At 47.4% G+C, this 122,500-nt stretch overlaps 3 protein-coding genes across 3 annotated transcripts in view; all 3 read left to right on the top strand.

Annotated features, from left to right (window-relative positions):
* The first annotated feature begins 20,039 nt into the window (after positions 1–20,039).
* Positions 20,040–24,518, top strand: LOC145351599 (serine protease FAM111A-like). Its single transcript, XM_080201183.1, is given in 2 exon segments — positions 20,040–20,167; positions 21,984–24,518. Coding segments are annotated over 2 exon segments (1,821 nt in total). The 5' UTR covers positions 20,040–20,083; the 3' UTR covers positions 23,721–24,518.
* A 16,443-nt stretch (positions 24,519–40,961) lies between these two features.
* On the top strand, positions 40,962–108,353 carry cenpq (centromere protein Q). The gene is made up of 9 exons (XM_080201853.1): positions 40,962–41,077; positions 65,999–66,142; positions 72,024–72,078; positions 73,314–73,422; positions 81,446–81,514; positions 83,288–83,417; positions 91,197–91,316; positions 94,043–94,111; positions 108,104–108,353. Exons 2-9 carry the CDS (start codon positions 66,065–66,067, stop codon positions 108,251–108,253), a joined length of 780 nt encoding a protein of 259 aa, XP_080057979.1. The 5' UTR covers positions 40,962–41,077; positions 65,999–66,064; the 3' UTR covers positions 108,254–108,353.
* A 3,171-nt stretch (positions 108,354–111,524) lies between these two features.
* The window catches only part of LOC145351998 (serine protease FAM111A-like), a 16,077-nt gene continuing 5,101 nt past the window's right edge, over positions 111,525–122,500 (top strand). The window contains exon 1 of the mRNA XM_080201854.1: positions 111,525–111,651. The gene's annotated coding sequence lies outside the window, so the exon portion shown is untranslated. The remainder of the gene's footprint in view (positions 111,652–122,500) is intronic.

Raw genomic sequence — 122,500 nt, 5'->3', positions numbered from 1 at the left:
AGGGAGAGGGAGACACACTAAGGGGGAGGGAGAGGGAGACACACTAAGGGGGAGGGAGAGGGAGACACACTAAGGGGGAGGGAGAGGGGAGACACACTAAGGGGAGGGAGAGGGAGAGGGAGACACAGTAAGGGGGAGGGAGAGGGAGACACACTAAGGGGGAGGGAGAGGGAGACACACTAAGGGGGAGGGAGAGGGAGACACACTAAGGGGGAGGGAGAGGGAGACACACTAAGGGGGAGGGAGAGAGGGAGACACACTAAGGGGGAGGGAGAGGGAGACACACTAAGGGGAGGGAGAGGGAGAGAAAGACACACTAAGGGGGAGGGAGAGGGAGAGAAAGACACACTAAGGGGGAGGGAGAGGGAGAGGAGACACAGTAAGGGGGAGGGAGAGGGAGACACACTAAGGGGGAGGGAGAGGGAGACACACTAAGGGGGAGGGAGAGGGAGACACACTAAGGGGGAGGGAGAGGGAGACACACTAAGGGGGAGGGAGAGGAAGACACACTAAGGGGGAGGGAGAGGGAGAGGGAGACACAGTAAGGGGGAGGGAGAGGGAGACACACTAAGAGGGAGGGAGAGGAAGACACACTAAGGGGGAGGGAGAGGGAGACACACTAAGGGGGAGGGGGGGACACACTAAGGGGGAGGGGGAGACACACTAAGGGGGAGGGGAGACACACTAAGGGGGAGGGGGAGACACAGTAAGGGGGAGGGGAGACACAGTAAGGGGGAGGGGGAGGGGAGACACACTAAGGGGAGGGGGAGGGAGACACACTAAGGGGGAGGGGGAGGGAGACACACTAAGGGGGAGGGGGGACACACTAAGGGGGAGGGGGGGACACACTAAGGGGGAGGGGGGGACACACTAAGGGGGAGGGGGGACACACTAAGGGGGAGGGGGGACACACTAAGGGGGAGGGGGGGACACACTAAGGGGGAGGGGGGACACACTAAGGGGGAGGGGGGACACACTAAGGGGGAGGGGGGGACACACTAAGGGGGAGGGGGAGACACACTAAGGGGGAGGGAGAGGGAGACACACTAAGGGGGAGGGAGAGGGAGACACACTAAGGGGGAGGGAGAGGGAGACACACTAAGGGGGAGAGAGGGGGAGACACACTAAGGGGGAGGGAGAGGGAGACACACTAAGGGGGAGAGAGGGGGAGACACACTAAGGGGGAGAGAGGGGGAGACACACTAAGGGGGAGAGAGGGGGAGACACACTAAGGGAGGGAGAGGGAGTCACACTAAGGGGGAGAGAGAGGGAGACACACTAAGGGGGAGAGAGAGGGAGACACACTACGGGGGAGAGAGAGGGAGACACACTACGGGGGAGAGAGAGGGAGACACACTACGGGGGAGAGAGAGGGAGACACACTACGGGGGAGAGAGAGGGAGACACACTACGGGGGAGAGAGAGGGAGACACACTAAGGGGGAGAGAGAGGGAGATACACTCCGGGAGAGAGAGAGGGTGACACACTACGGGGGAGAGAGAGGGAGACACACTACGGGGCACAGAGAGAGGGAGCGAGAGTGAGAAAAAGACAGCGAAAACAAGTGATAGGGGCAGAGGCAGAAAGAGAGAGAGAGACAATGTGATTGAGATGGGGAGGAAGATGGAGAATTGGGGAGGGAGATGGAGAATTGGGATGAGAGAGACAGAAAGGACAGAAAAAGAACAGAAAATTACAGGACAGGAACAGGCCCTTCGGCCCTCTAAGCCTGAACCGACCATGCTGCCCAACTTAACTAAATCCCCCTCCCCTTTCCGGGTACCATGTCCCTCTATTTCCATCCTATTCATGTGTTTGGCGAGACGCTGTTAAAAGTTGCTACCGTATCCACTTCCACTACCTCCCCCAACAACAAGTTCCAGGCACCCACCACCTTCTGTGTAAAAAATCTGCCTCGTACACCTCCTTTAAACCTTGCCCCTTAAACCTATGCCCTCTAATAATTGACACTTCCACCCTGGGAAAAAGCTTCTGACTATTGACTCTGTCCATGCTTCTCATAATCTTGTAGACTTCCATCAGGTTGCCCTCAGCCTTGATCGCTCCAGCGAGAACAAAGTTTCTCCAACCTTTCCTCACAGCTAACGCCCTCCATACCAGACAACATCCTGGTAAATCTTTTTGCACACTCTCCAAAGCCTCCACATCCTTCTGGTAGTGTGGTGACCAGAACTGAACACTAGTTCGGCCAAGTGCAAGAACCAAATGCGGCCTAAGGTTCTATAAAGCTGCAATGTGACCTGCCAATTTTTAAACTCAATACCTCGGCCTATGAAGACAAGCATAACATATGCCTTCTTGAACATAAGAACATAAGAAATAGGAGAAGGAGTAGGCCATCTAGCCCTTCGAGCCTGCCCCGCCATTCAATAAGATCGTGGCTGATCTGTCGTGGCTCAGTTCCACATTCCCGCCCTCTCCCCATAACCCTGAATCCCCTCTCTTATCAAAAACCCATCCACCCGCGTCTTAAAAGTATTTAGCGAAGTAGCCTCCACCACTTCAACGGGCAGAGAATTCCAGAGATTCACCACCCTTTGAGTGAAGAAGTTCCTCCTCAACTCCGTTCTAAACCGCCCCCCCTTTATCTTGAGGCTGTGCCCCCTAGTCCTACTGTCCTTTCTGAGCGGGAAGAGTCTCTCCACCTCTATCCTATCCATCCCATTCATCATCTTATACGTCTCAATGAGATCTCCCCTCATTCTTCTAAACTCTAACGAGTACAAGCCTAGTTTATTCAGCCTCTCCTCATAGCTCAACCCCCTCAACTCCAGCATCAGCCTAGTAAACCTTCTCTGCACTCCCTCCAAGGCCAAAATATCCTTGCGTAAGTACGGTGCCCAAAACTGCACACAGTACTCCAGCTGCGACCTCACCAATGCCCTATACAGCCGCAGCACTACCTCCCTACTTTTATATTCAATCCCCCTCGCTATGAAGGCCAGCATCCCATTCGCCTTCCTGACCACCTGCTGCACCTGCAAGCTGGGTTTTTGCGACTCATGCACAAGGACCCCGAGGTCCCTCTGCACCATCGCCTGCTGCAGTTTTTCTCCACGTAAGTAATAATCCTTCCTACCAAAGTGGACCACCTCGCACTTGCCAACATTAAATTCCATTTGCCAGTTCCTGGCCCATTCGCCCAGCCTATCTAGATCCTTCTGTAGACTCTCCACACCCTCCGCACAATTTGCCGTTCCACCAATCTTGGTGTCATCTGCAAATTTCGACACCATACACTCGGTTCCCTCCTCCAGATCATCTGTATAAATGGTAAATAGCTGAGGCCCCAGCACCAACCCCTGGGGCACTCCACTAGTCACCATCCGCCAGTCCGAATAGCACCCATTGACCCCCACTCTCTGCCTCCTATTTGACAACCAATCCTCTATCCACGCTAACACCCTACCCCCAACTCCATGTCCCCTGACCTTCTGCAATAACCTCTTGTGAGGTACCTTGTCAAACACCTTCTGAAAATCCAGAAAGACCACATCCACCGGCTCTCCGCTATCCACCGCCCTAGACACATCCTCATAGAACTCCAGTAAATTTGTCTGACACGACTTCCCTTTAACGAAACCGTGCTGCGTCTGCTCTATCAAGCAATTCCCCTCAAGATGCCTCGCTATTTCCTCCTTGATGACGGATTCTAACATTTTACCTACAACAGACGTTAAACTACCATCTGCATCTGCATTGTCACTTTCTTTGACCTGTGTAACTGAATGCCCAGATCCCTTTGCCTATCAATACTCTTAAGGGTTCTGCCATTTACTGCATATTTCCTATCTGTATTAGACCTTCCATAGTGCATTATCTCACATTTGTCTGGTCTAAACTCTATCTGCCATCTCTCTGCCTATGTCTCCAACTGATCTACATCCTGCTGTATCCTCTGATGGTCCTCATCGCTTTCTGCAAATCCAACCTTTGAGTCGTCCGCAAACTTACTAATCAATCCAGTTACGTTTTCCTCCAAATCATTTATATATATTACAAACAGCAAAGGTCCCAGCACTGATCCTTGAGGAAAGCCATTTGTCACAGCTCTCCATTCAGAAACACACCTTTCCACTGCTACCCTCTGTCTTCTTTGAGCCAGTTTTGTATCCAAAGGAAGACAGAGTGAGAGAGAGAGAGAGACACACACACACAGAGTGGGACAGACAGCAAGATAAAGAGACTGAGTCAGAGGAGTTTGACAGAATCAAGTAAGGATTGCTACATAGACATGTTTGATTCTTTACTTTGTGGTAGTCCTCTGTTGCTGTACTTGTCAGTATTTTTTGATTATTCAGTTGCTCAGTGTGTTAACCCTGGAACAAGAGGGCAGCAGTGTACTGTGTGGTATGCTTGGGACTGAGTGTGAACTGGATCTGAACTGCCTGAAATCCAGAGGCAGGCCTGCAAAGAGTGGAGTGCCACCCACTGATCAGGGAGCACGTAAGCACTACAGTACCCAGGGTCTGGACAAAAACATGGCCTGGAGTATCAGCAAGCAGGGCTGGGAGCACACTGCAGTGTAACCAGGGTCTGACCGGAGTCCGAGTAGGAAGCAGTGTAGAGTGTGCCATTCAGCCCCTTTTCCAGTCTGTTACACAGAAACAGGAGGAGGCCATTCATCCCCTTCTCCAGCCTGTTACACAGGAACAGGAGGAGGCCATTCAGCCCCTTCTCCAGCCTGTTACACAGAAACAGGAGGAGGCCATTCATCCCCTTCTCCAACTTGTTACACATGAATAGGAGGAGGCCATTCAGCCCCTTCACCAGCCTGTTAAACAGGAACAGGAGGAGGCTCCACGGAGGTAACCAGAACACCTGGAGGAACTCCACACAGACATGAGGAGAATATGCAAACTCCACACAAACAGTGATCCAAGCCAGGAATTTAACCCATAAGACAAGGGAGCAGAATTAGGCCACTCGGCCCATCGAGTCTGCTCCATCGTTCAATCATGGCTGATATTTTTCTCATCCCCATTCTCCTGCCTTTTCCCCATAACCCCTGATACCCTTATTAATCAAGAAGCTATCTATCTCTGTCTTAAAGACACTCAATGACCTGATCTCCACAGCCTCCTCTGCGGCAAAGAGTTCCATAGATTCTCTACTCTCTGGCTGAAGAAATTCCTCCTCATCTCTGTTTTAAAGAATTGTCTCTTTAACATGAGTTTGCGCCCTCTGGTTCTAGTTTTTCCGAACAGTGGAAACATCCTCTCCATGTCCACTCTATCCAGGCCTCGCAGTATCCTGCAAATTTCAATAAGATCCCCCCTCATCCTTCTAAACTCCAACGAGCTCAGACCCAGAGTCCGCAGCCCTTCCTCATACATCTCTTCATTCTTGTGTACCTCTTCTGGACCCTTTCCAAGACCAGCACATCCTTCCTTAGACATGGGGCCCCAAACTGCTCACAATACTCCAAACCTGGGCCGCTGGTACTGTGAGGCAGCAGTGCTAATTACTGTTCCACCGTGCAGCTTAAAGCTGAGTTAGTCAATTTTTTAAGCTTAGCATTTAATTGCAGAGGCAGAAATATCTTAGAATGAAGTATTTTGCATTAATGAGGCAAATCACACACACACACACAGGCTCAACAACAATTGTATCAGATATAGGGAGACTCGAGAGAGAATTATCGGTAGCACGGTGGTTAGCACTGCTGCTTCACAGCTCCAGAGACCTGGGTTCAATTCCAGGCTTGGGTCACTGTCTGTGTGGAGTTTTCCCAGATTTCAATCTGTTCTGTTGATCGCAGTGTAGCTGAGATTGGGTTCGTTTCCCCCCTCCTGAAATTCTATCTGCCCTGCCGGATTTCAGCCTGTTTGTATGTGAGGGATTACCCCCTCTACTCCGCCCCCATCCCACCCTCACCCCTGCACTTTCATCCATTTCCACTGGATACCTTTAACAGCACCTGCTCCTCCTGCACTGGAATGGAAAATTCCTCTTGGTGACTGACACTGTGTGCGTGCCACATCGATTGCGAGCTGGACAAATATGCAAACAAAATATTTGACCATGCCACATGCTTTCCAGTGCCAGTCAGGCGCTGTGTTAGACCACCAATGCTTCAGCCAACACACTTCCAGGCTGCGAGACAGCTCCCCTGGAGAGAGGGGAACCTCTCAGCCAAGACACTCTTTCAAAGATTGACAAGTGCCACATCGCACAGGCTCAAAGTCTCTCTCAACCTTTCCCTCAAAACTCCCAGCAACAATTTCAGAATGACCTCCAGTCACCTTTCATCTTTCAAAGGGTGTCGACCTCCAGCCTCCCGCCACTTGTTTAACACCAGCATTTATCTAATCGAGCGGTTTGTGTGGTTTACGCACAGAATATATACTCGGGAGTGAGTTAGGGACTGAAACTTAATTGAGGGGTTTGAGGTGGTTTATATATAAAATATACCCGGGAATGAGTTACAGACTGGAATCTAATCAAGGGTTTCAGGGTAGTTTATAGATAGAATAATAAATACTCGGGAGTGAGCTCCAGACTGGAATCTAATCGATGGATTCGGGTGGTTTATATATAGAATAACAGATAACATAAGAACATGAGAAATAGGATCAGGAGTAGGCCATCTAGCCCTTCGAGCCTGCCCTGCCATTCAATAAGATCATGGCTGATCTGAAGTGGCTCAGTTCCACTTTCCCGCTTTCTCCCCATAACCCTTAATTCCCCTGTCTGTCAAAAACCTATCTACCCGTGTCTTAAATATACTTAGCGAGGTAGCCTCCACCACTTCGACGGGCAGAGAATTCCAGAGATTCACCACCCTTTGTGTGAAGAAGTTCCTCCTCAACTCCGTTCTAAACTGCCCCAGGCACAACTGACTCATGCACAAGGACCCCCCAGGTCCAGCTGCAGCTTTTCGCCCTTTAAATAGGAATCTCTCCTACTATTATTTCTGCCAAAGTGGATAACCTCACACTTGCTAACATTGTACTCCATCTGCCAGGTGCTCGCCCACTCGCTCAGCCTATCCAGATCCCTCTGTAGACTTTCCACACCCTCCGCACAATTTGCTTTTCCACTCATCTTTGTGTTATCAGCAAATTTTGTCACCCTACACTCAGCCCCCTCCTCCAGATCATCTATATAAATGGTGAATAGCTGAGGCCCCAGAACCGATCCCTGCGGCACTCCACTAGTCACCAACTGCCAATCAGAATAGCACCCATTGATACCAACTCTCTGCCTCCTATTAGACAACCAATCCTCTATCCACGCTAACACCTTACCCCCAACTCCATGCCCCCTAACCTTCTGTAACAACCTTTTGTGCGGCACCTTATCAAATGCCTTTTGAAAACATTCTTTTCTAGGTGCCTCGCTATTTTGTCTTTGATGACGGATTCAAGCATTTTTCCAACTACAGTCGTTAAACTAACAGGCCAATAATTCCCTGCCTTTTGCCTGCTACCTTTTTTAAACAGCGGCGTAACATTAGCTGTTTTCCAATCTTCCAGCACTTCCCCGGAATCCAGTAAAGTTTGGTAAATAATCACTAAGGCATCTACTATCACCTCTGCCATTTCCTTCAGAACCCTGGGATGCATTCCATCCGGTCCTGGGGACTTGTCCACCATCAGTCCCGCTAGGCTATCAAGCACTACCTCTCTAGTGACAGTAATCGCATTCAGGCCCTCAACTCCTACCATCCTTCTATCTTTAATATCCGGCAAACTATTCGCGTCCTCCTCCGTGAAGACCGAGGCAAAAAACTTATTTCAGGCCTCAGCCATTTCCTCATCTCCCACCACTAAATTCCCCCTCTCATCCTCTAAGGGTCCAACATTCACTCTAGCCAGCCTCCTCTTCTTTATGTATTTGTAAAAACTTTTACTATCCTTTTTTATATTTAGCGCTAGTTTAGCTTCATAGTCTATCCTTTCTTTCTTTATCAACTTCTCCGTCATTCTTTGTTGATTTTTAAACCTCTCCCAATCTTCTACTCGCCCACTACTTTTAGCCACTCTAAACGCATCAGCTTTTAATTTAATACTCTCCTTTATTTCCTTCGATAACCACGGCTGATTATCCCTTCTCCTACATTCCTTCTTCACCATCGGAATATATTTCTGCTGACCACCGAAAAAGATCTCCTTAAAGATCTTGAATAACTTTTTTATTTCTGTCTTCACTGAGGAGGACGTGAATAATTTGCCGGGTGTTAGAGATGGAAAGGTGGTAGGACTGGAGGGTCTCGATGACATTACTGTTACTAGAGAGGCGGTCCTCGACAGACTGGAGGGACTGATTGTGGACAAGTCCCCAGGACCGGATGGAATGCATCCGAGGGTTCTGAAAGAAATGGCGGAGGTGATAGTGGATGCCTTGGTGGTTATTTTCCAGACATCGCTGGATTCCGGGGAAGTGCCGGAAGATTGGAAAACGGCTAATGTTACGCCGTTGTTTAAGAAGGGTGCCAGGCAAAAGGCAGGGAATTATAGGCCGGTTAGTTTAACGTCTGTTGTAGGTAAAATGTTAGAATCCGTCATCAAGGAGGAAATAGCGAGGCATCTTGAGAGGAATTGCTTGATAGAGCAGATGCAGCACGGTTTCGTTAAAGGGAAGTCGTGTCTGGCAAATTTACTGGAGTTCTATGAGGATGTGTCTAGGGCGGTGGATAGAGGAGAGCCGGTGGATGTGGTCTTTCTTGATTTTCAGAAGGCGTTTGACAAGGTGCCTCACAAGAGGTTATTGCAGAAGGTCAGGGGACATGGAGTTGGGGGTAGGGTGTTAGCGTGGATAGAGGATTGGTTGTCAAATAGGAGGCAGAGAGTAGGGGTCAATGGGTGCTATTCGGATTGGCGGATGGTGACTAGTGGAGTGCCTCAGGGGTCGGTGCTGGGGTCTCAGCTATTTACCATTTATATAGATGATCTGGAGGAGGGAACCGAGTGTATGGTGTCGAAATTTGCTGATGACACCAAGATTGGTGGAATGGCAAATTGTGCGGAGGGTGTGGAGAGTCTACAGAAGGATCTAGATAGGCTGGGCGAATGGGCCAGGAACTGGCAAATGGAATTTAATGTTGGCAAGTGCGAGGTGGTCCACTTTGGTAGGAAGGATTATTACTTACGTGGAGAAAAACTGCAGCAGGCGACGGTGCAGAAGAACCTCGGGGTCCTTGTGCATGAGTCGCAAAAACACAGCTTGCAGGTGCAGCAGGTGGTCAGGAAGGCGAATGGGATGCTGGCCTTCATAGCGAGGGGGATTGAATATAAAAGTAGGGAGGTCTTGCTGCGGCTATATAGGGCATTGGTGAGGCCGCAGCTGGAGTACTGTGTGCAGTTTTGGTCGCCGCACTTACGCAAGGATATTTTGGCCTTGGAGGGAGTGCAGAGGAGGTTTACTAGGCTGATGCCGGAGTTAAGGGGGTTGAGCTATGAGGAGAGGCTGAAAAAATTAGGCTTATACTCGTTAGATTTTAGAAGAATGAGGGGAGATCTCATTGAGACGTATAAGATGATGAATGGGATGGATAGGATAGAGGTGGAGAGACTCTTCCCGCTCAGAAAGGACAGTAGGACTAGGGGACACAGCCTCAAGATAAAGGGGGGGCGGTTTAGAACGGAGTTGAGGAGGAACTTCTTCACGCAAAGGGCGGTGAATCTCTGGAATTCTCTGCCTGTTGAAGTGGTGGAGGCTACCTCGCTAAATATTTTTAAGACGCGGGTTGATGGGTTTTTGATAAGAGAGGGGATTAAGGGTTATGGAGAGAGGGCGGGAAAGTGGAACTGAGCCACGACAGATCAGCCATGATCTTATTGAATGGCGGGGCAGGCTCGAAGGGCTAGATGGCCTACTCCTGCTCCTATTTCTTAGGTCCTTATCCTCCACTGTTCCTCAGCTGTCCTACCTACCAATCTGTGCCCCCAATCTACATTCGCCAATTCCTCTCTTATCCTATCGTACTTCCCTCTGTTCAAACAGAGGACACAGATTCGGGACCCTACTTTCTCATCCTCCATCTGCATCAAAAACTCAACCATACAATGATCACTCGTCCCAAGAGGGTCCCTCACAACAAGATCCCTAATTCTTCCTGCCTTGTTACACAACAGTAGATCTAAGATAGCTCACTCCCTCGTCGGTTCCATCACACACTGTTCAAGGAAACTATCCCTACAGCATTCCAAGAACTCTTCCTCAAGCCCACCGCGTCTGACTTGGGTCAACCAATCAATATGCTGATTGAAATCCCCCATAATTATCGCCGTTCCATTTCTGTGCGCATCATTTATTTGCTTGTTTATAGCCCACCCCACCTCCAAGTTATTATTTGGGGGCCTATAGACCACACCCACCAGCATCTTCCTCCCTTTACTGTTCCTTATCTCCACCAACGATTCCACATTCTGCTCTTGGGAGCTTATATCTTCCCTTACTAGAGCCCTGATATTATCCTTAATCAGCAAAGCTACCACCTCACCCCCCCCTTTTTCCTCCCGTCTCTCCTTCCTAAACACGTGATACCCCTGGACATTCAGCTCCCAGTCCCTGTCACCCTGCAACCACGTTTCCGTAATGGCCACCAGCTCATATCCATTTGTGCTAATCTGCGCCACCAGCTCATTCACTTTGTTCCAAATGATTCGTGCATTCAGGTAAAGTGTCCTTATCACAGCCTTTATCTGTACCCTATTTGAAGGAACGCTACCAACCTTTCTCATGCCCCCTCCTCCCTTTATTATTGGGACATCCTCAACATTTTCCCGCACCCGCACCCTCTTTTACTTTAGACACCCCCAGCACCCCCGCCCACAACCCCTCAACACCCCCCCAACCCGCCCACAACCCCTCAACACCCTGCCCCCCACCCCCCTCCTCCTCCCCCACCCCACCTCCCCTCCTCCCCCGCCCCCCCTGCCCCCCCAACACCCCCTCCCCATCCTCCCCCCTCCCCCCATCCTCCCCCCCAGCACCCCACTCCTCCCCCCCTCCAGCCCCCCTCCCCTCCTCCCCCCATCCTCCCCCCCAGCCCCCCTCCCCGCTCCTCCCCCCCAGCCCCCCTCCTCCCCATCATCCCCATCCTCCCTCCCCAGCCCCCCCTTGCCCATCCTCCCCCCCAGCCCCCCCTTCCCCATCCTCCCCTCCCCTCCTCCTCCCCCCCACTCCCCACCCCTCCCCTCCCACCCCCTCCCACCCCCTCCCCCCCACCCCTCCCCTCCCACCCCCTCCACCTCCCCTCCACCCCACCCACCCCCCTCCCCTCACCCCACCCCCCACCCCCCTCCCCTCACCCCACCCACCCCCCTCACCCCACCCCCCATCCACCCCCCTCCCCTCACCCCACCCCCCCATCCACCCCCCACCCCCCTCCCCCCACCCCACCCCTCACCTACCCCACCCCCACCCCTCACCCCCCCACCACCCCCACCCACCCCTCACCCCCACCCCACCCCCACCCCTCACCCCCTCACCTCCCCACCACCCCCCCCACCCCTCAAGGGTAGGTCGTGCCTTACTAACCTTATTGAGTTTTTTGAGAAAGTGACCAAAGAGGTGGATGGGGGTAAGGCAGTTGACATGGTATATATGGACTTTAGTAAGGCGTTTGATAAGGTTCACCATGGAAGGCTTCTGCAGAAAATGCAGATGTATGGGATTGAGGGTGATTTAGTTAATTGGATCAGGAATTGGCTAGCAGATAGGAGACAGAGGGTGGTGGTTGATGGTAGGTATTCGTCATGGAGTTCGGTTACAAGTGGTGTGCCTCAGGGATCTGTTTTGGGGCCACTGCTGTTTGTAAGTTTTATAAATGATCTGGATGAGGGTATAGTTGGGTGGATCAGTAAATTTGCTGATGACACCAAAGTCGGAGGAGTGGTGGATAGTGAAGAGGGGTGTCATAGTTTACAGAGAGACTTGGACAAGTTGCAGAGCTGGGCTGAGAGGTGGCGGATGGAGTTTAATGCGGAAAAGTGTGAGGTAATTCACTTTGGCAGGAATAACAGATGTGTAGAGTATAGGGCTAACGGTAGGACTCTGAATAGTGTTCATGAACAGGGGGATCTAGGTGTATGTGTACATAGATCCCTGAAAGTTGGGAATCAAGTAGATAAGCTTGTTAGGAAGGCATACGGTGTCTTGGCATTTATTGGTAGGGGGATTGAATTTAGGAGCCGCAACGTCATGTTGCAACTGTACAAAACTCTGGTGCGTCCGCACTTGGAGTATTGTGTGCAGTTCTGGTCCCCACATTATAGGAAGGATGTGGAGGCGTTGGAGAGGGTGCAGAGGAGGTTTACCAGGATGTTGCCTGGTATGGAGGGGAGGTCCTATGAGGAGAGACTGAGGGATTTGAGGTTGTTTTCGTTAGAAAGAAGGCGGCTAAGAGGGGACCTTATTGAAACATATAAGATGATTAGAGGTTTAGATAGGGTGGACAGTGATAGCCTTTTTCCTCGGATGGAGAAAGCTAGCACGAGGGGGCATAGCTTTAAATTAAGGGGTGGTAGTTATAGGACGGATGTCAGAGGTAGGTTCTTTACCCAGAGGGTGGTGAGGGATTGGAATGCCCTGCCTGCTGCAGTTGTAAATGTGCCTAGTTTGGGGGCGTTTAAGAGATCCGTGGATAGGTTTATGGATGGAAAGGGATTGGTTTAGGTTAGAGGGTCATTGCTTTTTAATTGGTCGGCGCAACATCGTGGGCCGAAGGGCCTGTTCTGCGCTGTAATGTTCTATGTTTACTCCACTCGCTCCAGCGAACAATTGGTATCTAATCGTGGGATTCGGTGTGGTTTATATATAGAATAACAGATACTCGGGAGTGAGTTACAGACTGGATTCTACTCGAGTGGTTTGGGTGGTTTACATAGAGAGTAACAGATACCCAGAGTCAGTTACAGATTGGCATCTAATTGAGGGGTTTGGGGTGGTTTATATATAGAACAATTCACCAGGGAGTGAATTACAGATTGGAATCTAATCAAGGGGTTTTTGTAGTTTATATATTGAAAACAAATATCCGGGAGTGAGTTACAGTCTGGAATCTAATTGATGGGTTCAGGGTGCTTTATATATAGAATAACTAACATCCGGGAGTGAGTTATAGAATGGAATCTAGTCGTGGGATACTGGGTGGTTTATATATAGAACAGGTCCCCGGGTGTGAGTTATGGACTGGAACCTAATCAAGGGGTTTTGGTATGGTTTATATATAGAACAACAGATACCCAGAGTGAGTTACAGACTGGAATCTAATCGAGGGGTTCAGATAGTTTATATATAGAATAACAGATACCCGGGAGTGAGAGATAGACTGGAATCTATTCGAGGGATTCGGAGTGGTTTATATATAGAACAACAGATACCCAGAGTGAGTTACAGACTGCAATCTAATCAAGGGGTTTGGGGTGGTTTGTATAGAACAATTGATACCCAGGAGTGAGTTACAGACTGGAACCTAATCGAAGGGTTTGGGTGGTTTATATAGAACAACAGATACCGGGGAGTGAGTTACAGACTGGAATCTAATCGAGAAGTTTGGGTGGTGAGACAGCAGGGAATTGTAGACCAGTAAGACAGGTGTTGATACTGTGGTAAAATCTAGAATCCATTATCAACGATTTTATAGCAAAACACTTGGAAAACAATGGCTAGATTGGACAAAGTCAGCATGGATTTATCAAAGGGAAATCATGCTTGATAAATTTAGTGGAATTCTTTGAGGATATAATTCATTGATGAGGGGAAGCCAGTGGATGTGGTTTATCTGGCCTTTCAGAAGTCCCACATAAGATATTAGGATATAAAATTGAAGCACATGGGATTGGAGGTAGTGTATTGAGATGGATAGAAAACTGGTTGGCAGATAGGAAACAAAGAGCAGGAATAAACAGGCCTTTTTCCAAATGGCAGGCAGTGACTAGTGGGATACTGCAGGGATCAGTGCTGGGACCTCCCAGCTATTCACAATATATATTAACGATTTAGTTGAGGGAACTAAATGTAACATTCCCAAATATGCAGATGACACAAAGCTGGGTGAGCTGTGAAGACAAGGCAGAGATCCTTCAGTGAGAGTGGGACAAGTTTAGAGAGTGGGTAAATGATCAATAGATATAGTATAATTTGGATAAACGTAAGGTTATCCACTTTGGTAGCACAAACAAGGCGGCAAATTAGTATCTGAATAGCCATAAACTAGAAGTGGAGAATGTGCAATAAGGCCCGAGTGTCCTTCACCAGTCGTTGATGCAGGTGAAGCAGGCAGTAACAAATTTAAATTGTATGCTGGCTGTCATAGCGAGAGGATTCGAGTACAGGAGCAGGGATATCTCACCTGGGCCTCACCTGGAATATTGTGTGCAGTTTTTATCTCCTGATCTGAGGAAGGATGTCCTTGCTCTAGAGGAAGTACACAGAAAGTTTACCACACTGATTCCTGGGATGGAGGGACTGATGTAAGAGGAGAGACTGACTAGGTTAGGATTATATTCGCTGGAGTTCAGAAGAATGCAGAGTAATCTCACAGAAACTAATAAATTTCTAAGAGGACTAGACAAGGTAGATACAAGGAGGATGTATCTCATGGTGGTAGTGCCCAGAACCAGGGATCACAATCTGAGGACACATGGTAGATCATTTCTGCACTCAGAGGGTGGTCAGCATATAGAATTTGCTACCCAGAAAGTAGTTGAGGCCAAAACATTGAATGTTTTCAAGAAGCAGTTACTTATAACTCTTGGGATGAAGCGGATCAAAAGATATGGAGGAAGGTGGATCAGGCGATGGAGTTAGATGAACATAATGAATGGCAAAGCAGGCTCAAATGGCTGAATGGCCTCCTGCTTCTAAGTTTCTATGTTAATTTATTTTATTGCCTTTTGAAAATTCGTACTTACATTTCTCTTGGTTCCATCTGTTCATTAACATATCAGACCACTCACTGATGTTTAGACTCTTTCAATCTCTCTGATTCTTTATCTAATCCAATGCCCTCGAGTGCCTTGATTAAACCTGCCTCCCCCACACTTCCAGGCCAGGCAGAGCACTCCAGACCCGAATGACTTTCTAAATGAAAATGTTTACTTCATGTCACATCTGATTCTTTTGTAAATCACTTTAAATCTGTGCCCTCTCGTTCTTGATCCTTTTGCGTTTGTGACAGTTTCTCCCTGTCTACTCTCTCCAGCTCCCTCATGATTTTGAGCAGCTCGATCAAATCTCCTCTAAGCCTTCTTCTGTCCAAGGAGAACAGTCCCAACCTCTCCAAGCCATCCTTATACCTTAAGTTTCTCATCCCTGGAACCATTCTTGTAAACCTCTTCTGCAATGTGTTCACATCCTTCCCAAACTGTACATAATACTCCCGCTGAGGTCTAACTAGTGTCTTGTATGAGTTCAGCATCTCTGGATCATTCTTGTAGTCTGTGTCTCTATTAATAAAGCCCAGAATACCATATGCTTTATTAACTGTTCTCTCCACCTAAACTGCCACCTTCAATGATCTATACACGTTTACACCTGGGTCCCTCTCCTCCTACATCGTCTTATGAATTTTACCCCTTATTTTGCATTGTCTGACCATATTCTTCTTACTATAATGCATCACCTCACACTTCTCCACATTGAAATTCATCTGCCAATTACCTGCCGCTTCACCAACTTGTCCATGTCCATTTGAAGCTCGGTCCTGTCCTCCTCCCAGTTTACAATACTTGAAAGATTTAAAAATTTGTACCATCTGAAAACTTTGAAATTGTTCCCTGCACACCAAGAGTGGAAAAGATTTGTGTGTGCCTCTTCCTTAGGCAGACCCAAAGCAGCAAAGAAAGGGTACAAGAGGGAGCACAGGCTGGGTAGAAAGCTCTCCTCAGCTCTCTGCTACGAGGGTTTTCTCCAATCCAGGTGATAAAAATCCAGGCTGATGTCTCCAGATCGTTAGTCCAGGCCTCTGTATTACTAGTTCAGTAACATAACCATTATGCCAGCTTATCTCATATAGAATACCTCCTCTGCACTCCCTCCAAGGCTCGAAGGGCTAGATGGCCTACTCCTGCTCCTATTTCTTATGTTCTTATTTCTTATGAAAATGGGAGAGTTCCGGATCCATTTTTTGTCGAGAAAAAAATTCAAATCTTATCACAAAAAAGTGAGGTAAAGTGTGATTGTCCCAGCAGGGAGAGTGAGCAAAGTCAAAGTCAAAGCCAGCCTCTGACTGCAAGAGGCTGCTATTCCACATGCGCCTGATCTCCCAGCACTCTGTGTACAAGAGCATCAGGAAATTGTCACTCCTCTTGCCGCACCCTCATTCCAGGGTGTCTGGTGGGCATTGTCAGGGTTCCAGGCTGTTATTGCCCAAGGGATACTACTCATCCTTGCCCCCGAGCACCCGAGGAGGCCTCAATGGCCTCCAGTCCCATCTGCAATGCTGTCACATCAGGTTCCCGTTGCTGATGTCCACACGTGATCCTCACTAGTGAGGTCCTCCACCAGTAGGCCATTAAGGCAAGTGAGCCCAGACAATTGCATCCTGGGCTCGCTAATAATATTTAAATTTTTAAAAAATTATTTAAATTAGCCTCATTCTTTTCCCAGGGGCATGAGGCTGATTACACAGGCAATTCAGTGCCAGTATAATCATGAGGCGAGAAACCTGTTGGGTTCCCGATTTTTTTTGCCTCCATCGATGTCTATCCACGCCTATCAGACAACATGATGAGCTGGTAAGATCGAACACCTCCTGCCCCCCCTTGCCCCCTAAAGGCTTGATCTGATTGAGGGAATTGAAGATCATTTAAGAAGTTAAAAGAATGAAACTATTTCCTATGGTCAGGGGTATGGGGAATCCAGAACAAGGGGAAACAAACCTTAAAATGAGAGTTAGGGCAATCAGGGGTGATCTTAGGAAACACCTCTGAATGGTCTCCTCCTGTTTCTGTGCAAAAGGCCTCCTGTTAAAAACTATTGGAAATAGGAACAGAAGTAGGCCATTTAGCCCTCAAGGCTGCTCCGCTATTCAATTAAATCATGGCTGATTCAACATTTCTCACATCCACTTTCCTGCCTTTTCCTCATAACTTTTGATTCCCTTACTGATCAAAACTCTATCTATCTCAGCCATAAATATACACAAGGACTTTGCCCCTACAGCTCTCTGTGGCGAAGAGTTCCAAAGGCTCACAACACTCTGAGAAGAAATTCCTCCTCATCACAGTCTTAAAATGGCGCCCTTTATTCTGAGGCGATGCCCCCTGGTCCTCAACTCTCCCATGAGGGGAAACATCCTTCCAGCATTTATCATAAGTATCCATGTTTCAATGAGTTCACCTCTCATTCTTCTAAATTCCAAACAGTCCCAACTTGTTTAACGTCCTCATATGACAATCCCTCTATACAAGAAATCTACTGAGTGAACCTTTGCTGATTGCCTCCAATGAAGTAATCTATTTGCTTAAATAAGGGGACCAAAACTGATCACAATATTCCATATGTGGTTTCATCAGTACCTTGTACAGTTGCAGCAAGACTTCCCTACTCTTATTTTCCAACTGCCTTGAAATAAGAGCCAATATTCCATGAGCCTTCCTGATTCCCTGCTGTACCTGAGTACTGGCTTTTTGTATTTTGTGCACAAGTACCCTCAAGTCCCTTTGAGTTGGAGTTTTCCGCAGGTTTTCTCTGTTTAAATAAGACTCTGTTCCTTTGTTTTTCCTTTTAAAATGAACAACTTCACATTTTCCTACATCATACTCCATTTGCCAACTTTTTGCTCACTTACTTAACCTATCAATCTCTCTTTGTAAGCTGTTTCTACCCCTCTCATAACTTACCTTCCCACATATTTTTGAGTCACCTGCAGATTTGGCTGCAGTATATTCCTCCAGGTCATTAATATATAGTAAGCAATTGCAGTCAGCACTGATCCATGTGGAACACCACTGGTTACAGTCACCAATCTGAAAAACAACTCATTATCCTCACTCACTTTTTCTGCCCATTAGCCAATTCAATATCCACGCCAATATATTACCTCCAATAAAATGGGCATTTACAGGAAGGATGTGGAAGCTATTGAAAGGGTGCAGAGGAGATTTACAAGGATGTTGCCATGATTGGGTGGCATGCCTTATGAGGGAGCTCGGTCTTTTCTCCTTGGAGAGAGAGAGAGACGAAGGATGAGAGGTGACCTGATAGAGGTGTATAAGATGTTGAGAGGTATAGATTGGGTGGATTCTCAGAGGCTTTTTCCCAGGGCTGGAATGGTTGCTACATGAGGACACAGGTTTAAGGTGCTGGGGAGTAGGTACAGAGATATCAGGTGTAAGTTTTTCACTCAGAGGGTAGTGGGTGAGTGGAATCAGCTGCCGTCGGTGGTGATGGAGGCAAATTCAATAGGATCTTTTAAGAGACTTCTGGATGAGTACATGGGACTTCATAGAATTGAGGGTTACAGGTAAGCCTAGTAGGTAGGGATATCATCAGCGCAACTTGTGGGCTGAAGGGCCTGTTTGTGCTGCAGGTTTTCTATGCTGTATGTTCTATGTTAATTTATGACTTAATATTTTGTGAGGTATCTTGTCAAATGTCTTCTGAAAATCCAAATAAAACAAGTCTGCTGGTTTCCCTCTCTCCATTCTAGTTGAAACTTCCTTGAAAAACTCTCATAAATTAGTCAAACATGATTTTCCTTTCATGAAGCCATGCCGACACTGCTTGACTAGATTATAATTTTACAGATGTGCTGTGATTACATCCTTAATAATCATTTCCAACATTTTTCAAACAGTAGATGTTAGGCTAATCAGCCTATTGTTATCTGTTTTTTGCCTCCCTCCTTTTTTGAATCTGGTTGTCACATTGGAAGTTTTCCAATCCTTTGAACATAAGAACATAAGAAATAGGAGCAGGAGTAGGCCATCCAGCCCTTCGAGCCTGCCCCGCCATTCAATAAGATTGGTACTTCAACAGAATCCATTTGGAAAATTACAACCAGTGCATCCATTATCACTATAGCTACTTCTTTTAGGATCCTGGGGTGCAAACCATCCTGGACTTGGGAACTTAGTTACCTTCAGCCCCATTAGTTTGTCTAATATTACTTTTCTAGTGATGGAGATAGAACTTAATTCTTCCTTTGTATTCTTTAGTATCAACTGATATAAATATATGTTTAAATTCTCAGCTATTTCCTTGTTCCCCATAACTATCTCTCCAGATTCATTTTCTGAAGGGATTATGTCCACCTTGATCTGTCTCCTGCTTTTAAAGGCCTTACTGTCAGTTTTTATATTCCTTGCTAGTTTGCCCTCGTAGTTATTTTCTCCCTTTTTATTACCTTTTTTATCCTCCTTTACTGGATTCTCAATTTATCCCAGTCTTCAGGGCTTACTAGGATACATTTTTGCTAAAGTCATGAATTATCTCATTAAATATCTGTCACTGCTTGCTTATGGTCTTTCCTGCTAATTTATCTGCCCAGTTCACTTTTGCTAACTCTATTCTCATTTTATCGCAATTCCCTTTACTTAAGTTAAACACAGTTGTTTCAGACCCAAGTTCCTGTGAAATAGGCTTGAGAGGACCGAATGGCCTCCACCTATTCCCACATAACAGACTCAAGAGACAGTTCTCAAGAAGAGTTATACACACTCAAAATGTTAACTCTGTTTCTCTCACCACAGATGCTGCCAGGCCTGCAGAGTTTTTCCAGCATTTTTATTTCATATTTCCAGTATCTGTGATATTTTGGTTTTATTGCATTTTATGGCCTCCTCTCGTTCCTGTATAATAGGCTGGACAAGGGGCCGAATGGCTTCTTCCTGTTCCTGTGTAACAGGCTTGAGGGGACTGACTGGGCTCCTCCTAGTCCTGTGTAACAGGCTCGAGGGGGCTGACTGGGCTCCTCCTATTCCTGTGTAACAGGCTCGAGGGGGCTGACTGGCCTCCCTCTTTCTATAACGTCTGGGTCATTTACTAGTTCACCTCTCATTGATAAATTACAGTGGAAAGGGCTATACGTTACTCATGCTTAATAATTACTGTTTTTCAGGGTTGATTAGTTTGTTGTTATTCTGGTGATCACCTTTGAAAGAGAATCATGCCTTTGAAACAACACAGGAAATCCAGAGCACATTCAAAACTACTCAAGAAACAGACTACAATAGATCATTTTATAAAGAAGGTGAGTGAGTGGCAGATGTAATATGGGAATATGATGTTGTGGCAATAACAGACAGATGATTCAAACAGAGACAAGACTGAGCTCTGCTTTGTACAACATGTTCAGGAAAGATAGAGAAGGAAGAAAAAGAGGAGGGTTGGTCCACAATGAAAAATACATTTAATCTTAGGATCATAATATTCCCTCACTAGGTCTGCCGATTCCTGAAAGGTTTTGATATCTGGTGCCTGTGGGAAAATTAAGTTGTGAATAACAGCAAATGCCAACGGTCCACAAGCAGTCAGAATGACTCATTGCTTTTCATCAATGTTATTAGTACTAAAAATGTAACACATGCGTTCCACAAACTCTGCAGGGGTCAAAATAACCCAGTTTCCTGGACAAAGACACAATTCCTGAAAATGGCCAACCTAAAGTGAGGCTGGCTGCTAGTGAGCAGTTCTGTAGAGTCGTTCTTTTTCGCTAATGAACTAACTTCCCAGAGCTTGGTGTCCCTTCAACAGATTTCCTTTATTTTACACGTTTATCTCCATTCCTAAGAGTGCCTCAGGTAAAAAGTCAGAATCCAGTGTCTCAATAGACCTGGTACTCCTCATTATATACACAAGTGAAACTCTGGGCAACAATCATTACCTCAATCAGGGAGTTCATACTGCAATGGGCCCATCTCATGGGCCTTGTTGAGGTCATTACACTAGTGTCAACAGGGAAACATTTTGGGAACATCATGTCATAAGGCTTGAGGTATCACGACAGGTAGCAAGGATAAGGCCTTCTATTGGCATATAGATAGTAGACAGATCGTAAGAGGAGGGCAAAGGTTGAATCACTAAATTAGAACTCGGCTGTTCAGGAGTGATATAAGAAAGTACTTCTTCTGATATTAGGCGATTTAACCAAATAATCAGCCAGCCCTTAAGACATTTTCCAATACAACTATATAGTCATCAAATCCGTCTAAAACGTCCCTTCGGTAAATTACAGAGATTCTTTTTGACAGACTCATTTAACCTCTTTAAAGATCCCTTAATAAACCATACTCATTATTTCCCTGATAAGTAGTTGTAATAAACTATATTCATTATTTCTCTCAGAGTGGCTAAATGGAGATAAGATAAAGATGAGTTTTAATTGAATGGAAAAATCTAAATAGCCCTCACTGTTCGTACATTATAGGGTCAAGGGTCTGAACGCCCTCCTCCTGTTCCTGCGTAAAAGGATCAAGGAGATCAATGTTGTCCTCCTTTTCTGTGCAACAGTCTTGAGGAGCTGAATGGCCTCCTCCTGCTCACATATAACAGGTCAAGGGGCTGAACGGACTCCTTTTCCTGTGTACAGGCTGGAGAACGGGCTGAATGGCCTCCTCCTGTTCCTGTGTAACAGGCTGGAGAACAGGCTGAATGAGGCAACTTCCTGTTCCTGTGTAACAGGCCAGACAAGGGGTTGAATGAGGCCTCCTCCTATCCTGTGTAATGGGCTACAGAAGGGGCTGAATGTCTTCCTCCTCTATCCCTGTGTGACAAGCTGGCGAAGGAGCTCAATGTCCTCCTCCTGTTCCTGTGTAACAAGCTGGAGAAGGGGCTCAAAGGGACCTCCTCCTGTTCCTGTGTAAAAGGCTGGAGAGGGGCTGAATGGCCTCCTCCTGTTCCTGTAAATCAGGCTTGAGGAGCTGACTGGCCTTCTTTTGTTTCTGTGTATCTGCCTTTAGGGGCTGAATGGCCTCATTTTGTGGTTGTGTAACAGCCTTTAGGGGCTGAATGGCCTCATTTTGTGCCTGTGTATTTCCAGTGAATTTTCTGATTGTTCTCTCCTACAGGTGAACGATGAAAACCAAACTTCCATCACCCCAGCTTTGGGTAAAAAAGCTCGCACTGAAAGAAGGACACCTCTCTCTGAAAGCAATGGCTCAAATGATACCAGTAAAATGCCAGAGGCACCAGCAAGCAAAGTTACAGAGCACAATGAAGAGGACAGAGTGAAAGAATTCACATTCAACTTCCAAAAAACTAGCACAGAGTATGTGGCAAGAGGAAAACTGGATGAGAATTTATATTCTGTTCTGATGGCTTCTGAGGCATTTAAGGAAGCACAAGAGAAAAACGAGGGGAAGGAATTCCATTTCATCGGGAAAAGGGAATTAATAGGTGCTGTGAATCTGGGAATGCCGTGCAAATGTCTGCCAGAGAAAGCCCATTTTGAAGTGATATTCTATCGAGATAACAGTGAGATGCATTATCGAACTGACAATCCTTGAGGCAAGGAGTGTGTCATATTCCATATCAGCAGCACTGGAAAATTGGCTGGCGGACTTAACACAACACCAAAATGTGTCATCAAGAGCAAGTCTCTGAGACGCAGTAGACATGAACTGTGCGTTTACGCCTTTGCAGGCGAGACTATCCGAGAAGCTCTGTCTAAGGATGGGAGGTTCCTGCCTACAATTGAGCAGTCAATGCGGAACCTGTTCGAAGGGCAGAGATGTATACAGTCCAGCGACACTGTGAATGCCCTCCACAATAAGCACTTTGAAGTTCAACTGAGCAACAAAATGATCAAAGCAGAAAGCAAAGCAGGTAGTGCCAGTCCTAGGGAGAAGCAGCAGGAGGAGAATGTGCCAGAGGAAGGGAATGAGCTGCTCCGTGAGCTGAAAAAACAGGTTGATCAAAGTCTAGGAAATGGAAAAAGCATTAAGTACCATCGAAAGCAATGGAATTTGTTAAAGGAAGATTTTGGGAAGCTCACAAGTGATGGAGTTCCCATTACTATCCATGACATGCTGGTCCAATTGAGTAAGGCTGTTGGATTCATCAAATGGAATAATAATGGGAATGAAGGTACTGCCTCTTGCTTCCACCACTATAATGGCTACATTCTAACTTGTCATCATGTTGTGAAGATGATCGTAGGAAATGGGGTGCCTGAGAATGAGTGGGGGGCCGTAATAGAGAAATGTACTAAGATAAACTTTACCTACAAAGAGGACCATCCTACCGGTGACTGGTATAAAGTAATGCCGTGGTTCGAGGTGTACTGTCCAGATCTTGACTACGCAGTGCTAAAACTAAAGGAATCACAATTTCTACCAGCTCTGTCACGCACTGTAATCTCCCCACCCAGTAATGGAGCGGTCTACATTATAGGTCACCCTACAGGGGCTCGCAAATCCACCGACACTTGCAAGGTCATTCCCTTTGATCAACGAAACGTTGGATACTATATGCAGCTTTTCACTATGTTTACTTTCAGAGAAATTCAAAATCCAGACAGAATTACCTACAACAGTTGTTTCTTCCATGGCGCCTCTGGTTCTGCAGTGTTCGATTCCTCTGGTCAACTTGTGGGGATGCACGCTGGAGGATATACATATAAAATCGGCTCCAAGATGAACAGTGTGATTGAATTTAGTCCAACCATTAAATCCATTGCGGCCCACATGGAAAAACACCATCCAGGATTTGAAAGGTCATTTTTTCTCACTCATCAGAATGAAACCCAGGACAAGCAGAACGTATCATCCAATGACCAGGAGGAAGTTCCAATGGATGTCGAGTAAATGGAAGCAAGCAATCAAGCTTTAAAAGGGCAGATTTAAAATTCCTACCCTTGTTACGTTGGTGCCACCCTTGCCTTCATACTCTGTTATTTCAAGATTACCTTGGTTGGTCTCCCTCACCCAACATCTCTCTGTAAAATCACCCAAAATACTCCAGTTTATACGCTGACTTGCACACATTATTTAAAAGCCTCATTCATCATTACCCCCTTGTACTCACAGAACGACACAACAGATTCCAGCGCTATCGTGATTCAGTTTAAAAATTCTCAGTTGTGATTTTAAACCTCTCTATAGTCTCAACAGCCACCTCCAACTTGACAACCTTTGAGATTTTCGCATTCCTTGAATTCTGACCTCTAATTTCCATTGCTCCGCTGGGGGACTTAAGATTGAAGCAGCAAAAAGTAAGTTCAGGAATTTCTTCCCTATCTCTTTTTCTTTCTGTTAGGTTGGCACAGTGGTTAACGTAGCGCCAGGGACCTGGATTCAATTCCAGCCTCGGCTCACTGTCTTTGTGGAGTTTGCCCATTCTCCCTGTGTCTATGTGTGTTTCTTCCAGGTTCTCCGGTTTCCTCCCACAGTCTAAAGATGTGCAGATTAGGAGGATTAGCCTTGGTAAATTGCCCCTTAATTTCCCAAGTTATGTAGGTAAAGTGGATTATGGGTTATGGGGATCGGACAGGCCTGGGTAAGCTGCTGAGTCAGTGCAGACTCAATGGGAGTAATAGCTTCATTCTGCAGTATAGGAATTTTATAATTCTATATTTCATTCTTCCTTTGAGATGTTGCTTGGCCATGTCGAGTCATAATAACTCAATAGGTGATTAATTCAGCCCATCAAATCCATACCAACTCTGCAGTCCAATCTGTCCCAGTTCCCCCATTTGGGTGGGTGGGGGTGGGGCGGCAATTCTCCCAAAAACACTGAATTGGTGGGAAAATTGTTCTACATTACGACTGCTTTTTCAGTCAGCTGCAGACCTGAATCTCCCCACTCCATGCAATGCAGAGGTCACAATCGTGAATATCATTAAAACCCCAGGTGGTAGGAGGGGAACTTATTCATGCCAGAATTTGACAGTTCTGGAGCTCTGCGCCAGCGCAGTAGCCCCGATTTTCTCAGACTCCCCAGGACCAGTTCGATTGCTGGCCAGCCCAGGACCACTGCAGTGCTGCCCCTCCAGCCTCCCCACAGCCTGATCGGGGCCCTCATGACAATTTCCAGGCTAGCTCTGACCCTCCCTCGCCCCAGAGCGGCTTGATGTCCAGCCCACCCTCCAGCAGTGGCAATCCACCCCCCCCCCCCCCCCCCCCCCCACCCCCCCATCCTAGGGAGGCAGGCCCCACCCAACGGAAGGCAGCCCAGACCGAAACCCATGCAGAGTGGCAGTGGGACCCCCCAACTCCACCAATCGCCCCCTAGGCCATGCCTACAAAAGGCCCTGCCCCCTGCACATGGGCACTTTGCCCTCTGGGCAGTGCTGGGGCACAGGCTGGCACTGCCAAGGTATCCATGCCCAGGGGGCACCACCCCTGCCAATCAACCCCCTGGGAGGTCCCAATTGCCCCCCTCCCCTCCTTTACCCTGAACGTGGGAAGCTACTCTAAACTCTGCTGGAGTGGAAGATACTATTGGGCCTGGCAAATTCCAAGCTGGGCTCAATAATCAGATACAAAAAATATTTAAAATATATTTTTAAAAGATTCAAATGGCTTACCTCTCTTCCTGACGGTTTCCAGCACAGTCTCGACAAGAACTGTTTGCTGGCTCTGGGAGATACGCATGCATTCCCAACGCATGTGCAAGTCCTGCAAAACTGCCGATTCTCCGGGCCAGATCCGCCAGAAGAGTTGTGGTTGTGATGGAAGAATCGGGTTCTTGATCTCTTCAGCACTGTTCAGTTTATTTCCCACAAATACCCATCCATTCTTTTTGAATTCATTGATCACCTCCATTCTCATCATCCTCATTGGCAGTGAGATCTTTAACACATTCTTCCTGTATGCAGTGTACAGTTCTGGTCACCCTATTATAGGCAGGATATTATTAAACCAGAAAGAGTGCAGAAAATATTTACTAGGATGCTACGGGACTTGATGGTTTGAATTATAAGGAGAGGTTGGATAGACTGGGGCTTTTTTGGAGCGTAGAAAGCTGAGGGGTGACCTTATAGAGGTCTATAAAATAATGAGGGCTTAGATAAGGTAGATAGTCAATATCTTTTCCCAAAGGTAGGGGAGTCTAAAACTAGAGGGCATGAGTTTAAGGTGAGAGGGGAAAAATTCAAAAGTGTCCAGAGGGGCAATTTTTTTAAACAGAGGGTGGTGAGTGTCTGGAACAATCTGTCAAAGGTAGTAGTAGAGGTGGGTACAATTTTGTCTTTTAAAAAGTATTTAGATAGTTACATAGATAAGATGGGTATAGAGGAATATGGGCCAAATGCAGGCAATTGGGATTTGCTTCGTGGATTTAAAAAAAGGGCAGCATGGACAAGTTGGGCCGAAGGGCCTGTTTCCATACTGTAAATCTTTATGACTCCTCACATGTCCCCTGCACCATGATGCCACAAACTCATTGGAGGGAATTTGGTCATCCTGTCTGCCACAGGAATCATGGCGGGAGAAGGAGCGGACCACGTAAAGGTCCATTGACCTTGGATGGGATTTTCCGGTTTTGGGGCAAGCACAGCCATCAAGTCCTGCCCACTGTATCACCAAATTCTTACATCAGCTAATTAACAGCTTTTCTTTATCTACCTTATCTAAACCTGTCACAGTCTTCTGCACTGGTATCAGAAAATCTCTTAACTTCACTTGGTCCGGGGAGAGAGTCTTCATTTAACCTTGTAATAAAAGGGAAAGATTGCTGAATTAGGAAGCGAGAGGACTGGTTACTGCAAAAACATGAGTTCAAATCCCACAACTGCATCTGAAAATTGAAGTTTAATTATTAAATCTGTAATGAAAAGCTAATCAAGTGATACCTTGAGATTGGGCATCAAAAATACATCAAAAGTATGAAGTAATGCGGGAAAGCAGTATTGAGGGAGACAATCAGCCATGATCTAACTGAATGATGGAGCAGACTCGGGCTGAATAGCCTATTCCTGTTCCTGTGCTCTGAACTTAATGCACAATTTGTAAAGTTTTTTAGAAACAGCTCCTTTAGTTGAAAAACACTATTGTTGGGTTACAATTAATACATTGCCCTTTACAATTTCTAATTTTACTGGGAATAAGTAACAACAACTTGCATTTGTATTGCACCTTCAACATCATAAAAAGTCCAAGTCTCTCCACAGGAATGTTTGTCAGATAAAAATTTGATACTGAGCCATGTAAGCCGCCATCAGGACATGTGTACTGGGGACAAACAGTAAAATATGATTTGAGGTGCACAGCACTGCTCGAACACTTAATGAGTACTTGGCTTTAGTGTTGACGAAGGAAGAGAATGCAACCAAATATTGGTCAAAGTGGCAATGATGCAGGTAATGGATGGGGTGAAAACTGAAACAAAGGATATATTTTAAAGGCTGACTGTGGTTAGGGTGGATAGGTTGCCTGGTTCAGATAGTTTGCAGCCCACCCAAGTTGTTATGGAACTGGGGGTGGAGTTCAGAATGATGCCAGATATTGCAAATCTGATACCATTGTTCAAGAAAGGATGTAAGGACATTCTTGGTAAATTACAGGCCAGTCAGTTTAACATCAGTAGTGGGTAAGGTTTTAGAAATAATCAGTAAAACAGAAATCAACGGTCACTTGGAGGAGCTTGATTTTAGTAAGGAGAATCAACATGCCCTGTAAAAGACAGGTGGTTCTGGCCATGGGAAAGGCTTTTAAATAATGGGTGCAAGTCAGCATACAAACTGGAGTATTTTAGGTGATTTTACAAAGAAGGTTGATGAAAAACAATGAGTGGATGCTGTTTATGTAAATTTCAAGAAAGCATTTTACTAAGTACCATGTACAAAAGGAGACAAAACTGTAACAAAATTCCAGATATTTAAAATATGTACCAAGTGTTATCAGAGGGACAGCTTAGAAGGATAAACAAACCAGCAAAAGCAAAAACAAAACAGCTTAATGAAAAGAAAATCAAGATGATAGTTCAATTGGTTTATCAAAAACTTCACTGCAGTCTTCATTTTAATTACATTCACAAATGATACAGCATGGCAAGAGACCACTCTATATAACAACCTTTTTGAAACAATTATCCAAATAATCTCACTCTCCTGCACCTTCCCCATAGCACCGTAAATCATTCTCCATTCTGTTTCATTTGTCAATCACCTTAAATCTATGGGTGCGATTTTCTCAGCTTGTTGCACTGTGAGTAGCACGACAGGCCAGGAAATGTCAGTGGGGGTGCTGAAGCCAGATTTGTAACCCGCATCCAGCCAATCATGACTTTCCCAAGCCATTTTTTATGGCGTATGCATCTCACAATGAGGTTGATTACTATATTTAAATCTCAATTTCAATCTTATTAGCAAACCTGGGACAGTATCATCCAGGCTTGCTAATGCTCCCCGCCGCAGGGAGAGGTTCCCGGGGGGAACCAGGCATGATGACCACTTTGGTGGGGGCGCAGGCCATTGCGGCCCTCACAGAGTTGGTAACAGGGTGTGCTTCTTGGGCAGTGTCAGTCTGGCACACTGGCATTGTCCACCGGTATCGGTATCCTCCCACATTCTGGTGCAGGGCGGTCAGTCCGTCCACATTGGCGTAATTAATGTCCGAGCCGCGATCCAGAAGCTTCTTGACCACGTCCGTGTCCCCTCATTGTCCACCGGGCAGTGCCAGGGGTGGGTAGGCCGATCATTGGTGGTGGAGAGGGGTTTCGCTGCACACTCTGCATTATGGATCGTGGGGGTGGGGAACAAGGAAGGGGCATATTCAGTTCTGGAATTCTATGCCTTGAGGAGGGGTGGGGGGTCGGGGCTGGACATGGAGGATGGGAAGGGGAGATTTGGGCTGGCCATGGGATGGTGGGGTTTGGTGCTAGCCTAAGGGGCTTAGTCAACGGGGCAGTGGATCAGGGGAAGCCAGTGACTGGGGAGCAGTGGCCCACTCAGCACTGTGCTGCTGGTCTCTCCAGTGGCATCAGTCCCTCCACCCCCTTACCAGCGTGAATCCCCCAGCAGATTCTGTGAAGCAGAGTGCTGGAAATCCAACAGACTGAGTATGCCAAAAAACGGGCGGGAAAATCTCCCATTTTCCTACCCATTGAACACATCATATCTTCTACTTCCTGATCTTCCTGCCCACTGGCAATCATTTCTCCTTGCTTACTTAATCAAAGCAGTTCAATGTCTCTAGTGAATCTCCTCTTAACGTTCCCTATTTCAAAGAACAATCCCAGCTTCTCCAGTGCTTTACTGAAAGCCGCGATCAAGCTTTCTGACTATTGTTGAAAAAAAGAGACAGACTGAAAAAGATGTTCGCCTCACATGCGTCAGGACAGAAGCAAGAGTACAAAATTTCAAAGGAAATAAAGTTTATACTGTGTGATCATGCAACAAATGCAAGCCCAGTCCTCTCCCAGTGATCTTCACTGGATGGGATTGATGGTGCAGGCTCGATAGACTGAATGACCTTCTGCATTGTAGGAATTCTATGATTCTGCTGTCATCCTGAGTTGCCTCCCATCAACATTTCAGCTGTTGTCATGGAACAGACCTTCACCAGGTAGCCACAACAACAAGAGCATAGTAGAGATTGTGGTGCTTCATCGGGGAGGCTCACTGACCAATTGATCAAAACCTGTCACCAGCTGCAAATCATGATGCAAGAATGTGATGGAACATTCTACACTTATTTGGAAGGGCAGCCATGATACGCAGAGGTTCCACACCACCCTAGGTGCAATGTGTTTGATCACTCTGTCCCTTGAACTGCTTGCCTCAATACAGTGTATGGACAAAATGGACGCACTACAGAAACTTGCCAAGGTTATCCTGACAACGCCTCGCTCCCCTGCAACCTCAAAGAACAATGGCAATATCGTAGGGACACTGCCACCTCCAGGCTCTGCTCCACTAACATACACTAGCCTAACTTAAACACATCACTGTTCCTTTGCTGTGGCTAGGTCAAAATCTGGAGCACCTTGTCTAACACTGTGCTGTGGGTCCATACACAGCATGTGGACTGCAGTATTTCAAGGAGGTAGCTCACCACCTTCTCAAGAGATGCAGACTTAAATATTGATCTTTCCAGGTTCAGGGGGAAAAAAGTTAATCACAAGTTCTCGATAGAAGGTTTTGAAGATATTGTGAAGCAGCAGTTAAGAAACAGAAATGTTATATTTTTTAAGAACATTAACAGAACAGGTAATCATGAACTGATGTCTCATTTAAAAAGGGAGGAACAGTGGAAATGGATCTTTACTCTGTATCTAACCCTGTCCTGTACTGATTTTGGAACTACTTGATGGGGACAATTTCACTTAAGGATCCCACACATCCCAGACATTCTCGCTTCCACCTTCTTCCGTCTGGAAGAAGGTACAAAAGTCTGAGGTCACGTACCAACTGACACAAGAACAGCCTCTCTCCTACTGTTATCAGATTTTTCAATGGACCTATCTTGCAATAAGTTGATCTTTCTGTACGCACTAGCTATGACTGTAACACTACATTCTGTACTGTTTTCCTTCTCTAGGAAAGGTATTCTTTGTATAGCATGCAAGAAATAATACTTTCATCTGTATGTTAATTCATGTGGCAATAATCAAATCCAACAATGTAGAGGGAGCTTTACTCTGTATCTAACCCCATGCTGTACCTGTCCTGGGGGTGTTTGATGGGGACAGTGTAGAGGGAGCTTTACTCTGTATCTAACCCCGTGCTGTCCCTGTCCTGGGAGTGTTTGATGGGGACAGTGTAGAGGGAGCTTTACTCTGTATCTAACTCCATGCTGTACCTGTCTTGGGAATATTTGACAGGGAGCTTTACTCTGTATCTAACCCTGTTCTGGGAGTGTTTGATGGGGGACAAACAAGGGATCTTTACTCTGTGTCTAACCCCATACTGTCCCCGTCCTGGGAGTGTTTGATGGGGACAGTGTAGAGGGAGCTTTACTCTGTATTTAACCCTGTGCTGTTCGTATTCTGGGATTGTTTGATGGGGAAAGTTAGAGAGAGATTGAATCTGTATCCAGCACTGTGCTGTTCTGCATTGCTTTGCATTATCATTTCTAGTGTGATAGTTTGTTGACAATTCACGCTTTTGAACATTTTATCAATAAAAACTTTCCTGAATTAATAAAAGAGCTTGCCTTACTACAGCATCTTACAAAATGTCAGGCACTCACAAAGTGCTTCACAGTCAATATATCCGGAACTAGTCAGCCAATTTGTACACAGCAAGCTCCCGTGAATACCAATGTGAAGTTAACAAGATGGTCTATGTTTCAGTGATGCTGATTAAGGCAAAAAATATAAGCCCCAGGACATGAGGAAGATGTCCTGTTCGCTTTAAAATAATGGCCATGGACGGGATGGGCCTTGGTAAGATGCCTTCAGTACCTATACACCTTTGGTGTTTCAAACCTCGTAATTTGTTTACGTTCAATGAAGTTAGTTTCGTGGGCCCACATTTCTGTTTTGCAAAATAATACAACAGATCCCAAAAATATTAAAAATAGAAATATGACTCATCACAACCCCAGTGATGGCAAATCAAGGGCAACGGATACTTGGAAAGGTGATCTCCCAAACATTTTAGGTACCTGTCCATACTCCACTGGTCAGTAGAGTATATTCAGCGTCTAGAAACAGGGTATATCAATGGGTACTAATAGGGGTAAGAGTTCTACCCTCACTCGGAAGAAGGCAAAGAGCTGCCTGATATCCCAACCAGCTTGAGGACAGAAAGAATAAGATTTCCAGTGGAAAAGAGTGAAACATGACTCACTCAGAGTTACAGAAGTCAGCTGCTTTTTTTTGCTGTAAGTGAATTGCTTGCCACTGTCACGAATAGGGTTGCCAACTCTGACTGGAATATTCCAGGAGACGTGACATCACAGAACACAGTGACGTGGCAAGAGTGGGTTCTTAGTTTACGAGAACATAAATAACATTTCTTCCTCCTCTCCTCTTACTGTTTTCAATACACGATAATGGGGAAAGGGGGTTCGGGGTGGTGGAAAGCATCAGCAACAAGAAAATCTCAATTTCAGCTCAGCTACTTAGCTTCTGTCACAGCTGGATCCAACTGCTCCTCTCACCCTGAATCTCAATGTCTGGCATTTCACTTGACAAGTCATTCCCCACACACTACCCGCCACCCCTCCCCCCACATCCCCAAACCCTCACACTACAGTATCCTTTGAAATGCTCCGACCTTACCCACAGCTGGGATTCTCCAACACCAATGTGGTGGAATGGAGTTTTGGTTGAGTGCCAAATTTTCCGTTCTTTCTGGCAGCGGAGGCGGAGAGAATGCGACCAGAGAATCCCAGGCGTAGTCTTCTTGCTGCCCAGTGCCAAGGAGAGAAATCATTGGCCCCGATGCTTCTCCAGTTTCTGGGCAACTTGTGCCTCATCCCATCTCCCCAGCCCCACTGTAACCCTCCCCCTCAATCATGCATTTTTTATTCTTCTTTCAAGATTCACCAATCAATTTACCTAATCACAGAAATATCCTAATTAAATGACAACGCCCATTTTTAGCATCTGTTTACAGATATCACCCAATATATATGCAGCATGGCTCATTAATATAAATAGTAGTGACAATGTAATGCCGTGGTAGCTTTTGTGTGTTCCATAGGTGGGTGATTCCACTAAACAAATCTAAGTACAAATTCTAATTTAGTAGCACCGTGCAACATAATTAATGTGACAGGAAAATATCTCATTTAGTTATTTATAACACTGCAAGCAATAGCACTGATTTTAGTGACTCACTCAGACCTCATTGACATGTCTGAACCTTGCACACGGACACACTGACAGTAAACTCATATTTTTGGGAAATATTCAATATCTGGAACCAGATAAACCGTACACGATATTTTCAATTCTGTGGAAGTAGAAGACTTTCTCTTGCCTGCGTGTATAATATTCATGATGTGGGTATGCCGGCGTTGGACTGGCGTAAACACAGTAAAAAGTCTGACAACACCAGGTTTTAGTCCAACCGATTTATTTGATAATAGACTCACAAGCTTTCGGGGTTAGCCCCTTCGTCAGGTGAATGGAGAGTTCTGGCCTCAGACAGAGCATATAAAGCACAGGCAGTTTAGAGATTACTGATTAGAATGCGAATCCTTACACCAGGGGCTAACCCCGAAAGCTTGTGAGTCTATTATCAAATAAATCGGTTGGACTAAAACCTGGTGTTGTCAGACTTTTTACTGTGTTTACGCCAGTCCAACGCCGGCATACCCACATCATGACTGGCCTCCAGCCAGAAAAGGTCCCCTCGACAACTATTCTGTCTCCTACTGCCCAGCCAGTTTTCGATCCACCTAGCTACCTGTCCTTGTATCCCATGTGCCTTAACTTTTTCTACCAGCTTACCGTGAGGGACTTTGTCAAACACCTTACTGAAATGCATATAGATGACCTCAACGGCTCGCCCATCGTCAACCGTTTTTGTCACCTCCTCAAAGAATTCTACCAGATTCGTAAGGCAAGACCTCCCCCGAACAAAGCCATGTTGTGTATCCCTAATCAGATCGCAACGCTCCAAATGCTCATACATCCTATCCCTAAGAATTTTTTCCAATAATTTTCCTACCACCGATGTCAAACTCACTGGTCTATAATTACCAGGGTTATCCCTACTACCCTTTTTAAACAGCAGTACCACATTAGCTACCCTCCAGTCTTCTGGGACCTCACCTGTATCCAAAGAAGAGACAAAGATTTGCGTCAGAGGCCCAGCAATTTCATCTTTCACCTCCCTAAGCAGCCTGGGATAAATACCATCAGGCCCTGGAGCTTTATCCGTTTTTATGCTACCTAAATCCCTTAGCACTTCCTCCCTCGTAATGGATATTTCCTTCCACTGATCTACAGCTCCCTCCAAGACACTACACAACACCAAACCCCTCTCCTTCGTGAATACCAACGCAAAGTATTCATTCAGGATCTCCCCCATTCCCTCAGACTCGATGCATAGCTCCCCTCCTTTGTCCCTAAGAGGACCAATTTTCCCTCTAACCACTCTCTTGCTCCTAATATAAGAGTAAAATGCTTTTGGATTTTCCTTAATCCTATCAGCCAAAGCCATTTCATGCCTTCTTTTCGCCCCTCTAACTCCCCTTTTTAGCTCCCTCCTACTCTCTCTATATTCCTTCAGCGCACTCTCTGTTCCCAGTTGTTTCGACCTAACATATGCCTCACTCGTCTTCCTGACCAAGTCTTCGATACCCCCTGTAATCCACGGCTCTCTAAGCCTGCCTTTCCCATCCTTCCTCTTTGCCGGCACATGCCTTTCCTGCAACATTTTCAGTTTGCCCTTAAAAGCCTCCCACTTACCATGTATGGGATTGGGGGTGATCTAGGGAACTGGATTAGGAATTGGCTAGCGGATAGGAGACAGAGGGTAGTGGTTGACGGTAAATATTCATCATGGAGTTCGGTTACAAGTGGTGTGCCTCAGGGATCTGTGTTGGGGCCACTGCTGTTTGTGATTTTTATTAATGATCTGGATGAGGGTATAGTTGGGTGGATCAGTAAATTTGCTGATGACACCAAAGTCGGAGGTGTGGTAGATAGCGAGGAAGGGTGTCATAGTTTGCAGGAAGACTTAGACAGATTGCAGAGCTGGGCCGAGAGGTGGCGGATGGAGTTTAATGCAGAGAAATGTGAGGTAATTCACTTTGGTAGGAATAACAGATGTGTTGAGTATAGGGCTAACGGGAAGACTTTGAATAGTGTGGAGGAGCAGAGGGATCTAGGTGTATGTGTACACAGATCCCTGAAAGTTGGGAATCAAGTAGATAAGGTTGTTAAGAAGGCATACAGTGTCTTGGCGTTTATTGGTAGGGGGATTGAATTTAGGAGTCGTAGCGTTATGTTGCAACTGTACACAACTCTGGTGCGGCCGCACTTGGAGTATTGTGTGCAGTTCTGGTCCCCACATTACAGGAAGGATGTGGAGGCTTTGGAGAGGGTGCAGAGGAGGTTTACCAGGATGTTGCCTGGTATGGAGGGGAGATCCTATGAGGAGAGGCTGAGGGATTTGGGGTTGTTTTCGCTGGAAAGAAGGCGGCTAAGAGGGGATCTTATTGAAACATATAAGATGATTAGAGGTTTAGATAGGGTGGATAGTAATAGCCTTTTTCCTCTGATGGAAAAATCTAGCACGAGGGGGCATGGCTTTAAACTAAGGGGGGGGTAGTTATAGGACGGATGTCAGGGGTAGGTTCTTTACCCAGAGGGTGGTGAGGGATTGGAATGCCCTGCCTGCTGCAGTTGTAAATGCGCCTAGTTTGGGGGCATTTAAGAGGTCTGTGGACAGGTTTATGGACGAAAAGGGATTGGTTTAGGTTAGTGGGTCATTGTTGTTGTTTTTTTTTAACTGGTCGGCGCAACATCGTGGGCCGAAGGGCCTGTTCTGCGCTGTAATGTTCTATGTTCTAACTGTGGACTTGCCAGCTAACAACCCCTCCCAATCAGTGTCCTTCAGCTCCCTCCTAATCCGGCTATAGCTCGCCTTCCCCCAGTTCAGAACCCTCCCCTTCGGACGGCACTCATCCCTTTCCATTTTTATCCTAAAGTAGACGGACTTATGGTCACTGTTAGCCACATGTTCGCCTACCTCAACCTCAACCACCTGCCCCGGCTCATTACCCAACACTAAATCCAGTATAGCCCCCTCCCTAGTCGAGCTAGTTACGTACTGCTCCAGGGACCCTTCCAACACACATTTTACAAACTCCTCTCCCTCCATACCCCCAGCTCTAGGCATCTTCCAATCCACTCCAGGAAGATTAAAGTCACCCACTACAACCACCTTATTCTTTCTGCACCTATCTAAAATGCCTCTGCAAATACCTTCCTCCATTGACCTCGGGCTGTTGGGTGGCCTATAGTATACCCCTAGCATCGTAATCTCTCCCTTTTTATTCCTCAACTCCACCCACAGCGACTCAATCCCTAACTCCTCCATATTGTCCTCCCTCTGCACTGCTGTGATGTGCTCCTTTACTAACAACGCCACCCCACCACCTCTCTTCAACCCTCCTCTGTCACACCTAAAACACTTGTACCCAGGAACATTCAGCTGCCAATCCTGCCCTTCACGTAACCACGTCTCCGTTACTGCCACCACATCTAACTTCCTCACAAACATCAAGGCCCTAAGCTCATCCGTCTTACCCGTCACACTCCTCGCACTGAAACAGACGCAGTCCAACCCACCAGTGCCACTCAGAACCTCCTTCTCCCTGATAATTTTCCTTTCATCCAAACCTACCCTATCACCCAACTCACTCCCGACCCCAGTGTCTAATGAGCTATTAGTCACATCCCCACCCCCCCTCCCTATTAGTTTAAACCTTGCCTAAACACTCCAGCTAACCTCCCTGCTAAGACATTTGTCCCTCTCTCACTCAAATTTTCCCCATCCCTCCTATACAGTTGCCCTTCTCTCACAAATACCTCCCAGTGGTCTACAAAAGTAAAGCCCTCTACCTTGCACCAATCCCTCAACCATGCATTCAGCTGCACGATCTCGTTATTCCTAGCCCTGCTGGTACTAGGCAGCAGCCCAGAGAATGCCACCCTGGAGGTCCTGCTCTTCAGTTTGGACCCCAACTCCCTAAATTGCCTACGTACATCTGCCCTATTCCACCTTCCTACATCCCTCTCCCCTGCGTGTATTATTACCTCTGCCTGGGTCCCCTCCCCTTTCAAAATTCCCTCTATCCTTTCCGTTATGTCCTGTACCCCTGCTCCAGGGAGGCAGACCACCTTCCTGGAGTCACGCCTCTGCCCACAGAACCTCCTGTCAATTCCTTTGACCCTCCCATCCTCTACCACTATCACATTGCCAGCCCCCTTCTGTCCCTCTAAGTCATTCTGGCCCTCCTGTCTATCCTTTTGTGCCCCTGTCGATGAATCTTGGGGGGCCACTGGGGAAGTCTGGGGACCAGGACTATTCTTCTTCTTCCTCTTAACAGTTGTCCACCCATCCTGCTCCTCAGCCCCTGGGACCTCCTCTTGCTCATGGTTCCTAGCCATTAACTCCTCATTTTCCCTGACCAGAAACGCATCCTCTAAACGCACCTCTAGTTGCCTGACCCGGGCCCTCAAGCGCTTCAACTCTAAACATTTAGCACAGATGTGGACCTTCGGGAGATGTGATGCCTCCAAGAACTCCCACGTGGCACCTAACACAGCTTATGTTCCTCCCCGTAGCCCCTGCCATGTTCCAACCTCCCTTGGGTTTGTATGTGCCGAAAACGCAACCCGGGAAAGATAGAAACTGCAACTCACCTTCTCCAAGCCTGCTGTCACCTAAGCCTAGCGAGCCAAAGCCCTTATACCTCTCAATCAGCTCCCCGCTCCTGACGCTGCCCGCTGTCTGTCACTACCTTCTTTTTATACCCCCTGCTCTCCCTTCCCGACAATCCCCTCGCCTAACTTCCGGTACAGAAGTAAAATACACACACAGAAACCCCGCGAACCGGAAGTGCAGTCAGAAAGTGATTCCAAGTAAATCCAACAGTCACCAAAGCCACCAGGTACACTGCTCCGGAGAACAATGAGCTCTGACCTGTCACCGAAAGCAAGAGAACATTTTCTCTTTCTGACATTACACCTGTATGCAATTGACTAAGACCAAGTATAGTTTTGCCATCCTGCACTTGGTTGAAGTCGTGAGGTTACACTGAGGCATTATTTGAAGTAATTTTTTAAAGTGGCATCTCGGCCTTTTGGCTAAGGTGCAGATGAAATCAAGCCTTGGATAAGGTGCAATGCCTGCTCCAATCAGGTTGGATCATGTTGATGAAGCCCAAGTCAGAAAGTGGTGAGCCTGTCCTGTCAGCTTGGATCTGGAATGTCTCACTTGCTGAAACTTTGAATTGGGCTTTGATTGGATTAAACTGGATACAAACAAAAAAAAAGGTGAATTGAAAGCCCAATACTGATTCACGAAGGATAATTAGTTAGTCAACTGATGTTAAGAAAGATTTTACTGCATTTAGAATACAATTTAACTCTGTAGCTAATCTTAATGCAATCCTCTTAACTCCCCTCAAATCCTTTCTTTCTTCAACACCGACATTCCAATCTTCACCCTTTATTAGGACATCAACCCCCTTCAAACACCCCTCTAACCTCCTGAACCCACCCTTCAACTACCCTCAACCAATTCTCCTCATTCCCAAACCCTTCTCCAAGCTCCCCAAAAATCACTTTTCAAATTTCCCACATTTTGTTCGTTGCGATGTCACATCCCCGAAGAATTTGATACGTTACAAAAACACTTTCTCGAAAATTTGAAGGTAAATTTTGACAAGAGTATTTGGGGCTCCTGAACCCAAAACTGGCCTCGTTGAAAAGTAGTAGAGTTTCATGAAAGATTTAACAGTTGCAGCAAAGCAGCTGCCCTTCAGGGTGACATGACAAAAATGATATTGCCGAGGGAGAAGTGAATGTTAGACTGACTGCGCTCCATCACAGGGAAGCTAAGACCAAATAACCAACAACAAGATGACGACCTGGCTACAACATGGCGGCCCGCTCCGCTGCCTCGGCCAATCAACGCGTTCAGACACCGGGTGGGCGGGGCTCCTATAACTTACTCGCCAATCAGAGGAGCGTGCAGAGTTGATGCCACGCCCCCTCAGCGCATCCACCTGGGCCGCGCGGCGCGAGGAGTGTCAATCAGAGACCGGGCGCCACGCGCGTCCCTTTTCAAACTGCCAACCGCCGCAGCGCGCGCGCTTTACAATGGGGGTGATTGAGCTAATCAGCTCCTCACAGTCAAACCCTGCCCCCCCCCCCCCTCACCACCGGCTCATCAAACCCCTCAGCACTGACCCTCTGACAGCGCGGCACTCCCTCGGCACTGACCCTCTGACAGCGCGGCACTCCCTCGGCACTGACCCTCTGACAGTGCGGCACTCCCTCGGCACTGACCCTCTGACAGTGCGGCACTCCCTCGGCACTGACCCTCTGACAGTGCGGCACTCCCTCGGCACTGACCCTCTGACAGTGCGGCACTGCCTCGGCACTGACCCTCTGACAGTGCGGCACTGCCTCATCACTGACCCTCTGACAGTGCGGCACTCCCTCAGCACTGACCCTCTGACAGTGCGGCACTCCCTCAGCACTGACCCTCTGACAGTGCGGCACTCCCTCAGCACTGACCCTCTGACAGTGTGGCACTTCCTCATCACTGACCCTCTGACAGTGCGGCACTCCCTCAGCACTGACCCTCTGACAGTGCGGCACTCCCTCAGCACTGACCCTCTGACAGTGCGACACTCCCTCAGCACTGACTCTCTGACTGTGCAGCACTCCCTCAATACTGACCCTCTAACAGTGCAGCATGCCCTCAGTACGGATCCCCTGACCCTGTAGCGCTCCCTCAGTACTGGCCCTCTGACAGTGTGGTACTCTCTCAGTACTGCCTCAGCACGGACCCTCTGACGGTGCAGCACTCCCTCAGCACGGACCCTCTGACAGTGCGGCACTCCCTCAGCACGGACCCTCTGACAGTGCGGCACTGCCTCAGCAATAACCCTCCGACAATGCAGCACTCCCTCAGTACTGACCTGCAAACGTTGCAACACTCCCTCTGACAGTGCAGCGCATGCTCAGTAGTGACCCTCTGACAGTGCGGCACTCCCTCAGTACTGACACTCTGACAATGTAGCAACCCCTCAGTACTGACCTTCAGACATTGCGACACTCCCTCAATCCTGACCGTCTGATAGTGCAGCACTCCCTCAGTACTGATACTCTGACAATGCAGCAATCCCTCAGTACTAAACTTCAGAGAGTATGACATTCCCTTAGTACTGACCATCTGACAGTGCCGCACTATCAGAGTCAGTGCCGAGGGTGCGCCAATGGGAATTTCCCATTGAAACCACTCCTTTACTGAGCGTCGGTATTGACAGAGTGCTGCATTGAACATAAGAACATAAGAAATAGGAGCAGGAGCAGGCCATCTAGCCCCTTGAGCCTGCCCCGCCATTCAATAAGATCATGGCTGATCTATCGCTGCTCAGTTCCACCTTCCCGCCCTCTCCCCATAACCCTTAATCCCCTCTCTTATCAAAAACCCATCAACCCGCGTCTTAAAAATATTTAGCGAGGCAGCCTCCACCACTTCAACGGGCAGAGAATTCCAGAGATTCACCACCCTTTGAGTGAAGAAGTTCCTCCTCAACTCCATTCTAAACCGCCCCCCTTTTATCTTGAGGCTGTGCCCCCTAGTCCTACTGTCTTTTTTGAGCGGGAAGAGTCTCTCCACCTCTATGCTATCCATCCCATTCATCATCTTATACGTCTCAATGAGATCTCCCCTCATTCTTCTAAACTCTAACGAGTACAAGCCTAGTTTATTCAGCCTCTCCTCATAGCTCAACCCCCTCAACTCCAGTATCAGCCTAGTAAACCTCCTCTGCACTCCCTCCAAGGCCAAAATATCTTTGCGCAGGTGCGGCGCCCAAAACTGCACACAGTACTCCAGCTGCGGCCTCACCAATGCCCTATACAGCTGCAGCAAGACCTCCTGTCACAGGGTCACTACTGAGGGAGTGCTGCACTGTCAGAGGGTCAATACCGAGGAGAGTGCTGCACTGTCAGTGCGATACTCCCTCAGTACTGACCCTCTGACTCCACACAGACAGTCAACTGAGCTGCGCAAAGATGTCAGGTTAGGTGGATTGGCTATGCTAAATTGCCTGTTAGCGTTTGAAGATGTGTAGGTTTGATTCCCTTGGGTCACTGTATGTGCAGTTTCTGCATGCTGTCCTTGTGTCTGCATGTGTTTCCTCCGGGTGCTCCAGTTTCTTCCCACAGTCTGAAAGATGTGCTAACTTGCCCCTTAGCTTTCAAAGCTTTGTAGGTTAAGTGGATTGGCCATGGTAAATTGCCCCTCAGTTTGTGTGAGTGATTGTGAGTGTGTGTGCCCTGTGGTGGACACACACTCATAAGGTGTATTCTGCCAAGTTTCCTGTTTCGGTCCGGATAGGTTCCAACTTCCCGTGACCCTGAATGGTGAAGTGAAAATGAAGTGTTGTTGTTGTAAATTGCTTCCTGTTCAGTTTTAAACCCTTGCCCACTATGTGGTGCTATGGAGTTCGGGTTCTGTCTAAACTGCAGCTGACAGGAGGGAAGGCAGAGAAACAGGACGGAATTGTCTTGGAAGGTACGTTTGTCCTCTTTATTGTCTTTTAGGTTTACAATCATGTTTCCAGAAGCTGCTGTGGTAATGTGCAGGAGTCACACTGTCTGCAGTGTGAATTTGTAGTCTCTCTCTGTACTATATTAGATATATTGTGCACAAATTGTACATTGCAGTTTTATTAAAAGCTGTTTCAATTGAATTTGAATTCAGTTTGAAAATCTGTTTCAACATCTCTATCCAATCCAGAGCCTCCAGCTGACAATTCCCAGGGGTGGAGCACTCTGCCTGATGGTTTTATTTCTAATTTAGGCCCCTGCTTCAGGCCTGTACTCAGCACTCTGCTGCCAAATCTAAACACAGGACACACAACCATGTCCTGATTTAAAAAGTGAGGTTTGGTTGTTCTTGGGAATGTTTATACTTTTCCCCCAGTTCATTCAGCCTTTATCTGACTCAAAATGTTGTTTGTGATTTTTTTTTAAAAATACAACCCATTGCCTCTCTCGGCTATTCCCTCCTGCAAAAGCAATTCAAGAGCATGCAGGCAATTTTCTAACCCTGTAAATCATTTTGCCTCTGGAGCCCTGTTACTCAGGAGCTGGCGAAGACCATCCAGATCCACGGGCCTTTGAGCAGTGACAGGAGGCCATTCGACCCCTCCTCAAGACTATTACACAGGAACAGGAAGAGGCCTCATTCAGCCTCTTCTCGAGCTGATAACCCAGGAGCAGGAACAGGCCATTCATAAACCTTGAGACTGTTCCTAGGGACAGTAAGTCTGAGGTCATTCAGCTCCTTGAAGCTGTTAAATGTGAACAGGAGGAGGCCATTCAGCCTCTTCTTGAGCCTGTTACATAGGGATAGGAGACCATTCAGCTCCTCAGGTCTGTTACCTAGGAACATTAGGAGGTTATTCAGTCCCTTGAGCTTGGAACACAGGAAGAGGCAACTCAGTCCCTTAAACCTCCCCCATTCCCTGCACCCCTCACTAACTATGTAGCCTCTTTCAACCTTTACAACCTTTCCTATCTTTGTAACAAACTCCAGCCCCAACAATCATTCAAGCTCCCTGCCAGAATTAGATCGGAGCAATCTGTTGACCCCCCCCACCCCAACCCAATCCAATTTCCATGACTCCAGCATTGACAGCCGTGACTTCATCTGTCTGTGGGTGAGAAATGTGGGTCTTCAATTCTGTCATAAACTTAAACAATGACAAGGGTTTGAAGACAGAGTTGCTGAAACTTTGGTGAAATCAGATTAACAGGCAAGATTGAGTGACTGAGATTTACAGACATTTTTCTAAAGGGGTCAGGGGTGAAGGGGAAATAGGGATGAGAAAAATATCAGGCAGGATTGAATGGTGGAGCAGACTCGATGGGCTGAGTGGCCTAGTTCTGCTCCTATGTCTCAGGGTCTTAATTCCCAACAAGATTTATTCCACTGCGGGGGGGAAGAAAGACTGCACAAGAAGAAGACATCACCCGTGGCTTGCTGAGGAAGTTTAGGATGGTATCAAGTTGAAAGAAAATGTGTACAATGCTGTGAAGATTTATAAAGGGCTGAAAATTGGGAAACATTTGGAAACTAGCAAAGGATTGTTTAAAAATAAATAATAGAGGGTTGCATTAGAATATAGGAGAAAACTAACAATAAATATACCAGACAGTAAAAACTTGCACAAGTACAGAGAGGAGCTGAAGTGAGATTTCAACCCTAAGAATATAAGACTGGGAAATTAATAGTTCAGAAAGAATGTTCCTGATGGTGGGGGTGTCCAGAACTAGAGGTTCACGGTTTTAACATAAGGGTAAACCTTTTAGAACTGAGGTGAGGACAAATTTCTTCACCCAGAGGGTGGTGAGTATATGGAATTCACTACCACAGAATAGTGGAGGCCAAAACATTGTGTGATTTCAAGAAATTAGAGATACCTCTTGGGGCGAAAGGGATCAAGAAATATGGGGGAAGGGGATCAGGATATCGAATCTGATGATCAGCCATGATTAAAATGAATGGTGGAGCAGGCTCGAAGGACCGAATGGCCTGCTCCTGCTTCTAGTTTTGATGTTTCTGTGCAATAATGGGAAACAGGAAAATAGCAGAGACTTTGAATGGATATTTAGTTTCTCTCTTCACAGAAGAGACACAGAAAGCATTCAAAAAATAACAGAAAATCAACATCACTGGGGGAAAAATACTGAGGAAATATATGGGACTAAAGGCTGACAAGTCCCCTGCACCTGAAGGTATTAAAACAAGTGACTACAGAACTAGTGGTGATAATCTCCAAAAAAATTTCTACATGCAGGAAAGATCCTAGTGGATTGTAAAACAGCAAATATAAGTCCACCATTCAAGAGTGGAGGGAGACAGAAAGCAGGAAACTACAGGCCAGTTAGTCAAACATCTGCCAATGGTGAAAATCCATTATTAAAGAAGTTGTAGCAGGACATTTAGAAAAACGTATTGCAACCAGACAGAGTCAACATGGTTTTGTGCAAGGGGAATTGTTCAACAAACTTATTGGAGTTCTTTGAGGATATAACAAGCAGGTTGGACTAAGGACGACTAGTAGATGTGGTGTGTTTGAATTTCCAAAGGACATTTGCTGAGATATCCTGTACATGTTACAACACCTTGGTTTTGAGGTGATACATTAGTATGGACAGACAGGTGGCTAACCAACAGGAAACAGTCTTTCTGAAAGAGCATCTTTACCCAGGCCCTCCCCTCTGCCTTATTCCCGTAAACCTGGGCATTTAGCATCTATACGAATGACTCAGATGACGAGGCTGATTGTGCTTGAGTTATGTTAGCCTACAATACAAATATAGGTAAGAGGATACAAAGAGTCTAAGAAAAGATATTGATTGATGAAGTGAGCAGGCAAAAATTTGACAGATGGAGTATAAAGTGGGAAATGTGACTTTGTCCACTTTGTCAGGGAGAATAAAGGAGCTGAATATCACTTAAAAAGAGCGGTAATATAAGAACATAAGAAATAGGAGCAGGAGTAGGCCATCTAGCCCTTCGAGCCTGCCCCGCCATTCAATAAGATCATGGCTGATCTGTCGTGGCTCAGTTCCACTTTCCTGCCCTCTCCCCATAACCCTTAATCCCCTCTCTTATCAAGAACCCATCAACCCGCTTCTTAAAAATATTTAGCGAGGCAGCCTCCACCACTTCAACGGGCAGAGAATTCCAGAGATTCACCACCCTTTGAGTGAAGAAGTTCCTCCTCAACTCCGTTCTAAACCGCCTCCCCTTTATCTTGAGGCTGTGCCCCCTAGTCCTACTGTCTTTTTTGAGCGGGAAGAGTCTCTCCACCTCTATCCTATCCATCCCATTCATCATCTTATACGTCTCAATGAGATCTCCCCTCATTCTTCTAAACTCTAACGAGTACAAGCCTAGTTTATTCAGCCTCTCCTCATAGCTCAATCCCCTCAACTCTGGTATCAGCCTAGTAAACCTCCTCTGCACTCCCTCCAAGGCCAAAATATCCTTGCGCAGGTGCGGCGCCCAAAACTGCACACAGTACTCCAGCTGCGGCCTCACCAATGCCCTATACAGCTGCAGCAAGACCTCCCTACTTTTATATTCAATCCCCCTTGCTATGAAGGCCAGCATCCCATTCGCCTTCCTGACCACCTGCTGCACCTGCAAGCTGGGTTTTTGCGACTCATGCACAAGGACCCCGAGGTCCCTCTGCACCGTCGCCTGCTGCAGTTTTTTGCCACGTAAGTAATAGTCCTTCCTACCATTCTTCCTACCAAAGTGGACCACCTCACACTTGCCAACATTAAATTCCATTTGCCATTTCCTGGCCCATTCGCCCAGCCTAGCTAGATCCTTCTGCAGACTCTTCACACCCTCCGCACAATTTGCCTTTCCCCCAATCTTGGTGTCATCAGCAAATTTCGACACCCTACACTCGGTTCCCTCCTCCAGATCATCTATATAAATGGTAAATAGCTGAGGCCCCAGCACCGACCCCTGAGGCACCCCACTAGTCACCAACTGCCAATCCGAATAGCACCCATTGACCCCCACTCTCTGCCTCCTATTTGACAACCAATCCTCTATCCACGCTAACACCCTACCCCCAACTCCATGCCCCCGACCTTCTGCAATAACCTCCTTGTCAAACGCCTTCTGAAAATCCAGAAAGACCACATCCACCGGCTCTCCTCTATCCACTGCCCTAGACACATCCTCATAGAACTCCAGTAAATTTGTCAGACACGACTTCCCTTTAATGAAACCGTGTTGCGTCTGCCCTATCAAGCAATTCCCTTCAAGATGCCTCGCAATTTCCTCCTTAATGACGGATTCTAACATTTTACCTACCACAGACGTTAAACTAACCGGCCTATAATTCCCCGCCTTTTGCCTGGCACCCTTCTTAAACAACGGCGTAACATTAGCCGTTTTCCAATCTTCCGGCACTTCCCCGGAATCCAGCGACGTCTGGAAAATAACCACCAAGGCATCCACTATAACCTCCGCCATTTCTTTCAGAACCCTCGGATGCATTCCATCCGGTCCTGGGGACTTGTCCACAATCAGCCCCCTCCAGTCTGTCGAGCACCACCTCTCTAGTAACAGTAATGTCATTAAGACCCTCCAGTCCTACCACCTTTCCATCGCTAACACCCGGCAAATTATTCACGTCCTCCTCCGTGAAGACAGAAACAAAAAATTTATTCAAGACCTTAGCCATATCCCCATCCCCTACCACTAGGTCCCCTTTCTCATCCTCTAAAGGACCAACGTTCACCCTAGCCAGCCTCTTCCTTTTTATGTATTTATAAAAACTCTTGCTATCCTTTTTTATATTAAGTGCTAGCCCAGCTTCATAGCTTCTCCTACCCTCCTTTATCAACTTCTTTGTCAATCTTTGTTGACATTTAAACCTTTCCCAATCCTCTTCTCGCCCACTGCTCTTAGCTACTCTAAATTCCTCCGCTTTTAATTTAACACTTTCCTTCACCTCCTTCGTTATCCACGGCTTATTACCTCTCCTCCTACGGTCCTTTTTGACCATCGGAATAAATGCTTGATACAAAAGGAAACCTGGTGCATGAGTCTCAAAAAATCAGCACGCATGTACAGCAAGTAATTAGGAAGGCAAATAGGATGAAAATACCTCTCCTAAAGGCAGAGCAGTGTAACAAATCAACCTCAATGTTGAAAAACATGAACAAATTCAACAACAACCCCATCATTTAAAAGCACCAAATTCAAAACACCAACAACAAATGTTAACTCCCAGAAACAGTAACAAATCCAACAACATTGAAAAGCACAACATCAACAAACACCTACAAATCAAACAACAAATTCAACACCGAAAAGCACCAACAAAGTAACTCCCAGTGTGATACGGAGACTGGAACCGTGCACAGTGACTCCCAGTGTGATAAGGAAACTGAAACTGTGCGCAGTGACTCCCAGTGTGATACGGAGACTGGAACTGTGCACAGTGACTCCCAGTGTGATACGGAGACCGGAACCGTGCACAGTGACTCCCAGTGTGATACGGAGACTGGAACCGTGCACAGTGACTCCCAGTGTGATACGGAGACTGGAACCGTGCACAGTGACTCCCAGTGTGATACGGAGACTGGAACTGTGCACAGTGACTCCCAGTGTGATACGGAGACTGGAACTGTGCACAGTGACTCCCAGTGTGATACGGAGACCGGAACCGTGCACAGTGACTCCCAGTGTGATATGGAGACTGGAACTGTGCACAGTGGCTCCCAGTGTGATACGAAGATGTGCGGGTTAGGTTGATTGCCCCTTAGTGTGAAGGGATGCGTAGGTTAGATGGATTAGTGGGTATAATATGTTGGAATATGGGGGTAGGGCCTGGGTGGGATTCTGTTTAGTGCAGACTCAATGGGCCGAAGGGCCACATTCTGCACTATAGGGTTCTACAAAGCTCGGAACTGTACTCAGTGACTCCCAGTGTGATACGGAGACTGGAACCGTGCACAATATCTCCCACTTTCTGTAGTTCTCTCATAACTGTTGTTTCCCTTGTCAATCAAGATTCTGTTTAACTCATCCTTGAATATAGTCAATGACCAAACTCCATAGTTCTGGGGTAGAGGATTCCGGAGCTTAATGATCGTCAAAAGAAATTTCTCCTCATCTCTGTCCTAAAAGGTAGACCCCTGATTTTAAAAACATGCTCCCTATTTTTAGATTACCAATACAAGGGGTAACATCCTATTTAGGATTACCCTGTCAAAACCTCCTCAGAACTTTATACATTGCAATAAGTACGCCTCTCATTCTTTTAAACTTCACTGAGTATCGACCCAATCTGCCCAACCTTTCCCTATAAGGCAATCCCTTCAACATGGGTATCAGCCCAATGAATCTTCTCTGAATGGTATCCAATTCAAGTATATTCTTCCTTAAGTAAGGAGACTATAACTGTTCACACTACTCTTTAGTATGGTCCCTTGTAAAGTTGTAACAAAACTGCCCTACTCTTATACTCCATCAATCCCTCTCTGCCTCGCCCTCTCGTTGCATGAGAGGTCAGCATTCCATTTATTCTGGGCTCAGTATCACACTGGAAGTCACTGTGCACTGTTCAGGGCTCCGTATCACACTGGGAGTCACCGTGCACAGTTCCGGTCTCCGTATCACACTGGGAGTCACTGCGCACAGTTCCCGTCTCCATATCACACTGGAAGTCACTGTGCACTGTTCAGGACTCCGTATCACACTGGGAGTCACTGTGCACAGTTCCGGGCTCCATATCACACTGGGAGTCACTGTGCACAGTTCCGGGCTCCATATCACACTGGGAGTCACTGTGCACAGTTCTGGTCTCCGTATCACACTGGGAATCACTGTGCACAGTTCCGGTCTCCGTATCGCATTGGGAGTCACTGCACAGTTCCAGTCTCCGTATCATACTGGATGTCAGTCTATGGAAGACCAACTTGGAGATGAAACAAAGGGAATGGAGCACGGTAGCTCTAATAGAGGTCCTTGGCCAGCTGAGTGTAGAGTCAGCAGAAAAATGATCATTTGGCATGGTGAGTCCATGCTTCTTGACAGGAACAGGAACCTGGCAGGACAGCTAATGCACCCAGTACCTTGGCAGTGTATGCTCATTCAGCCCCCTTCTGTATTTACCCCCTTGAGATTGTCATCTAAATGTTTTACAGCAGAACTCATCCGCAACCTTGTCCCCCGAGGACCTGTCCAACCCACCCTACTTTTTCCCTTGGTCTGACTGCAGGCCACTTGTGCCAGATGATAAAGAAACTGCTGATTCCAGCTCTACACAGCCTCCACACTATGTGCAATGCATCCTGTAAGCCCATTCAGCACCTTTCTGTATTCATCCCATGTTTGAGTTGCAGGATTCAAGCGTTTGATCAACCAACGGACTTCAACATTACTGAGCAATTCTATAATTCTTTCATGAGATGTGGGTAGCGCTGGCCAGACCATCATTTATTGCCCATCCCTAACTATCTACGCCTTGAGTGGCTCACTGGGCAAGTTTGGTGAACTGTGAAGAGTCAATCACATTGTTGTGGCTCTGGAATCACGTGTTGGCCAGACCGTGTAAGAGTGGCAGATTTCCATCCCCAAAAGGACAATAGTGAATCTGATAGGTTTTGTTTTACAACAATCGATGAAAGCTCCATGGCAATTCCTCTGAGACCAGCTTTTCAATTCCAGATTTTTATTAATTGTATTTAAATTCCACTAGCTGCTGTGGTGGGATTTGAACCTGGGTCTCAGAGTTAGGAGTCCAGTGACATTACCACTATGCTGCGAAGGGGTGCTGCAGCTGGGCAGGCCACAGGTTTTAGGCATCTGAAAGCATGAAATCAAAAATGGTGAGTTGGGATGAGAAAGTGAGAAGCTTCCAGGTAAGGTAGTGGTAATGTCACTGCTCTGGTGATCTGTGGAACCAGGTCACCAGACCAGTTGCCCTGGAGGTTCCAATCCCACCATGGCAACTGGTGGAATTTAAATTCATTGCATTAAAAAATCTAGAATTAAAAGCTAATCTCAGTATGCTGACCCTGAAGCTATCAGCGATTTATCATACAAACTCATCTGGTTCACCAATGTGACTGAATAACAATGTGAAATGGTAGAGCGAGGCACTCAGTTCAGGGATGGGGGCAACAAATGCTGGAGAAAAAGGCAGGGATTGGGATGAAATGGTGAGACCACATCTCGAATATCGTCTATAGTTTTGGTCTCCTTATTTAAGGAAAGACGTAAATGTGTTGGAGGCTGTTCAGAGGTATGTGGTAGCGTGGCACAGTGCTATACATGGCAGGTGAGTGTGTGTTCTAGAGCACAGAGAGACAGTAGATCATGGGTCTGAGAGTGCAGAACAGCAATGGAGTGCGTGTGGCTCCAAGCTCACCTTGCAGTGCTTAGAGATCGTTAGTTGAACACGAGAAATAGAAGCAGGAATATGCCACCAGGCTCTGCCTGCCCCATAATTCAATACCACCGTGGCTGATTTATGCCAGCCTCAACTCCTTTTCTGTGCCATTTCCCTCAATTTGATTTATTATTGTCACATGTATTAACACACAGTGAGAAGTATTGTTTCTTATGCGCTATACAAAGCATACTATTCATAGAGAAGGAGATGAGAGCGCGCAGAATGTAGTGTTACAGAATAGGTAGGGTGTAGAGAAAAATCAACTTAATGCAAGGTAAGTCCATTCAAAAGTCTGACAGCAGCAGGGAAAAAGCTGTGCTTGTGTCGGTTGGTATGTGACCTCAGACTTTTGTATCTTTTTCCTGACGGAAGAAGGTGGAAGACAGAATGTCCGGTGTGTGAGGGATCCTTAATTATGCTGGCTGCTTTGCCAAGGCAGCAGGAAGTGTAGACAGAGTCAATGTATGGGAGGCTGGTTTGCATGGTGGATTGGGCTACATTCACGACTTTTTGTAGTTCCTTGCGGTCTTGGGCAGAGCAGAAGCCATACTAAGCTGTGATACAAAAAAAGAATGCTTTCTATGAGGCATCTTTAAAAATTGGTGAGAGTCATAGCTGACATCAAATTTTCTTAGTCTTCTGAGAAAGTAGAGGCATTAGTGGGCTTTCTTAACTATAGCATTGGCATGGGGAACCGGGATAGATTGGTGATCTAGACATCTAAAAACTTAAAGCTCTCGATCCTTTCTACTTCATCCCATTTGATGTAGACAGGGGCATGTTCTTCTTTATGCTTTCTGAAGTCGATGACAATCTCCTTTGTTTTGTTGACATTGAGGGAGAGATTATTGTTGGCACACCAGTTCACCAGATTCTCTATCTCATTCCTGTCCTATGTCTCACCCTTGCTTGAGATCTGACCCAGTACAATGGTGTCATCAGCGAACTTGAAAATCAAATTGGAGGGGAATTTGGCCACACTGTCATAGGTTTAATGAGGGGAATAGTAGGGTTGGTGGGGCACCGGTGTTGAGGATAATGGTGGAGGAGGTGCCTATCCTTAGAAATTGTGGTCTGTGAGTTAGGAAGTTCAGGATCCAGTTGCAGAGTTTATTCCTCAATTTATCAAATACTTATTCACCTCCACTTTCAATATTTCTAGTGATCCAGCCTCCACTACCCTTTGGGGCAGAGAATTCCAGCCAATCATCATCCTCTATGCACCCCAGCTTTAAATGGCCAACTCTTTATCTTGTAGCGATGAGTCCTTGTTTGAGACTGTCCCACTAGTGAAAACATCTGACCATTCACCCTGTTAAGACCCCTCAGGACATTATCTGTTTGAATAAGGTCACCCCTCACTCTTTTAAACTCTAGGGAATACAGACCCAGACTATTTATCTCTCTCGATAGGATGACCCTCCTGTCCCAGGAATTAGCCTGGCGAATCTCCTTTGGATGCCTCCAATATTATTATATCCTTTTTAAGGTAAGGGCATCAAAACTGGATGTAAAAGTCCCGATAAGGCCTCACCAACACCCTGTACAATTGCAACAAAACTATGTTAAACTCCAACTCCTTTGCAATAAAGGCCAAAATGCTGCTTGGCTTCTTAACTACTTGTTGGAACTGCTTGCTAGGGTTTTGTCATTCATGCATTCGAACACCTAGATCCCTCTGTACATCACTCATCTGCAGTCTCCGTTCAGATAATCTGTCTTTCGATTCCTCCTGTCAAAGTGCATAACCTCACCCTTCCCCACATTAAGCTCCATTTACCAGGTTTTTTTTCCCTAGTCATCCAACCTAGATCCTGTTGGATCACGATACACCTTGAAGATTATGGGTTGGAAGTCTTTGTTGTTCCCCCCTTGCTTTGAATAAATAATCCAATTACTTTAATCTACTGATTACTACATTGGCGATGAGGTAAATTGGGACTACAGCCACCAGCTCCTGGAATTGAAGTTGCGGGGGTGGGGGGCGGTGGTTGGCAAATGTTTGCCTACTATAAAAGTTATTCTCTGCAGCAACAGTAAGTAAAAAAAAGATGCCTTTTTTGGGGAAAATTGATCCTTTTGACCCAAAGACTGAATGCTGTGCTGAATATATTGAAAGCCTCTGCAACTTCTTGGCTGCTAATGACAGAAGGTAAACAAAGAGTAATTCTGCTACAGTGTGTGGACCTTACAGCTATTTCCTTATTAGAAATGTAACACCCCCAGAAACTTTGGATACAAAGGAGAAAATTTTACCACCTTGCCCGCCATGGGAATCAGAGCGGGCGGGGGGTGGACCATGGAAAGATCGATTGAGCTTGGGTAAAATTTTCCTGTTTCGGGGTGAGCAAGGCCAGAAAATCCATTTTTTACGGCCTGTAACTTTGGCGAAGGATCATTATCTTTTACCTGATAGACTGTCTATCATTATGCAGTGTTTTGAATTTAACTCTGCTGTAAGGGACCCAGGGGAGATGACTGTGACATTTATGGCAAAACTAAGAAAATTTGCGAGACGTGCAAATTTGAACCTTCACTAAGTGACATGCTGCGAGAGAGATTAGTCCACAGTGTAAATAACAAACATACAAATAAAACTATTGGCAGAGGATAAGTTTTTTTAGCTTAAGCAATGGAAATAGCTCAGGTAATTGAGCATGTGGAGGGGGGTGTTCTCAGATTACGTGCATGTATGCAGGTGAGGTGAATCAGCCATGGTGCAAAACTTTGGCAAGTCAGGAGAACAGAGTTGAGCACGCAGAAGAGAGAGAGAGAGAGAGTGCAGAAACTCGATGAGCAAGGCAGGGGATAGAAGAAAAAGAAATCGGGTCAACAAACCAGAAATTCTGATCAATCTTATAGGTGCTGGGGAGAGAGTTATGAAATTTGATACCTGGAATGAGTAGGTTGTCTTGTGAGGAATGGTTGGACAGCCTGGTCTTGTCAGAAGAGTGAGGGGTGACTTGTTTGAAGTATATGAGACCCTGAATGGGACTGACAAGTGGAAAGGATGAGTCCAGAACCAGGGGGCACTGTTTTTAAAATTAGTGGATGTCCTTTGGGCAGTGCTGAGGATAATTTGTTTTCTTAGTGTTGCACAACTTTAGAACACTGCGCCTCAGAGGTGGTGGAAATGATTCATTGAATACTTTTAAGCGGAGGTAGGTAGATTCTTGTTAGGCAAGGGAATCAGTGATTATCCTGAATGGATTAACAACGTGGAATTTAAAACACAAACAAATAGGCCATATCTTCACAGTATTGTAATGGAATAGTTGGCCATCCGGCCCATCATGTCTGTACTGGTTCTAAGCCTCAAGTGCCTTTTCCCTATACCCCTGCACACTGTTGCCTGCTTGAATGCCTCGATTGAACCTGCTTCCACCTCATTTCCGGGCAGTGCATTCCAGACTCCCAACCACTTGTTGAGTGGAAAAGTTTTTTCTCACATCAGATTTAATTATTTTGTAAATCACTTCAAATCTGTGCTGTCTCGTTCTCAATGCTTTTGTGAGTGGCAACAGTTTCTCCCTGTCTACTCTGTCCAGCCCCCTCATGATTTTGAACATCTCTATCAAATCTGCTCTCAGCCTTTGCCTCTCCAAGGAGAACAGTCCCAACCTCTCCAGTCCATCCCCAAGGCTGAAGTTTCTCATCCTGGAACCATTTTTGTAAACGTCTCTCTCCAATGTGTTCACATCCTTTCTATAGTGTGGAGCACAGAACTGTATACCATACTCCAGCTTAGGTCTAATATTAGGTCTTATATAAGTTCAGCATAACCTTCTTGTTCTTCTACTCTACATAAAAACATAAGAAATAGGAGCAGGAGTAGGCCATCTAGCCCTTCGAGCCTGCCCCGCCATTCAATAAGATCATGGCTGATCTGTCGCTGCTCAGTTCCACTTTCCTGCCCTCTCCCCATAACCCTTAATCCCCTCTCTTATCAAAAACCCATCAACCCGCGTCTTAAAAATATTTAGCGAGGCAGCCTCCACCACTTCAACGGTTTTTTATTTTTTTTTATTTTTTATTTACTTTCCTTATTAAGAAACTGCAGAATACTATCTGCGTTAATAATTTAATAATCTCTCCAGCTGTCCTGCCATCTTCAATGACCTATACACGTTTATACCTAGCTCCCTCTGCTTCTGCATCCCTTTAGTATTCTACCCCTTATTGTCTCTCATGTTCTTCCTACCAAAGTGAACTGCCTCATACTTCTCCGCACTAAACATCATCTGCCACCTTCTATTCACTCCGCCAACTTATCTATGTCCAAACAGTACGGCACAGGAACAGGTCCTTTGGCCAGCCAACACATGGCACCTTTCTAAAGACTTTTTGCTTCTAAGTGCTCCCTATTCCTCTGTTCCCTGCCTATTATCTGTCAAGTTGTCTCTTAAACATTGATGTTGTATCTGTTCCTACTACCTCCTCTGGCAACACTTTTCAGGCCCTTACCACCTTCTGCATAAAAATCCTGCCTCTTACATCTCCTTTAAACCTTCCCCCTTTTACCTTAAACCTATGTTCCCCGAGTAATTGGCCATTTCTACCTTGGGATAAAGGCTCCAACTATCCATGCTTCTCATAATTTTGTACACTTGTATGAGGTTACCCCTCAGCCTCCGACGTTCAAGTGAAAACAAAACCAAGTTTGACCAATCGCTTCTCATAGCTAATACCGCCAAGCCAAGCAACATCCTGGCAAACCCTTTCTGTACCTTCTCCAAAGCCTCCACATCTTTCTGGTTGTGTGGTGACCAGAACTGTACAAAAGATTCCAAATGTGGCCTACACCAAGATCTATACAGCTGCAACATGACTTGTCAATTTTTGTACTCTATGCTATGACAAAGGGCCATCTGGACTCGAAACGTCAGCTCTTTTCTCTCTGCAGTTGCTGCCAGACCTGCTGAGATTTTTCAGCATTTTCTCTTGTGGTTTCAGATTCCAGCATCTGCAGTAACTTGCTTTTATCCAATGAAGACAAACGTGCCATGCCTTCTTGACCACCTTATCTACTGTGTTGCCAGTTCAGGGAACTGGCCCTGTACTCCCAGATCTCTCTGTATGTTCATGTTTCTAAGCGTTTTGCCATCTACTGTATAATTCACACCTGAATCTTCCAAAATTCATCACCTTGCATTTGTCCAGATTAATTCCATCTGCCATTTCTCCACCCAAGTCTCCAGCCTATCTTCCTCCACTGACAATCCTCCTCAGAAGAAGCTCTCCCAGTCTTTGGCATTTGCAAACTTACTAATCAGACCACCCACATTCTCCTCAAAATCATTTATATATTCATATTTATTAATTTTTATACATAGAGATTTCAGCGAAGCCTTTGACAAGGTCCCATATGAGAGACTTAGAAAGAGGTTAAATTCACATGGGATACAGGGTAATTTGATGAAGTGAATTTAAAATTGGCTTAGTTGAAGGACACAGTAAAAAGTCTGACAACACCAGGTTTTAGTCCAACCGATTTATTTGATAGTAAATGCACAAGCTTTCGGGTTAGTCCCTTCGTCGGGTGAATGGAGAGTTCTGGCCTCAGACAGAGCATATAAAGCACAGTTTACAGATTACTGATTAATATGCGAATCTTTACACCTAACCTGCTGTTCAAGTCTTGAAGTGGCCGACAACGTGAGTGGAAGATTCGCATTCTAATCAGTAATCTGTAAACTGTCTGTGCTTTATATGCTCTGTCTGAGGCCAGAACTCTCCATTCACATGAAGAAGGGACTAACCCGAAAGCTTGTGCAAACCCAGGCAAGTCACGGGGGTTACAGATAGTGCGACATGAACCCAAGATCCCTGTTGAGACCGTCCTCGTGTACGGAACTTGGCTATCAGTCTCTGTTCAGCGACTCTGTGCTGTCGTGTGTCGTGAAGGCCGCCTTGGAGAATGCTTACCCGAAGGTCAGAGGCTGAATGCCCGTGACCACTGAAGTGTTCGCCAACAGGAAGGGAACAGTCTTGCCTGGTGATTGTCGAGCGATGTTCATTCATCCGTTGTTGTAGCGTCTGCATGGTCTCCCCAATGTACCATGCTTCGGGACATCCTTTCTTGCAACGTATCAGGTAGACAATGTTGGCCGAGTTGCAAGAGTATTTACCATGTACCTGGTGGATGGTATTCTCACGTGTGATGTTGGTATCCATGTCAATGATCTGGCATGTCTTGCAGAGGTTGCTGTGGCAGGGTTGTGTGGTATTGTGGTCACTGTTCTCCTGAAGGCTGGGTAGTTTGCTGCGAACAATGGTCTGTTTGAGGTTTTGTGGTTGTCTGAAGGCAAGAAGTGGGGGTGTGGGGATAGCCCTGGCGAGATGTTCGTCTTCATCAATGATATGTTGAAGACTCCGGAGAAGATGTCGTAGCTTCTCCGCTCCGGGGAAGTACTGGACGACGAAGGGTACTCTGTCCACTGTGTCCCGTGTTTGCCTTCTGAGGAGATCGGTGCGGTTTTTCGCTGTGGCGCATCAGAACTGTCGATCTATGAGTCGAGCACCATATCCTGTTCTTATGAGGGCATCTTTCAGGGTCTGGAGGTGTCTGTCACGATCCTCCTCCTCTGAGCAAATCCTGTGTATACGGAGGGCTTGTCCATAGGGAATGGCTTCTTTAACATGTTTAGGGTGGAAACTGGAGAAGTGGAGCATTGTGAGATTGTCTGTGGGCTTGCGGTACAGTGAGGTGCTGAGGTGACCGTCCTTAATGGAGATGCATATGTCCAAGAATGCACCTGATTCTGGGGAATAGTCCATGGTGAGTCTGATGGTGGGGTGGAATTTGTTGATATCATCATATAGTTGTTTCAGTGATTGTTCACCATGAGGCCAAAGGAAGAAAATGTCATCGATGTATCTAGTGTATAGCATTGGTTGAAGATTCTGTGCAGTGAAGAAGTCTTGTTCGAACCTGTGCATGAAGATCTTGGCATATTGAGGTGCAAATTTGGTCCCCATGGCTGTTCCATGTGTCTGGATGAAAAACTGGTTGTTGAAGGTGAAGACATTGTGGTCCAGGATAAAGCGGATGAGTTGTAAAATTGCATCTGGAAACTGGCAGTTGTCAGCATTGAGTACTGAGGCAGTCGCAGCAATGCCATCGTTGTGGGGGATGTTGGTGTAGAGCGCCGAGACATCCATTGTGACGAGGAGTGTCCCTGGTTCAACTGCTCCGTGTGTGCTGAGTTTCAGTAGGAAGTCCGTAGTGTCGCGACAAAAGCTGGGGGTTCTTTGTACAATGGGTTTCAGGATGCCCTCGACATAGCCGGAGAAACCTCACTTACTGTACTGTCTGGAGACAATACACATCTCTGTGATCAGTGCTCCTTCCACTCACATTGTCAGCCACTTCAGGTCTTGAACAGCAGGTTAGGTGTAAGGATTCGCATTCTAATCAGTAATCTCTAAACTGTCTGTGCTTTATATGCTCTGTCTGAGGCCAGAACTCTCCATTCACCTGACGAAGGGACTAACCCGAAAGCTTGTGAGTCTATTATCAAATAAATCGGTTGGACTAAAACCTGGTGTTGTCAGACTTTTTACTTAGTGACTGAAGCCAGTGTCCAGTGGCAAACCACAGGGATCTGTGTTGGGTCCTCTATTTTTCATAATTTATGTAAATGACATTGATCACCAAATAGAGAGTAGGATTAGTAAATTTGCAGTTGACACAAAGATTGGAAGGGTGGTTAACACTGAGGCAGAGTGTCTTGCACTTCAAGAAGATAAAGACAGAATGGTCAAATGGTAGCTGATAAGTGTCAGACGGAATTTAACCCTGAAAAGTTTAATTTTGATTAGATTTGATTTCATTTATTATTGTCATGTGGGGGTTACACGCAGAATTGCCAAGCAGAAACCGAAAGCCAAGTTCCGCACGCAAGAGGATGGCTTCAACCAGGATCTTGGGTTCATTATCACACTATGTGTAACCCCCACCATTTGACCTGAACTTGCAAAATCTTACTAATGGTCCTGGCTGGAGACAATTCACACCTTTTAACCTATGATTACCTTATCTCCACTCGCATTGTCTGTTCCTGTAAAGACTTGATTTCCTGTAAAGACTCATTATCTTGTAATTGTTTTTCTGTCTATATGCCCTGTTTGTGAGCAGCGCCCCGAAACTTGTGCTATCAAATAAACCTGTAAGATTATGAGAGATATGAACAGAGTGGATAGAGAGCAGCTGTTCCCTTTAGTTGAAGGGTCAGTCATGAGGGGACATAGGTTCAAGGGGAGGGGCAGGAGGTTTAGGGGGGATGTGAGGGAAGACCTTTTTACCCAGAAGGTGGTGTTGGTGTGGAATGTGCTGCTTAGTGGTAGAGGCGGGTTGCCTTTGCGGACTCGAAGGACCTCTTCTGTACTGTATGGATTAAAGATTCTGTAATACAAACAGGGGTCCCAGCACCGATCCCTGCAGATCACCACAGGTCACAGATCTCCATTCTGAAAAACACCCGTTCACCGCCACTCTGTCTTCTATGGCCAAAATTTTCCAGCCTCGGGTGACTCTCTCTATATGGAGTTTGTACCTTCTCCGGGTGTCCCCCCCGGTACCTGGCCAGGTTCCCCGCCTGGGCAATTCTTGCCTGGCCAGGTTCCCCCTGGGTGCCCGGGCACGTTTCCCTCCAGGCAGGTTTCACCCTCCCCTGAGCAGGGTTCCCCTGGGGTGCGTTCCTCCCTCCCCAGGTGGGTTTCCCTCCTGGAGCTCACGGTCTCTTCCTGCATCGTAGTGATTTTGTGTTTCTAGTTGTGTGGACCCATGCAATGGGACAATGGGCCAGATGCCTCCTTTCCAGCTTTTGGTGCTTTTCTGCTAATTTCCTGTTGTTTATCCTCCTCACCCTAGGCCCCCGTGGTTTTTATAATTTGTAAACTGGGGCGAGTTAATGAGCAGATTTGGATGGGATGATGGGTGAGGGTTGCACCCCCATCCCCACAGTGAGGATCCAGCTGAGCAGCTGCCTACCGGGGAGGGGAGCAGTGGGAAGCCACACCCACTGAGCAGACAGTTTCAACCTGCCCGCTCCCACCACCCCCCCCTTTGGGTGACGACCTGTCGGTTTCCAGGCACCCCGCTCCGGTTTGACCGTTGTAAAGAGCCGCCTCGCCCCGCCCCTTGAATAAAATATCTTCAGGCTCCCAGCTTCGCAACTGCGCGATGCGACCGAGCTCTCCATCATCGTCAAATGCCCTTCCATCGCGAGCGCGCTAAATGTCCTCGCTCAACTCATTCCCATTCCCGTCCCCTGCGCCAGCCCCGCCCCTCCCGCGCGTGCGCCTCACCCGCTGTTTCTCCCCCCACCCCACCCGCGCGTGCGCTTTGCCGGCCCTCCCGCTCCCGCGCGTGCGCCTTTCCCACCCACTCCCCGCCGCCGCGTGCCCTCCCTCCCTTCCAGCCGGTTTCCAACTGCCGTTCCAACGACGGTTGGAAGCGACGGTTCGTCCATTGAATAAAAACGTGTTTATTCGAGTTTCTGATGGTTCCAAGTGTCTATTTGTGAGAGGAGTTGTGTGGTGTGGTGCTACTGGGAGGGTGGGGAGTTTGAAACTAGCCAGGGAAGGGGTAAAGTTATACGTCAGAGTTCCATTATTAAACAAAAGGAAAATAAGCATCCTCCTGAGGGAAGTTTGGGCTGCTCTCTCTGGAGGAAGAAGAGGGCAGATGGCAAGGCCGATGATTGGAAGACCACTGCCCAAGGTTGATACCATGTGAGGGATGTTGGCTGGCATTTGGACCACGGCCATGTGACGGCCAGATAGTGGCATGTGACGGGACTGGAAATCGTTTTTTCACCTCCCCCTCACGCTGACCCATCCAAAGGTTGTTACCTAACGGGTCTATTCCCACTGTTTCCCATCAGCACCCTCCGAACATCGCTAGGAATTGTGCAACCTGGTGTCATACTCCCAACCTCGCTTGGAATTGTGCAACCTGTGGTGGAAACCCTAACATCGCTTGGAATTGTGCAACCAGGGTCAAGACCACATTCAACTGGAGCCCAAAGTTTGCATCGGAGATACCAAGGACAGGCAGTGGGATCTAAGACCACTTGTAATTTACAAAAAGTTAAGACCTGACCATCTAGCACCTCACTGCTATTTGTGAATTAGAGACCAAAGGAGCATAGCTGAGGCACTGTCACCAAGTGAGTTGGCGTGACTGAAAGGTGACCATCCAGAGAGAGATGTATTGGTAGAGCTGAAGCCCCGTCAGCAAGGCATCAAGTTCATTGTAAGCAATGTAACCAACCTCCTCCCAACAGCCCATTGAATGGGTGAACCCCCCCAACCCTTGTCCTCCTACTGTTTAACATAGATCGTTAGCTAGACCATAGTTCATTACTAGAGGCAGTGTATGTGATTATTTAGCTGGCAAGAGGTGTGACTGAGACCTTCAACAGCAGAGTGGCGCAGTTGCGGCGTACTACAGGCGCAAGAGCGCCATGTGGCGCTAAAGGGCGACGCCAACCGAAACTTCCAGCAAGGTGTGTGTGCGGGCGAAAGAGGATCTTGGCCAGGTCATCTTGTCGAAAAGGGGCTGCCCGTGCAAGAGTTGCCAATCGGAGGCGAACCGCAAGAACCCTGCGACGCAGATCAACTGCTGGTTCAAGAGCACCTCGTCGGCAAGGTACTACTCGTGCAAGACCAACTACCCGGCAACAGGCTGCTCGTACAAGAGCATCCACAAAACTAAAGGCCAAACGAGCGCCTGTTAGGAAGAAGGCTGCTCTTAGGAAAGTAGGTTGTAAGCGTAAAACTGCTAGCACAAAAGGGGCAAGCAAAAAGATAAATTTATCAGGTCAACGGTTGAGAGCAACACGTCGACCACAGACCAACGTTTCAAAAGCATCTTATAAGTCAAGATCTGTTGGATCTTCAAGTAGCCGAGCATCACGTCTGTGCAAAAATAAGGCTGCTATTAGAAAAACAGCATGTGTTAGAAAGAGTATTGTTGCAAAAGCATTTTGTGGCCCTTTGCGTTGTCGCCCAAGACCAACATATAACCAAAGCAATTTTGGTGCAGGGACTTCTTTTGGACTTACAGGTTGGAACCAGCGTGAATTGTGGCCAACAGATCAAAATGGTCTGACATTTGAGTCGCGAAGATATCCTCAGCGGACGGTCCGTCCATTGCGGAGATACCCTGAGCATGATATCAATGGTTTGGGCAGAGGTCCGCCAAATGAATGTATTGCATTACCAAGAAGAGCTCAGAATCAGGTTACGAGTTTGCGGAATTATCCGTGGCTTCAAGGTGATGTGTCAAGTAATGTAGCTCTTATACCAAGGATATCTCAGCATGGTGTTTTGTCACAAAATGAATCTACAATTCCAAATACCGGTGCAATTCCTATTCCCAATAACATAGTGCTGCAGAGAGAGCATCAGAGTGAATACATTGTTTGGCCACAAATCCCTCTTGCTCAGAACATTGGGTTGCAAAGAGATTTTGAATTTGATAATAGTCCGTTATTGGGTGTAGATCTGAGCAGACGAGCACGAGTGCAACAGCGTGAGGCTGCTGCTTGGCTGGAAGACACAACATCACAGAACATTGTGCGGGGCTTTAATTCTGCTGTACCTGCATTGCCGCAAAGTGATCTTGATCCTGCTGATCCATTATCTAACAAATGTAGGTATGGGAATACTGCACAACCAGGAAACTCTGCATCCCAAAGAGGCTTTGATGAAAATACCAATAACAACAATATCAATATCAATAACAACAACAACCTAATTTCAGGTAACTCCAGTGATGTATCACAAGGAGGTCCTGGTGCAGATAATAACTTAAATGATGTTAATTTGGACCTTGATCCCAGAACAGCAAATCCGTGTGAAGTTCCTGAATTTAGAGCTTTGACCAGAGATCCTCATCGAAGAAGTGTTGTGTTCCCTCCAAACGTTGGAGTACAAAGTGACCCCCGACGCGGAAGTGTTGCAACGCCCAGAGACCATCCAGCTCCAAATGCACTGATACCGAGGGACCCAGATCCTGGTCTTGACAATGGAGGATTGACAAGAGATCCTCGGCGTGAGAGTGTTGTGTGGCCACGAGTTCTTCAGAATGTAGCATCAGCTGGGGACCCTCGACGTGGAAGTGTCGCACGTCCAAGAGAGTTTCTTCCTCCAAATGCACTGCTGCAAAGGGTGCTCGATTCTGATTTTAATAATGTAGGATTGGCAAGAGACCCTCGGCGTGAGAGTGTTGTGTGGCCAAGAGACTCTTTTCCTTCAAACATAGTGTTACAGAGGGGCCAGCCTCCTGAGAATGTGGCATTGCCTTGGGATCCTCGCCGTAGAAGTATTGTTGGGCCAAGAGACCAGTTTCCTCCAAATGCAGTATTGCAGAGGAACCGTACACCCGCTAATATTGGATTACCTTGGGATCCTCGTCGTGCAAGTTCAGCTTGGCCCAGAGACCCATTTCCTCCAAACATAGGGTTACAGAGGGACGCCCACAATAACTTGGGAATTCCCAGGGAACCTCGGCGAGAAAGTGTAGTGTGGCCACGAGACGCTTTGCCCCAGAGTGCAGAACCACAGAGGGATCCAGGTCCTATCCCAGTTGAAGGAGAAGCTGCAGTACATGATAATGTAAATTTACAAAGAGATCCTCGACGCGAGAGTGTTGTGTGGCCACGGGATTCCTATCCCCAGACTGTCGCTGCACAAAGGCCTCCAGCTTCCGCTGCGGTTCAGGGAGAATCTGCGCCTGACGACGTGGGTTTACAAAGAGATCCTCGACGCGAGAGTGTTGTGTGGCCACGGGATTCCTATCCCCAGACTGTCGCTGCACAAAGGCCTCCAGCTCCCGCTGTGGTTCAGGGAGAATCTGCGCCTGACGACGTGGGTTTACAAAGAGATCCTCGACGCGAGAGTGTTGTGTGGCCACGGGATTCCTATCCCCAGACTGTTGCTGCACAAAGGCCTCCAGCTCCCGCTGTGGTTCAGGGAGAATCTGCGCCTGACGACGTGGGTTTACAAAGAGATCCTCGACGCGAGAGTGTTGTGTGGCCACGGGATTCCTATCCCCAGACTGTCGCTGCACAAAGGCCTCCAGCTCCCGCTGCGGTTCAGGGAGAATCTACGCCTGACGACGTGGGTTTACAAAGAGATCCTCGACGCGAGAGTGTTGTGTGGCCACAGGATTCCTATCCCCAGAGTGTTGATGCACAAAGGCCTCCAGCTCCCGCTGCAGTTCAGGGAGGATCTGCACCTGACGACGTGGGTTCACAAAGAGATCCTCGACGCGAGAGTGTTGTGTGGCCACGGGATTCCTATCCCCAGAATGTAGAAGCACAGAGGGATCCCGGTCCTAACGTTCAGGGAGAAGCTGCATCCACTGATGACGTGGGTTTACAAAGAGATCCTCGACGTGAGAGTGTTGTGTGGCCACGGGAACCTATTCCTTAGAATATTGATACGTTGCTAATAACTACTTCCAAATCTGTGAAATCCAATTGTTTGAAAGGTGAATGCAGGTTCATTTTTCCATTGTTATCAATGCTCAGTAACAAAAAAAGTTTAACATTTTATAGATATTTGTTAGGAGTGGATATTAAGGGTATGTAACTGGAACTGGGATACTGATTAGTCACTATGTTTGAGTGGCATCTTGAGGGGCTGAATGGTTTGTTTATGTTCATATAAAGCTGGATCTATGATTGAATTCCAATTACCTGTTTTTTTTAATGCAGTGCCGAATATAAAACAAGGAATCACCAAGATTTAAAGAGAGAAAAAAACCTGAATAGTAGTTAAGTGCTGTGCCACAAACCTCCCAGCAGCAGGTTTTCCCACTACTGACAGGATCATCCGGTCCCACTGAAGCCCATGGCAATTTGCGTGGCTCACACATGCTGCTGCTGGGAAACCCACGGCAGGCAGAGTCGACTTCAGCAGAACCGGAAGACCCACCAGCAGCCGAATGGTCAGAAAGTTCCACCCTGTACGTTTGCTGATGATGCAAAGCTAAGGTGGGAAGGTAAACTGGGAGGAAAGACATAGAGAGACTGTAAAGAGCTGTTAGCAAAAGGAATGTAATGTGGGCAAGTGTGAAGTTATTGACTTTGACAGGAAGAATGGAAGAAACAATATTTTTTAAAAGGTAAGATACACGTTGAAATTCAAGGGGACCTTACACAAATCACAAAGCTGACATACAGGTGCACAATGAAACTGCTAAAGCAAATAGTGTGTTATTGTAAGAAGCTATGAGTAAGGAAGTATTGCTGTAATTGTATAGGGCTTTAGAGTGATCACACTTGGGAGTGCTAAAAGCAGTTTTCCCCTCTACTTCCACTATATATAGCGGGCATTAAGCAATTTGCTAATGCTGTTGGGGCAGGCTTAAACTAACTTGGAAGAGGCATGGTAACCTGGATGTTTCCTGGAAGGAGAAACATGGTGAATAAAATATTGGGAGAGACAGTAGTGGAGTAAAAATTGATAACAATTAGATGGGGGTCAGTCAAAGGGACTCCAAAAGATCTAGATTAGATTTATAGTGCATAAGTGAAAATATATAAAGCTTGGTGACTCGTGTTGATGAACTGCAGATACAAATAGCTACTTAGGAATACAATGTTTTGATGAAAATGGAGAGCTGACTCAAAAAGAGTCAGGACTAGATGTTCCCGGATCCAAGGTTTTCAGGGATGGCACAGTGGTGAGCACTTCTGTCTCACAGCGCCAAGGACCCTGGTTCGATTCCCGGCTTGGAGTCTGCATGTTCTCCCCATGTCTGCATGGGCTCCCTCCGAGTGCTCTGGTTTCCTCCCACAGTCGAAAGACGCGCTGGCTAGGTGCACTGGCCATGCTAAATTCTCCCTCAGTGTACCCAAACAGGTGCCAGAGTGTGGCAACTAGGGGATTTTCACAGTAACTTCATTGTGGTATTAATGTAAGCCTACTTGTGACACTAATAAATAAACTTAAACAACCTCCTGTAACTATCCTGTAACTCTGGATATTTGTTAGGTGTGGATCTTAAGGGTATGTAACTGGAACTGGGATACAGATTAGTCACTATGTTTGAGTGGCATCTTGAGGGGCTGAATGGTTTGTTTATGTTCATATAAAGCTGGATCTATGATTGAATTCCAATTACCTGTATTTTTTTAATGCAGTGCCAAATATAATACAAGGAATCACCAAGATTTAAAGAGAGAAAAAAAACCTGAATAGTAGTTAAGAGCTGTGCCACAATACGTCCCAGCAGCACGTTTTCCCACTATTGGCAGAATTTGGGTTCAGCCGTTTATTTTATGAGAAATTTCTTCACACAGAGGATTGAAAGCTCAGTTATTCAGTATAAACAAAACTGAGGTCAATACATTTTTTAGACACTTAAGAGGATCAGGAGATACAGAGACTCTCCTCTGAAACTTGTTGAGACATTTTACCTGCACTAAAGGAGCTCATGTAAATGCAAGTCATTGTCTTGGAGTTACTCAGGACTGAGGTCACGATGCATCAATCATCTCATAGTTTTGGGTGAGGATGCAAGGCCCGACAGTCTTACCATGTCCTTCAGCCCTTAAACTTCTGCGCTCCTCCAGTTTTGGCAATTGAGCAATTTTAACTGTGTCATCAGCCTTCAGCTGTCCAAAGCTCTAGAATTCCCTCCCTAAACCGCTCCACCTCTCTCTCTCTCCTCTCTTTACAAAACTTCTGTTCACAAGCTCAGGTAATTTAATGTCAGCCAGTAAGCTCTCCATGGAGTGCAGTGGGACCTATTCACGATGTTAAAGGCACTTCTTTTTTTCCTCAAGTTATTATTGTTCACAGCAATAGAAGAATGGTGAATTATCAATGAATAAGATAATCCTGAAAGTGCAGAAAAAGGCCATTCAGCCCTCCTAGTCTGCAGTAACAATAATCCCACCCTAGGCCTTATCCCTGTAACACTATGTAATTACCCTGCTAATCAACCTGATGATACTAATGGGCAATTTAGCATGGCCAATCCACGTAAATCAGACATCTTTGGACTGTAGGAGGAAACTGGAGCACCCAAGACAGTTACCAATGCCAGAATCAAGCCAGTGTCCCTGGCGCTGTGAGGCAGCAGTGCTATCTACTGGGCCATCATGCCACCCCATCCAGTCTGCCTGTGCTAATGGAACTCATCTGGGGAGATTTCTTTGCCTTATTCATCCTTGCGTGTGTGACTGGCACAGCACTTAACAGGCTTGAGATATACAATTTACCCAGCACGAAAGTTGGACTTTGGTTGTATATCAGGAACATGAACCCCAGCATTTCTCCTCTTAGCTTGAGGATCTTCAGCGAAGAGGGAGAATGTATTCCAGGGCATACCTGGTTCCTGCAATGTCTCCAGTCATGCCTGCTGTAAAAGTGCAAAAGCCTGTCAAAGTCAGGATGAGGCTTGACATCAACCAAGGAGCTGGAAACAGGATAGAAGCGAATTGAATTTTAAATTGTGCGTTGTTTTGTCTCTGCAGGAACTAACCAAATAGAAACGCAAGAACCAAGAACAGCCTTAGAGCCAGCGGAAAAGACACCAAAGTATGAAGCAGAGGAAGAAACCATCCAAGATCTCGTCAACAGCAGCAGGGAAAGAGAATGTTGAAGTGGGATACAGAGAGGTACAGAATGTAACCAAGGCAACAGGGATAGCGTTTAGAAATCAGAGAGAGACTGATACGGCAGGAGGGAGGTGTAATTTAAACAGAAAAGTGTTTTGATTTGTTCCCTCTTTATAAGCGGCAACGTATTTCCCAACCCCTCAGTTTTGGTTTGATCCAGTTTTCTATTAATAACCCCACAGCAAACTCGAGATAGGATGAAGTCAAAGTGTTAGAATCATAGAATCCCTCAGTGCAGAAGGAAGCCAATCCAGCCCAACAAGTCTGCACCGACTCTCTGAAGGAGCATTTTACCCATAACCGCATCCGTTCCAGTAATCCCACATATTTATCATGGCACAAATCCACCTAAGCTGCACATCTTTGGACACTAAAGGTGGGTGGCACGGTGGCACAATGGTTAGCACTGCTGCCTCACAGCGCCAGGGATCCGGGTTCAATTCTGGCCTCGGGTCACTGTCCGTGTGGTGTTTGAACATTCTCCCCATGTCTGCGTGGGTTTCCTCCAGGTGCTCCGGTTAGATGTGCAGATTAGGTAAATTGGTCATGCTAAATTTTAAGGGGGATTGTACGAGGGTCAGCAGGGTAAATATGTGTGGTTACGGGAATAGGGCCTGGGTGGGATTTTGGTCGGTGCAAACTCAGTGGCCAAATGGCCTCTTCTGTACTGTAGGGATTTTATGATTTTACGTCAACGCTCATCCCGAAACCTTAAAATCCCACTCAAGGTCAACGGATCTTTCTACTGTCTGCCTCTCGCATATTCCGATTCCCATGGTAGACAGAGCAGTAAAATTCCAGCCTAAGGGGCAATTTGGCATGGTCAGTCCACCTAACTTACACATCTTTGGACTGTGGGAGGTAACAGGAACACCTGGAGGAAACCCATGCAGACGTGGGGAGAACATGCAAACTCCACACTGTCACCCAAGCCCAGAAATCGAACCCATGTCCCTGGTGCTTCGAGGCAGCAGTGCTAACCACTGCACTGGTTAGTTTAATTGCATGCATTCAAATTGCAGGAGGAGGGGTCAGAATGCCCCCCCACCCTTACATTCAGATGGTAAAGAGACGGATGGGGAAATGAAGGATTTATAGTTCAGAGAATGCAGAGAAAACAAATATTGTTTCATGTGATGTAAGAGGAATTTTCTAAGCTGTCCCCTGGGTACCCTGTACATAGTTGACCTCACTGAACCAATACATAAAGACAGTATATAGTTAAAGAACAAAAAGGAATTTATTTGTTAATGCATGCATCAGGACGGAGACACAGTCATTGAGGGTTGACTGTCCTCTCTGCAATATTGCAAGGTAAAATTATTGCATTATTCTGAACATTTCAATATCCCACCTAGTCTCGTCAATCAGACTGTAGGGTCCAATCACAACATCGCACATTATTACCTTAGCCAATAACCTGTCAACAGGAATAGGAGACAATTAGCTTATTGCCCATGTAGGTTCCTTTCCCACATCATTAGCAGTGTCCAAGGCCATAGCCAAGAGACTTATTTTTAATTGGTGAAAGGAGTCACTCTTTCACTGCAACCACGGCCTCTTTTATCAGCTTGAGAGACTGCTCCAGCCTCACTCACCATGAACGAATTTACTCCATTAAATACCAGGCCTATAATCAAATTTGCCGTTCGCATATCCCAAAACAGCTAACAGAAGCTGCCTTTCTGTGGTCCATTGTATTAAAAGAATTCAGCCTGTCTGCTGCTCTTTCCCATCATGCTGCATTCAGAACCAAGTTGGCCGAGGTACAGAATACATATACATTGAAAATATAGTTTAAGCTTATAATACTTGGTTAATTTGTGGTTATACAGTTAATAATACCTTTGCATATTATAATAATGACACTTTATAACTACCTTAACTAGTCTACTTATATAAAACTAAAATGAAGGGCCACATACTAAGAATTCTATACTCCCCCCATCCTGTGGGTTCCAGAATTAAAGACCAATGAGGAATTCTTTCATGGGGGCCAGTGGGTCCAAAGATGTGTGGGTTAGGTTGGTTGGCCATGCTAAATTGCCCCATCGTGTCGGGGAATTAGCAGGGTAAATATGAGGGGCTATAGGAATAGGGCCTGGGTGGGATTGTTGTCGGTTCAGACTCAATGGGCCGAATGGCTTCATTCTGCACTGTAGATTCTATTAGAACTGATGCTGGAAATTCATTTTTCCGGTGAGATTGACTTCACACGGTGAGATAGATGAATTAGTGATGGTACAGGATTTTCAGCAGAAAGTGTAGGTGGGGCCGGGCATTCAATCTGGGCAGAGCTGCATGTCTGAGAGGCTGCTGCTTAGGTGCTAAACAGCAGACAGAGCTTTTCAGTTCCACAAGGCCCATGTCGCATGACTCCCACCTCTCCACCATCTTCACTAAAGGATCTGTACCTAGAGACTGGAATTCAGCTCGGTTTTCAGGATTGCCTTTATGGTTCAGAATGAATGTTTGAGAGGCCATTCAGTGTCCTCCTACATACTCCATGTTCGCTGATAAGCCTGGGGGTTATCAAAAGGCCCTCATAGCTGGGATATACAGTCTCCAGGCGATTGTCCATAGCTCCTTTGAGGTATGAGATTACCGAAACTGCCCAGATTGAACGCCCAGCCCCACCTACACTGGAGTAATAGGCAGACACAGTATCAGCCATTTGAAGGATCTTTGTTCACATTTTTAAATTCTAGAAATAGTCATGTTAATATCTATATATATATTTTATACAGAGAAGCATGTGTCCCTCACTTTGACAAAAGTTGGGAAATAAGTAAAGAATGTGAAAAAGTGGGAGGGGACAAGTGCTGAGAAATGCAGGAAGAATGTCCCAATGATTTTTCTCTCCTTCCTTATGGTTTGGCCTTCATTTCTCTGCTCCCATCAGCACACGGATGAAATGAGGAAACCAGTGTGTTAAGTGGCCTCCACCCTGTAATATATCCTCCTGTGCTATTGCATCAGGTTTTCAAACCAGCTGTGGTTTTATATAAATAGTTACCACTCCAATACCTTGATTGCTCACCCATTTTAAGGCAATGGACATGTGCTTTATACAAAGCAAGAAAATCTCAGGCTCTGTCACCTTCCTGTGCTGAGTTAGTGATCTCAGTGGTAAAGTTGCGATGATCCAGGGGTTAACTGGAGGAGGGTGGTGTCAACAGATCTCAAAGTTTGCAGAGGCTTAACATTTGTAATTGTTGTGAACTGGGAGGAGGATAGGGCAGACTTCAAGAGGAGGTAAGACTGGTTGGTGCAATGGGCAGGCAGGTGGCAGATGGCATTTAATCCACTTTGGAAAGGATAACAGAGACAGAGAGAGAAACAATATAGAGTTGCAAAAGGGATACAAGAGCAGAGGAACCTGGGGATCTGTGTACACAAGAGTTCGTAGAATCACAGAATCCCTACAGTGCAGAAGGAGACCATTCAGCCCATTGTGCCTGCACCGACAGCAATCCCACCCAGGCCCTGTCACAGTCAGTGCTGAGGGAGTGCTGCACTGTCAGAGGGTCAGTACTGAGGGAGTGCTGCACTGTCAGAGGGTCAGTACTGAGGGAGTGCTGCACTGTCAGAGGGTCAGTACTGAGGGAGTGCTGCACTGTCAGAGGGTCAGTACTGAGGGAGTGCTGCACTGTCAGAGGGTCAGTACTGAGGGAGTGCTGCACTGTCAGATGCCAATTCCTTCTCTATTCCCAGTTTGAACTTTCTACCAGTGACACTGTCAGCATGTTACTTTCTGGAACTTCCCATTGAAACCACTCCTTTCAGACTCTCCTTAAAATCTTTAATCTTGGACTAATCTTTGGGGCACCTTTTCTCACATGTCCTCATGTGTCACAGTCTCATTGTCTGAAATACCCCCACTATGGGACATTTCCTCTGTGCTGAAGATGCTTTGTAAATACTAGATGTTATTGCTGTAGTTGTTGGCAGCACGGTGGTTAACACTGCTGCCTCAGCACGAGAAACCCTGATTCAGTTCTAGCCTTGCATGTTCTCCCTGTGTCTGTGTGGATTTCCTGCAAGCGCTCCAGCTTCTGCCCACAGTCAAAAGATCGTAGAATCCCAAAGTACAGAGAGAGGCCCATCGACTCTGCATCAACCATTATCCCACCCAGGGCTTCTTTTCACAACCCTCAAGCACTCTGCCAACCACCCCCTCCCGACATTAGAATTCAATTTAGATGGCCAATCAACCTAACTCATATGTCTTTGGACTGTGAAAGGAAAGTGGAGCACCCGGAAGAAACACCCGCAGACATGGGGAGAATGTGCAGACTCCGCATAGACAGTGACCCAAGCCGGGAATCGAACCCAGGTCATTGATACTGCGAGGTAGTAGTGCTAACCACTGTCCACCATGCCGCCCAGGTAGAGGACAAGTTGAGAGAGCAATGAGTAAGGCACACACAAGAATCCTGAACTTTATAAACACATAGGGCTGGATTACTATTCCGAGGGTTAAGTATGAAAATGTCTTGATTTGTTAAACTCATCTTAGTAAAATGTGCTCCAAATGTCCAGCCCACCCAATTGTAGGGCACGCGGAGACACAGAATGGAGGCTGGGAGATGTTGGGGGAAAGGGGGAGGCGAGTGCCTATGCGAGCTGGTTAGAAGGCTGCCTCCGTTCTCAACACTCAGCTCCCAGTTGTTTCAGAAACTCTTAGCTTTTAATAATTAAAATACATTCAAAAAAAGCATTTTTTTCAAAATGCCCCAAGATGAAAATTAAACAATTATTCTTCCTCTGGCCCCTCACCCTCCATGCCAACTCATGATTCCCAGCTACCTCCCTAATGGCACATCTTACCCGCAATGTCATCTCCATAGCTACTTACTCAATATCCTTGCACAAAGCTCAGGAATGAAACAGAGTTGAAAGGAATTAAACATTGAACAACATAATATGCTCTCACCCTCACACATTTGATAAGGAAAAGCTTTCCATTCATAAACCTTATTCAAAGGTCTCAACAAGTGGTTCATCTCATGTAAAAGAACTTCTATTCAGATCCCACATCAAAAACTAATATAATATTCTCTTTAAATTGAGGTTGCAGAGATAGGGAGGGTTGTAGTGACTGAGGGAGGTGACAAAGATAAGGAGAGTTGTAGTGACTGGAGGAGGTGATAGAGAGGATTGTAGGGGTTGGAGGAGGTTACAGAAATAGGAGGATTGTCAGGGCTGGAAGAGGTTACTGAAGGTTGAGGAGGTCACAGAGACTGGGAGGGTTTTAGAGGCTGTAGAAGGTTGCAGAGATAAGGAAGGTTGGAGCTGGAGGAGGTTACGGAGATAAGGAGGGTTGCAAGGGTTGGGGGAGGTTACAGAGATAGGGAAAGTTGTTGGGGCAGGAGGAGATTATAGAGATCGGGAAGGTTGTTGAGGCTGGAGGAGATTATAGAGATGGGGAGGATTGTCGGGTCTGAAACTGGGGGGCTGTTTTTCCGCAAGAGTCGGCCAGCAGAGGGCACAAGGACAGAAAAGTAGAATCATGGAGCAGCGAGTGCAGGAGGCCAACATTCGAGCCAACAAATCTGTAGAGAACAATCCAATCTTTTCTCACATCCCTACAATCTTCTCTCCTTCACAGAATTTATCTAATTCAAGACATAACTGAACCTGAATTCTGTTTAGAATTTCAAAAGGAGAAAGGCTGGATTTCAGCATTGCAACATACTGCAAATTGTAATAAATGTGTTTAAGGGACGTTGGCTAACCATCTTATTGGCAAGGTTAAGATATAAGTCCAAAAAATAAGGAGAGCTACTTTAGATCTTTTACACATCAGACCATTGAAATAAATGCATTTTCACTCCAAGACGTCAGATCCCGCTTGTTAACTTGTCTCTCCTGTTTACAGAGTGAACCGCCTGCCAAAAGGCAGAGGGAAACAGCAGGCACTTCCAGTCAGATAAGTGAGCACCCTTGAGTCTTGTTTCAAACCAATTTATGCGGAAAAGCTCAAGTTATTTTCAATAAGCAAAGTGTGGGGAAGTGGGGGTGTTAGACTTCACTCCTCGGGGACCTAGCATCAAAATCCAGCACAGGACAGAGGTGATGAGGAGCTCCCATCTGTTTGGATAGGTTACTGTGAGAGTCCAATCTAGCTGTGAAGCTGAGGGAGTTTCCAATGTGAAAAGGCTTCCCTCCAGCCCACTGAAGTTCCTTCACCTCATGGCAAAGCTAGCAACTATGTGAGGTCTTTTTCTTGCCTGACCTGCAGATCAGCCTACTTGTTTGTCACCTTTTGTGTAAAACAGTGACTTTTGGTACTTACCTTTTGCTTGGGCTTATAATGAGATGAAGGAGCAGTGCTCCAAAAGCTTGTGCTACCAAATAAACCTGTTGGACTTTAACCTGGTGTTTGAGACTTCTTACTGTGTTTACCCCAGTCCAACACTGGCATTTCCACATTGCTTATAATGAGAGCACAGAAACAGAGAATATAGAAATACTCAGCAGGTCTGGTTCAATCTGTGGCGAGGGAAGCAGAGTTAATGGCGGAGGGGTGGGGGTGGGGGGGATTTTCTGCCCACCCCCCTCACAGTGTGTTTCACAGTGGCGGAGGCAGCCTGCCATTAGCTGGTGGTGGGATGGGATGGTCTGGTCTGGTCCCACTGCTGTCAATGGGTTTTTCTGTGTTCACATTCCCTGTTGCCGGGAAAAGAGGATGGGTGTTCATAATCGGTGGGACTGGAAAATTCCAGGCATTTTGTGACCCTTACTGCTGAAAGAGCAGAAGATGCCACCAAAGGTACCCCCCCGCCCCCCCGCTCCCTTGCAGGCGGTCCTTGGCAGCATGACTAGCAAGCAACACAAATGGCCATTGGCTTCAGCAGGAATGGAAGACCTCAGCGCCACCAGTAAACCCAGTATGGGTGAAAATACTAGCCAATGTTCCAGGTTGGAACACTGAGGAATGGCGAACGCTAACTCTGTTTTTATGTAAGGGCTTGTACGTGATGGCAGTGTTAAACTTCACAGGAGATTCCTCCTGCTGCACTTACTGAGGTACCAGTTTCTGAGCTAACTGGAGAGGCTTGAGAGTCAGCCGCAGGACCTCAGGTTATTTATTGTTAATCAGAGATAACAGTTTGTTTTGCCCAGACCACCGCACTAACCCGTGCTCTTTGAAATGGTTTCTGAACAGATCCCAAACACAAGAAGGCGAAGGTGTCCAGTGTGAAAACTGCTCGATGGAAACCACTACCCCAGAGTACCAGAGACTACATCGCTGCAGCGGTCGACATCGCTCTGTAGTATGTACCCATCAGTTACCAGTGTGTTCAGTTAACTGGGGGTCTCTTGATGCTTAATGCAGGCAATATCAGAGCTGGGCTTACTGATCAGGCTGGGGCTCTTTTCTCCTCAAAAGATTATGATGGGGATGGTGACCCGATCGAGGTCTTTAAAATTCTGAAAGTATTTGCTGGAGTAGATGGAGTGAAGATGTTTTCATGCTCTGGGAAGGACTAGAACTCAGTGTCATCAATATAGGGTAGTCACTAAAAAATCCAATGGGGAATTCAGGAGCAAGTTATTTACCCAGAGAGTGGCGAGGATGTGAAATTCATTCCCATAGGGAGTGGTTGAGGTGAATAGTGTGGATGCATTTAAAGGGATGATGGATAAGCAGTCAAAGGAGAAAGGAATAGAAGATGTTGCTCGGTGAAAGGAGGATGGGGAAGGGTGTGAAGGGAACTGGGAGGAGATTGGTGTGGTGTACAGGCCAGTTGTGTCACACGGTTTGTTACTGCCCTGTCTACTGGATGTAATGGAACAGTTTCCTCTTCAGACACACGTTGGTAATTTCTAGCTATGATTCCCATAGCGAGCTGGGCGGGAAAATTCCATTCCCAGTATCAACATGAAGCACTCCCAGCTGAGGCAGATCTGGAAGCAAAGTAAAGATGCCTCTGTTCCTGCCTCACCACACAATAGCAATCATGCTATGGTGTGTCCTAAATGCAAAGTACAGCTCTCCCTCCCTCCACTGCCCCAACATACAATCCCAGGTCATGGGAACAGTGATGTTAGTGGACCAGAACCAAGTGGCAGTTTGAGAATTGATGTTCAGGTTTAGGAAGCTTCGATGATAAATGGAAAGTGGCCAGCCATAGTGGTGACCATGAAGGCTTTCACAGAGTCCTAACAAACAGAAGGAGGCCATTCAGCGTCACATCTATTCTAGCACCCTGAAGGAGTAATTCACCCAGTGTCATTCCCCTGCATTCTCTCCATCACGCTGCACATTTTTCCTTTTCAGTTAATGATCCAATTCCCTTCTGCTTCCTCGATTGAATTTGCCTCTACCAACTCTCAGGCAGCGCATTCCAGATCCTAACACTCTCTGCATGAACAGGATTTTCCTCATGTTTAGTCTGTCACTCTGGTCCTCAATCTTTACACCAATGGGAACAGTTTCTCTCCTGTCACTGTACCCAGGTTCCCTGTGATTTTGAATATCACTATCAAATCTCCTCTCAACCTTACCCCGCTCCTGCAAGGGAAATAGTTGAAATTTCTTCAGTCTTTCTTTGAAACGAAGTTCCTCATCCCTGCTCCAATTCTCGTGTATCTTTTCTACGCTGTCTCTCATGCCTTCACATCCTTCCTGAAGTGTGATGCTCAGAACTGGCCTCCAGTTGAGGCTGAACTAGTGTTTTCTCAAAGTTTAACAACTTCCTTAATTTGATGTATTATTGTCACTTCTCAGTCTTTTGGTTAAGATCAAGTGCGGATCAAGTGCTGTGCTTGGTTGAAGCCATTAGGTTCCATTTCAGCTTCATTTTGAAACAATTTTTAAAAGCGGCACCTGGGCCTTTGGCTAAAATGCAAATGAGATCAAGCCTTGAAGGAGGAGCTATGCCTCCTCCAATCAGTTTGGATCATGTAGATCAAGCCTAAGACAGGAGGTGAGAGCCCTGTCTTGTTAGCTTGGACCGGGAATGTCCCAATTTGTTGAGACTCTGAATTGGACTTGATTGGATTGAATTGGAATAAAAACGAAACAAAAAATTATTGTCACATGTATTAGTTCATATACAGTGAAAAGTATTGTTTCTTGTGCACTGTACGGACAAAGCATACCATTCATAGAGAAGGAAAAAGGATGCTGAACGTAATGTTATAGTGATAACTAGGGTGTAGAGAAAGATCATCTAAAGGGAAGTCGTGTCTGACAAATTTACTGGAGTTCTATGAGGATGTGTCTAGGGCGGTGGATAGAGGAGAGCCAGTGGATGTGGTCTTTCTAGATTTTCAGAAGGCGTTTGACAAAGTGCCTCACAAGAGGTTATTGTAGAAGGTCAGGGGGCATGGAGTTGGGGGTAGGGTGTTAGCGTGGATAGAGGACTGGTTGTCAAATAGGAGGCAGAGAGTGGGGGTCAATGGGTGCTATTCGGATTGGCGGATGGTGACTAGTGGAGTGCCCCAGGGGTAGGTGCTGGGGCCTCAGCTATTTACCATTTATATAGATGATCTGGAGGAGGGAACCGAGTGTAGGGTGTTGAAATTTGCTGATGACACCAAGATTGGTGGAAAGGCAAATTGTGCGGAGGGTGGTGAGAATCTACAGAAGGATCTAGATAGGCTGGGCGAATGGGCCAGGAAATGGCAAATGGAATTTAATGTTGGCAAGTGCGAGGTGGTCCACTTTGGTAGGAATAATGGTAGGAAGGATTATTACTTACGTGGCGAAAAACTGCAGCAGGCGACGGTGCAGAGGGACCTCGGGGTCCTTGTGCATGAGTCGCAAAAACCCAGCTTGCAGGTGCAGCAGGTGGTCAGGAAGGCGAATGGGATGCTGGCCTTCATCGCGAGGGGGATTGAATATAAAAGTAGGGAGGTCTTGCCGCGGCTGTATAGGGCATTGGTGAGGCCGCAGCTGGAGTACTGTGCGCAGTTTTGGGCGCCGTACTTACGCAAGGATATTTTGGCCTTGGAGGGAGTGCAGAGGAGGTTTACTAGGCTGATGCCGGAGTTCAGGGGGTTGAGCTATGAGGAGAGGCTGAATAAATTAGGCTTGTACTCGTTAGAGTTTAGAAGAATGAGGGGAGATCTCATTGAGACGTATAAGATGATGAATGGGATGGATAGGATAGAGGTGGAGAGACTCTTCCCGCTCAGAAAGGATAGTAGGACTAGGGGGCACAGCCTCAAGATAAAGGGGGGGCGGTTTAGAACGGAGTTGAGGAGGAACTTTTTCACTCAAAGGGTGGTGAATCTCTGGAATTCTCTGCCCGTTGAAGTGGTGGAGGCTACCTCGCTAAATATTTTTAAGACGCGGGTTGATGGGTTTTTGGTAAGAGAGGGGATTAAGGGTTATGGGGAGAGGGCGGGAATGTGGAACTGAGCCACGACAGATCAGCCATGATCTTATTGAATGGCGGGGCAGGCTCGAGGGGCTAGTTGGCCTACTCCTGCTCCTATTTCTTATGTTCTTAATGCAAGGTAGGTCCATTCAAAAGTCTGATAGCAGCAGGGAATAAGCAATTCTTGAGCTGGTTGGTACAGTTCTAGTCAGTTGGTACGTGTCCTCTATGTCCTATTAATAAAGTCCACAAAGCTCTCAACTTTAACTGTTCTCTCCCCTCTCTGCCTGGCTAATTTATACACATATAATCCCAGATTTCTCTGCTCTTGCACCCTCTTTAGAATTTCACTTCTTTAGTATTGCTCCACATTTGTTCTACCAAAACAAATCATTTCATACTTCTCTGCATCAGGTTTCATCTGCTACTTGTCTGCCATTGCACTAACATTTCGAAGTTCCTCACTGCCCTCCTTTCCAAGTTTTATATTGTCTTTTAAACTGCTCGTTGTGTACCAAGGTCTGTATCTTGAATAAATATCAGGAAGAGCAAGCGTCCCAACACCAAGCCTTGGGGAATTCCACTACAAATATTCCTCCAGTTCAAAAAATATCCACTGACCATTGCTCGCTGTGTCCTGGCACTAAGCCAATTTTGTAGTGATGTTGCTGCTATCGTTTTTATTCCAACAGTTCTAAATCTGTTGTATGGCATTGTATCAAATGCCTTTTGGAACCACATCAACACCATCTCATTGACCACCCGCCCCCGCTCTGTGACCGCATCAAAGATTTCAAACAAGAAGATGCAGATTTCAGCTGATGGTTAAAAAAAAAGAAGGGAACATGAGTGAAAAAATATGGGGCGGGATTCTCTGGATCCAGACCTGTGTTTCCCGTTGGCATGAGGAGGCACCAGCAGTGGGATTCTCTGGTCCCAACATTGCCAATGGAATTCCTACGTCTGGGGGATATCTGCCTCGGGACCGGAGAATCCTGCCAGCGTGGATGGCTGAAGATCATGGCCATGATCTGGAAGGCCTGTCTGACAGAACAGTGGAAGCCAATCCAATAACTTTCAAAAGAGGAATCGGATCGATACTTTTTAGGGAGGAGTGGAACTAATTGGAAAGCACCTTCAAAGGGCATGTACAAACACTACGAGTTGATCAACCTCCTCCTGCCACTTTCTTTATCCTTACAGGGGAATGTGGGCATCACCGGCTGGAGCAGCATTTCTAGATCATCTATAATTGCCCTTAAACTGAGTGGCTCACTCGGTCATTTCAGAGGGCAGTTAAGAGTCAACCACATTGCTGTGGTTCTGGAGTCACATGTAGGCCAGACCAGGTAAGAATAGTAGATTTCCTTCCCTAAAGGACATTGGTGAACCAGATGGGTTTTTCCAACAATCAACAATGGTTTCATGATCACCGTTACTGAGACTTTATATTCCAGATTCATTCATTGAATTTAAATCCCACCAATTGCCATGGTGGGATTTGAACCTGTTTCCCCCTGTTTTCTCCCTGGGCCTCAGGGTTATAAGTCCAGTGATATTATCAGTGCACCATTACACTGTATCATTCTATAATTGTGTGAGATGGTTAGATTATTGTAGAAACACGGCACAGTGGTTAACACTGCTGCTTCACAGCTCCAGGGACCTGGGTTCGATTCCCAGCTCGGGTCACTGTCTGTGTGGAGTTTGCATATTCTCCTCGTGTCTGTGTGGGTTTCCTCCCACAGTCCAAAGATGTGCAGGTTAGGTTGATTGGCCATGCTAAAATTTCCCCTTAGTGTCCTGAGATGTGTAAGTTAGAGGAATTAGCGGATAAAATATGTAGGGATATGGGAGTAGGGCCTGGGTGGGATAGTGGTCAGTGCAGACTCAATGGACCGAAGGCCTCTTTCTGCACTGTAGTGTTCTACGATTCTATAACTGATTCATAAATGTAAAAGCAAATTACTGCGGAAGCTGGAATCTGAAACAAAAACAGAAAATTCTGGAAAATCTCAGCAGGTCTGACAGTATCTGTGGAGAGAGAACTGAGACAATGTTTCAAGTCTGGGCATACAGACCAAAGCATTAGCTCTGTTTTCTCTCCACAGATGCTGTCAGACCTGCTGAGATTTTCCAGCATTTTCTGTTTTGTTGCTGATTCACTAATGTCTCTTTACAGAGGGGAGTCTGCTGTTCTTACTGGGCCTGTTGGTGATCATTCTTCCTTGCCCACTGAAATGGGCAAGGAATCACTTGGTTCTCAAATCGTTGCATCCGAGGGCCATGTCAGACTAGGCAGTGAGATTTTGGAGGGGATGGCGGAGAGTGCGGTGGGTGGCGGGGTGATAGGGAATCCAGCTTTTTAAAAAAGTAGATGGGAACTGATATCGGACATTTTAATCAAAAACAATAACGATGGTGATTAAATTGGGCAAAGTGTGAAGGGAGCTTTAAGCTGGCATGGGTGCGTTTGCTGCTGACAGCATTCCAAGCATAACAAGCGTCAGGGCTGCCGCAAGAGTATTTACCACAGGCAAATGTTCAGCCCAAGTGCCCTACTGACACCCAATCCCAGCTGTCTGACCCCCCCACCCTCCTTAGAACCATGGAGCCATAGAAAAGGTACAGCATGGAATGAGGCCATTCAGCCCATCATGACTACACTGGCCCAAGCAGAAAGAAAAAATACACTAGCTGCCCATTCAAATATTACCTTCGAGCACCCAAACCATAGCCTTGCCTTCATATTGGGAACTTGAACTCCCTGCTGTGTGAATACACACAAACACTGCATACGCCCTGTATTAAAGCCATTGATAGAAGCAATGCAAGAATATTCACACTTAACCTTAAAAATAAATTACTAATGTAATCAGAAGGGACAGGATCGCAATCCCTCCATTCAGGCCCATCCCAATCCCTCCCCCCACCAACTCAGGCCCATCCCAATCCCTCCTCCCCCCCCCCCCCCCCCCCCCCCAGGCCCATACCAATTCCCCCTCCCCCCCCCTCCCCACTCAGGCCCATCCCAATTCCCCCTCCCCACTCAGGCCCATACCAATTCCCCCTCCCCCCCCCTCCCCACTCAGGCCCATCCCAATTCCCCCTCCCCACTCAGGCCCATACCAATTTCCCCCCCCCTACTCAGGCCCATCCCAATCCCTCCCCCCACCAACTCAGGCCCATCCCAATTCCCCCTCCCCCCCCCTCCCCACTCAGGCCCATACCAATTCCCGCCCCCCCCCCACTCGGGCCCATCCCAATTCCTCAGCTCAGACCTATTGCAGTCAGATCAGAATTAAATGTGCTCATTCACATCTGATCCCCCAATGAAACTGAAATCCCAACAATCTCATTACAATTTGCCATATTCCCAGTCAATTGGAGTATCCTGGCATTTATTTTGGTTTAAGGAGATTTGATTGGGTGATGCTATGCAGGATGTGACATCACTGCGTTCCTTATGATGATGGGAGCTGAAGTTTCTCTCCTTTGGGTTCCTGATGGAAAATTATGGGATTGATTCATTTAAAGTGCACTGTTTAAGTTCCCATCTTTTATTTTAAAACTGGATCCCAGAACACCTCCCTTACCCCAAATCTTGCCACCTAGGCTAGCACCTTGTTGGTCACAGATGTTTGGGAAGTGTTGATTTGCGAGCATTAATGCAAAATTGTGTTGAGGAGCAGAAGCATTAAGGTTTACCTTAATAGATGGCAAGATAAAGATACAATCCTGCAGATGCTGGAATCTGAAACACAAAATGCTGAAAAATCTCAGCAGGTCTGTTGGCATCTGTGGAGAGAGAATAGAGCCAACGTTTCGAGACTGGATGATCCTTCATCACAACTGATCCGTGAGTTTCTCCAGCATTTTGTGTTTTTCTACCAACACTTAAGTCACTTGAAATGACATCAGAGAAAGCTAAAATGATAAATTTTAAAAAGAAAAATGATAAACACACAAAGCAGCTGGGTTCTTTTCTAAGGGAACAGAATTGAAAAGCAGAAAAGCCACTTGTGAGTTACTGTCAGCCATTCTGGTCTCCATATTATCAAAAGAAGAAGCACTGGGGACTGAGAGAATTTACCAATCCAGCAATACTGAACAAGCTGGATAGAGAGGTTTAAAATGATGCAAGGTTTTGATAGATCTGCTAGTGGAAACACAACTAGGGCCCATCAAATCTGGAATTCTCTGGGGAATGATAAGAATGTGGAACTGGCTGCCAGGGAGTGGCTGGGGTGAATAGCATAGATGCTTTTAAAGTGAAGCTGGATAAACACAAGGGAGAAAAGGAGATGTTGATGAAGTGAGTTGGAGAGGGGGGAGGGAGGAGGCAAAAACAGAGCAGATGGGCTGAGTGATCTGTTTTTATGTGGTAAATTCTTTGTAACCCCTTGCAACACTCACCCATATGTGTACAACCCTCTGTGGCAAAGGCACACTGAGAAATGTTAGTGTCATTGCAACTGTCTGTGTACCAGCATGCACCAGTCCTGCAGTGTGATCCAATTTCTCAGTGGAAAAGACTCATTAGTGGTCCATCCAGACAACGTCAACCTTCTGATGTGCGACTTTTATTCAGAAAATGAGTCCAGCGTCCCTTTCTTAACTAACTTTTGGCTGAGGCAGCTGGTGAGGCCAATGCCATTACCAGTTGTGAAGGGCTGAGGAAGTGATTTCTCTAGTGATACGTGGCTCCCCAAACATTTCTATTTTCTACCTGCAGCCTCCTGCCACTGAGCCAGTAGTGGTAACAGGTCGGCTCATGTGGAATGGTGGCCGAGTAACGTCAGACCCTGCTCTCAGTGCTTGGGGGAGCAGCTCACAGCCCCATTGCTTACGGTGGAGCGGTCAGTATTCTAAACACTGCATTGGACTTTTCTCTTTCTCTCTCTCTCTCTCTCTCTCTCATTCTACTGAATAGAGGAAGTTTTGAACCATGTGCTTTGATTACCCGCAGCAATTCTTTGCCACAGAAGGGTTTCAAGAAGGAAGACAGCCAGGAGCATCTGAGCCAATTAAGACAAAGGTAATTGTGGTGCTGTGAAGATTGTGTGTGCAGTGTACAGATATGTGAGGTTTATAACATGAATAGCTAGTCTTGCAGCAGCAATACATTTTGAGGTGTGAGAGCCGCAGCAGGTATTGAGTAGGAGTCGCACCATTTTAAAGACTATTTCAAAATCCATCAGTAATGATTGAGCAAGAGCTCAAGTCCAAAGCCCAGTGCTATTCAGCTGGAAGTATCAATATGCTGTGAGGAGACACCCAACTTCTTGATCTCAATGTCACTGAGTCTTAGCCTTTGGCTTAGTTCAAAACTGGATGAGGCTCAGGGGTTCAGTGAAAGATTTCACTACCAAGCTCAGGGTAACCATTCAGTGCAATGCTGAGGGAGTGCCTCACTGTCGTAGGGTCAGTACTGAGGTAGCACCGCAATGAGCAAAGAACAAAGAAAATTACAGCACAGGAACTCACCATTCGGCCTTCCAAGCCTGCACCGACCAGGCTGCCTGACTGAACTAAAACTCTCTGCCCTTCCAGATACCATATCCCTCTGTTCCCACTGTATTCATATATTTATCCAGGTGCCCCTTAACCATCACTATCATATCTGCTTCCGCTACTTCCCCCGGTAATGAGTTCCAGGCAGCCAACACCCTCTGTTTAAAAAACTTAAGTTTTTTAAGGTATTTTTTACACTGTCAGGACAGTCAGTGCCGAGGGAGCGCCGCACTGTCAGAGGGTCAGTGCCGAGGGAGCGCCGCACTGTCAGAGGGTCAGTGCCGAGGGAGCGCCGCACTGTCAGAGGGTCAGTGCCGAGGGAGCGCCGCACTGTCAGAGGGTCAGTGCCGAGGGAGCGCCGCACTGTCAGAGGGTCAGTGCCGAGGGAGCGCCGCACTGTCAGAGGGTCAGTGCCGAGGGAGCGCCGCACTGTCAGAGGGTCAGTGCCGAGGGAGCGCCGCACTGTCAGAGGGTCAGTGCCGAGGGAGTGCCGCACTGTCAGAGGGTCAGTGCCGAGGGAGCGCCGCACTGTCAAAGGGTCAGGAGGAGGCCATTTAGCCTGCTGAGCCTGTTACACAGGAACAGGAGGAAGCCATTCAGCCCCTTCTCCAGTCTATTATGCCAGGACAAGAGGAAGCCATTCAGCCCCCTTGAGGAGACCATGGAGATCATGGCTGATCTTTGAACTCACTCTGCCAACCCACCTTCACCCCATAGCCCTTGACATCTTTGGATAACAAAATGAAATCTGTCTCAAATTTAAACTTTACGATTGAACAAACATCAAATGCCAGTTGCGGAAGAGAATTTCAAATTTCTACCACCCACTGTGAATAGAAATGTTTGCTAACTTGTGTCCACTCATCCTAGAATCCCCAACCAGGGGAAATAGTTTATCCCTCTCGATCCTATCTGCTCCCCTTCATTTCTTAAAAACCTTGAGCAAGTCACCCCTTTACCTTATGAATTCCTGAGAATACAAACGCTGATTTGTGTAATCTCTCCTTTTATGTTTTGAGTCAGAGATAACCCATTCCCTTCCAGGCTAATATATATTCCCTTTGGTTAGGTGTCCAGAACTCTACGCAGATGCAGTCTAAGCAGCGGTTTACACAGCTGAGGCATGATTTGTAATATGCAGACAGGGCTGCAATACCCTCTGAGGCTCCTTCCTGCCATGAAGGTGGCCACCTCCTGAGGACAGTTCCAAACCAGTGTCTGAGTCCGTAGTGAAACCCTCAGGGTTCGGGGCATTATCACACGCGCCCAGTAACGTTGCTGCCTCCTTTGTTTCTAGGTTTCTGGATCGATGTTCTTCTATCCAAGCCCCTGTGAGCAAACTGAAAGATTTAAAAAACATCAAGAAGTCTTGTGCATTCCAGGAAGAACACCTGCAAGAGGATGAGGCATCCCTGCAAATGCTGCAGGTATTTCAATCCTGCACAACATGCCCTAGTCATTAAATGGGGGAATGGGACTGAGAAACACATCAGCCATGATCGAATGGCAGAGCAGATGCATTGGGCCAAATGGCCTAATACTGCTCTGATATCTTACAGTCAGTAAACGGGCGATGGGTCTCCATCTCCATATTTTACAGAAGGAGGCCACTTCACCCATCATGTTGTCAAGAGCTCTCAACTTCAGTCCTTTCCAAGTCCTGCACATTTTCCCCTCTCCAACTCTTCTTTTGAAAGGAATTATTGAATCTGCACCCACCGCCCTTTCAGGCAGTGTTCCACAACTGCACATAGAGCTAGGAACAGGGGCCTGCCATTTGGTCCCTCAAACTTGCTCTGACACTCAATAAGATCAAGGCTGATCTGATTGCGGGCTCAAACTCCACTTGCCTTCCTGTTTTCCATAACCATTACCAATCAAAAAGCTATCCAACTCAGCCTTGAATAAATTCAGCTACCCAGCTCTCTGAGGAAGGGAATTCCAAAGATTTACCACCCTCTGACAGGAGAAATTCCTCTCCATCTCTGTCTTAAATGGGAGACCCCAACTGTGCCCCCTACTTCTTCACTCTCCCACAAGAGGAAACATCCTTTCGGCATCCAACCTGTCATTCCCCTCAGGATTTAATGTATTTGTTCCACATCACAAAACAAATTCTCCTCATCACCCCCTCTCATGCTTTCATCACTTACTTAAATCAGTGTCCTCTGGTTACTGACCTTCACGCCAGTGAGAACTCTTTGCTCTACTGTTTTAAACGTCTCTGTTAACTCTGGATGGCGTGCAACAATGCAGTTAGGCAGTTTGACAAGACATTGCACAAGGCCATAGCAACTCGGTTATATATCCAATTGGTTTCTTGGTTTGAGTTCTGCAAAAGTAACATGGCAGGTGAACAAAGAGGCCAGAGCTTGGGACTGCAACCTTTCAGGCAGAAACTTCATCTAAAGAGTACCATTATGCCCAGACTTTTAATCGTGTCAACCTTAGCTCAGTCAGTAATACTATTTCTTCCTCGTTTATACAGTGAAAAGTATTGTTTCTTGCGCACTATACAGACAAAGCATTCTTTTCGTAGAATACGTAGGGGAGAAGGAAGTAAAAGAGTGCAGAATGTAATGTTACAGTCATAGCTATGGTGTAGAGAAAGATCAACTTAATGTGAGGTAGGTCCATTCAAAAGTCTGATGGTAGCAGGGAAGAAGCTGTTCTTGAGTCGGTTAGTTAATAACCTCAGATTTTTGTATCTTTTTCCTGACGGAAGAAGGTGGAAGACAGAATGTCCGGGGTGCATGGAGTCCTTAATTATGTTGGCTGATTTTCCAAGGCTGCGGGAAGTGCAGACAGAGTCAATGGATGGGAGGCTGGTTTGCGTGATGGATTGGACTATGTTCACGACCCTTTGTAGTTTCTTGTGGTCTTGGTCTGAGCAGGAGTCGAACTAAGCTGTGATGTATCTGGAAAGGATGCCTTCTCGGGTGTAATGTAAAAAAGTGAGTTATGTGGTTGAGATCCCACAGCAGAAATTTGAGTCTCATAATCCAGACTGACACTTGTGTGCAGCGCCCTGCTGACGGAAGCCTTAAATTCAATCAATAAATCTGGAATATAAAAGTAATCTCAGTCACGATGACCATCAAAACAATCATCAATTGTTATAAAAATCTGTCTGCTTCACTAATGCCCCTTTCGAGAAAGAAATCTGCCGTCCTTACCTGCTCTGGCCTACATGTGACTCCAGAGCCACAGTGACCTATCTTCTGAAATGGCCTCACAAGCTGCTCAGTTCATGAGCAACCAGGATTGGGTAGCAAATGCTGTCCCTTTCTGAAGCCCACATCCCATGAAGGAATAAAAAAAGAACAAGAGCAGAGCTCTCAGGTGTCCTTGAGCTACACCACTTAAACAAATTTGCTGTTGTTTATCTAATTGATGCTTGTGGGCCTTTCCTGCTGCACCAGGTTCAGACATGGACAAAAGAGCTGAATGCCAGGGGTGAGGTGAGAGTGACTATCCTTGGCATCAAGGCAGCATTTGACTGAGTATGGCATCAAGGAGCCCTAGCAAAACTGGAGGCAAGGGGAATTGGGGAAGACTTTGCACTGGTTGGTGCAAAGAACATAAGAACTAGGAGCAGGAGTACGTCATCTGGCCTCTCGAGCCATGGCTGATCTTTTTTGTGGACTCAGCTCCACTTACCCACCCGCTCACCATAATCCTTAATTCTTTTACTGTTCAAAAATTTATCTATCCTTGCCTTAAAAACATTCAGTGAGGTAGCATCAACTGCTTCACTGGGCAGGGAATTCCACAGATTCACAACCCTTTGTGTGACAAAGTTTCTCCTCAACTCAGTCCTACTTGGCACATAGGACTGCTTTGTGTCATGCTTGGCACAAAGGAAGATTGTTGTGGTGATTGGAGATCCATCATTTCCAGGACATCACTGCAGGAGTTCCTCAGGGTAGTGTCCTAGACCCAACCATCTTCAGCTGCTTCACCAATCACCCTCCTGCCATCAGGTCAGAAGTGGGAATGTTCGCTGATGACTGCATTGTGTTAGAATCATTCACAATTCTTCAGATGCTGAAGCAATCCATGCCCAAATGCAGCAAGACCTGGAAAATATCCAGGCTTCAGCTGACAGGTGGTAAGTAACATTCGCACCACACAGGTGCCAAGCAATGACCATCTCCAACAAGAGAGGATCTAACATTCAGTGGCATTACCATCACTGAATCGTCCATTATTAATATCCTGGGTGGCACCATTGACCAGAAACTGAACTGCACCAGCCATATAATACTGTGGTGACCAGAATAGGTCCAAAGGTAGGAATCGTGTGCTGAGTAACTCACCTCCTGACTCTCCAAAGTCTGTTCATCTTCTACAAGGCACAAGTCAGGAATGTGATGGAATACTCTCCATTTGTCTGGATGAGTGTAGCTCCAACAACACTCAAGAAACTTGATATCATCCAGGACAAGGCAGTCCACTTGATTGCTATCCCTTAAACAAACATTCAATTCCCCCACCACTGATGCTCAGTTGCAGCCGTGCGTACCATCTACAAGTTGCACTGCAGGAACTCATCGAGATTCCTTAGGCAGCACCTTCCAAACCCACAACCACTACTATCTAGAAGGACAAGAGCAGCACATACCTGGGACAACACCACCTGGAGGTTCCCCTCCAAACCACTCACCATCTTCACTTGGAAATATATTGACCATTCCTTTGCTGGGTCAAAATCCTGGATTTCCCTCCCTAACAGCACTGTGGGTGTACCTACACCTCAGGGACTGCAGCGGTTCAAGAAGACAGCTCACCACTACGTTCTCAAGGGCAGCTAGGGATGGGCAATAAATGCTGGCCTAGCCAGCGACGCTCATGTCCCATAAACGAATAAATTAGAAAAAGCCATCCAACCTGTTAAAAATACAAAATTGGCTATAAACTACTTTGAGAAATCCTGAGGTCATTAAAGGACTCTGCAGAGAGGCCAGTGATATGGTTAATATGTGGTATTGGTACGCTGTATGGGACCTGAAAGCTTCCGATATGCAGTGAATCCATGTGTGATATGGAACTTCATACCATTACACTAACAAAAGCCCATTAACCTGAAACATGAACTCTTTTTATCTCACCATAATTGGACCTCCTGAGGGTTTGCAGTCTTTCCCATTACTGTCTTGGTGGTTTTGTGTGGGTTGGAATCAGATGAATGCACATACCTTATGCTGTGATCAGGATGGAATGAAGGCAGATCTTGTATGATTGGATGTTTGTTTAAATTGATAAATCCTGCGTACGTCCCTTGGCTTTGATTTTAATTACTTCATAATGCTGGCATGTGCCTTCAACTGTGGGAGCTAAGTCTGTGATTCCCTCCCGAAACCTCTCCATCTCTCTAGTTTACCTCCTTTAAAACATTCCTCAAATCTGACCTGTAGCCAAGGTTTTGGTCACCAGTTGGAATATCTGGCTCCATGTTAAGTTTTGTTTGATATCTGTTGCAGCAAATGGCAAATTTTGACAGAAATGCGGGTTTGACCTTCCAGCCTAGGAAGTCACTGGGAATGGGTCAGTTTGGTATTTGGGAAGAATGCTTTTTTCCCAACTTTTTTTTCCATAGATTTGGATGTTGAATGAGAAATGGAGATTGAGATAGGTTGATGCAACATGTTGGTGAGCATAATGATAGGAAGATCAAATCCAATCAGGGTCCCCTATCTGCCAACTAAACCTGAGAGAAAATAATATTCTCCTTTCATCATTTTTCACAGCATGCAGCTGGGCTTCAAACACAGTAACTGACACTTTCCATTTGGTTTTGATTTGACTTGTTATTGTCACATGTATTAGCATACAGTGAAAAGTATTGTTTCTTGCGTGCTACACAGACAAAGCATACTGTTCAGAGAGAAGGAAGGGAGAGGGTGCAGAATGTAGTGTTACAGTCGTAGACAGGGTGCAGAGAAAGATCAACTTAATATAAGGTAGATCCATTCAAAAGTCTGATGGCAGCAGGGAAGATACTGTTCTTGACTCAGTTGGTATGTGTTCTCAGATTTTTGTATCTTTTTCCTGATGGAAGAAGGTGGAAGAGAGAATGCCCAGGATGCATGGGGTCCTTGATTATACTGGTTGCTTTGCCAAGGTAGCGGGAAGTGTAGACAGAGTCAGTGGATGGGGGGCTGGTTTGTGCGATGGATTGGGCTACATTCAGAACAACCCTTTGTAGTTTTTTGCAGCCTTGGGCAAAGCAGGAGCCGTACCAGGAGTGATACGACCAGAAAGAATGCTCTTTATGGTGCATCTTTTTATGGTACAACTGTGGGAGTCGTAGCAGACATGAAACTTTCCTTAGCCTCCTGAGAAAGTAGTTGGTGGGCTTTTTTAACTGTAGTGTCGGCATGGGAGGGGGGAGCCAGGACAGGTTGTTGGTGATCTGGACACCTAAAAACTTGAAGCTGTCAACTCTTTTCACTTCATTGATGATGTAGACAGGGGCATGTCCTCCACTTTCTGAAGTCAATGACTATCCCTGGTGTGGGCAGCCCATCAGATTCCTCTCCCAGCAGTCAGTAACAATACAAGCAGACACTCCAATCGGAAAACACAGCCAGCTGACATCCCCAGTCCGTTCATCATTCAACTGCCAGTCTACATTCCATTCACTCTCACGGTGAAAGTGATCTATCCACGTGTAAAACTCCAGTTTTCTGTATGTATGTCCCTCCTCCTAGAAATCAGCCTATTTCTACCTCTCCGATCCTTCAGTCTCTCTCTCTCCCTCTCCGATCCTTCAGTCTCTCTCCCTACCTCTCTGATCCTTCAGCCTATCTCCCTGTACATCTGATCATTGAGTCAGTCTGTCTTTCCCTCAGTCTTTTTTGTCTGTCAGTAAGATGGCTTTTCGGTTTCAACAACCTTGATCGTTCTGCTTTTTGCATGTGCCACACTTTAATCATCTTACCCTGAAGCTAAGTGGGCTTTGGTATGACAAGGTGCTCTTCCTCCATCTGCACTCTTATTATTTCTATCCCTCTCTCCAGAATCTTTTGCTGTGCCTCTCCCTTTATTGCCAATTCTTCTCCTCTCTCTCTCTCTTTTTCCGATCCTTCACTGTGTCTCTTTCTCTCTCTTGCTCTCTCTCTCTGTCTCTCTCTCTCACCACTACTCCCTCCTGCTTTTATCCTGGCAGTATCACTGCTGCCAAAGTCTAAATCTCCTGTGAATATGGAATGCTTCCCCTGATACTATTCACTTCAAGCTCTTCCTGTGCTTGCAACTTCCACATTCTCACCACCATTCAGGTGATGAAGTTTCTCCAGAACCGCCTGTTGGTGATTTTATTTTATGGACCATCTCTGCTTATGCCCTTCCCAACAAGATGAAACATTGTTTCTGTCCTGTCTCTCTCAAAGCCTGTCAGAACTTTAAAGATTTCTATTAGGTGACATCTCAGTCTTTTGTTGTGTCAGTTAAACAGTTTGGGCTTGTACTCGCTGGAGTTTAGAAGGATGAAAGGGGATCTGATCGAGGCATAGAAAATTTTAAAAGGGACTGATAGAGTAAATGTGGGCCAAATGTTTCCTGTTATGACTAATCTTGAACAATAGGTCACAGATATCGTTTGAGAGGCGGTACATTTACAATTGAGGTGAAGAGGAGCTACTTCTTGCAGAGGCTGGTGAATTTGTGGAATTCACGGCCAAATAACGCAGTGGAGTCTGAATTGTTAAATAGTTTTGAGAAAGAGAGAGATATATTTCTAATTTTAAAAATTGGGTGCGGGGATATGGGGAACAGATGGGGAGACCGGGGAGAAATCAGCCATGATCTGGTTGAATGGCAGAGCAAGCTCGATGGGCTGAATTCGCTCACTTCTGCTCCTAATTCCTATATTCCTTGTGTCAATCCTATCCTGGTGTTTATACCATCACATTTCTGGTATCATTTCTGTAAATCCTCTTTACATCCTCTCTTGCACCTTTATATCCATTTTATAACATGTGACCAGATACATTAGGTGATGCATTTTGGGAGGACTAACAAGGCAAGGACAGTGAACAGCAGCACACTAGCAAATATAGAGGACCAGATGGATCTTGGGATGAATGTCTATAGGTTCCTGGAGACAGCAGGACCAGTAGATAAGGGGATTAAGAAAGCACATGGGATTCAGGCTTTTATTAGCAAAGGCATAGGGTATAAGAACAGAGAGGTTATTATGGAGCTATACTAAACCCTGTTAGACCACAGCTAGAGTACTGTGTGCAGTTCTGGTCACCACAGTACAGGAAGATGTGATTGCATTGGAGAGATTACAGAGGAGAATCACCAGGATGCTGCCTGGGATGGAACGTTTCAACTATAAAGAGCGACTGTTTAGACTGGGGTTGTTTTCCTTAACGGCAGTGAAGGCTGAGGAGTGACATGATTGAAGTGTATGAGGGACAAAGATAGCATGGATAGGAAGAAACTTTTCCCCTTAGTAGAGGGATCAACCCACAGAACATGTGGTTCCAGAAGACAGCTCACCACCACCTTTTTAAAAGCAACAAGGAATGGGCAATAAATGCTGGCCAGCCAGTGATGCCCATGTCACATGAATGAATTTAAAAAAAAACCAATGGGCAGAGATTTAAGGTCAGGAGCAGGAGATTTAGAGGGGATTTGAGGAAATACTTATTCACTGAGCGGGTGGTATCTGGAACTCACTGCCTGAAAGGGTGGTAGAGGCCAGAACCCTCGCAACATTTATGAAGTGTTTAGATGAGCACTCAAAACACTCTAGCACACAAGACTATGGAACAAGGATTTGAGTAGATAAGCATTTGATGGCCAGCACAAACATGATGGGCCGAAAGATCTCTTTCTGTGCTGTAAAACTGTGATTCTGAGAACTGCATAGAGTACTCCAAATGTAGTCTCACAAGGGTTTCTGACAGGTTTAACCAAACTACTTTTTAATTCTATCACTCCAGAAATAAAGACTAATACCTAGTTTGCTAACCTGGCCTTGCTAACCTGAGGCACAATATTTACCCTGCGATCCCTTTATCTTCTATCCCACCTGGACGCACCCTGTCCATGTAACAAATGACCTGTCTGCTCTCCCTACTAAAATGTCTGATATCTCCCATTTATCTGTGATTCCAATTATTACCTATTCTGGAAGCTTATGTGGCAGCATCTAAGTTACAGTGATGACTTTGCTTTTCCCTGTGCTACAGAATGAGTTGGACAGGACTCTCAATACATTGGAACGCAACAGCGAAGAGCTGGAGAAGCTGCAGGATGAGATCAATCATCTGAGAGCCTTTCTGGATGAGACAGAAAATGATGAATTTCAGGTTGGTGTCCCACCTGCTCTGAACACTGATGTGTGACTTCTGTCATTGTTCACCGCTTAACCATCTCCTTTCATTCTCCCTGAGCCTCATCAAGAGAATGGTCTTCTCTTGCTCATCTAGGCAGCGAGTGTTGTCAGGCAAAGGGAGTCACTACCTGATCCTGTCACCCATTAGAATAAAAAAAAAGCATCGGCCATTTGGCCCACCTTGCCTGGACTAGCTCTACGAAAGATTTATCCATTTAAACCCATGCCTTGAGACCCCATTTCCCTGCAAATCTTTCCATCTCGGCTATCGAGTTCCCTCTTGACAGTTGAACGCCAAGTGAAATCAAAATTGTAGATTGCTGTGACCTGAGTGAATAGGAGAAAACTTGAGCACCTGGAGGAAACCTACATAGACATGGGAAGAACGTCCAGACTCTGCACAAAGCTGGAAATTGAACCCGGCTCCTTGGCGCTGTGAGCCTTCTGATTCAGAGGCCAGAGGGAGATCCACTGAGCCACAGTCGAGATCCAAGGGCCTTGTGCTCGATTCCTGCTCCTGTTTCTTAACTCCTAATGTTCCTGACATTGAATCAGCTTCCACCATCTTTTTTTTATTCATTCCATCAAAAGCCCTCATGGTTTTGAACACCTCGATTCATTCTCCACTTTAAGGAGAGGAATCCCAGCCTTGCCAGTCTCTCAACATGAACCGAATGCTCTGAAACTGAAACCTTCCTGAAATGTAATCCAAACCAAATCTCAACAGTGGCTCAGTGGATCTCATTCTGGCCCCCAAATCAGAAGGCCCACAGCGCCAGGGACCCGAGTTTGATTCCTAGCTTTGTGCGGAATCTGGACGCACTCCCTGTGTCTGCCTGAGTTTCCTCTGGGTGCTCCAGTTTTCTCCCCCAGTCAGAAAGACGTGCTGATTATGTGCATTGTCCATGCTAAATTCTCCCCGTGTACCCGAACAGGCGCCGGGGTGTGACGACTAGGGGAATTTCACAATAACTTCATTGCAGTGTTAATGTAAGCCTGCTTGTGACACTAATAAATAAACTTTGTTCCACAAGAAGTTAACATTAAAAAAATCAGAGCAGGAGTAGACCATTCAGCCCCTCAAGCTCACTCTGTGGTTCAGTGAGATCATGGTTGATCTGACTGGCCTTAACTCCACTTTCCAGCCTGTCCCCCCAGAACTGTCACCCCTTTGTCAATCAAAATTCTGTCCAACTTGACCATGAACGTATTCAATGATCCAGTCTCCACTGCTCTCGGAGGAAGAGTCCCACCTTCTTCTGAAAGAAGAAATTCTCCTTTCTGAAATGGGAGAACTCTTCTTTTTAAACTGTGGACCCCAGTTGCAGATTCCCTCATGAGTAGAAACACCCTCTCGGCATCTACCCAGCCAAGCCCTCTTAGGATCTTGTATGGTGAGAAAAGGAAAAGGAACAGGCCATTCGGCCTTTCGAGCCTGCACCATTCAACATGATCATGGCTGATTCTCTATTTCACTGCCATGTTCTTGCACTCTCCCCATCCCCCTTGACACATTTATCAGAAATCTCTCTAATTACTTCTTAAATGTGATCAGTGACTTGTCCTCCAGTTTTCTGTGGTTCACCACCCTCTGAGTAAAGAAATTTCTCATCACCTCAGTCCTAAACGGCCTCCCCTATATCTTAAGACTTCTAGACCACCCCCCTCCCCCAAGCCAGAGGAAACATCATCCCTGTGTCCAGTGTCTCCAGCCCTGTCAGAATTTTAAACCTTTCAATGAGATCCCCCCTCATTCTTCTAAATTGGAGTGAATACAAGCCCAGTGGACCCAGTCTCTCCTCATACAATCATCTTGCATTCTCCTCAACTCCAATGGATGTCAACCTAGCCCAATCAAGCTTTTCTCACGAGACAAACGCCTTCATTCCACTCCAGAGATTTGAGCATTCTCGCCCACCTCCCCGCTCCTCGTTTGTGCATTATCAAGGGAGTACTACACTGTCTTTCAGAACAGAGTGCTTCCCAAATTTTTACCACGCGACCCTCTTTTCATACCTCAGACTTTACGTGACTTCAGGGTAAAAACTGGGGAGTGGAGATTGGAGAGTTTTAGAAAATTGTGGAGCGACGGTGGAGAGAGGGTTAAATCTCTGGGTTTGCCCAGAAAAAACGCAAGGTCAACCTTTTAAAACAGTCTGCGGTTGTAGCAGAAATCGGACCTCAGAGAACCGATGATTAAGCCATGCCTGTCAACAAGGCAAAGTGCAACCATTTAAAGAGGCCTTGCAGTTGTCCAGAATCAGTCTGTCGTTGCTGCCTCAGAGCTCACAACCCCAAAATCTCATCCTGCAACCCCTGGGGAGGGGTCACGATCCACAGTTTGGGAACCGCTGTATTAAACCCAAGGCCTGCCAAATGGACATAAAGATCCACAGTTTTGAAAAACATCAGGACGGATATCCCTGGTGTCACAATCAATCTTTATCCTTCATTGATACCACTTTTAAAAAATAATAATTATCTAGCCATTTTGCAGATTTGTTTGTTGAAACTTGTTGTGTGTAAATTGGCTTCCACCTGTCCTCCAACTTTATTAACTGCAGGGCACTTTGTGACGTTCAGAGGCTGTGGAAGACACAGTGTAAAATACAAATCCTTTTGTTTCTGTCACTGAGCCCTTAGACAAGCTGTACTCTCCTCAACACAGGACACTGAGCCCTTTCTCTTGTTTTTCTGCAGAATGTGGATAGTGGGGTTCTGAACCTCCCTGAACTCCCCGAAGCCAGTTTCCAGCAGGCTACCCTTCAGGTTAGTGCCCACAATGTGGGGAAATGAGCCAGCAAAGTGACAGAAACAGGTGCATCCTGCCTCATAGTGAGGTGGAAGCAGTGCTGAAAAATTGAACATGGTATACAGGAAGCTAAGCGAGCATTGGAAGCGGTATAGGAAGAGGCAAAACACTGCAAAGCTGTCAATGGATTAAGTGAATGGGCAACTGGATTTCAATTTCTGGTGACAAGTCACTGACTGTGCCACTCAGATCTGTCCTCCCCAGGGACCTCAGTCAGAGTGAGGAACTCTTCATCACCCCTTCCCCCATGCCTTGGATTGGATTTGACCCCTGATCTCAGAGGGTGACAGGTCGGAGTCTGACCTCCTGTGTTACTGCCCCATTCACAAAACCATGTCTGTATCAGCTGACAAAAAGAGCACTTTGCAGCTGACAATAGCAGAAAAATTTTGTGGTCCACTAAATCCCAGTGAACAACACAAAAAAATGCTGATGCTGCCTTAAAGAATTCAGGTACTCACCATATAGCAGTTTTCAAACACAACACGTGGATTAGAGAGATCCTGTGGTGTCAAATAGTAATTATTAAGCTGCAGGTCAGAAACTACAGGGGTGCTGAGTACTACAAGCACTTAGACAGCAGGGACAGCTGGCCACAAATGATCTTCAGCAGTGGAGCAGAATGCTGTCTCAAGCAGCTCAGTTAGTTAGGCTTTAACAAAGATTCCTGAAATGCAGGGACAGCAGAACAAGCTGGGAGGGTGCTGGGAGAAGGCAATGCTGCTGTACATCATGTGGCCAACATATTCCACTCCCATCCCCTGCTACAGCAGGCTTCTCATAACTAGAAATGTGAAATTATACAATGATGCAGCCATTTGGCCCATTGTATCTGTGTTGGTTCTTTAAAGGAATTTATCCATTTAGCCCCACCACCCTGCTCGAATACAGATGGGAAATATATAGTAAATGGCAGAACCCTTAAGAGTATTGGTAGGCAGAGGGATCTTGGTGTACAGGTACACAGGTCATTGAAAGTGGCAACACAAATGGAGAAGGTAGTCAAGAAGGCACACGGCATGCTTGCCTTCATCGGCTGGCGCACTGAGTTTAAAAATTGGCAAGTCATGTTGCAGCTTTATAAAACCTTAGTTAGGCCTCACTTGGAATATAGTGTTCAATTCTGGCAGCCACCAGAAGGATGTGGAGGTTTTGGAGAGGGTACAGAAAAGATTTACCAGGATGTTGCGTGCTGTGGAGGGCATTAGCTATGAGGAGAGGTTGGAGAACCTTGGTTTGTTCTCACTGGAATGACAGAGGTTGACGGATGACTGATAGAAGTCTACAAGATTATGAGAGGCATGGGCAGAATGGATAGTCAGAAGCTTTTTCCCAGGGTGGAAGAGTCAGTTACTGGGGGGCACAGGTTTAAGGTGCGAGGGGCAAGATCTAAAGGAGATGCACGAGGCAAGTTTTTTGAACAGAAGATGGTGGATGCCTGGAACCAGGAGGTAGTGGAAGCAGAGCCAATAGTGACTTTTAAGGGGCGTCTTGATAAATACATGAATGGAATGAGAATAGAGGGATATGCTCCCTGGAAGGGTAGGGGGTTTTAGTTCAGTCGGGCAGCATGGTCGGTGCAGTCTTGGAGGGCCGAAGGGCCTGTCCCTGTGCTGTAATTTTCTTTGTTCTTTGTTTTTTTTCCCATTGCTCTACACTTTTTTCCCCCCTGTTTGAGAAGTTATCCAGTTCCCCTTTTGCAGGTTGTGGTTGAATGTGCTTTCTCTGCCATTTCAGGCACCATGTTCCAGATCACAAACTCACAGCGTGAAACATCTTTTCCTCTTGTCTCCCCAGGGCTTTGCTTTAAGTAAAACAATCCCAGTTTCTACAGACACAATTATGAGGGACATAGATAGGGTGGATAAGAAGAAACTTTTCCCCTCAGTAGAGAGGTCAATAACCAGGGGGCAGAGATTCATGATAAGAAGCAGGAGATTTAGAGGGAATTAAAGGAAAAGCTTTTTCACCCATTGAGTGGTGGGATTCTGGAACTCACTGCCTGAAAGATGGTGGAGGGAGGAACCCTCACAATATTTAAGAAGCATTTAGATGAGCACTCGAAACGCCCTAGCGCACAAGGCTACGGACCAAGTGCTAGGAAATGGGATTAGGATAAACAGCTTGACGGCCAGTGCAGACAAGATGGGCTGAAGGGCCTCTTTCTCAGCTGTGATTCCGGTTAACTGGAATTATCCCTGGAACAATTTGACCCTTCCCCTTCTGTGCCCTAAAGAGAACAATTCCAGCTTCTCCAGTCACATTGCCCTGATATCACTGAACATGAGTTGGGCAGCGAGAGTCCACTGCCCAGATTGTTCCTGTCCAAATACCCACTATTTTTTCTTATTCATTTAAGGCATGTGGGTGTTGGTGGCTGGGCCAGCATTTATTGCCCATCCCTAACTGCCCCATGAGAAGGTGGTGGTGAGCTGCCTTCTTTGAACCGCTGTAGTTCCTGTGAGGTACACCCACAGTGCTGTTGGAGAGGAAGTTCCAGGATTTTGACCCAGCGACAGCGAAGGAACGGTGAAATATTTCCAAGTCAGGATGGTGAGGGACTTGGAGGGGAACCTCCAGGTGGTGGTGTTCCCAGGTAGCTGCTGCCCTTGTGCTTCTAGATGGTAGCGGTTGTGGGTTTGGAAGGTGCTGCCTAATGAGCCTTGGTGAGTTCCTGCATCTTGTGGATAGTACACACTGCTGCTACTGTGTGTCGGTGGTGGAGGGAGTGAATGTTTAAGATGTCATTTACCAATTCCCCTTTTGAAAATTCTGCTCCCAGGGCAGTGCTTTCTGGATCATAACTCACTGTGTGAAACAGATTTTTCTCATGTCGAACCTGGCTCTTTAAGTAAAACAATCCGCCTTCTCCAGAGTATCCAATGAATTAGAATGACCCATGGAACTATCCTGAACAATCTCTCCTGCAGTGTCTGTGCAGGAATAACTCAGCAGTTGCAATCAGAAAGGCCTACTCCAGCCACAGCATGAGCTCTTTCCTGACTGCATGTCACTGAAGCCAAACACGGCCACCCCTTCCGTGAACCCACCACCCCACACCCCCCCACCCACCACAGCCACTTTTCTAGGCAGCTCTCCTTACCCCACACATCACTCATTCTGATACGCAAGGGCAGCATCTTTACCACAGCGCTGTGGGAGAAAGCAGGATAGCTGGCACTGAGAGAGAGAGAGCAGGATAGCTTGTACTGAGAGAGAGAGAGAGTGAGCAGGATAGCTTGCACTGAGAGAGAGAGAGAGAGAGCAGGATAGCTTGTATTGAGAGAGAGAGAGAGAGCAGGATAGCTTGTACTGAGAGAGAGAGAGAGAGCAGGATAGCTTGCACTGAGAGAGAGAGCAGGATAGCTTGTACTAAGAGAGAGAGAGAGCAGGATAGCTTGTACTGAGAGAGAGAGAGAGAGCAGGATAGCTTGTACTGAGAGAGAGAGAGCAGGATAGCTTGTACTGAGAGAGAGAGAGCAGGATAGCTTGTATTGAGAGAGAGAGAGCGAGCAGGATAGCTTGTATTGAGAGAGAGAGCAGGATAGTTTGTACTGAGAGAGAGAGAGCGAGCAGGATAGCTTGCACTGAGAGAGAGAGAAGCAAGATAGCTTGTACTGAGAGAGAGCAAGATAGCTTGTACTGAGAGAGAGCAGGATAGCTTGTACTGAGAGAGAGAGAGAGAGAGAGAGAGCAGGATAGCTTGCACTGAGAGAGCAGGATAGCTTGCACTGAGAGAGAGCGCGAGCAGGATAGCTTGCACAGAGAGAGAGAGAGAGCAGGATAGCTTGTACTGAGAGAGAGAGAGAGAGAGAGCGAGCAGGATAGCTTGCACTGAGAGAGAGAGAGAGCAGGATAGCTTGCACGGAGAGAGAGAGAGAGCAGGATAGCTTGTACTGAGAGAGAGCAGGATAGCTTGTACTGAGAGAGAGCAGGATAGCTTGTACTGAGAGAGAGCAGGATAGCTTGTACTGAGAGAGAGCAGGATAGCTTGTACTGAGAGAGAGCAGGATAGCTTGTACTGAGAGAGAGCAGGATAGCTTGTACTGAGAGAGAGCAGGATAGCTTGCACTGAGAGAGAGAGAGAGAGCAGGATAGCTTGTACTGAGAGAGAGAGAGAGAGCAGGATAGCTTGCACTGAGAGAGAGAGCAGGATAGCTTGCACAGAGAGAGAGAGCAGGATAGCTTGCACAGAGAGAGAGAGCAGGATAGCTTGCACAGAGAGAGAGAGAGCAGGATAGCTTGCACAGAGAGAGAGAGAGCAGGATAGCTTGCACAGAGAGAGGGAGAGCAGGATAGCTTGCACAGAGAGAGAGAGCAGGATAGCTTGCACAGAGAGAGAGAGCAGGATAGCTTGCACAGAGAGAGAGAGAGCAGGATAGCTTGCACAGAGAGAGAGAGCAGGATAGCTTGCACAGAGAGAGAGAGCAGGATAGCTTGCACAGAGAGAGAGAGCAGGATAGCTTGCACAGAGAGAGAGAGCAGGATAGCTTGCACAGAGAGAGAGAGCAGGATAGCTTGCACAGAGAGAGAGAGCAGGATAGCTTGCACAGAGAGAGAGAGCAGGATAGCTTGCACAGAGAGAGAGAGCAGGATAGCTTGCACAGAGAGAGAGAGCAGGATAGCTTGCACAGAGAGAGAGAGCAGGATAGCTTGCACAGAGAGAGAGAGCAGGATAGCTTGCACAGAGAGAGAGAGCAGGATAGCTTGCACAGAGAGAGAGAGCAGGATAGCTTGCACAGAGAGAGAGAGCAGGATAGCTTGCACAGAGAGAGAGAGCAGGATAGCTTGCACAGAGAGAGAGAGCAGGATAGCTTGCACAGAGAGAGAGAGCAGGATAGCTTGCACAGAGAGAGAGAGCAGGATAGCTTGCACAGAGAGAGAGAGCAGGATAGCTTGCACAGAGAGAGAGAGCAGGATAGCTTGCACAGAGAGAGAGAGCAGGATAGCTTGCACAGAGAGAGAGAGCAGGATAGCTTGCACAGAGAGAGAGAGCAGGATAGCTTGCACAGAGAGAGAGAGCAGGATAGCTTGCACAGAGAGAGAGAGCAGGATAGCTTGCACAGAGAGAGAGAGCAGGATAGCTTGCACAGAGAGAGAGCAGGATAGCTTGCACAGAGAGAGAGAGCAGGATAGCTTGCACAGAGAGAGAGAGCAGGATAGCTTGCACAGAGAGAGAGAGCAGGATAGCTTGCACAGAGAGAGAGAGCAGGATAGCTTGCACTGAGAGTGAGAGAGAGAGACCAGGATAGCTTGCACTGAGAGAGAGAGCAGGATAGCTTGTTCTGAGAGAGAGAGAGAGAGAGAGCAGGATAGCTTGCCCTGAGAGAGAGAGAGAGAGCAGGATAGCTTGCCCTGAGAGAGAGAGAGAGCAGGATAGCTTCCCCTGAGAGAGAGAGAGCAGGATAGCTTGCACTGAGAGAGAGAGCAGGATAGCTTGCACTGAGAGAGAGCGCGAGCAGGATAGCTTGCACTGAGAGAGAGAGCAGGATAGCTTGCACTGAGAGAGAGAGAGAGCAGGATAGCTTGCACTGAGAGAGAGAGAGAGAGCAGGATAGCTTGCACTGAGAGAGAGAGCAGGATAGCTTGCACTGAGAGAGAGAGCAGGATAGCTTGCACTGAGAGAGACAGCAGGATAGCTTGCACAGAGAGAGAGAGAGAGCAGGATAGCTTGCACTGAGAGAGAGAGCAGGATAGCTTGCACTGAGAGAGAGCGCAAGCAGGATAGCTTCCACTGAGAGAGAGCAGGATAACTTGCACTGAGAGAGAGAGAGAGCGCGAGCAGGATAGCTTGTACTGAGAGAGAGAGCAGGATAGCTTGTATTGAGAGAGAGAGACAGCAGGATAGCTTGTACTGAGAGAGAGAGAGAGCAGGATAGCTTTCACAGAGAGTGAGAGCAGGATAGCTTGCACTGAGAGAGAGAGCAGGATAGCTTGCCCTGAGAGAGAGAGAGAGCAGGATAGCTTGCCCTGAGAGAGAGAGAGAGCAGGATAGCTTGCCCTGAGAGAGAGAGAGAGAGAGCAGGATAGCTTGCCCTGAGAGAGAGAGAGACTGGGTAGCTTGCCCTGAGAGAGAGAGAGAGAGCAGGATAGCTTGCCCTGAGAGAGAGAGAGAGAGAGAGCAGGATAGCTTCCCCTGAGAGAGAGAGAGCAGGATAGCTTGCACTGAGAGAGAGAGAGCAGGATAGCTTGTACTGAGAGAGAGCAAGAGCAGGATAGCTTGTACTGAGAGAGAGAGCAGGATAGCTTGCACTGAGAGAGAGCGCGAGCAGGATAGCTTGCACTGAGAGAGAGAGCAGGATAGCTTGCACTGAGAGAGAGAGAGAGCAGGATAGCTTGCACTGAGAGAGAGAGAGAGAGAGCAGGATAGCTTGCACTGAGAGAGAGAGCAGGATAGCTTGCACTGAGAGAGAGAGCAGGATAGCTTGCACTGAGAGAGAGAGCAGGATAGCTTGCACTGAGAGAGAGAGCAGGATAGCTTGCACTGAGAGAGAGAGCAGGATAGCTTGCACTGAGAGAGAGAGCAGGATAGCTTGCACTGAGAGAGAGAGCAGGATAGCTTGCACTGAGAGAGAGAGCAGGATAGCTTGCACTGAGAGAGAGAGCAGGATAGCTTGCACTGAGAGAGAGAGCAGGATAGCTTGCACTGAGAGAGAGAGCAGGATAGCTTGCACTGAGAGAGAGAGCAGGATAGCTTGCACTGAGAGAGAGAGCAGGATAGCTTGCACTGAGAGAGAGAGCAGGATAGCTTGCACTGAGAGAGAGAGCAGGATAGCTTGCACTGAGAGAGAGAGCAGGATAGCTTGCACTGAGAGAGAGAGCAGGATAGCTTGCCCTGAGAGAGAGAGAGAGCAGGATAGCTTGCCCTGAGAGAGAGAGAGACTGGGTAGCTTGCCCTGAGAGAGAGAGAGAGAGCAGGATAGCTTGCCCTGAGAGAGAGAGCGAGCAGGATAGCTTCCCCTGAGAGAGAGAGAGCAGGATAGCTTGCACTGAGAGAGAGAGAGCAGGATAGCTTGTACTGAGAGAGAGCAAGAGCAGGATAGCTTGTACTGAGAGAGAGAGCAGGATAGCTTGCACTGAGAGAGAGCTCGAGCAGGATAGCTTGCACTGAGAGAGAGAGAGCAGGATAGCTTGCACTGAGAGAGAGAGAGAGCAGGATAGCTTGCACTGAGAGAGAGAGAGAGCAGGATAGCTTGCACTGAGAGAGAGAGAGAGAGCAGGATAACTTGCACTGAGAGAGAGAGCAGGATAGCTTGCACTGAGAGAGAGAGCAGGATAGCTTGCACTGAGAGAGACAGCAGGATAGCTTGCACTGAGAGAGAGAGCAGGATAGCTTGCACTGAGAGAGAGAGAGAGCAGGATAGCTTGCACTGAGAGAGAGAGCAGGATAGCTTGCACTGAGAGAGAGCGCAAGCAGGATAGCTTGTACTGAGAGAGAGAGAGAGCAGGATAGCTTGCACTGAGAGAGAGAGAGAGCAGGATAGCTTGCACTGAGAGAGAGAGAGCAGGATAGCTTGCACTGAGAGAGAGAGAGAGCAGGATAGCTTGCACTGAGAGAGAGAGAGCAGGATAGCTTGTACTGAGAGAGAGAGCAGGATAGCTTGTACTGAGAGAGAGAGCAGGATAGCTTGTACTGAGAGAGAAAGCAGGATAGCTTGCACTGAGAGAGAGAGAGAGCAGGATAACTTGCACTGAGAGAGAGAGAGCAGGATAGCTTGCAGTGAGAGCGCGAGCAGGATAGCTTGCACTGAGAGAGAGAGCAGGATAGCTTGCACTGAGAGAGAGAGCAGGATAGCTTGCACTGAGAGAGAGAGCAGGATAGCTTGCACTGAGAGAGAGAGCAGGATAACTTGCACTGAGAGAGAAAGCAGGATAGCTTGCACAGAGAGAGAGAGCAGGATAGCTTGTATTGAGAGAGAGAGACAGCAGGATAGCTTGTACTGAGAGAGAGAGAGAGCAGGATAGCTTTCACAGAGAGTGAGAGCAGGATAGCTTGCACTGACAGAGAGAGCAGGATAGCTTGCCCTGAGAGAGAGAGAGAGCAGGATAGCTTGCCCTGAGAGAGAGAGAGAGCAGGATAGCTTGCCCTGAGAGAGAGTGAGAGCAGGATAGCTTGCCCTGAGAGAGAGAGAGACTGGGTAGCTTGCCCTGAGAGAGAGAGAGAGAGCAGGATAGCTTGCCCTGAGAGAGAGAGCGAGCAGGATAGCTTCCCCTGAGAGAGAGAGAGCAGGATAGCTTGCACTGAGAGAGAGAGAGCAGGATAGCTTGTACTGAGAGAGAGCAAGAGCAGGATAGCTTGTACTGAGAGAGAGAGCAGGATAGCTTGCACTGAGAGAGAGCTCGAGCAGGATAGCTTGCACTGAGAGAGAGAGCAGGATAGCTTGCACTGAGAGAGAGAGAGCAGGATAGCTTGCACTGAGAGAGAGAGAGAGCAGGATAGCTTGCACTGAGAGAGAGAGAGAGAGAGCAGGATAACTTGCACTGAGAGAGAGAGCAGGATAGCTTGCACTGAGAGAGAGAGCAGGATAGCTTGCACTGAGAGAGACAGCAGGATAGCTTGCACTGAGAGAGAGAGCAGGATAGCTTGCACTGAGAGAGAGAGAGAGCAGGATAGCTTGCACTGAGAGAGAGAGCAGGATAGCTTGCACTGAGAGAGAGCGCAAGCAGGATAGCTTGTACTGAGAGAGAGAGAGAGCAGGATAGCTTGCACTGAGAGAGAGAGAGAGCAGGATAGCTTGCACTGAGAGAGAGAGAGCAGGATAGCTTGCACTGAGAGAGAGAGAGAGCAGGATAGCTTGCACTGAGAGAGAGAGAGCAGGATAGCTTGTACTGAGAGAGAGAGCAGGATAGCTTGTACTGAGAGAGAGAGCAGGATAGCTTGTACTGAGAGAGAGAGCAGGATAGCTTGCACTGAGAGAGAGAGAGAGCAGGATAACTTGCACTGAGAGAGAGAGAGCAGGATAGCTTGCAGTGAGAGCGCGAGCAGGGTAGCTTGCACTGAGAGAGAGAGCAGGATAGCTTGCACTGAGAGAGAGAGCAGGATAGCTTGCACTGAGAGAGAGAGCAGGATAGCTTGCACTGAGAGAGAGAGCAGGATAACTTGCACTGAGAGAGAAAGCAGGATAGCTTGCACAGAGAGAGAGAGCAGGATAGCTTGCACAGAGAGAGAGAGCAGGATAGCTTGCACAGAGAGAGAGAGCAGGATAGCTTGCACTGAGAGAGAGAGCAGGATAGCTTGCACTGAGAGAGAGAGCAGGATAGCTTGCACTGAGAGAGCAGGATAGCTTGCGCTGAGTGAGAGAGCAGGATAGCTTGCGCTGAGAGAGAGAGCAGGATAGCTTGCACTGAGAGAGAGAGAGCAGGATAGTTTGCACTGAGAGAGAGAGAAAGCAGGATAGCTTGCATTGAGAGAGAGAGAGCAGGATAGCTTGCACTGAGAGAGAGAGAGCAGGATAACTTGCACTGAGAGAGAGAGCAGGATAGCTTGTATTGAGAGAGAGAGACAGCAGGATAGCTTGTACTGAGAGAGAGAGAGAGAGCAGGATAGCTTGCACTGAGAGAGAGAGCGAGCAGGATAGCTTGCACTGAGAGAGAGTGCGCGCAGGATAGCTTGCACTGAGAGAGAGAGAGAGAGCAGGATAGCTTGCACTGAGAGAGAGCGTGCAGGATAGCTTGTACTGAGAGGGAGAGAGAGAGAGCAGGATAGCTTTCACTGAGAGGGAGAGAGAGAGCAGGATAGCTTTGACAGAGAGAGAGAGACAGCAGGATAGCTTGCACTGAGAGAGAGACAGCAGGATAGCTTGCACTGAGAGAGAGAGCAGGATAGCTTGCACTGAGAGAGAGAGAGCTGGATAGCTTGCACTGAGAGAGAGAGAGAGCAGGATAGCTTGCACTGAGAGAGAGAGAGCAGGATAGCTTGTACTGAGAGAGAGCAAGAGCAGGATAGCTTGTAGTGAGAGAGAGAGCAGGATAGCTTGCACTGAGAGAGAGCGCGAGCAGGATAGCTTGCACTGAGAGAGAGAGCAGGATAGCTTGCACTGAGAGAGAGAGAGAGCAGGATAGCTTGCACTGAGAGAGAGAGAGAGAGAGCAGGATAGCTTGCACTGAGAGAGAGAGCAGGATAGCTTGCACTGAGAGAGAGAGCAGGATAGCTTGCACTGAGAGAGAGAGCAGGATAGCTTGCACTGAGAGAGAGAGCAGGATAGCTTGCACTGAGAGAGAGAGCAGGATAGCTTGCACTGAGAGAGAGAGCAGGATAGCTTGCACTGAGAGAGAGAGCAGGATAGCTTGCACTGAGAGAGAGAGCAGGATAGCTTGCACTGAGAGAGAGAGCAGGATAGCTTGCACTGAGAGAGAGAGCAGGATAGCTTGCACTGAGAGAGAGAGCAGGATAGCTTGCACTGAGAGAGAGAGCAGGATAGCTTGCACTGAGAGAGAGAGCGCAAGCAGGATAGCTTCCACTGAGAGAGAGCAGGATAACTTGCACTGAGAGAGAGAGAGAGCGCGAGCAGGATAGCTTGTACTGAGAGAGAGAGCAGGATAGCTTGTATTGAGAGAGAGAGACAGCAGGATAGCTTGTACTGAGAGAGAGAGAGAGCAGGATAGCTTTCACAGAGAGTGAGAGCAGGATAGCTTGCACTGAGAGAGAGAGCAGGATAGCTTGCCCTGAGAGAGAGAGAGAGCAGGATAGCTTGCCCTGAGAGAGAGAGAGAGCAGGATAGCTTGCCCTGAGAGAGAGAGAGAGCAGGATAGCTTGCCCTGAGAGAGAGAGAGAGCAGGATAGCTTGCCCTGAGAGAGAGAGAGACTGGGTAGCTTGCCCTGAGAGAGAGAGAGAGAGCAGGATAGCTTGCCCTGAGAGAGAGAGCGAGCAGGATAGCTTCCCCTGAGAGAGAGAGAGCAGGATAGCTTGCACTGAGAGAGAGAGAGCAGGATAGCTTGTACTGAGAGAGAGCAAGAGCAGGATAGCTTGTACTGAGAGAGAGAGCAGGATAGCTTGCACTGAGAGAGAGCTCGAGCAGGATAGCTTGCACTGAGAGAGAGAGCAGGATAGCTTGCACTGAGAGAGAGAGAGAGCAGGATAGCTTGCACTGAGAGAGAGAGAGAGCAGGATAGCTTGCACTGAGAGAGAGAGAGAGAGCAGGATAACTTGCACTGAGAGAGAGAGCAGGATAGCTTGCATTGAGAGAGAGAGCAGGATAGCTTGCACTGAGAGAGACAGCAGGATAGCTTGCACTGAGAGAGAGAGCAGGATAGCTTGCACTGAGAGAGAGAGAGAGCAGGATAGCTTGCACTGAGAGAGAGAGCAGGATAGCTTGCACTGAGAGAGAGAGAGAGAGCAGGATAACTTGCACTGAGAGAGAGAGCAGGATAGCTTGCATTGAGAGAGAGAGCAGGATAGCTTGCACTGAGAGAGACAGCAGGATAGCTTGCACTGAGAGAGAGAGCAGGATAGCTTGCACTGAGAGAGAGAGAGAGCAGGATAGCTTGCACTGAGAGAGAGAGCAGGATAGCTTGCACTGAGAGAGAGCGCAAGCAGGATAGCTTGTACTGAGAGAGAGAGAGAGCAGGATAGCTTGCACTGAGAGAGAGAGAGAGCAGGATAGCTTGCACTGAGAGAGAGAGAGCAGGATAGCTTGCACAGAGAGAGAGAGAGCAGGATAGCTTGCACTGAGAGAGAGAGAGCAGGATAGCTTGTACTGAGAGAGAGAGCAGGATAGCTTGTACTGAGAGAGAGAGCAGGATAGCTTGTACTGAGAGAGAGAGCAGGATAGCTTGCACTGAGAGAGAGAGAGAGCAGGATAACTTGCACTGAGAGAGAGAGAGCAGGATAGCTTGCAGTGAGAGCGCGAGCAGGATAGCTTGCACTGAGAGAGAGAGCAGGATAGCTTGCACTGAGAGAGAGAGCAGGATAGCTTGCACTGAGAGAGAGAGCAGGATAGCTTGCACTGAGAGAGAGAGCAGGATAACTTGCACTGAGAGAGAAAGCAGGATAGCTTGCACAGAGAGAGAGAGCAGGATAGCTTGCACAGAGAGAGAGAGCAGGATAGCTTGCACAGAGAGAGAGAGCAGGATAGCTTGCACAGAGAGAGAGAGCAGGATAGCTTGCACTGAGAGAGAGAGCAGGATAGCTTGCACTGAGAGAGCAGGATAGCTTGCGCTGAGTGAGAGAGCAGGATAGCTTGCGCTGAGAGAGAGAGCAGGATAGCTTGCGCTGAGAGAGAGAGCAGGATAGCTTGCACTGAGAGAGAGAGAGCAGGATAGTTTGCACTGAGAGAGAGAGAAAGCAGGATAGCTTGCACTGAGAGAGAGAGAGCAGGATAGCTTGCACTGAGAGAGAGAGAGCAGGATAACTTGCACTGAGAGAGAGAGCAGGATAGCTTGTATTGAGAGAGAGAGACAGCAGGATAGCTTGTACTGAGAGAGAGAGAGAGAGCAGGATAGCTTGCACTGAGAGAGAGAGCGAGCAGGATAGCTTGCACTGAGAGAGAGTGCGCGCAGGATAGCTTGCACTGAGAGAGAGAGAGAGAGCAGGATAGCTTGCACTGAGAGAGAGCGTGCAGGATAGCTTGTACTGAGAGGGAGAGAGAGAGAGCAGGATAGCTTTCACTGAGAGGGAGAGAGAGAGCAGGATAGCTTTGACAGAGAGAGAGAGAGAGAGAGAGAGCAGGATAGCTTTCACAGAGAGAGAGAGACAGCAGGATAGCTTGCACTGAGAGAGAGACAGCAGGATAGCTTGCACTGAGAGAGAGAGCAGGATAGCTTGCACTGAGAGAGAGAGAGCTGGATAGCTTGCACTGAGAGAGAGAGAGAGCAGGATAGCTTGCACTGAGAGAGAGAGAGCGAGCAGGATATCTTGCACTGAGAGAGTGCGCGCGCAGGATAGCTTGCACTGAGAGAGAGAGAGCAGGATAGCTTGCACTGAGAGAGAGTGCACGCAGGATAGCTTGCACTGAGAGGGAGAGAGAGAGAGCAGGATAGCTTGCACTGAGAGGGAGAGAGAGAGAGCAGGATAGCTTGTACTGAGAGAGAGAGAGCAGGATAGCTTGCACTGAGAGAGAGAGGGAGCAGGATAGCTTGCACTGAGAGCGAGAGCAGGATAGCTTGCACTGAGAGAGAGCAAGAGCAGGATAGCTTGCACTGAGAGAGAGAGAGCTGGATAGCTTGCACTGAGAGAGAGAGAGCTGGATAGCTTGCACTGAGAGAGAGAGAGCAGGATAGCTTGCACTGAGAGAGAGAGGGAGCAGGATAGCTTGCACTGAGAGAGAGAGCAGGATAGCTTGCACTGAGAGAGAGAGGGAGTAGGATAGCTTGCACTGAGAGAGAGCAGGATAGCTTGCACTGAGAGAGCAGGATAGCTTGCACTGAGAGAGAGAGAGAGCAGGATAGCTTGCACTGAGAGAGAGAGAGCAGGATAGCTTGCACTGAGAGAGAGAGAGCAGGATAGCTTGCACTGAGAGAGAGAGAGCAGGATAGCTTGCACTGAGAGAGAGAGAGAGCAGGATAGCTTGCACTGAGAGAGAGAGAGCAGGATAGCTTGCACTGAGAGAGAGAGAGAGCAGGATAGCTTGCACTGAGAGAGAGAGAGCAGGATAGCTTGCACTGAGAGAGAGAGCAGGATAGCTTGCACTGAGAGAGAGAGAGAGCAGGATAGCTTGCACTGAGAGAGAGAGAGCAGGATAGCTTGCACTGAGAGAGAGAGAGAGAGAGCAGGATAGCTTGCACTGAGAGAGAGAGAGAGCAGGATAGCTTGCACTGAGAGAGAGAGAGAGAGCAGGATAGCTTGCACTGAGAGAGAGAGAGAGCAGGATAGCTTGCACTGAGAGAGAGAGAGAGAGAGAGAGCTGGATAGCTTGCACTGAGAGAGAGCAGGATAGCTTGCACAGAGAGAGTGAGCAGGTTAGCTTGTATTGATCCACTCCTGTGACCACCTGTCTGTTGTGTCTCCCAGGAGAAGCTGATGGGCATTGGAAATCGTGATGCCATCCTTCAGGACCTTCAAACTATTCAACGTTCCCCTGCCTTGCAAAACCTGTTGATCTTCCTCGAACGTGCCCACACAGAAGCTGATGGTGTCTCTCCTCTTGGCCATGGAAATTAACTTGCTGTTCAATTTATGTTGTGTTCTCTACAGTTAACGATTCCTTGCATTGGTGTTATACATATCCAGAAGCAGATTTATAATAAACTGTTAGTTTTAACTGCGTGCTGACCCTGTGTATTTTTCACCTCTGTGTTGGGGAACGGGTGACTCCGCAACCAAGCAGGCATCGGTTGCTATGTTCAGGTTTATTCTGAAGTCGACAGGAATGTCTTATTAGGTGACAGACTTGCCCCCTTTTATGATAAATATTACCCCTCACATCTCAATCAGACTCCTCACACACTCCACACATTTAACCAGTACTGATTTGCATTTATATAGTGCCTTTTACACACGTTCCAACATACCACTATTCAGGAATGCCTTTAGGAGTGAGTGAGAAATTGAAGAGTTTAGGGAGGGAATCCCAGAGCAGAGGGGCCCAGGCAGCTAAAGGAACAACTGCCAATGGAGGGCCATAGAAACTGGGAAGGTACAACCTTCCAGAATTAGAAAAGAGCGGAGATTTCAGAACACATTATGGGGACTGGAGGAGATTACAGAGATAGGGAGGGTTGTAGGGGCTGGAGCAGGTTACAGAGATAGGGAGGGTTGTCGGGGCTGGAGGAGGTTACAGAGATAGGGAGGGATATAGGGGCTGGAGGAGGTTACAGAGATAGGGATATAGGGGCTGGAGCAGGTTACAGAGATATGGATGAAGGGCTGGAGAAGGTTACAGAGATAGGGAGGGGTATAGAGGCTGGAGGAGGTTACAGAGATAAGGAAGGGTTGTAGGAGCTGGAAGAGGTTACAGAGATCGGGAGGGTTGTAGGGGCTGAAAGAGGTTACAGAGATAAGGAGACTGGTAGGGGTTGGAGGTTATGGAGATAGGAAAGGTTGTTGGGGCTGGATGAGATAACAGATAAGATTGTAGGTTTGGAGGTGGTTACAGTGATAGGGAGGGTTAGAGGAGGTTACAGAGATAGGGAGGGATATAGGGGCAGGAGCGGTTACAGAGATAGGGAGGATTGTAGGAGCTGGAGGATGTTACAGAGATAGAGAGGTTTGTAGTAGGCTGGAGGAGGTTACAGAGGTGGGGAGGATTGTAGGGGCTGGAGGACATTACAGAGATAGAGTTGTAGGCGTTGGAGGTTACAGCGATAAGGGAGGGTCGTAGGAGTTGGAGGAGGTTACAGAGATGGGGGGTTGTTGGGGTTGGACGTTACAGAGATAGGGAGGTTTGTAGTAGAGACTGGAGGAGGTTACAGAGATAGGGTTGTAGGGTTTGGGGGTGGTTACAGTGATAGGGAGGGATATAGGGGCTGGAGGAGGTTACAGAGATAGGGAGGATTCTAGGGGCTGGAGCAGGTTACAGAGATAGGGAGGGATATAGGGGCTGGAGGAGGTTACAGAGATAGGGAGGATTCTAGGGGCTGGAGGATGTTACAGAGATAGGGAGGGTTGTCGGGGCTGGAGCAGGTTACAGAGATAGGGAGGGTTGTCGGGGCTGGAGGAGGTTACAGAGATAGGGAGGGATATAGGGGCTGGAGGAGGTTACAGAGATAGGGAGGGATATAGGGGCTGGAGCAGGTTACAGAGATAGGGAGGGATATAGGGGCTGGAGCAGGTTATAGAGATAGGGGTTGGAGCAGGTTACAGAGATAGGGATGAAGGGCTGGAGCAGGTTACAGAGATAGGGAGGGGGTGTAGTGGCTGGAGGAGGTTACAGAGATAGGGAGGGGGTGTAGGGACTGGAGGAGGTTACAGAGATAGGGAGGGGTGTAGGGGCTGGAGGAGGTTACAGAGATAGGGAGGGGTGTAGGGGCTGGAGGAGGTTACAGAGATAGGGAGGGGTCTAGGGGCTGGAGGAGGTTACAGAGATAGGGATGGGGTCTAGGGGCTGGAGGAGGTTACAGAGATAGGGAGGGGTGTAGGGGCTGGAGGAGGTTACAGAGATAGGGAGGGTTGAGCAGAATATTCTGAAAGGGAGCTCTGGTGAGATCATTTGTGTTGAGGAAATTCCAACTACTTTGCTTCAAACTCATTCTGGATATGTAAGGGTTATATGACGCAGAGAGGTTACACCGACTAATCTGCTACTCTCTTGATGGATGTTTTAAAAAGTGGAAAATGTCAGTATCAAAAAGCCCTTTCCTGTGTAACAGGCTGGAGAAGGGGCTGAATGGCCTCCTGTCCCTGTGTAACAGGCTGGAGAAGAGGCTGAATGGCCTCCTCCTGTTCCTGTGTAACAGGCTGGAGAAGAGGCTGAATGGCCTCCTCCTGTTCCTGTGTAACAGGCTGGAGAAGGGGCTGAATGGCCTCCTCCTGTTCCTGTGTAACAGGCTGGAGAAGGGGCTGAATGGCCTCCTCCTGTTCCTGTGTAACAGGCTGGAGAAGGGGCTGAATGGCCTCCTCCTGTCCCTGTGTAACAGGCTGGAGAAGGGGCTGAATGGCCTCCTCCTGTTCCTGTGTAACAGGCTGGAGAAGGGGCTGAATGGCCTCCTCCTGTCCCTGTGTAACAGGCTGGAGAAGAGGCTGAATGGCCTCCTGCTGTTCCTGTGTAACAGGCTGGAGAAGGGGCTGAATGGCCTCCTCCTGTCCCTGTGTAACAGGCTGGAGAAGGGGCTGAATGGCCTCCTCCTGTTCCTGTGTAACAGGCTGGAGAAGGGGCTGAATGGCCTCCTCCTGTCCCCATGTAACAGGCTGGAGAAGGGGCTGAATGGCCTCCTCCTCTCCATAAGTCTTCTATATCCTTTGAAGTATGTGGGTGAGGCAGAGTGGTATTAGACCTCCTGTTTGTGTTGCAGTGGCCTCGCACTACCTTGCCCAGGAGTGACTTGGCAAAACGTGTAGTCCATGGAACTACTTGCGTAGAGCTTACAGAAAGAGGCCATTCAGCCCACTGGTCTGTGCTGCCCATGAATACTTCAACACCCTCTCCATCCCAACCTCCTCATCATTCTCTCTTCTCTTGTACCTCATGCAATTCGCTTCCTCTCGCATTCCCCTTGGGTTTTGCAAGGATTGGGGAGATCCCAGCAATCCTATCATTTCACTGGCCAGGATTCCTGGCTCCATCAGATTCTGCAGCTCCTGTGAGTCACCGTGGTTAGACCGGGACCCACCCCACACACGCATACACCTGGCGTGGCAGCATCTCTGCTGCTTCCAATTGGCTAATCAGGGCCTGCGTTTGATAGTAGGTGTGGGGCCTGCCCTCTGTGACTGCCACGTTCACCCCCTCCCACCCCACCCCTCATAACCTCCTGTCCTTAATAAAAGAGGAGGATGCCTTTGGCCAGAGCCAAAGGAGAGGTGGAGAAGGAGAGGACAGAGGAGGACTTTAAAGGAGGTTTTTGAATGAACGCCACGAAGCGTTCACTGGCCATCACCTCAGCAGGAGCAGGGAACCCTTGGTGAGTTAACTACCTCTCATCATTTTGAATGTTTGGGTTTAATGTTTAAGGTGCACGGTTTCTATCGATGGTGGGGGCCTTTGTCTTCAAACCTCCCTGTGTTTTCCTTACTCGTTGCTAGGTTACCTCGTATACTCCCCTCATGATTTCAGTCCATCAACAGTTTAGATGGCTTCTCCTGTTGACAAATAGACGCCCTTCAATAAGGCAGAAGAAAAGTCACTTTTTAAAAAAAAATTGAGTGAGAAAGTTTAATGGATTAGATCAAAGTGTTCTGCTCTGGTGCGGATCAATCCACCCTGGGCCTGTAGCTTGTGAAAGGCCTCAAGCCGAGATAAGATACTCTGTGCCCCCTCTCCGTGGTCATCCAGACACGGGTGTGGCCAGAGGAGAGGGAGAGCAAGAGAGAGAGACACAGAGAAGAGCAGGTTCCGAGTCACTCCCATCTCTGCTCTGCCTACACCAGTGATTTAGCAGACCCGTGAACAGGTCCTCCCAAATCCCTTCCGCACCAGATAGCCCAAGTTCAGGGAGGTAAGGATACATTAAAAAAAACGGGGGCAGGAGTAGATATTATGACTGGTCGAGCCTGCTCTGCCGTTCCATGGCTTCAACTCCACTTACCCATCCTGCTCCCCATATCCCTGAATCCCCCGAGGATAGTAAATATCTGTCTATCCCAGCCTGACGTGTGTTCAGCGTTGAACCATTCACAACCATCCGGGGTACAGAATTCCAAAGGTTCGCAACCCTCGGAGCGAAGTAATTTCTCCTGATTTCAGTCTGAACTGGTCAAACTGAGTCTGAGATTCTCCAACAGGAACAATCTCCCAGCAGCATCCACCCCATCAAACCCCTGCTGAATTCAGTACCTTTCAGTGAGATCCCCCCCCCACTTCATTCTTTTCAACTCCCAGGAATACAGGCCCTCATTACAAGACAATCTCCTCATCCCAGGGAGCAAGCTTCACTGTACAGACTTCAATGCCGGTATATTCTTCCTTAAATCCGGGACTAAGCCTGTTCACGATACTCCTGATGTGGTGTCACCAAACTCCGGCACAACTGCAGCAAGATCTCTTCACTGCTGTACTCCAATCCCCTGGTACTAAAGGCCAGCACTGGGGCTGACACAGTGGTTAGCACTGCTGCTTCACAGTGCCAGGGATCCGGGTTCGATTCCCAGCTTGGGTCACTGCTCTGTGTGGAGTCTGCACGTTCTCCCCGTGTCCGCGTAGGTTTCCTCCGGGTGCTCCCGTTTCCTTCCACAGACCAAATATGCGCGGGTTAGGTTGATTGGCCATGGTAAATTGCTCCTAGTATCAGGGGGAATTAGTGGGGAAGTACGTGGGAATAAGGCCTGGGTGGGATTGTAGTCGGGCTGAATGGCCTCCTGCACTGCGGAGCCTCGTTGCTGCTCCTGCATTCCTTGCACAAATCTCCCTCAGCAGCAGAACTCAGTCACTCTGTTTAAACACTCGGCTGAGTGGCTCACTCACATCCCCCCACCACTGCCAATGCCTTGGGAGTGGCACATATTTCCAACCCCTTCCTCCCCTCCACCTTCCCTTCCCCTTCCCTCCTGCTCTTTAGAAACCTCTCCCACATGACAGGTTTATAAAGATTCACCGACTCCCAGGACTGTCCACAACTTCTGGGTGTCAGTATTTCATAGAATAAAGTAGAATGTTGGACATCCCTCTCGATGTGACCTTATCTCAGTCTCCTTCTATCCCCCTCTCTCTCTATCATATCTCACTCTCCTTCTATCTTCTCTGTCTGTCTCCCTCTCTCTCTTACCTCAGTCTCCTTCTATCCCTCTCTCTCTTACCTCAGTCTCCTTCTATCCCTCTCTCTCTTACCTCAGTCTCCTTCTATCCCTCTCTTACCTCAGTCTCCTTCTATCCCTCTCTCTCTTACCTCAGTCTCCTTCTATCCCTCTCTCTCTTACCTCAGTCTCCTTCTATCCCTCCCTCTCTTACCTCAGTCTCCTTCTATCTCTCTCTCTCATTGTTCTTGTGGAGCAGCACAGAGAGGCAGCGATTTTGGGCATGCGTGGACGTCACGATTAAGGTAATTTAAAAAAAAATTTTAACTTTTTCTTTCTAGTTTAAAGTTGTGAGCAGTGGTGGGTTTTTTTTTCTTTTTTTAAGTTAGCTAGAAACCGGAAGCCGTTATTAGGAGGCTTAGAGCAGACGCAGCACGGTTTCATTAAGGGGAAGTCGTGTCTGACAAATTTATTGGAGTTCTATGAGGATGTGTCTAGGGCGGTGGATAGAGGAGAGCCGGTGGATGTGGTCTTTCTTGATTTTCAGAAGGCGTTTGACAAAGTGCCTCACAAGAGGTTATTGCAGAAGGTCGAGGGACATGGAGTTGGGGGTAGGGTGTTAGCGTGGATAGAGGATTGGTTGTCAAATAGGAGGCAGAGAGTGGGGGTCAATGGGTGCTATTCGGATTGGCGGTTGGTGACTAGTGGGGTGCCTCAGGGGTCGGTGCTGGGGCCTCAGCTATTTACCATTTATATAGATGATCTGGAGGAGGGAACCGAGTGTAGGGTGTCGAAATTTGCTGATGACACCAAGATTGGTGGAACGGCAAATTGTGCGGAGGGTGTGGAGAGTCTGCAGAAGGATCTAGATAGGCTGGGCGAATGGGCCAGGAAATGGCAAATGGAATTTAATGTTGGCAAGTGCGAGGTGGTCCACTTTGGTAGGAATAATGGTAGGAAGGACTATTACTTATGTAGTGAAAAACTGCAGCAGGCGACGGTGCAGAGGGACCTCGGGGTCCTTGTGCATGAGTCGCAAAAACCCAGCTTGCAGGTGCAGCAGGTGGTCAGGAAGGCGAATGGGATGCTGGCCTTCATCGCGAGGGGGATTGAATATAAAAGTAGGGAGGTCTTGCTGCAGCTGTATAGGGCACTGGTGAGGCCGCAGCTGGAGTACTGTGTGCAGTTTTGGTCGCCATACTTACACAAGGATATTTTGGCCTTGGAGGGAGTGCAGAGGAGGTTTACTAGGCTGATACCGGAGTTGAGGGGGTTGAACTATGAGGAGAGGCTGAATAAACTAGGCTTGTACTCGTTAGAGTTTAGAAGAATGAGGGGAGATCTCATTGATACGTATAAGATGATGAATGGGATGGATAGGATAGAGGTGGAGAGACTCTTCCTGCTCAGAAAGGACAGTAGGACTAGGGGGCACAGCCTCAAGATAAAGGGGGGGCGGTTTAGAACGGAGTTGAGGAGGAACTTCTTCACTCAAAGGGTGGTGAATCTCTGGAATTCTCTGCCCGTTGAAGTGGTGGAGGCTGCCTCGCTAAATATTTTTAAGACGCGAGTTGATGGGTTTTTGATAAGAGAGGGGATTAAGGGTTATGGGGAGAGGGCGGGAATGTGGAACTGAGCCACGACAGATCAGCCATGATCTTATTGAATGGCGGGGCAGGCTCGAAGGGCTAGATGGCCTACTCCTGCTCCTATTTCTTATGTTCTCTCTCTCTCTTACCTCAGTCTCCTTCTATCCCTCCCTCTCTCTCTGTCTTACCTCAGTCTCTTTCTATCCCTCTCTCTCTCTCTCTCTTACCTCAGTCTCCTTCTATCCCTCTCTCTCTCTCTTACCTCAGCCTCCTTCTATCCCTCTCTCTCTCTCTTATCTCAGTCTCCTTCTATCCCTCCCTCTCTCTCTTATCTCAGTCTCCTTCTATCCCTCCCTCTCTCTCTCTCTCTTACCTCAGTCTCCTTCTATCCCTCTCTCTCTCTTATCTCAGTCTCCTTCTATCCCCCCTCTCTGTCCCTCGTGTGTTTACCAGCTTCCTCCTGTTCACTCTGTGTGTGGGAGCGAGTTCCTCGCCTCTCTCTGGGGCCTGAATGTTTCCCCTGTCAGGCCTCCAGCACTCGGGATGTTATGGCACTTTGGCTTTTCAGTTACAGTAACGCAGTGTGTGTGAAACTGGCTCTGTGAAAGGCTGAGCGCTGCCTGGGGTGGGGAACAGTGACAGGGAGGGTGTGGGGATGGGGTATCTAACATGCCCCTTCAGGGGGATAGTCAATGCCAAGCGGTCTCAGGCAGCCTCGTGTGTCTGAACTCACACACACAGCCCAACACACACAGAGACACAGACACAGAGACACACAGACGCTCACACACACACACACACACACACCCCAACACACACAGACACAGAGACACACAGACACTCACACACACACACACACACAGTCACTCACACCGACACACACACACACACACACACACACAGACACTCACACCGACACACTCACACACACACACACACACACACACACACAGACCGACACACACACACACTCACACACACACACATACACTGACACACACACACACACACACACACACATATACACCGACACACACATACACATACACACCCCAATACACACAGACACATACAGAGACACCGACACACAGACACTCACACACACACACACACAGACACACACACACACACACACAGACAGACAGACACTCACACACACACACACAGACCAACACCGACACACACCCCAATACACACAGACACACACAGAGACACACAGACATTCACACACACACACAGACCGACACACACAGACACACACCGACACTCACACACACACACATACACAGACACACACTCACACACTGACACACACAGACACACACACATACACTGACACACACACACAGACACACACCCAATACACACAGACACACACACAGACACACAGACACTCACACATACACAGACACACACACAGAGACACACACATACACCAACACACACAGACATTCACACACACACACACACTGATACACACAGACACACAGAGGCACACAGACACTCACACAGACAGAGACACACACATACACCGACACACACACACACACACACACAGACACTCACACAGACCGACACACACACACACACACACACACACACACACACACAGACACACAGCTCAATCCCGAGACACAGTTGTTAATGTTTCAGCTTCCGCAGTTCATCCCAGCCTGGGGTCAAGATTATCACTAAAATGTAAAGTCTGCCTTTAATCAGCCAAGTGTAAAAGTGGACAGGCCGAGGTGAAAGGATGTCACAGGGGTAACACTGCTGCTCACAGTGCCAGGTTTGTTTTCCAGCTCGGGGTCACTGTCTGTGTGGAGTCTGCACATTCTCCCCGTGTCTGTGTGGGTTTGCTCTGGTTTCCTCCCACAGCCTGAGAGACGGTTCGGGGTCATTGACCCCAAAGCTCAGCTGTTCTTACAGCGCAATGGCTCCCTCTGCTGTACTCACCCCACATCACACCCCCTACTCTCTGTCTCTGTCCCATTCACTCCCCTCTCCCCCTCCACCCACCCCCATCCCCCTCCCACACCCTCACCCCCACAGCCTCTCCCTCCCACACCCTCACCCCACAGCCTCTCCCTCCCACACCCTCACCCCCACAGCCTCTCCCTCCCACACCCTCACCCCCACAGCCTCTCCCTCCCACACCCTCACCCCCACAGCCTCTCCCTCCCACACCCCTCTCCCCACAGCCTCTCCCTCCACACCCTCACCCCCACAGCCTATCCCTCCACACCCTCACCCCCCACAGCCTCCGCCCACCCCCATCCCCCTCCCACACCCTCTATCCCCCCAGCCTCTCCTCCCACACCCTCACCCCCACAGCCTCTCCCCCCTCACCCTCCACTCCACACCCCCCCCCCCACACCCCCCTCCCCCCACACCCCCCTCCTCCCACACTCCCCTCCTCCCACACTCCCCTCCCCCCCACACCCCCCTCCTCCCACACCTCCCCTCCCCCCACACTCCTCCCCCTCCCCTCCCCACCCCCCCCACACCCCCACTTTTCCCCTTGTCTCCCACTCTTTCTCCCATTTTCTCTCTCTCTCCCCCCTCTTTCTGTCTCCCCCTCTTTCCCTTTACCCTCACCAACTCTCCCCCACCACCCTCCGCCTCTACTCTCCCCCCGCCCACCCCCACACCCCTATGTCCCCCTCCCTTTTCATCTCTCTCTCCCCCCCGATCTCTCTCACCGTACTCTCTCCTCCTTCCCCTCCCTCTTCCCTCTCTCCCAGCACTCTCCCCTCCTCTCTCTCTCGCTCTCCCTCCTCTCTTTTTCTATCTCTTTCTCTCTCCCCCCTCTCCCACTACACTCTTCTCTCTCCCCCCTCTTTCTCTCCCCTCCCAACCCTCCCCAGTAATGATCCCATCTCTCCTCTCTCCTCCTCTCTGTCTCCGTCCTCCCTCCCTCCCCCTCTCTCCCTCCCTCCCTCCGGCTCTCTCCCACCACAGTCCCTCCTTCTCTTCCACCTATCTCTCTCTCTCTCTCTCTCTCCATGTCCACGCTCTCGCTTTCTGTCTCCCTCTCTCCCACCCACCCACACTCTCTCCCTCTCTTTCTGCACCTCTCTCTATTACCCTCTCACTCCGCGTCCCTTTATCGCCGCCCCCAGCCCCACGTCTCTCCCGCGTCGGAGGTGTTTTCGACGTTGCCTCAGTGAGTTACTGCAGCCCCTGTGAATCTTACAGTGCAGGAGGAGGCCATTCAGCCCATCGAGTCTGCACCCACCACAATCCAGGCCCTACCATGCCGAGGGGTGGCACAGTAGCTCAGTGGTTCGCACTACTGCTTCACAACACCAGGGAGCTGGTCTGATTCCTATCTTGGGTCACTGGCCTGTGCGGAGTCGGCATGTTCTCCCCGTGTCTGCGTGGGTTTTCTCTGGGTGCTCCAGCTTCCTCCCACATTGTGGAAGACACGCTGGTTAGGGTGCGTTGACTCGAACAGGCGCCCGGAGTGTGGCGACTAGGGGAATTTCACAGTAACTTCATTGCGATGTTAATGTAAGGTTTACTCGTGACTATAAGTAAACTTTACTTTATCCCCTTAACCCCACACATTTACCCTGCTAATCCCCCTGACACTAAGGGGAGAATTTAGCCAATCCACCTAACTTGCACATCTTTGTACTGTGGGGGGAAAGTGGAGCACCCACAGGAAAGCCACACAGACACGGGCAGTGAGCCAAGGCAGGGATTCGAACCCTGGTCCCTGGCGCTGTGAGGCAGCAGCACTGTGGCACGTGCCGCCTCTTATCGATGGCTGCTTCGCTGGGGGAGGAGTGAACGTCGAAGGACAGAGAGGGGCTGCTGATCAAGCAGCTTTTACACAGGAATGCATTGCATCAGATATGTGGCCACTCGGCCCAATCCAGCCGTGCTACGTTTTTGCTTCACTCCTCCTCTGAAACTACCAGTAGCATCCTCGGTTCCCATCTCCCTCACTTACTTCCTTCTCCCCCCCTTAAAAACATTGATAGTCTCCGCCTTCACCACAGTAAACTGCAAATCCACACTATTGTGTCAAAGATTTCTCCTGAATTCCCTGCTGGATTTCTTGGTGACTATCTTCTCTCAATGGCTTCACTATCTCCCCATCTCCCATCTACCAAAACCTTTCTGGACTTTAAACACCTCTATTGTTCTCCTAACAGATAAACGCCCACATTCCTGGTATCACCTTCGTACACCTTTACTTTCTCCAAAACCTCTATAGCTGTGATATTGTGAGCAGCTGGCTAGTGGTATTGTCACTGGACTGGTAATCCAGAGATCCAAGGTGATGTTCTGGGGACCCGGGTTCGAATCCCACCACAACAGATAGTGACATTTGAATTCAATTTAAAAAAACCCTGGAATTAAGAATCTACTGATGACCATGAAACCATTGTCGATTGTCAGAATAAACCCCTCTGATTCACTAATGTCCTTTAGGGAGGGAAATCTGCCATCCTTACTCAGTCTGGACTACAGGTGATTCCAGAGCCACAGCAATGTGGTTGACCCTGAAATGGCTGAGCGAGACCCTCAGTTCAAGGGGCAATTAGGGATTGGCAATAAATACCAGTGATGCTCATATCCATGAACAAATGAAGTAAAGAATTGTGGACGGTACTCGGGTTTTTACAACAACCAGCAATGGTTTTATGGTCATCGTTAATTCCAGATTTTACATTGAGTTCAAATTTAAGGATATTTTGGCCTTGGAGGGAGTGCAGAGGAGGTTTACTAGGCTGATACCGGAGTTGAGGGGGTTGAGCTATGAGGAGAGGCTGAATAAACTAGGCTTGTACTCGTTAGAGTTTAGAAAGAATGAGGGGAGATCTCATTGAGATGTATAAGATGATGAATGGGATGGATAGATAGAGGTGGAGAGACTCTTCCTGCTCAGAAAGGACAGTAGGACTAGGGGGCACAGCCTCAAGATAAAGGGGGCGGTTTAGAACGGAGTTGAGGAGGAACTTCTTCACTCAAAGGGTGGTGAATCTCTGGAATTCTCTGCCCGTTGAAGAGGTGGAGGCTACCTCGCTAAATATTTTTAAGACGCGGGTTGATAGGTTTTTGATAAGAGAGGGGATTAAGGTTATGGGGAGAGGGCAGGAATGTGGAACTGAGCCACGACAGATCAGCCATGATCTTATTGAATGGCGGGGCAGGCTCGAAGGGCTAGATGGCCTACTCCTGCTCCTATTTCTTACGTTCTTATGTTCACCATCTGCCATGGTGGGATTTGAATCTGGGTCTGCCGAAGAATTAGGCCGGGTCTCTGGATTGCTAATCCAATGACAATACTACTAAACTATCGCATTCCTTTAGACCTCAACCACACAGTTCCAGGTATCATCCAGCCAAGGCTTCAAACAGGTTTAGCAGAACTGCTTTTTAATTCTAACCCTTTGGACATTAAGGCTTGGTTTATTTTTATTTTAATGGCCTGTGGTCATTTGTAGTGGTTTTTGACTTTTGTGTACTCTTTATGCCTCTATCCTTTCTCTTTATTCTCCGAGTTATGTCCATCCCTCTTCTGTTCCTTATCAAAATGTCACACTTCATATTTTTCTGTTTTGAGCTGTCTTGGTGAATTCTTCTGCAAGTTTCCAAACACCTTCCAACAAATTGTAGTACTGACTATCCCCCCCCCAAAACAATCTTGCGCCTGCCACAAATTTTAAAGCTTGATTTCGAATTTTGAAATTTGTTTAGAATTTCAAAATGGTATTTTGAATTTTGAAATCATGTTTTGAATTTTGAATCGTGTTTGGAATATCAAAATCATGTTTCAAATTTCAAAATTGCGTTTTTGAATTTCAAAATTGCGTTTTGAATTTCAAAATTGCGTTTTGAATTTCAAGATGGTGTTTTGAATTTCAAGATCGTGTTTTGAATTTCAAGATTGTGTTTTGAATTTTGTGATTGTGTTTTGATTTTGAAAATTGTGTTTGAATTTCGAAATGGCGTTTTGAATTTTGAAATTGTGTTTTGAATTTTGAAATTGTGGGTGGGATTTTCCATCCGCCCCCATGATGTGTTTTGCAGAGGTGGTCCGCCATTGACCACCAATGAGATCTTCTAGTCCTGCCATTCCCTCAGCTTTTCCTGTTATCAACACCTCTGCCGCTGGGGAACCAGTGGGGGTTAGGGTGGGGTGGGATGGGCCTGAAAAATTCCAGCCTGTATCTTAACTTAGAAATTGCGTTTCGAATGTAGAAATTGTGGCTGGAATTTTCTGGCTGTTCTTGCCAGTGGGGACCCTGCTGCAGGTTTCCCCTGTGGCAGGGGGGGAAATTGAAGCGAGAGAGGGGAGGAAGCTGGGGGGAAGGAGGGGGAGGAACGCATAGAATGGGGAATACCATTGTCAGTATCAGGATCAGAGATCCTGCCACTGGAACATGGTGGGCCATCTCCAATACTGCAAAGCACATGGAAAATCCTGCCATGTGGTTCCAATTTAGAAACGGGATTTCCAATATAGAAATTCCATTCATTTCACTTTCACTTAACTCCTTTCCCCAATTCAGGGTAGTTGGACCCTATTCTAATGGAAACTGGAAACTAAGCAGAATACACGCAGGACAGGATGGAGTCCATTACAGGGAACACACACTCACAGTCGCACACACACTCACAGTCGAATTTAATGTTGGCAAGTGTGAGGTGGTCCACTTTTGGTAGGAAGAATGGTAGGAAGGACTATTACTTACGTGGCGAAAAACTGCAGCAGGCGACGGTGCAGAGGGACCTCAGGGTCCTTGTGCATGAGTCGCAAAAACCCAGTCTGCAGGTGCAGCAGGTGGTCAGGAAGGCGAATGGGATGCTGGCCTTCATAGCGAGGGGGATTGAATATAAAAGTAGGGAGGTCTTGCTGCGGCTGTATAGGGCATTGGTGAGGCCGCAGCTGGAGTACTGTGTGCAGTTTTGGGCGCCGCACCTGCGCAAGGATATTTTGGCCCTGGAGGGAGTGCAGAGGAGGTTTACTAGGCTGATACCGGAGTTGAAGGGATTGAGCTATGAGGAGAGGCTGAATAAACTAGGCTTGTACTCGTTAGAGTTTAGAAGAATGGAGGGGAGATCTCATGAGACGTATAAGATGATGAATGGGATGGATAGGATAGAGGTGGAGAGACTCTTCCCGCTCAAAAAGACAGTAGGACTAGGGGGCACAGCCTCAAGATAAAGGGGGGGCGGTTAGAACGGAGTTGAGGAGGAACTTCTTCACTCAAAGGGTGGTGAACCTCTGGAATTCTCTGCCCGTTGAAGTGGTGGAGGCTGCCTCGCTAAATATTTTTAAGAAGCGGGTTGATGGGTTCTTGATAAGAGAGGGGATTAAGGGTTATGGGGAGAGGGCGGGAATGTGGAACTGAGCCACAACAGATCAGCCATGATCTTATTGAATGGCGGGGCAGGCTCGAAGGGCTAGATGGCCTACTCCTGCTCCTATTTCTTATGTTCTTATGTTCTTATACACACACACACACACACACAC

The sequence above is a fragment of the Carcharhinus amblyrhynchos genome, chromosome 13 (assembly GCF_965287045.1).
Source record: "Carcharhinus amblyrhynchos chromosome 13, sCarAmb.v2.hapA, whole genome shotgun sequence".
NCBI classification, from domain to species: domain Eukaryota; kingdom Metazoa; phylum Chordata; class Chondrichthyes; order Carcharhiniformes; family Carcharhinidae; genus Carcharhinus; species Carcharhinus amblyrhynchos.
Note: the sequence above shows the minus strand (reverse complement) of the source record. Positions and strands in the feature narration are given on the sequence as shown.

Excerpts from the sequence above, each read along its gene's own strand:
- cenpq (XM_080201853.1), top strand. The coding sequence starts at position 66,065 with ATGAAGCAGAGGAAGAAACCATCCAAGATCTCGTCAACAGCAGCAGGG. Across the intron at positions 83,418-91,196 it reads CATCCCTGCAAATGCTGCAG|AATGAGTTGGACAGGACTCT; the intron begins GTATTTCAATCC and ends CCTGTGCTACAG. Across the intron at positions 91,317-94,042 it reads CAGAAAATGATGAATTTCAG|AATGTGGATAGTGGGGTTCT; the intron begins GTTGGTGTCCCA and ends GTTTTTCTGCAG.